The sequence below is a fragment of the Neolamprologus brichardi genome, chromosome 12 (assembly GCF_056152115.1).
Source record: "Neolamprologus brichardi isolate AB-2024 chromosome 12, ASM5615211v1, whole genome shotgun sequence".
NCBI classification, from domain to species: Eukaryota; Metazoa; Chordata; class Actinopteri; order Cichliformes; family Cichlidae; genus Neolamprologus; species Neolamprologus brichardi.
Genome location: NC_142115.1, coordinates 25,443,480 through 25,587,658, shown reverse-complemented (window position 1 = coordinate 25,587,658; position 144,179 = coordinate 25,443,480). Strand labels below are relative to the sequence as shown.

Below are 144,179 nucleotides of genomic sequence, written 5' to 3'. Positions count from 1 at the left end.
TGGGAGAGATGGCTCCATCTGTTTGTATTCTTTCTCCCGTTGATTGCTCTGCTTCCAGCAAACTTGTATTGTGGGACTGTTTTAGAACACACACCCACACATGCATACCTGCAAGGAAGTATTCGCATATGCACACATACAGACAGACAATGAGAACTGAGTGACATTTCCTGGTGAGTACAGTATGTGCACAGATGTGTGTTTGGAAATAGAACGCAAATAGAAAAGTTCTAAAAGGCCAGGGATTGCTTTTGTTCAAAGACTCTTTGTCTGTTCTCCAAACTGATGAAAATTTATGGATGGTGGAATATTTTCTTGCTCCGTAATTAAACGGACTGCCCTGAGGCCTAATGTTTAACTAAACAGCTGAATCGTTTTTTGTTTATTATAACTAAATTGTTGCTTAATTATCATACACATCCTTTATTCTGTCACTTTCTCTCTTTCTGTGGTTTGGCTTTCCCTACGCTGTTGCTCGTGGCTGTGTGTGAGAGTGTGTTTTTGTATGCAATGGGTGTCATGTCCTGTGATGTCAGTGCGTGCACATGTGGAGCAGGCTAGTGTCAGGCTCCTGGGACCTGAAAGACATAAGGCAGAGATGGGGGCAAAAGGTTAATAAACACACACATGCAGAAAAGCACATTCACTCATGCATGCACAAAAATGTGAAAACACTCACCAGACACCAGACCTGTGCATTCACAAGTCATTGCTTCTTCTTAGTTAATCATTCAAACGTATTAATAAGATCACTTAACAGTTAATTAGAACACATTTTTTTGTTATTAAGCAGCAGGGGATGAATCTGAGCTTAGTTGTGTGCTTCCTGTTTTTGTTGTAATGCTTGGGACATACACGCAAAAGTATCGAGAGCACACACGTACAGTCACGTGTATCCCAGCGCAGCACATGCTTTGACCCCTGGGCCAGTGGTGGGCTGTTAGAGTGGCTGGGGCCGGGAGAGACCCCACTCTTTCTCTGTTGAAATAAATCAAAACAATACAGCTTTTTTCTTTTTTCTAGTAAATTGAAATTCCAAACAAAATGCCTATTAAGAGCTAAGAGACCTCCCTTGAGGAACGAGTACTGGCATTTAACATGCAGACCAAGTGTTTAGCTCCAGTACTTTCAAAAGGCAACACAGTCAAACCAATCTCCTAGAGAACGGCACAGCAAATTTCTTGCGGATGAGTTTGGGCCGTAGCTCAGATATACAAATTGAAATGATGGCTTCATGGTTTATCAAAGCAACCATAGTGTTTATTCGACTAGAGGCAAACACACAAGCTTCCTAATAACATTCGCAGAGGATATTTCCTCCGACACGTATACAAAAGAACCTGAGTGCTACTGTATAACACTCAGTGAAATTGATGTGATCTGGCTTATGCTTACATAGAGATGAATGCATCTTGCAATCCAAATATGAGATCTTGGAATGATTAAAAAAAACTGCACATCTCTTCCCCTCTGATGGCAGTTTTAGTGTTAAACTGCAGGAATGAGAGGCTGCGTCAATACATCCAGTAAGCAAGGGGGCGTGACTGTTTCGAGCAATGTGACTATGTTAATCCCCTCAAGGGTCAGTGGTTAGCCTTTTTAAAAGATGTGTTTATGCAGAACAATTAAATAGTCACTACCAGGATTGCCAGGAGCTAAGAGAACCAGAAATATGAGGGGAAAAAAACAACAAAAAGAGAAACCACTCTTAATTGAAGACATCTGTAAGAGTCCATGGAATTTTTTTTCTCCGAGTAAAATGTGAGCTACTAGTTTAACTTTAATATTGTCACATTGTGAAAAACACTAAAATTGCCATTTATAGAATTTTTTTTTTGTGAAATAATGAACAAGTCATTAGAGCCACTTTTGTTCTTGAAGTCAGCACTGATTTACCGACATTCTTTTTACAACATCACCAAGGTTCTTGGTTTTTAAAAAAAAATGCTGACGTATTCATTTTTCTTGTATTTGCAGCATCTGCCAAAAACAATCCTCATTATGTTAATGCAGAAAATCAATCCAAGTGGCATTACCAAAGCTTTGCACAAATATACAGTTTGAGAATACATTTTGAGGGGACAGGGCAGAACGAGGTTGTGTTTTCATTGCCACATACTGACACATGCGACATTATATAGAAAAGCACCAAGGTGTGTCCTCAATACATTTATACACAGTAAACACAACTTATCTAGTCTCTTTGTGTCGTTGCTCGGAGAAGGCTGAATTTATTCTTTGCCTATTTATTTGATGTTGATGAAAGAGTGGATCAAATCCAATCACATCAATCACATCAAAGGCCTACTGTGTAACGTGAGGAATGGCACACACCATGAACGCATGCACGCACCCACAAATGCAGACTTCCACACAATCTCGTAAACCTTTATGTTTGATCAGCGTCCTGATCTTGAGGAAACTTATCTACCCCTTTTCAGAGGAATGTGAAATATCTAATGGGGACAGCATGCTTGTCAGCAGTATCTCTAGGCTCTGCCAGCATTCTCCGTGGCTGCACTAAATGCAGACAGTGCATTCGCTGAGAAAATAGGTAGAAGGATAACTTTATACTCTTTAACTGCCAGTGTCTGTCTTTATCTTGGGGTCAAAGTTGTGCAGGGTTCCTCACCGCCTCACAACATACCTACTGTGTCTTCTCTATCTAGGTCCCCTCCATCGCTCTCTCTCTCTCACATTAGATGGAAGACATACTTAAAAAGAAAATTCAAGCTACTCTTCCAAACGGAGAGAAAGTATAGGCTTAGATGTAGGTGTGACTAACCAGAGAGAGCTCTTTATTTCCCACAGGTCAGTTGATGCTTTCTCTCCACTATCATGGGCATTCTCCATTTCCCAGGCCTCCGCGGGCTGGACGGAGAGATGTGTGAGTGTCTGTGTGTGTCTGATGCGATGGGCATGACGAACATGATACATCTTATCACATGCTTCTCTTCAGCGGATTAACAGGCAGGCTTCCAACAGCATTTATGCCAACACTCCTGTGGGGACTGGCTTTGTGCAAGCAACGGGAAAATTCAATCACTGCCTAAAGGATAGGAACGGGTGGAATGAAACGCTACTTTGGTTCCATTTCCGTGTTAACCGCTGTTTTTCAAGGCTGCAAATGAGGAAAGAGCGAGAGAGCGCTCGATGGCACTTCTCAATCTGTCCCACTCATATTTCCGACTCCTTATTGAGGAACAAGCTTGTGACAGGATGGATTTAGGAAACGAATAGGACCAGTGTCCGATGTCTCAAAAAACCTAAAGTCGTTTCTGACATTTGTGTAGGTTTATTTTCAAGAATAACTGCAATGCTTATAAATGTTGATAAAGACATTGATCCAAATAGTGTCCCCAGATTTAAAAACCTCCACAACATTTTGAAAAGTAATTTTAATGTCAAAATAAATTCCAATAGTTAGTAAAGTGTGGGCAGTGAGTACGCAGCATCAATCACTTTGCTTTTTATGGCAACTGAAAAATTACACTGACTTCTTTTACTGCTTTGCCTTTTTTGGTCACAGCACAGCAGCAATAAATTATTTTCCCATGAAGCTCGAACTGATAAGATGTAGTGCAAAACATTCTGATTTTCTAAGGCCTCTTTAGTGTCAAACTAATATCTTTTTCACAAGCTGGACTTTTATAGTATGTCTGCCAACTTTTAAGCATGCCCTCATTTTCAATTTGCACCAGTTTGCACAAAGAAGCAACGAATGTTGTGATCATGTTTTTAAAACGATTTTGTGAAAAGGGGCAAAAAAGTATATGTGTGAGACGAGCTGTGTGAGCATGACTTTCCAAATTTATGCTAGAAAACTGTATGCATACCTGGAGTGTCTACACTATAAAAGACATCTGCTCATGCATTTATGCCTCAAAGGATATTACCACAGTGATAGGTATCTTCTAAAACATCTGCCTGGAAAAAACAGTCCAGTCCCAGCCTGGTAACACAATTGTCTAATACACTCGAGCATGGTTTGCCAAGCTTGCCAAAATCCAAGGGGAAGATTTTGATGTCTTAATTTGATCATAATATTACCTACCCCAGAGCAGGCAACATGAAAGCAGTTGCACAGGAGGAATTCGTTTCTAACAGCATTTTCAGAACAGTGTTTCATTGTACTTCTCTTCCATCATATATCTATATTTCGATCCCTGTTGTTTATTAAGAAAGAGCCACGCCTCTCTAGTCATGGGTGATCCAGTCTTAAATGCATTCGACAGTTGCTACTGACCATCAAACAGTTCATACAAAGCAAGGGAGAGCCCTGTACCTGAAAACACATCAGTATATCAAGTACAGGATGTAGATGAGTTGTATAAGTTTGGGGGAACAGTGGTGCAGTGGTTAGTACTGTCGCCTCACAGCAACAAGGTCGTGGGTCGTGAATTCACCAATGAAGCTAGGGCCTATAGTCCTCCTATAGTCCAAAGACATACATGTTAGGTCCACTGGTGACTCATTGTCTGTCTCTGTGTTACTGAATTGGATAAGTGGAAGAAAATATAGTGGATGGATAGTTATATAAGTAGTTTTACCACTGTATCGATGTTATAGCTAGCATAAGCTAAAACTTAACCCAAACTCCTTCCTTCTGTGGGGAGAAAAAGAAAGAACTGGCACAGCCAGCCCCTTTAACATAATCGGGTGAAGATGATTCAGGTGTGGCTCAGCCTCTGGAAACTCTGCTGCTTTGCGTCCTCCTCAGGAAGATGAAAAAATATGTGTAAGGAACCACAAGCCGACCGGGACAGCTCGTCATAATCCCCTCACACAGAAGAGCCCAGACCAACACTCCACGAAGTACTGAGTCAGAGGTTACAGCAACTTTGAAGACAAAGATAGATAGAAAATACCACATGTTTTTTTTTAATGATCAGGAATGCATAATGACCTCTTTAGTACTCAAAATATAGGCTTTATTACTATGCACTTTAGTCAGGACTTGTATTCAGACTGAGTCACGACTTTGTCCTAGATCTACTGAATATTAGTTGTCAGTCACATATCCCTGAGTGCAACTGAATGAGTAATGCGTGTACGTGTAGTAGAATGTGAATATGCGCATGAATGCTCTGTACACCCCTGTTTACTGTGACTATTTGTGTATCTGACTGCTGTGGGACTCAAAGACGGTGAAAAAGAGAGAAAGAAAAAGCAGTAGGGGAGAAAAGGAGAGGTAAACTAAAGCTGCATGACGAGTACATCAGGGCGCAGGGCCCCGGCTGGGAGCAACAGTCCAAACACAGATTCGCCGTGTCCAAGCAGACAGTGAGGGGTAGAAGAGATTTCCCTATAGAGGCGGCCCGGGATGCTCTATACCTGAACACACATGAATACACACAGTATTCAATGAGCTTATGCTACAGCCAAAAACCACTACAAAACACAAACAGAGACCACCACTTTTTCTGTACGAACACGTATAAAGAGATTAATGTCCACACATACACAAAGACAACCAGAGATAGCGAATAGAAATGTAAAGTTCACTTCCACCTACAGTCAGCATAATGTCCTGCCTGGATTACACAGTGTATGTGGGGAGACTAGAAGTGAGAGTTGTGGTGCCTCCAATTCAGTATGCTATCACTGTCAAATTGCCCTTACGCACATTGCTTTTAACTGAGGCAACACAAAAGAAGAAAAAAAGGAACAAACATCAGTGCTGAGATAGGAACACTGGATATGCACACGATGTCTAGTGACTGCAGCAATCCCACAAGGTAGACCATGTGAGAAGGTGCAGTGTGACGTGGTTTTTGTGCAAAAGGGTATTTTTCATCTTTTTTCATTTTTCATTTTTTCCAACCATCTGAGTCATGACCTGATTGACACATTTAATACGTGTGTGCGCAGATGATGGAAAGACAGATTGATGAATAAACATTGTGGCTAGGCAGGCAAGATGCTGAAGAGAAAACACAACAAATGAAATACTTTGAATGATAATTACCGGGAGAAAATGAGGGGCATGGTTTATACAGTTTTTTTTCTTTGAAAGACAACAAATCTTTAGAATCAGCACTGGTTTGAACAAAGAACTGTGAAATAGGAAAAGAAAATCGTTGTGATTGACAAGGAGATGAAACAGTTCATTCTAGGGCGTTAAAATGATAATATTATATACGTGACAATCTGTTTCAAAGGAGATCATCATTGAAGAGGAATGCTAACAGCTATCACTTGAAAAGAGTGTTGTAAAGTAAAATCTTACACTTCTAATGTACTGTCATCCACCCACAGGGAAGAGAGGAAGACGAGTGGAAAAGGTAAAGAAACATTTTTGAAGCACTGTGACCATTCTGTTGTTTCTGACTGGCAAGTGTTATCCCTCAGGGTAAGTTTTAGATTGCGTGGGTGGAAGACTCACAAAGTGGGTTTACTTTAGCTGATTTTGAGACATTTCTATTATAGATGTGTCACACTTCTTTGAAACTGTCCGAGTCTATAGGCAGGTAGCAGATGGAGAGATGAACTTTGCCCTAAAACGATTGGGTAATTTTTTAATGAGGCTCGCCACACACATCCTATTTTTTGATCAAATGTTTCTAAATAAATTCAAACTGAGAATAAAAATGGTGGTCATCTATACTTCCGAGACTTTTACCTAAAAGACAAAAAAGGTGCATTTTTTCCCCTCTGTTGGATGACTTATCAAAAAATTTGGGAAGTTCTTATGAGGTCAAGCTCAGTGAAGTCTTTTTAGACCTTGATGACCTGACCTCAGGTTGGCATCTTCTGTTTTGTGTCTGAGAAGGCCTCAAGGACAGTCTGACTGCTTGTTTAATTTTGGAGCTAGTGCAGAGCCTACTGTGTTCTGTAATCTGGAAGGGAGATTAGATGTAGAAGTGACCATACAAGATGCACGTCACAATGCCGCTTTTCTTCTTCCCTTGATTTCCTTGAATATTTACATAAAAAGTACAACTTATCTATTTAAAAAAATGACACTGAACCTCATGAATCATTATTCTTCTATTTCTACAGAGTGAATCTGTCATATCATTTAATGTAAGTGTTTAAGAATGTATACATACAACATCTGGTTATAAGTTTTTTCAATTTTAATTCAGTTCAATTCAATTTTATTTATATAGCGCCAAATCACAACAGCAGTTGCCTCAAGGCGCTTTGTATAATACAGTAGATCGTAAAATAATGTTTGAAATAAAGTTTGAAATATACACTGTATGGACAAAAGTATTAGGCCACGCCTCTTAATCTTTGAATTCAGGTGTTTTCCATCCCACACCAACAGGTGTATATAATCAATCACTTTGCCATGCAGTCTGTCTTTACAAACATTTGTGAATGAAAGGGTCACTTTGAAGAACTCCATACATTTATTTTCTTCCACTTATCCAGTTCTGGAACCTATTCCAGCTGCCATAGGGTGAGACACCGGGTACACACTTGAAAGGTCACTAGTTTATTGCAGGGCTACCACAGACAGACAGACAACTATTTGCACTTACATTCACACCTATGGTCAGATGAGGGTGAGATGTGCAAACCAAACGAGGCTACAGTGGCCGAATATTAATTATGAGTCAACATAGGTCCTCTAGCCACACTTTGATGACCCCTGAGACAAACAGAGGTCACTAACTAAAAGGTTATGACGGAAAGGGTATGTCAGTGTCATGAATGCTAATGAGTAGGGATGCACCGATACCACTTTTTTGGAAACGAGTACGAGTACTTGCATTTCAGTACTTGCCGATACCGATACCGAGTACTTAATAAAAACATGATTTAAATTTGCAGGTAACAGCTTTAGTCCTATAATTTAACAAAAAACAAACAAACAAGGGACTAGTTTGGAATAAAGAACATTTATTTAAAATGAAAAGCATGTTGTATGCAACATATTACAGAATAAATAATTATAAAAAAACCAAAATTTAATTTTAAATTTGTTCGTCTGTTTCTCTGTTTAGAAGTCTCACAAGCACAGTCACAGCTGGGATGACATCAGAGGCTAGTGCGTCGTAGCTGCTCACTTTTTTAGTTAGTTCCTCAAAGGGGGCGAGGATGGCAACAGTCGTCTCCATAAGAGCCCTTTGGTGAGCGGTGAGATAGTCAGGGAGCTCGTGCTCGGACACCCCCAGCACTTGCTTTTGCTCAATGAGGGACTGGAGCATGTAATACGTGCTGTTCCAGCGCATCTGTACATCCTGCTGCAGTCTCTTTATTGGCTGGTTGAGCTGTCCCTGAATGTCCTCGAGGCGGGAGTAGGCTAAGGCGGAATGTTTAAAATAACCAACTATTTTCCATCCCACTGCTATAGCATCAGCTATGCTCCTCTGTGCTAATAAGCGTGGGTACTTTGTACTCGTTGTTGTGTTGGGATTTTAGGTGCTTGATTAAATTACTTGTGTTAAATGCGCTACCTTTAGAGCCTCCCCTGGACAATTTCGCTGAGCACAATTTGCAGTCCGCCTTTGTTTTCGCGTCTTCGTTCACTTTGAAATAGTTCCACACTGATATGTCTTGCCTCGCCTTCTCCCCGCTCTGAGCTGCAGCCGGGGCCTGGGGGCGGGCACTCAGGGCCTGGGGGCGGGCACTCGGCGCCTGTGATTAACCCCTTACATGCCACTCAAACATAGACAGGTCTCAGATCGTGGTATCGGTCCTCGGTATTGGGGGACTTTTAACGAGTACGAGTACTTTAGAAAATGTGGTATCGAGGCCGATACCCGATACCGGTATCGGTATCAGTGCATCCCTACTAATGAGTAAATACACTTTTTGGCTGATCTTAAATTGGGGTCAAAAGTTGTGACTGGGGTTAAATTTAAAAGGTCAGAAGGTTGCAGTTGTTATTTTTTTGGTTCAGCTCACAGACATTTATCTGTTCATTGAATTATGTTCTCAAGAGACTCAAAAGAGAGGACGACTTTCAGATTCTGATATAAATCAAAGGGGTGAGGAATGTAGGCTGGGTGGCATACCACACACCAGACAATTTTCTTTGCCACATAGCTTTGTATTAAACACAGATGGGACAGGCTTGGAAGTAATTCTGCTCATGGCAGTCAATGATATTTTTATTGACCCGAGAAAACACCCTTGTCAGTGCACTTCTCTGATTAGCTAAACTCATCACTGATAGTATGGAACACTGACTGAGAGCACTAGAGGGCTCATCATAAGCAGCATAAATGAGGGGATATGTCCCTGTGTCTCAAACACTGAGGCGCTATGATGACAAAATCCACAAAAACAGGACTGAACATTATACAGATTTAAAAGCTAAATGCCTATCCCTGAATTCAGTATCACAAGAAAGAGCTTGTTGTTATTTGTACCCTGTTAGCTTTTGTTTCCTTTTTTCCCCCCGTCCAAGTGCACTAATGTCACCCTAAGTGCACTCTGTCAGATTTGGCTTTTTAGCACTTTAGCTTTCCTGCCAAATGAAAATAATGTAATGTTTTGACAAGAGGGGTCCTTGCAGTTAAAGAATTAGTGGGAATCCAAGGCACTTAAATCATTTAGAAGCTGTCACTGTTTTCTTTTGAATAACAAATTAAGGAGTCCAACAGTTTTACCCTGTAAAACCCATTCTTAGATTGTCACAGTTAACAACAAAACCTGTTGTGTTTACTGTGGAACAGAATAACACTATCATACATTTATAATTGCCCATTTCAGAGGCATAAAAGTAATGGGAAAAACTAATCAATTTAAGTGTAAGAATTGCTTTTAATACTTTTAAGTCACTTACTGCCTGAAGTGTAGAACCCATGGGTATGCACTTCCTCCCTTGAGATACTCTACTAGGCCTTTATGACAGCCACCTTCAGTTGCTGCTGGTTTCTGGGTCTCTCTGTCTGTCTTCAGTAACTGAAAAGCATACTTTACTGAGTTGAGTTCAGATGACTGACTTGGCCAGTGAAGAATATCCCATTTTTTTGCCTTGAGAAACAGTCTGAACATTTTTACAGCATTTGGCTAATTCTGAGCTAAGAGTATAGCCCTGTACACTTCAGAATTCATCCTGCTACTTCTGTCACCAGTCACAGTTTGTTGATTATTGATTTGTCCACTTCTAAGATTTTTACTATGTTTTGATGGGTTTCTTTTTAGTTTTTCAGTATATTGATAGTCTCCTTCACTTGCATCAACATATTTATGGATCTTATTTTGAAAGTTCTAGTGAATAACTACCAATTGCTGCTTTCATCAGCAGTCACAATAAACAACAATGACCACCGGCAGTCATACATGTCCATGAAATAACTCTGCCTCCACCGTGTTTGACAGATGTTACGGTTTGCTTTATATCATTATGGTAGTTGATGGGTTTTTTTTTTCAGAACTATGAGGCTTTTTAAAAAAATGTTTACTGACACAGTCTAACCTGGCATTGCCAGTGTGACCATTGGTTTACCCCCTGCTATAAACCGTCATGAAGGTACTTCTTGATTGTAGACTTTGACAATGATATGCCTCATTGAGAGCGCTCCAGCCTTGGGTAGATGTTGTGATGTTGTTATTCTTAACCATGGAGATAATTCTGTGATCATTCACCTCAGTTTTCTTCCACAGTATTTCACACCTTTTGATGTGTCTGAGCTCGCCGGTACATTTCTTCTTTTAAAGAATGTACCCGACTATTGGTTTGGCCACACCTAGTTTTTGCTTTGTCCTTTATAAGTTTATTTTGTTTTTTCAGGTTAATGACTGCCTACTCCTCTTGCAATGACATTTATTTGGACGCCATATTGACATTTCTAGTGGAAAAAAAGGTTTAACACTTGGACTCTACTCTATACCTTTTCATCTGTTATGTGTCATGGAAGAATGAATGCTCGTCCAATCATGTTTGGGCCTCTGAAAGTGGTTGAGTGTTTATAAGTATTACTGTAATAAACAGTACAATAATTTTGTTAAACCCTTGAATTAAGTCTGCACTTCAATCACATCTTGAGTGTTTGATTTCAAAGCCACTGGAGTGGTGTACAGAGGTGAAATTACAGAGATTGTGATTATTGTTAAATTCTCTTAAATTCTTCTTGTTGTATGTATGCTACATGCTTGTAATCTCACAAACTTTATTGCAAAATAATTTTTCTCAGTCATAACTTTCATGTGGAGAATTTTTCACATCTTTACAAATACATCAAATTATAATATATTTTGAATGATGCACTTATGAGCAAATTATGCTAGTATTATTTTTTTCTTCAGGCTTTATTCCAGAATATTTTAATGAAGGAAAAATGATAAAATCAAAAATTTTATCAGAGGAAGTCACATTAGTTTCTAAGTATGATTTTGTTCTTTGATTGGTTTCATGTGAAACAACTTGCGATTGCTCCGGTTATTGCAGTCAAATCACATGTGCCTTAAGCAGCACAGATGCAGGAACGCAGAACAAGAGCTGATAGTTCAGCATAATGAAGATGACAGGGACGTTAACAACTACAAAATCAACTAATCTTTGTACAGAAAGCGATGTAGACTGGCAATCCACGTCCAATGGCATTAGGGTGAAAGTTAAGCCTAGGGTCAGAAAACTGCAATGAATTTGCTCTTTTGGATACTTTACAGCTGCAGGAAATGAGGTAGACAGGATTAGACTTAAAACCTATTCCTAATCAAGTTTAGCTGAATTAAGTTCTTTCCATAGGCTATTTATTTGCGTGCAGCTTGCATAACTTGATACACTGTTTCTCTCAGGTCACAAAGAAGTCCCTCTTGAAGTCACTGTGTGTCAGGCTTTCTGTTTTTAATGATTAGCACTTCCATCAGCGCGGCTTCCTGCCAATGTCTCTCTTTCTTTCTCTTTGTTCAAATACAGGTTTAAATCCTCTGTATGACTGACATAAGAATGTGACTGCGCTGTATACTCCGCTGGCTTGTAATAACATGCTTTTAAACCAATCCAATATCTGAATACAGCTTGGCGCAGTTAAAGGACTCAACAGCCAGGTTGCTACATCAGCTTAGTTGAATTTAAAAAATATTTATTGTCATTTAGTTCACATCTGAATACATGCGTATGATATTTACTGGAAGGCTGTGATATTTCTTCTCCCATGGCGTAAAATCAATATCTAGCTAAATAAACCTGAGTGGTGGCTCAGCTAAGGCGTGTATTTGTTCCAGTGTCACTCAACTGGGTCTATAAGTGTTTAAAAGGTCTGACAGAGAGTCATTCATCTAGACGTTTTAGACAGTCACCAACTTGCTGATATGAAATAGCACCTCAGTGACTGCTTATTTACTCTTATGGTGTTTTATCATTTATTTCCATAAGTGAAATCAAATCTTGGATGCTGGCCATGCAGCTATTACCCACTAGAGCAGGCCAATGCGACTATATGCACACAGGTTTGAGTGGGTATGCCTGTGTAATTCAGTGTGAAACAGATAGATGTGGTATTAATGCCCATTTGGAATTCATTTAATAGTGGATAATCAGACTAGGAGCCCACATCATAAGGTCAGTCAGGTCAGTATTCAGTCTGGAACAGGACACAGAGGACAAAACTAGGCCTGGCTGAATCCTTTAAAGATGTGATTAATGGCAATGGGCAGCTGCACATACACACAAATACACACCCTGTTTGCAATGCATAACTCAGTAGTAAGCCCCTTTCTGTGTTCTGTCACAAGAGATGGGGAGCAGAGAGCAGAACAGGGTGACTTTATAATCCCCACTGTATTTATACTCCACCCTACTGACTTGTGCACTTTCCACCCTTCTTTCCCTTTTTCTTTCCATTTCTTCATGATTTCTCTTCGGCCGTCTCCTATATACACATATCTGATCTTATCTGGCTTCAAAAACCTAACCCTCTTTCCTATATTGTATTTCACAATCTTTTTCTTTTTTCATTATTCCATCAGGGCACCCTTTCGACTTTCTCATCTCCTATTTTTCCATTTCATTCTTCCAGAGGCTCTCGTTCTTATTTTTTTTTATTCTGTTGCTTCCTCCCTCATTTTTTTGCCCTTTACTTCTCCCAGAGTTGTAGGGAAAGCGGGGAGCAAGAGAGCTTGCCGGTTGGTTGGTTTCTTACTAAACACAAAGCTTTTTTTTCTTTTGATCTTGTTATGCCTCCTTACTTTTTTTGTTTGTTTGTTTCTTTTTATTCATTCATTTTTTTTAAAAATCTTTTCTCATTTTGTTCAGTTGTGGCTATTTACCAGTAACTGAAAAATAAATTAATACATATGGGTGACAAATTATTGGAAAGATCAATTTAAAGTTTGTCAGTGAGGTTTCACCACATGACCATGGCATGGACTAAAACCTCAGTATAACAGCTACTAGATCCTCTCATAGTAGGCACTGGGCCTTTAGGTTTTTCCTTTGATTTGTCCCAGATCTGCACATCAGCAAGCATTTAATACACAGCAACACACAGAAAGAGAAAGAGGGAGGCTGGAATGAAGAATCCAAGCACACGCTATCTAAGTGCTGATTGACTATGCAAATATCCTGGTCCTCAACTAGAGTTGGAATACCTGTAAAAAAGAAGCAGGGAATAATAACCGACCGTTCGCCTTAAAAAAAAAAAAAGTACTCTGAAATGGCATTGGTCTGACATACCAGGTGCACTTTTAAATTGTCAATATTCTTTATATATCATTCATTATATGACTCTAGACACTACACTGAAAACCTTGCTATGCATCTCCAGGGTCTAAGTTGCTCTTTATATCCAACACAAGATGACCCACCTGGAAATCAAGATGAGCCGGTGTACTTTTAATGAGTACAACACAATTTGTTTTTATAGCCCACACCACTGTACTCAGTCAAGAAAAAAAAACAAGTTTAACTAGTTTAACTAATTCCTTCTGGTATGAGCTTAATTACTGGCTTTAAAAGGGGCTATAAAAATACTGAAAATGTTAAAGTGCTGCAGTAGCACTGTGCTGTTGTTACAACTAGTAGAATATTAGCAAAGGTATAAACTGCTGGCGTAGCCACTACAGCTAAAACTCTCAGAACTACTTTGTGGTACAGTATAGACGCCCATGCTCTTGTGACTTCTACTGTAATACTTCAGGTATGAGTGCACACTCGTGTTTTATCACCACTCTTTCAGTAGCTGTGGTTCACGAGCACATCTCAGTATACTGAATGGTACTTTGCTATTATTCAAGTAAACATGCAAGTATCCTAACTTGTCATTCATCAAAAATCATCTCAAGCCCTGCTGCTGACTGTCATTATTCATCAACAATTTAATATGCTGGCATTAACTTGAAAATGCAATATCCATCAATGGCAGAAGACACATTGCTCTTTGTTCCTTATCATTTTTTATGATCTAATTTTCTGCCTTATTGATTTCTCCTCTTGCTTCCTCCCTTACAGACACAGTGTCTTCGTCTTCCTCCAGTGCCACACAGAAGCAGAGAGAAGTCAGACAACTTGTAAACCCGGATAAGGAGGCTGAAAGCACATCTAGCACTGACATATACGGGGTCATTTTTACAAGCAGTTTATACAATCTTCGGCCTTTGACCTCTTCTTTTTATTTCGTCTGTTCACCCGCTCGCAAATTGGATGGCAACTTTTAGATGTCCAGTCTGACAAAAAGCGGTTAAGAGAGTCAATCGCAGCAGTTTGGCATGTAAGTGTATCTGCATTTGTGTGAATGTGAAGTGTTTACGATGGCACATGCTGCTGTCATAAACATGAGAGGACTCACAAATGCCCCTTGGATTCTAAAGCACCCTATTCTGTGTGTGGATTTATAAGACACTGCTCCCTCTGGCTAACATTTTCCCATTTGGGTGTGTGAGGGAGAACAGGAGTGAGACAGTGAGTGAGAAAGAGAGGGAGGGAGATTTACACGTCTGCAGAGTAACAGGGTATCAAGCACTTAAGCTTGGGCATGGCCAGTGGAAGGGGCGAGGCCTTCACTCGTTAACTTTAATAAAACACTCCCCCCAGTCAATGCCCCACGCTGTAAAACTCCTGCATCTAACACTTTCCAGCTCCAGCTCTACTGTATATCTCCACACTTTTATTCCAAACACATATATTTACACACAGACACACACACCCTAATAATTTATACTCGCCGTGTTGTTCCACCCTTCACACAGTAATTTCCAGAATTTGGTCCAAGCATGAACCCCTGGATTTCAGCTTGTGTTTTATTGTACCACCATGACAAGTTTAATTTAATGTTGCATGCACTTAAATATGTGAAAAAATAAACAAACCCTGCGATGCGATTGGCACAGATCAGACACTGGATTTTGAAAATATTTGACCCGATGTACTTCTGGTAAACGGAAAAAAGGGAAGGACAGGAAATAAAAAGTGAGGAAGGAAATAAAAAAAAACAAAGAAAGAGAGGGCCCCAAGGAGGAAGTCTATAATAAAATGTGGAGGTTAAGAATGAATTGAAAAATGGTAAATGGCCTGTATTTTTATAGCTCTTTACTAGTCCCTAAGCGAACACATCCAGTCACCCACCCATTCACACACTGGTGATGGCAAGCTACATTGTAGCCACAGCCACCCTGGAGCGCACTGAGAGAGGCGAGGGTGTCGGACACAGGCGCCACCGGGCCCTCTGACCACCACCAGTAGGCAACGGGTCAAGTGTCTTGCCCAAGGACACAATGATCGAGACAGTCAGAGCCGGGCCTCTAACCGGCAACCTTCCGATTAGGAAGGTTGCCGGCGAGCTCCCAACTCTTGAGCCACGATCACCCCACTAAGTGGTAAAGAAGTAAATGAACAGGTCTGAGACAGTTTTAAAGTTTACTCCTATGTATATTTAGCAAGGTCAATTCTCAAATTATTAATTTAACTGCTTCATCACATGCATTCATTTCCAGAAATAAACAGTACACCTGTACCTTTTATGTTGAAATGGATTAATTGGGATATATAAAAACCCAGTCCCTCTCCCAGCTGCTGAAGAAATCTACATGTCCACGATCCTGCTCTTCCTTTTCTGCTTAATGGAAACAGAAAAATATATATTTTTCACGGTAATCTAATCTGAATTAAAACATTAATCTTGAGTATGTCAAGGGAGACGGTGTTCCAGTAAATCTTAATCACCCTGCCTCCATAAACATGATTGATGTGGGCATCTGAAATATTCAACTAATCAACGACGAGAACACTCGTGGTGGCTCAGGACTGCACTTATCGCATCCTAACTACTAATGAGTCAACCAACTGAAAAACACAGTGAAGGGATAAAGTCTGACGTTTTAAAAAGCATCTGAATGATATATCACCTGAAATGGTTTTTAATTGGAATTTATAATTGATGATCTTTAAAAAGTGGATGTTTATTAAATGATTAATAAATACAAACATTTTCTTAGATGTGATCTTTTATCAAAATTATCTGAAGAAAGTAAAACACATTGCAACATTTTCAGCATCCCTATTTTTTTTTTTAAAAATGTGAACTACCTAAGACTACTTACTTCTTAAACAGATGTTAATCATTTAATCAGATAAGAGACTGTGCTTCATGAAGTTTAATATATGGAGATACACGCGTTCACATGCAGACGTGCTGAGTGATGTGGGGGGGATAGCTGATTAATAAGTTGGGATGCGATGCAATCTCCATCTTTATTAAGATGTTGAAAGACACTGAAGACATTGAACCACACACACTCGCAGTCACACACCTGACATGGGGGAATTTGCTGTATAAATGGCCACACACAAATGTCAGCATTAGGAAAGCTGAGAGGATTTACATTTTGTGGTATTGTGGCGAATTAATAAGAAAACAGGAACAAAATGATAATTGTGCACAAACGAGCAGTTAAAAGTACTAAAAATAACTGGAAAAGTTGATATGTACAGTAGGGAGTTGTGGAGTGTGAGGGAGAAGTTGGAGGAAAGGACTGTTTTTGGCCCGAGAATAATGAACAAAATGAGTGCAGATGGAAGAGGCAGATGGTTTCATTTGTGATGGGCAGCCCAGGGCTGCCATGGTGCTTGGTGGGTAATGGATATTACTCCATGGAGCCCATGGTCCTTCCTGAGGATTGTGGCATGATGTCAGTCACATGCTGATAAAGGACTGGTTTAGCATGTGATCTTCTAATTGTCTAGGTTAGGATTCAGTGAGAGTAATTTGATCCTTCTTCTAAGTCTGAAGAGCCCAACCTGCTTCCCTGCACTGAAGAATTCATGTCTGATTGAATAACATGCTTTTTTCTGTTTGTCTTTGAAAGTACAAAGACCTACATGTCTTTAATTTATTTGACTACCTATCTAAGCTGCCTTTAAGTTCGTCAGTGTACAAATGTATTTCTTGTCACTGACTAATATGTGTAAGAGCTGAAAAATGGGTCCCAGTGAGTAAACCTCTCAAGGTCTAGCATCTTTTTAATGCAATTTAAGTCTTCTTGTGGCATAACTCTGATAAGAGAGATGGGGAAACTGCAACAATAACAGGAAACACAAGGAAATAACTGTACGTCTTAGTGCTGGCCAAGACAAACAAGCACGATCAGTACTCCAAGAAACTTGGATAAATGGGCAAAATTAGAAGACAGATGTGCACAAGATAAGGTCAGGCAGATTTTATTTTTTCTTCCTCTTGAAACAGGACTGATGTTTGTGTGAGAAAATTGTCTTGGTATCTTATTCTAGAAGTATACGTGGCATTAGACTACCCAAATCCCTTAACTGGAAGCTCCGATAAACCGTCCTTGGTACAAGAGGAAACTAAACCCATTCATCACTTTTGTAAATGGCATGACGGGACAGTGAAAACAGAGCAACAAAAAATCTCAAAAGGAGGGTGATTGTGTATTCAAGGCAAGGTTAGAATTATCTTCATCCCCAAATCGCAAGATTATCAGGCCACATCTGTTGGCTATTGACTGGCTGCATATGTTCTAATCATGATGTGAAGAGTAATTACCATTATGGGGCTTTGTGAATGTGTGAAGGAAAGACAGCAAGGTTCCACATTCCACAGGGCCAGTTGAAAGAGCTAAGAGTGACAGATCTTTGGAAATGTCGCCCCAAAAATGTCTCGTGATGCCCACATAATAAGAAACAGAAGGAATGGTTTTGTGTGTTTCTGTCTTGGAGTGTTTGGAAGAGAGCTACGGACTGAGTGGAGAGTTAAGGCTGCTGAGATGTGTTGTTTACACTGTGTTTAGTGTTTTGATTGTGTGTGTGTGTGTGCAGGTTTTTGTCAATTTCAAGGTATCACATTTGAAAGCAGAGCACATAAACAAGTTTTTATGCTTTTTGATTTTGCACAAATCTCCTCTCCTCTCCTTTCCTCTCCTCTTCTTGCATTTTAGATGGACAACCCTGCAATTTGACTTAATCCATATTGACTGCTCTTCAATGACCTCACTCCATAGGGTCCAGCACTGAGGATTTACTCTGAGAAAACCAATCTAAACAACCTGATTTCACTTCTTTTCCTCAGTATGACTGTGTGTGCAAAGCTGAGAAAGACATTGAGGTAGAAACAGTAGATGTAGAAAATGTGGCGGAGCTCCCTATTTGTACCTAAGTAAAGCTTTTTGCTGTCATGTCTTTAACATGATGAATGGGACAAAGATGTAAAGCAGGAGATAAAACAAAGCCCCAGTGACTCCGTGGGAGCCCCATAGCCAAGCCATAAAATCCTTCTCTCTTTTCATAACCAGTCGTTAGCTCCATACATGCAGGCTTGTCTATACATATATTTTAACAGCGGCGGAAGGGGTGGGTGGGTTATAATTAGAGATGGACCGATCAGATATTACGTATCGGTATCGGTTCGATACTGATGTAAATTACTGGATCGGATATCGGAGAGAAATAAAAAATGTAATCCGATCCATTAAATATCAAAAAAGCACCTCACAAAACTTGTGACATGGCGTAACTTGGCTCATAACCGTAGCACATTGGAAGAGTGTGCCTCCTGTGATAGAGCAGCTGTGTGTATTTGTAGCCTTGCTACCAAACCTGCATTTCATCTCCGAGAAAGTTATCCCAGAGAGAAGTAAAGCAAGTGTGTAAGTTTGTAAAGCATTCCCACGTTAAGCTTAACAACCGATATATGGAGCGACTGCCTCTTCTCTCTCCCTCCCTCTCCTGCTGCTACTTCAATGATAAAACTGATCAATCATCAGCTGATCGGCTTTTCTGTTGCGATTCAGTCTCTCTTCTTTGTTTTTGGCCCACTTCACGCCAGAAAGAGGAAACCAGCGGCTGAACAACAGCGGCACGTTTAACCTTGATAAGCTGTTGTTAGAATTTATTTAATATTACTTTCTACACCAGGATCCTTTTCTACGCAGCAGACGGCTGGTAACTGTGCAGGGGCGGATCTAGCAAAGTTTAGCCAGGGGGGCAGATAGGGCATTAACAGGGAAAAGGGGGGCAAAAAGAAATACTTTTATTTCTTATTCTCATTTAAAATTTCTCGCTTTAATAAATAATTATCTGAATCTTACACCCAAAGTTTTAATCTGATGTAAAATGTATAGAAGTCCATTACTGTATAACTAACTATAAGTAACTATTAAGTCTAATATACCCTAGTAAGCTATAGTACGTTTTCCTTTGGGAAGATACCATCTGTGCAGTCTGCAATTCTGTTGAAGAAAGATGTTGAATCTATTTAATTATTCTTGAAAAATAATTTATTTCTGTGCATTTTTTTCACACTGCATCAAATTAAAGTTAATTACGTCAATTAAGCATCATGAGGCGGGGGTGGTTCCCTATTTTTTTTTGCTGGGAGCTTGCGACCCTATTAGTTAGGTTGCTTAATATTTATGTTAAGTACTCTTTAAAATACCAGAATAGGGAGGATGGAGTAGGTTTAAGTTTATTAGATTGATCAGATTGATTCTTCTTCCTGCTCCTTTTCACACATGGTTGCAGTGCTTTACTGAAAAAAAGTGTGGTTTGTTTGTCTGAAAGAGCTAACTGTGGAAACTGTTGTACCAAGTGTGAAATAAATAAATAAATAAATAAATAAATAAATGAAAATGAAATGAAATCAGTTTTGCTGAACTATGAAATATTTTGGGTGCAGTGTATTTTTTACATACAGGTATAACAGAATAGCTTTAGTTTTGTTGTTTATTTAAACTTGAGTATGAACTTATACAAAATGCAGCAAGATATAAAAAAAACAGTTTTATTGATTAAAAAACACTATATAGGATTCATATCGGTATCGGCAGATATCCAAATTTATGATATCGGTATCGGTATCGGACATAAAAAAGTGGTATGTGCCATCTCTAGTTATAATGTCAGCTGCATACAAACAAACGACACACACAGACACACAGACACACACACACACACACACACACAGACACACAGACACACACAGACACACACAGACACACACAGACACACACACACACAGACACACACACACACACAGACACACACAGACACACACACACACACACACACACAGACACACACACACACAGACACACACACACACACACACACACACACACAGACACACGCACACACACACACACACACACACACACACACACACACACACACACAGAAAGAGAGCCTTGTAAAGATAAAGTGTTACCTTGCTCACATACTAATTGTTTCTCACCTACACTGATTCTCCTCAGTATATATGTTGTTCGTGAGCATGTGGTGCACACACTTGCCCATTTCTGCATCAGCGTAATTTGGGATATGTACATATAAAGGAACACATCTGTGTGTGTGTGCGTGTGCTGATTACGTTTGAGTGTGCGTTCATAGCATTTCTTGTGTATAAGTTGTACCACCAGCTGGGTCAATTTCTGTCTCTTTGCTTAATTAATGGTTTGCCTCTGGCACCACTGTGCAGAAAGCTCCGCTCTGTCTGCTCCAGCAGCCTTCTGCACAATCTGTACTGTGTACACACAAACAATATATCCCTGTGATGTGTACACATACCCCAACAGGTGCATAGGCACCATGTAGAATGACTTGAAGAACAGCAGCAGTGAATCTCTCACGTTGCTTTCCACTGTGAAAAAAAGAGTAAAAGAAACAAGAAAAACATTTGACTGCAACCTAAATTTATGGATTTTTTTCTATGTGGGAAAGTACAGAATTGAGAAAACGTGTGATTTTTTTTTCCTGTTTCATTCAAGCCTAGGTAAGAAATAGATGCCATTGTGAAAACTTTGTAAAAATTCAGAATTTGATGGCATTTTAAGGTCTTAGATCATATCCTTCCTTGTGACTGTTTTTCACAGACCCTCCCTCTTTATCTAACCTTTTGTCCTTATTTGTTGGCCTGCCAGAACAATGACCTCTCTACCCTCGTCAATCTGTCCTCTGGTATTCTCCCATAGCCCTGTGATGCGGATGCAGCCCTTGTCGGACTATTCACGCATTCTACCCTTGTAAGAAGCAGGCATCTGATTCACCACGACTGCAGAAAGCACCGGAGATCCCATTCAGGGTGGTTTGCTTTTTCCCATGCAGTGTTATTAAGATGCATATGTTTAATTTATGATCGGAAACTTTCAAAGGGGATCCGCTGTCTCAGAGTTGAGCTTTGCCCATATCTTCCATATATATTGCCTCATTCTCTGTCTCGCTCCATTTTCTTATCCCCTTTATCTTGCAAGTGTTGTCATGCCATAGCAGACTCTTGAAGAGAGGATACCCAAATGCATGGCAGCACACACACAACACACGCACATTCTTGTGTAACAAGTACTTGTGAGTGAAGTGAAGTGAACAGCCACACAAGGACTGCAGGACTCTCAGAGCACAGGGAGGAGAATCCACAGCTGATTCTAGTTAATACCAGAAAAACAACATTTGACGTGGCATGTCTGATGTGCCATTGTTTTACAGGCACAGAGAGCCAGTCTGAAATATATCCATTGTCAAATCTGTAATGGAACAGCCATAACTCTCTCTCAGGTTTGTCAGCCTGCAATCTGTCTGCACGGGTCTGGCCCGGGAAATAATAAGAGAAGAGCCAACAAAGTATAAAGCGAGAGATAACTGACTGTAATAGATAGAGGCAATATTGTAGCATAGGATTAGTGCTCAGCAATAATGAAAATGTATGTGTTTTAATAAAAGAAAATATCTCAGATAGGACAGAGGACAAAGTTCTTTGTCTGCAGAACAAACCTTCCAAATTAATTAAAAAAAAAAAAAAAAAAATCAGATTCTGTGGCTTAAAGACTGTAACATCAAATGGGTGTAAACTGAGTCCTGAGCACCTGCGACTATCCAAACTTGGGTAAAGGTTCACTCACAGGATAGCAGAACATCTTCATAATCTGCTTCACAGTAAAAAGCTCCTGTAAGAACAATGCTGGAAAACTCTAGCATGGCTGTCAAACAACCAGTAAATTGTAAAAAAAAAAAAGGAGGATATCTGAAATCCATGCGGTCATAAAATAAATTCAGAACCATAAAGAATGAAGTTGTTGTGGACATGTGCAGAGAAACTGGTGTGAGACACAGGTTCAGTTAGAGGGTGGAGACCATCTCAGAGTCACCCTGGTTGGTCCTGCACAAAAATTACAGGTCTTTTGATTTGTGGTAAATTTGGTTTGGCATGAGATTTATCCAAAGTGCTGCCATGTTGTTTCGACATAAAAACAACTGGCCCAAGTTGTAGGAGAGACTGCGGTGAACCAAACAAATGTGGACTGGTAAATAGTGGCTGATGAGAGAAGAAAAGTGACTTGCTTCCTTTGCTTTTAATTCTTAGAGGCAATAATAATACAAATTTATAGGGAAAATAAAGACAGACGCTTTTTTTAGCCGACCAAATTACAAACTTTGTCCTTTCTGTTTTTTTGGGCAAGGACACTTTCTTTATTTCAAAAATATCACGGCAGCAGCAGTCTGAATGATTAAAGGGTTTAAAAGTGGGTTTAAAAGTGCTTTGTGTTGTGCGTAAGCAGAGCAGAATGCATGTGGGTGAATCATGACCCCATTACAGCATCATATATGTTGTTTTAAATTACCAATTACCACACAGCGTGTACTTCTGCCACAAATGTTAAAAAGTCACTGTGTGACTTGCATAATTAATCGTCTTGTTTCCTGCGGTAGGCAGTTCATCTCTCTCTCCTGAAGATCCGTTCTTTGGATCTGCCACTCTGCCCGCCCTCCCCTCTTCCTCACAGGGCCTCGAGGCCTGCAGTGGTGTGCAAATCCATTGGAGAGCTGTCACTGTTGCCTGTGTTCCTGCCTCACCAGTGGCAGGTGGTCCCATGTCCCGCCTGGGGCAAAGAAGTGAGAAATGGAGGAAGAAGGAAAGACAGATGTTGAAAGAAAGGAGCGAAAGAGGCCAGTGAGCTATTGCTATAGCTATGAAAGTGTACTTTCTTAATGGGTGGCAGCTAGTGCGCAAGACACGCTTGTGCTCATTTATCTTTGAAAATGTTTCATCCATCTCCTTTCAACACAGCTTTTCCTTGAGACTTTTGACTGACTGACATAAAGGTGAGGGATCTGTTTTGTTTCACTGCTGCTTATACATGACACATGCCACAGAGAAGGGCCGTGGGCTCATTTACTCATCATACGTGAATGGTACTTTTTCACCTTGAGGCAAACATGATGGGATACAAAACCTCTTCTATTTCATCCTGCATAAACTTGTAAACTACATGAAAAACCTGCGAGGTGACATTTATCATCTGGATTGTGACATATTGCTCTGTTTCCTGGTCTTTAAAATTATTACTATCATTTTCATTCCGGATCATGAGAGGAAGGAGCAATATATGTAATTTAATGAGCCTTTGTCTCAGCCGGAGACAAAACCTTGTCATCCAGATTCTTTGATGGAAACGTTAAATATCCTGTGCCCCCTGACCTCAGAAAAATGTCGCTGATGGACACCAGATGTGTCTTCAAGGAAGACCGCTCACCTTCATATGCATGCAGTATTTTGGAGTGCAATCTGTGACTTGTAATGAAGTGCACATTTCTCCAAATGTACCCTGTTTTTCTTTAACCCTCCTCCGTGTTACTGTTACATTTTCATTGGTCGTGTTATGTACACAGCCCATACAGAGCAGCACGATCCCACAACAACAACAAGCTTGTTATCAGTCACACCAAAGTGCTCTCTTACCAGTCCACCCATGGAGATGGTGGTGTTTAATGAGCCAAGGGAGAAAGGTAAAGATTCAAAACAGAGAAAAGCAGAGTTGCATTATCATCCCTGTTCCCCCAGGGGTGGATAATTAGCAGGCACCACTACTATTGATAACTGTCTCCGGAGTTGCCAGCTGCAGCAACACTTGAATCATTGCTTTGAACTATTGTTAAAGGAATCAGAAAAGATAAAAGGGAAACAAACTTTTGGTAATAGCTATATTAAATCAAAGGGGGCATTTCTATTTTGTTTTAAAAACTTTAATTTCCTGAATCATACGAGCAGAAGCCCGCGTAAACGCTCTATATTTGAACGCTTCTCAGTTTGCATTTGCGGAAAAGTCTAAAACCCTGTGATTATAGCATAACGGTCTGAATTTGAATCTTATTTGAATCAAACTTTCATTCATGCTAGTGTTTAACTGAACAACAAATTAATTCAAAGCACATCATAACAGACTGTTTATGATGCAAATGATTTGGTTTGAAAGTTGCTGATTGGCACAGTGGCCCCTCAGGCAACAACATCCATTTCGGGGGCGGGTGAAAGACCTCTCTTTATCTGATGGCTCTCTCTCGCTCCCTTTCTTTATGCTAAAGCATCTCAATGGAAGCCAGACCGGCTTGGCCTCTCTGTCAGCAAATGCCACTGCTAATTATGACAGACTCCTTCTTCCCCAGCAAGTGAGCACTGGTGTTAGATCTGTTTTACTGAGCCCTACATATGAATTGGGATGCAAAGACTCCTATCCTCCTAGGGGGTGATGTATAAGGGTAGTTGCTCCAATATCCTGAGCTGCAGGGATATGTAGTGCTGACATGTTGGTATTAGTCAAATATGGTGTTTCTGTGTTATGCTGACTGGCTGACCAGCAGGTCTGGAAGTCTGGTTGGTGGAGGAGTGACAATGATACTTATCACACAGGGATAATATTGTTTCATGTTCCATGCTGCACCTTTGAGAATGATTCTTATAAAAACCCATCAAAGGCTGTGCAAAATTTAATGGCTTGCTTTTCCAAATCAGAATATATTTTGTAGCACAAATGACAGACCCGACCACATGTTTGTGATTTAGGTGAAGTGTCCCTTAAATCCTTCACATTTTGAACAATGCGTCAGCTTTTCTGAGTGCTCTCCTAACTTCAGCTTGCTGCCATGAAGCCCGAGGAAAACAAATACATATGCTCCTCTGGTACTAATCATTCTAATTAAAGTGTCACATTGTGGTAATGTAAGGCCTATGCTGTGATTAAATCAGAATGGCAGTGACACTATTTTTTTTATGCTTAAAAAGTGCTGATCCTCTTTAAGCACGGCCGCGGCTTGGACTGCACGTTGAATTTCTGGAAGTCACTGTGATTGATGTAACTTTTGGGAGTGACCTCACATTTCCCTGGACCAGGGACATTGAATGATTACATCATATGTAATAAAGAACTGAACAGAAAATTGATGACATCACAACCCAGGTGTGATGAGTGTCCCTCCTGAAACAGAAAGCCATAAGTCAAAGTGAGAGGCCAGAATTATACGCGGGTATGTTTTTATATGTAAAGAATTTAGGCTGACTGGAGTCATATTTTCTCATCATTTCTGCATCTGTATTATTTCAAACAGTGTTAACAGCCAATATGGTTCTTCTTTCTTATCAGGTGTAATTACACAAAACATTTTTTGTCATCAAATTAAGAAGAACACACACACACTGGGTTTTTCCACCCCATAATTTCCAGAGGCTGAATTTTCTTGTTTCTGTGTCTGTGATTATGCATGTGATAATGTGTTTAGGTGTGCACAAGCATTCAAACATGAATCTGTTGGGCATGTCGTAATGGGTGCGTATGTGTGTCTGGCAGGTAATCTGATGCTAGTTTACCCTGAGCGCCTATGTATCCTTTATTCCTTCAATTATTCCCTCGATTAAAAAAGCAAAAGAAAAACAGGAGAAGGAAATGGTCTGTCTCAGTGACTGAGTGATGTCTGCGAGAATTAATGTGCTGTCAGGGGGATATGAAGCATTCTCACATTCCCACAGATAGCAAGGAAAATGCCACAATGGGGCCAAGAGTCACTAATAAATACACATAAAATGACAATATTTCACTGAGGTTTAATGCTTGTAATAGCATGGAAAGAAAATGCACTGTAAATGAAAATGGATTACCTGTAGATGGGAATATTTTTGCATATGCAAAGTGCATAACAAGTGCCTACTCATAAATACCACGGGGCAAATCTTGTCAATAGCTTGTCAGCGATACTGTTCGTAGCAATTGTATTTCTCATTATCAGGTATTCCTGTTGGGAGAAAATGATCTTAATTTGATCAGTGTCATAAGTCCTCTTGGATCTCAGCTTATCCTTTTATGTGTGGAATTACAAATGGCCCGATTATAAAACTTTCCACAATGGCAGGGAGAATTAGCAGGCTAAGCATACACTAATGCTATTGTACCCTCATCAATGATGTATAGCTGAGCTCGTAAGCGGTGGCCTTCTCCGCAGAGCAACACCCGCCAGAGAACGAGGCAGAAGGACAGACAGAAGCAGAGAAAGTACAGTTTGAAAAGCAGAATCAACTGGTATTAATAAGAGATTAATGTTCTTTGGCTTGAACTGACACGCTGCACTATTATTCTGCTCCTTTGCTTTGAACAAGTCTGGCTATTAGCTTTGTCCTGGGCCTATGAATCTATATTTCCTTTCAACAGAAGAGTCATAAAGGGACAGTGGAACATCAATTTCTTCCTGGGACTTCAAAGAGAGATGCGAGGCCCCATGGAGGCGAATGACTGCTGCATTGCACACTGTAGCCAGGGATATCAAAGACTTTTTTACATTCATTGCTGTAATGAAGGAGCACAGAGAGTACAAAAGAGGACTCAATAGTTGCCCACCCTCTCTCCTCCCAGCTTTTTGGTCATGATTGTATGTAAGTATTACTCAGAGTTGAGGATAGCCTCTCCAAATTGAGACCCTTATTGCAGAAGCCAGCTGAAGCACCATTCACATTAGGGTAGGGACAATGTGCTCATAATATCTATATCAGCGGTGTCCTGTCTTAATTCACTTTTATTACATCCATTCATAATGCTCTCATAATGATGAGATGGATCCCAGCCAAGGGATTTTCACAGTGTCACCTTTATTATCACATACTGTGATTCATCATTTGTTACTCTACAGGTCCCTGTAATGAGGATAAGTTAGACTTTTCCGAATTAAATCTAAGGATAAGATGCCACCATGCTATGTATTCTTTATTATTAACTCTGGATCTCCTCTTTGGATGAAACAGTCTTAAGTATAACACATGGAAAGATTTTGGTTTAAAAGAAGAAAAAAAAAAAGGAACACTAGCAATTCTTATCTTTATGTTTCACACACAGAATAGTTCACACTAGTCGACATGCTTTGAATGTATGCTGCACACGTGCACACATTTGTCAGTGCATGCCATCAACAACATACTGCATTAAGAAACATAAAGAAACAAACTGCTCTGTTGTAGGCCAAATAAATATTTAAACCTGGGGATCACAGGGGACTGTTTGTGGTTTCCTTCTGTGCATGTGAGCGAGCCTTCGTTCATTTTTTTTTGCAGGGAGAATGGGAGGAAAAAGAAAATGGATAGTGTTACTGTAAAGCCGCTGAAAAACTGGGAGTAGGTCAGACATAAAACAGCTGTTTTCACACTAGCGTCAGCTGATAATGTCCAGCTGAAGAACGAAGAATGTTCTTATTAATTCTTTATCAGATGACGGTATGTCCCAAACCCCTCGAGAAACAAACCTTTCTGGACATTCTCATTCATCTACGAAAGTGCTTTCTTGGGAATATTTACTTAAGATAAGAAACGGGACTCACAGAGAAAAACTCTCTCTGTGACATATACTTTTTGGTTATGTTTATCGGTAATGTGAGCACTTTGACAGATCTGAAGGCAAAGACATTTACTCTGAGTGGTTAGAGAAGTTGTTTAGTGGATTAGCATTTCAGCTTCACCCTCTTGAAGAATTTTTAGTATGGAGATTTATACCTTTTAATAGAGTTAGTTTTACTGATTAGCATATGTTAGTTTTATATAGAGGAACATCTGGCGTGGCTACAGCCAAACACATCTGCCTATCTTCAAATCTAGAAACCACATGGCCTGTAATCCCTCCCCACCAAAGAAACAAAACAATTTTTTGAGAGATTAAACAAACAGGATATAGTGTATGTGCCTACTGGTGAACTTTTCCTTACCTATAAACATAACCAGGCTCTTTGTTTCCTTTGTTTTCAATCTTTCTGCCAAGCTAAGCTTACTGGCACAGTAGCCTCATATCTACTGACTGAACTCAACATCTAACTCTTGGCAAGCAAGCAAACAGGCGAATTTCCCACAATTGTTTTCTTTTGTGAAACTTTAAACCCAAATTTCAATCCTCTCCCCTGCATCGCTTCAACATTAAATATAACTTTTTACAGATCATTTCTACATAATACACATCCACTTTATAGCAATTACTCAGGACTCAGACCTGGCAAATTGGAGAGCTGGTTGCTGTTTGAATTCACGGTGGAGCCTTAAAACAAAGAGGGGCTGTGCTTTTACTGTTTTCGTCCTGGAACGCCCTTGAACAGCTCAGTCAATCCCTCATTTAAAAAAAAAAAAGAAACTAAATGTTTAAACGCTGCCTGAATAAAATGGCTTTCTAAAAAAAATGCTTTTAATATTTTAGCGTTTTACTTTGTTATTAATCACATTTTATATTATGCATATTTTATGCATTTGTGTTGCATTTTGGGTAAATTCTCTGGTTTAAACGGATGCTGTAAAACAAAAGCAATATTATTATTAATATTATTAGCATGTGGACATAATTCTGCCTTAGTTTCTTTTACCCATGACCATGATCTTTCCCAAGATGTCCCATGAAAATGTGGATCAGTAACAATAACATAAATGTCTTAACAGTGGCATGGATCTATTTTGTTGTGAGATGTAATTTCTTGTCAAGATCCTCCCAAGCTCATTGCAACACTTTCTGTCCTTGTTTGAAATGGTGTCTTCCTAAGTATAACCCCCTCCCCCTGACATGCACACACTGTAAGTATATATACACTCAAAGGTTTTTCCTTATTCATCTCTGTTTCTTTTTCTTTGCACCAGCACAAACACAGACAAACCATCTCTAACGCAGACTCCTGCTCTCCCTCTATGAATAGGGGGACCTTGGCTGTCTCTATTGAAAAGCTCATTCCTCATTGAAAACGAAGCCCTTGTCCTTACATTGCTCTGCCTACCGCACTGATTGAGTACTAATGGCAACATCAGTCCCCATCTGGTGTCCATCATTTGGATTCAGGGCAGGGCTCGTCCCAGCAGATACATCCGATTAGTCCATCTCATCGATTTGTGCTGGCTCGTCATGACTTAGTCAACCCAAGGTGTCTCTTCTATGACATGCTGTCTCCTTGCGATTCAGTTTGCCAACACTCTAAGTGCATTGAGTGTGACAATAAAATCTTTAATCTAATATGCATCCTAAGGAGGGAGGTGGTGGAGAATTAAGAGAGAGTGAGGCAGCGGTACAGAGGAGGGAGGTAATGCACTCGATAAGATATAATGTATCGTGTTACTGAAATGCAGGATACAGCCCTACAGATGGATAGATTTGCGATTTCAGGTGTAGCACATGACGCTAAACGGTTTGTCAAATATTCTTCCTTGTTATCAAATCGTGAACATACACTGCAACAGAGTGCTTATTTTTCTTTTTAAGCTCTTTGTGGAAGATATCTTGAGAAGGTGAACTGAGATTATTATCTGCTGAAATAGACATTATTTTTTTTTCATCTATGCTCCAAAGAGGTCCAAATCCTATTTTCTCCCCGCATGTAACCCAACCCAATCTGTGTTTGCAGTTTGACACACATGATAGCATGAATGGGGTTACAGGGCAAAACACATGCACGGTGCTCCCAGTAATGCTAACTGACAAGGATCCCATTGCCTGGGCTTGTGAGAAAGTATCATATTTATGGATGTGTGAGCTGTATATCAATGAGATATGAAACAGCACTGTTTGAATAGATCATTACACAGATCTCCAGTACAGTGCTTGATCTACTGTATTCCAATGCTGCTCGCTATCTCTGTAAACACGCAAAACATTATGGAAATGACATAGACTGTAACACATAGTGATGTAGTGTAAAAGTGTGGGAATAAGTTGCAAAAATTTGATGATGGGGACGTGAACACGTTTAGTTTATTATTACTCTTCTTATTTTTGTGTATTGGATGAAAAGCAAACATTATAACAGAATGGTGCCACTTTGACTGTGCCTCTTTGGTGGTTTAGGTTTATATCTCTTTTGATGATAGTGCATAAATAATTAATGAAATCTACATCTAATGGAGGATGCAATAAATCCTATTCAGAAAAAGAGAGTTGATTGTGCTGACAGTTTTAACTAATGCTTTGCTAGGCTTTGTTTCTTTTTAAAAATGTATTTATTCTAAGAACCCATGCACAGAATCGTCTTTGATTTTCATGTCTATAATTGCTTGTTGGCATGGCTGACCTTCCATGTTGACACCAGCGAGCCGCGTTCTCACCTCTTCCTCCCAACTTCTGCTTCTCTATAATTGTCCTGATAATAAATGAACAGTTGCATTGAAATAGGTATGATTCACCCACCCAGTCAGTCAGTCAGCCTTCCCATCTCACCCTGCAGTGACCCTGCCTGCGTGAGTGTTCAGATTACTGTATTAGAGAGGAGGAAAATCTCTGGCTTAAAGCCAAACACTTGTCATTTTGTAAGAACGACTATATATATATATATATATATATATATATATATATATATATATATAATATATATATATATATATTATATATTATAAAACCTTCAAGTAAAAATGGGAGAATTACATGACACTGCAGTAAAATTAGAAAGTACTCTGCTCTGTAAAAATACACAATTCATAGGGGGCGTTGGAGGATAATAAGAACATACAATGAGATGTTAGCAGCAAGTAAAAAAAATATGAGCATGCAAACTTTCATCCATTTAAAAAGAACACACGCATCACCTGGTCACTGGTTGTTTATGATGGTATTGTTTTTCTCCGCACTAATCAATCAAATAGGAAAATAAACCCCGCTTTTTGAAAATAGAGTTCAAGCCATCTTTGCACCGCTCGGCGGGAACATGTGGATGGAGGTGAGGGAGAAAATGGGCCTGCGTGAGAAGTAATCAACGCAGCCCACTATGATGGTGACAGCAGGTTAAGAAGGGGATGGGGAGAGATAGCTCTGTTCCTATGCCAGAGAAAATGAAAGCAGCTGGGGGTATACGCTGTGCGCGCTAGTCAGTCAAACATGCTTGTTATCAACTTTTTTTCCCCTTTTTTTTTTGGATGCTAGTGTGTATGTGTGCATGTGTGCGTGAGAGAGACGAGACACAGCAGGAGAGGAATGCAGTCATGGTTGTAAAGTGGGTGTGAAAACAGCCATGTTAAGTGACCTCCGGGTTGACCTACCCACCCCTCCTTCCCTAGTAGCTGATAATGTCCTCCCTTTGTGTGTGTGCGTGTTAAAAAAAAAAAGGCTTGAAAAAAAAAGTGTGTATGTCATAACATTTTTCCAGGATTGTCTGGTGCTGATGTCTGTATGTGGTTGCAGAGTGAGTGTCCTGCCAGTGTGCATGTGCGCGCTGATAGATGTAAGTGAGTGGTCCTTAGTTTACACTAGTCCAAGAGAACAGGTCAAGAGAATTATCTTAAAATATTAGCTGCCCTCTTACCCTTTCCTCCCTTCTCTTGTCTTTCCACTCCTTTTTTCCCCTCCCCTCCTGTTTTCTGAAAGGAACACAGCACCTGTTGCACTCACATAAAGTAGACATTTTTGGAATTTAGAGTGAAATGCCTTGATTTTCTTGACTTTATAACAGAGATATTGATGCACCAGGCAAGGTTTTATTTGAATTTACTATTTTTTATCAATAGGTTTATATTAGCTATTTGCTGACAGTGATATTAGAAAATGTAAAAATGAAAACAACAGAAAACGTAGCTATAAACTTTACTTACCTCTTTGTAATGATCACATTTATTGTTCATGCCTATTTTAATAAATGTTATTTTCTAGATTTACATTTTAAATCCCACTTATTTAAACTTGAATGTGCTGGTTGTTTTCACTGGAACTATTTTTCCACTTCCTCCACCTGATCTCTCCCTTTCAAAATCATATCTGCTTTGTTTAATATCTCACTTATTTTTACATTTACACAAGATGGGCAAAGATTTTAGTCCTTAAAGTTTATAGTATGTCTTCAATATTATTACTGTTATTTAAAAAATCATTCCGAATGGCCACATCGGTGAAATTTCACCCCATAACTCTTGCCTCTATAGGCTGTTCATATTACACATTATTTTCGCTGCGGATGTCCCATCTGAGTTTAGGCCTACAGCTTATTTTCTAAAGTTTCATAAATCCTCCTTGTGAGCATTTGTCTGATTAAGTCGACGACAGACGCGCTTCCCCTGGCGCACTCGAGCTTGAATTTGTCCTTGGCTGAGTCGGCGACTCGCCACTGCGGGGCGTCTGGGCGCTGGAGCAGCTCCTCGAACCGCTCCAGTCCGCTCCCAGCAACAGGCTGCCCCGCTACATCTGCACGGGCAATGCGTGGTCATCATCTCTCAACACTGCGCTATCACACAGAAGGGCTGAGAAGTGTCGCTGCCCCCCTCCCCTAACTGTAGATTTGACCTTTGTGGAGGTAAAGTAGTTAAAATTAAATACAATATAAAAATTTATATTAAATATATTTTTTAAATTAGATTGATGAAAAAACGAATGGGCAATGAAAGTACAAAGGCAAATAACATGTTAATATTAATTATCTTTTTCCTTATAAAATCTAATATATTTATGTATAAAAGTATTGTTATGTCAACATTTTGGCCATTACCTCGTTACAGGCTTCCTCTTGTTAATAGAAAAAACCCCAACTTAAATTGAAATGAGAGTGTAACTGGAGCCCATGGTCTTCTTTGGTCCGCTGCGTCCGTTTGCATGTAATTAAATTGCGCCGAGCGCACTTATCAAGCGGAGCTGACAACGTAGTGTGGACAGAGTATCTAAAAGCGGTCACTGTCCCAGCTGTGCGCACCTCTTTCCATGTCCCCTTCCAGCTCTACCTTTCGGTAATTGAATTAGCTCGGTTTTAGGTGGGGGGAGGGGCTTGCCTTTGTTCGAGAGACGCCCATTCAAATAATTTCAAACCAATGGGACTATCCCCCGCTCCGTCGTAACCAAACCCACTCTCTCACTCGGCGTCTCAAGCTGCCTGCTTGTGCCCTCACCTTCCTGCGTGTCCCGGCGTTTGAAACCCAAACATAAGAAAAAGAGGAAGACTTCATAGCGCGCTCATGGGAGAACGCAGTATTTTTTTCATGCCTGCACGTCGCACGATGGCTTATATATGAGGAGGACAGTGTGGGATGCGACCATAAACAAGCGCCTCCACGGACAGAAGCGCATGAGAAAACATAACTCTGTCCTCCCCGACACCGAGAAGGACTCCTCCCTGCATCGGTCGTGTCACACCCGGTAAATCGCCGGGAAAGGATAACATTCTTTTTTTTCACGCTGGAAACGAAAGACCGTGCCCAGCTTTCCCCATTCATTTCTCAGTGACTGGCTGACTGTATGGCTTTAAAAAGTTGCCTGGAAAACATGGACATCTGACGTGCGCCTTACAGCGTCATTGGACACATTGATTCCCCCTCTCTCTTTTTTTCTCCATCATATCTTGGGCTGGCTAATCCCCTGCGCTTTCGGTTTGGAGTAAAGAATAAGTGTTCAGCAGCTGTCATTTGCCCTGATACAGGCTACATCCAGTAGCTCCCTGCAGGAACACGATCACACCACAGAAGACACTGCCTGTTGTGCTGCGTATTGGTGCCTACATTTGCTGATCACTGTTTGTGCAGTAGATGGAGAGATATTTTGTCACCTTGATACGGATTTGTTAGAGTTGACAACCTTCACCAAATAAAGCTCATGATTCATCTGAACTTTCTCTCTGCGTCAGCGAGAAACGAGTTGCTTTTGTAACTTCACATTTCCTTCGACCTGAAGAAGTGTCATCCGAACTGTCATTAATGGTTTTCCCTTCGTTTTCTATGTTGTGCGCATTTGTATTTGTTTAGTATTCACAAACTGCGCCAAAAACACGCGGACACGTGTGAATGAGACTCATCACCTGTCCCGGTTGAAACGCCCGTGCAACTTGACTGACTAACCTACGCTGAAGAGGAATACGTGCCGAAGTTTGCTGTAGTGATGCTGCAATTGGAAATGGTTGTCTTCGTCTGCTTGGTGCTGTTGATGTGTGTATTTAGCCAGGAGCCAAGCTCCAAAGTGGTGGCCGACCGCTACGCTGTCTTCTGGAACCGAACCAACACCAAGTAAGTGGCTTCTCACCGGGCAGGTTTAACTACGGAGGGACGGCGAGGTTCCTTCTCTTATGTACGAACGACGGCTTTTCAGGTTTGCCGGACCACATCAGTATTTATTCTCCGCAGTGAGGGCATAATGCCAGCATCTGTAGGTAAATGCTACAACCAATGACAGGAAAAACCCTCTGTCTTATTTTCAGCGCGAGGCTGCTCATAAAAAGCATACCTGCCGAGAAACTATAGATTAAAACCGTGCGTAACAAGGCCCGGACATAACCTGTAAAGCCTAATGTTCCTTCGCTTTACCCGCTGTCAGTATCGTCCTGATAATGAAAGTAACCATTTACCCTCTTACAGACAGAGGGACAGTGCTATACAATCAGGATCATTATCTTATGTTCTTTCTCTCCTCGGTGGACTCAAGCTGTGCTTGACACGACCCCACCGGAGCCATTAACACCTGTATCTTATTAGTCTCAGCACAAATCCAAAAAGCCCATTTACCTACAAAATATGGTAATTAATTTCCTCGGTTTTAGATTACATGTGTTGGCTTCATTCGGAAAACTCCAGTTATAAGAGTAACGCCACGAACAGGCCAAATGTCTCAGACCTGTGAACTACGGAGGAGGGCTTCTCTATGTCGCTTGTGCGTTTTGCGTTCAGGGCATTTATGGCTTCGTCACAATATAGAAACTCAAGATACTGATCGTAGGCACAGATAGCCTATATGTCAATCAGGATTAAAGAATCAATTTTTCATATTTCAGGACAGTTACCATAATGTAATCTAGACGCATTCGGCGATATCAACACAACTAAAAATACCTAAAGGAGTGCTTCATAAGTACAGAGTAACCACAGCAAAAAAAAGGAAAATGACAGAAAATGTCAAACTCACATTTGAATAATAAAAACACGCAGTAGATTAAATCCGAAGTGACGGTATCGCCAGTTTTGAGAGTTTTAATTGGTCAAGTTTTATTTTTTTCTTCTTTAAGTTGCTCCTTGTTAAATTTTTTCTCGGATCACCTTTAAGGGTTGCTGGAAAATTAAGCAAAATGTTATCAATGTTTCTTTAGTTCATACATTTAACACTCAATGTGAAATATGGTTTGTAAAATTACATTTGTGCAGCATTGAACTGTAGCATGTGTGGACTTATTACAGTGAAGCAGTAAATGAAGCATGTCGAAATTAAGCAGCGTTTTTCAAGCTTTTAAAGAAACTAATAACAGATGTTTTGCTAAAATTAAATACAAGAATACTAATTAACTGTGTCATCTGTGAAAGGTTTAATATGCCTTAGCAAAGAGATGGCTGGTTAGTGTGAAAACCAGTAATTTGTCTTCTTAAAATATTGTTCTTCTTTGTTATTCTGAAAGAGACAAAGTTTTTCTTGAAATTTATTTATTTATTTTTTTACTTTTTTCATAGATGTGAAGATAAGTTGTTACTTTAGAGTTTAGAGGATATCTATCTTGTCAAAAAAAATGGAACAGTTAATGTAACTGTGAAAAGAGGTGCTTTTCACTTTTTATTTTAGGAAAATAAAGATACTTATGTGTTCAACATAATTAGATTCACCAAAACTCAGTTTGTAAGTGAGAACGTAGATCATTCACACTCGGCAACTTCAGCAAAGCAAAATGAAAGTTTGTGAGAAGTGCTGCAGTCCTTGAGACTGAAACTTCAACAGCGTTGAGTTAACCTCAGTGTACATTGTGGACATTCGTTGAGACAGCATTTCCCACTAAAAGTCCCTTATGGAGTTAAACTGTACAGCCTTGTCTCAGGCTTATTAAGTCTAAATGCTGCTGGTTGAGTTTACAGAGAGATTTCACTGAGCTGCCAATGGCACTTAGTATTTGTTGAATAAAATGCTTAACACAAAGCCATTAATAGCATATGCTGAATTTGTTGCACAACTATTTACGTTCAGTTTGAAATTTGGGAAAACATGATTTATTGCTTGAAACAATTAGTGGTCAGGGTTACAGACGGAGGGCTGACTGTAAGCTTTCTCCTGAAGTCGGGGCCAGTCTAGCGGGGTGTGTAGATTCTCGGCCTGATATACCGTAGACCGTGACTGCTGTGGTCTTAGTCCCTACTCCAGCTTACCCTGGCTGTTTATTTATGGAGCGCTTTCTTCAGTAGAGGCAAACACAATTTTAAGTTAAAGTTTGAGTTAAAGATTTTTGCTGTTGATAGACACACTTTCATTAGTCTGCACATTTTTTTCCCCCCCAACAAAACAGTTTTGACTTGACTTGCCGCTCTGTTAACTTGATATCTTCCAGATGTGCTGACAAGTTTCAGTAAAGAAAAAAACAACAAAAAACAAAGTACGGTTTGAAGAAAAATGGAAATATAAGTACATCTACGTTTGATCTTTGATCTGACATAGGAACGCGGAAAAAAGAAACGGTGAGAGTGTAAAATACGGTTGTAGTGATCCGTGTTGCGCTTTTACTGTCTTTGAGTCTGCTGTAAAATCACAGAAACGGATAGTTTCTTGCATCTCATCTGTTTCTGAGGCTCTTAGTTGCCCGAGGAAAGAAAACAGGTTTTCATGCTAACACCAGTCACTCTGTTCTACTTACTCCAAATAGAGTTTGTTTGACTCTCACCCCTGCAGGTCTGAGGCAGGAAGCCAGAAAGGTAATGTTAAAAAGCAGTGAAGAAAAGGAGAGAGGCAGAGATGGCAAACGTGTGTTATTGATGACTCGGTTAATAAATATTGAGTCCCTTTCCTCATGCATTACTGTAGAAAGCTGGTGTGGCATGGTAGTGGAACTTGTGTGCGTCTGCCTTTTGTTCTGAGGCTTCACAGTCACACTGAAAGAATTTACAGCGTCCCTGATCACAAACAGACTCATTCGCACGTTACTTTCCAATTGATTTACTGCTATCATCATGTAATTCATCAGAAATGTTATTAGAAGAGTTAATTCCATGTTTTTTCCCCCTATGTTTGAATCAGCTCATATTCTTAGTTGCTGGTATCTGACCACAATCATTCAGGGCTTGTTTTACTACCTAGAGAAAAAGCCATTTGTCGACACTCCTTTTTTGCTCCGTGTGAAACTGCAGCTTCCTCGAACTTGAAAATTACCCAAGAGATATGATCCATCACACTAACGCTGCTCTTTGAGTCGGGTGTTGTCATAAAACCTCTTTTGCTTTTAATTCATTTAACCAAATTGGATGTTTCACATCAGTGTGCGCAATGTGCTGTGCTCTGCTCGCTTACTTAATCACCTGAAATGCACAGAAATAATTCTTCTAGAGAAAGCTTCTGTATGGAAATGCCAGGTGAAACAGCTTGACTCGTAAACTTTGCTACATCTGTTTCTGTCCAACGTCAATCAGCCTGAAACTGTCCGCAGGAACGTAAACATGAATTTGTCTGATTTCAAGTGCCAAGCCGTGCTAAATGATTTGAGAAAGTCTGAAGTCGATGTAAACGGAAAAAGTGAAAGGGCTCAAAGTTTAAACAGTGAGCTATGCTTTAGTTTCACTCGCTGATATACAAAGCACACTGCGGGTAGACCTGCTTACAGACCGTCAGTAACGTAGAACCGGGAACCTCAGATTGGAAGTTTTTGTGTTTGGAATAAAACGTTCTGCTTTTTTTCCCCGTTTTTTTTTTTTTTTTTAAGTTTGCATTTTCTTTAAAAGTTTTCTCATTCGAAATTATAACTGAATTACACATTATTGTGAAATGCTATTTGTGCTCGCCGTGCCACAGTAATTTCTGCAGGGTGTTTGTGTTGTTCCTGATCTGGGTGCAGGCTGAGGGGGGTTTCCTTGCCGTTTTGTTGGCTTGGTTCCATCGTTGTCTCTCACGGCCGCAGCATGAGACCAGAAACTTGCTAACTGCATTGTTTTTCTGAATAGCACCTTTATCTTTTAATCTCCCTCTCTCTCTGTGGGACATCTAAACTTTCCCTTTTAGTTTTCTCTTTGATAGTTACACATAAGAATTTAATTTGGAATATTAGCGTTTTTGAGGATGTTTGGAGAAATCCAGGATGAAACCCTAAAGTTTTATCTGAAAGACTTCCATTAGTTTGAAATAACACTTCTCTCTGTGGAATCTGTCCCTCTGCTATCTCACTAACTGTCTTTGCTTGCGAGCATTTATTCCAATAAGGGACAGACAGTGACTCTAATGATGTCTCAGCTGTAATAGCGAAGAGATGGCTTTCTCTTCCATGCTCCCCCTTCGTCCTTTCTTCTTCCCCATATCCCTCCTTGCCTTGATCCCGTGCTGCCTCTCTGCTCTCTCCGTCTCTTTCGCTCTCTCCTTCCTTCCCTTTCTCCCGCTCTCTTTTTGTCTCTTCTTGCCAGGCGCAGAAAATGAATGAATACAATTAGATATTTTCAGTCCCTCCACGGTTGATGGTGGAGAAAGACGCGCAGAGGTCAGGCACACTCTGAGAGGAGCTCAGGGAGAGGTCACACACATACGGAGAGGAATAACGAAGCAGAAAGTTGGCTTGCAACAGACAAAGTAGTAACTGCAACTCTCCTTGAAGTGGAAGGTGTTATTAACATAAGCAGTTTGATGCGGTTGTGGTCATGCAAATTGCTCAAGGTGATTTGTATTTTGCTGCATAATTTGTAGCTCAACTAATGAAATTTTCTAACAAGCTGCTTTAGACCTGTATAAGTAGTGTTGCTCCTAGTATTAGCTTGCTTTTGTTGCTGTCTTGATTGGCTCATCTTTGTCTTTGTTTGTATGTGTGCGTGTGTGTGTGTGTGTGTGTGTGTGTGTGTGTGTATGCCAAATAAGCCATAAGGTCATGAAGGGCTTGTTCCCGCTTCTTCATATTCCTGGATACTGCAATAATCACATGTTTCTGCCTCTTACTTCTCATTACCTGTCATAGACTAGTGGGTCATGAATATATGTATTATCAATCTGTGCTTGCATGTAGGTGCAAATACTGATTTATACTAAGGCACAAATGCATAAAGTTGGAAAATCATAGTCTCTACATGCATTTGCCTTTAACAAATGGGAAAATTTTATATTACGTTATCATTCGTATGATTACAAATTCTGAATACCTGTAATTTTTAAAGTCAAGTTGATATTGCCCTGTTTTAGTTGCTCCTAACCTCCTCATCGTTTTCATCCTGACTCACTCTGTGTTTTACTCTTTCCTCTCCCTCCATCCCCCTGTCTGCAGGCTGATTAGTTCTTGTTAATGACCCCTTGCTCTGTCATTTTTTTTTATGCTTGTGGCATTGGCAAGCACAGCCACCAGCAGAGCTGCAGGGACTGCGAGCGGAGGGGACACAAAGAGATCGAGGCAGAGAATAAAGACCAAAAAAAGAAAAATATAGGACTTGATAGAAAAGCAGCAAATTGTAATGATAGTGCTGGGCAGTATAATACTTTTATTCAGTTTAAATGTAGTATTTTTGTCACCAGACATGTAAATGCACTTTCCATTTAAATTAGATTTTTTTTTCCTATTAACTAGAAAATGAGCCCAGCAGGCAGCAGTCAATGCTTAGTCAATGTGCTTGGCAGAGCAGCTGTTCTTCAGTGAGCAGTGGAAGAGGGGTAGGGCTCTTGGCCGTGACCCTTGTGAAGGAACTATGCAGCGGACAGAAGCAGCCCTGTCGTCGGGGGCGACTGGTCAGACTGGAGACTTGCATATGCTAATCCTGGTGAAAGCACCTTATGACGAAAGTACGGAAGTGTATTTTTATATAACTAAATATACTTTTATATGTTAATATTTTCATCTATGTCTATAGATATATATATCAGAAAACTCATGTTTTTTCATTAGTAGATATATATTAATGATCATGGCAAAAGTAGCGATATCATACTGGTAAACTGTAAAATTACCACTTTTAAACGTTATTTACCCCAAAAAGGCAGGATTGCTTTAAAAATAAAACATAATTTCTGAAGCGCATAATTCCCTTGCCCGGACAACCACACATTAATGTCCAGGTAATTGTTTTCACACTAGTCACTCCAAGGTCAGATGGTGTGCTGAAACACTGCTATCAGCTGAGTGATCTACTTTTCAGCCCTCATTCAATCGTTGGCATTCAACCCATGGTGGAAACGGTCTGTATAGTTGTACTTGGAAACAATAAAGTATTTACCAGCTTATGCAATTTACACATGTGCAAATCTTGGTGCAAGACTTATATTCTGTTATGAAAATGTAAAGAAAAAAAACCTTTACCCTTTTTTCTCTTTGTTGCCTTTGTACTAGATGCATTTGTTTTTTATTTGCAGACTGATTTATTTGTTTGTTTGTTTTTCCCCGCCACTATCGCAGGCCTTTCTGGCTAAAATTAACCAAAAAAAAAAAAAAAAAAAAAAATCTAAGTTGTATATTTTTTCCCCCTAAAGTGAATTCATATCATCTGAATCCAAAGTGTACTCTTACTGTGAACACGTCAGGTTAATTTATGGTTTAAAAGGTTAAATTAAACATAGAACTAAGTAGAAAATATGTATAATACATTTTAGGAGATCAAAAAGAGTGGTCAACGGGAATAAATGATCACTGTAGTTCTAATGAGGGTTCAAACACCAATCCAGAAACCTCGCGTGTTTGTTACAGATTCTCATTCGCGGCTGAAAATGGCGCTTAACCATATCCTTCTTCACGTCCTCTGCGCTCTTCCATAAGATGGAGGCCTACAAGCAGCTGTTATAACGCTCGGTTGGTCTATCCCCCCTGACCAGAAAGGGGCGCTACTGAGAGAGAGAGGTGTGATAGCTTCTGTGCCCTCTGATCTCAGTTGAAAGGAGTACCGTTGAAAGATGTATATTATATATCTATATCGGTATAGACCAGCACTTTCTGTTTTCTGTGTTTGACCTTGTTAGACTCATTTACTGTAAACTTCATATTATTTTTACAGGAACTACACGGATACGTGTGTAAGGCCAAAACAGCTGATGGGTTTCTTTAAAAAAATAAAAAAATAAATGTTTTCACTTATTTTGTCACCCGTCACTATTTGAACTGGAAAATGTGATGGGAGCGATTGAGACTGTTCGGGTTTTTTGCCAGGCACATTTTCCACAGATAATTCCTTTCATGGTAGACTGGCTTCGGACTGTACGCTGCCGTTTTCCTTATTTAACTTGGGGTGCTGCGGGGGAGTGACTGGATGTTTTTCTAGCTGGGCAGCAGTGTGGAGAATAGATCCCAGAAGAGAACACATCTCAAGCTTGTGAATAAAGACCTAATTGACAGGTTGTAGCCAGTTGTAAATGACTCATGAGGTAATTCATCTTCACAGACAGACTGAGAAACACACAGTTGGGTTGTAAAGTTGTGTGGTCTTCTTTCTCTTTGGTATTGACGCAATCTTATTGATATATTTGCAGACTTTTACAGCCCCGCCGCAAAAAGAAAAATTAGAAAATATAAAACACTGATTTTAGATTAGGACGGCGTTAACTCCTTCGCCACCTGTGATTATTTTAAAATGGCTGACACAGCCTGTTCTGCTTTCAACGAGTTCCTTCTTGTTTACATTAACATGGCCATGAAAAAGTGGACTAAATATAGGTCAAAGCACAGAAATGTAAGCAAACAAACACAAAGTCACACAGTGCTGTTTTTCACTTCGTTAAGTCTGTGGTTCTAACAAGACATGACAATAATAAGCTAGCTGCATTAGCTTGTTTGAACTGACAGTAGAGAAAAATACTAGCAGCCAGTGGCCCCCCCCCCACGCTGCGCCGCTAGACTGAAAGGCAGCCATTGTTCTGCTCTCTCTGTCCACTCCACATAGCCAGGGCTGAAAGTAGTGCATGCCTTTTAATCGGAGGGGGAAAAAAAGAGAGGCCAAAGGAGAGGAGTGAGGGAGAATCACATGAATGGCAAGGAGAAAGGGAGCGCGAGCAGCTGAAGTAGTAGTATGCTTTTGGACAGAAAAAGGGAGGAGAGGAAGAGCATAATGCAAGTGCCAGACACTGCTAGGGCTGCTATGTCGTAGTAGCCAGGGGTGTCACAGTGTTTGGAAAAGAAAAGATGGCATTCTCTCTTATTTCCAACTGCCCTCACCCATCTTCTCTTATGTTCTTCCCTCAACACCATCCGGCTCATCGACACCCCCCCCCCCCCCCAAATTCCCACCCCCCTCAGTTCCTTGTCTGGCTTTGCCACATTTTAAAGATGCATGCAGCTCGCCGGCTGTCTCTGTGTCCCGTGTGGCGGCTGTGGTTGGTTGGTTGGTGGTAGTTCTCCTGGGGCTAAACTCTGGGTCTTCACCCTGAGGAGATGTTGTCTTTACGGTTTGAGTTTAGTGACACTGGGGCTTTCTTCCACAGAGACGGGATTAATCCTGCTCAGGTTTAGACCCCTGCTTTTGTTTCCTCTGACACTAAAGACTCCCACACACAGGGTTGTGTTTACTCGGGAGTTGGTGCTGTGCTACTAAGTTGCATCTTATTCTTAACTACTGTGACACATTGCACGCCGTGCCCTTGAAAGTGCATTTTCCACTGCAAAGCATGTATCACAGTCAGAATGCCAGGGTGTGTGCTATGTAGCGGCTTAATGGAAGGTTTCGTTCCAAAATGGTAGATATCTGCTGTGGCGACAAATTGGTACAATAAGAGCGAGTCGTTTTTGTCCTTAGAAGTAAATGTACTTAAAAAGCAAAGACTGTGATGAATAGTGTGGATAATTACGCATGATTGTAATTCAAATAGTAGATATTTAAATGTGAAAGAAATCTCTTCATATTTGTCTCTCTAGCTGCGCCACCTTGGAGTTTAATAACTCTAAAAAAACTAATGAAATACAAATGAAAATGATCTTTTAGAGATATCATTCTGCATTTCTCAAACTTCTTGTCAAGATAAAGTTCAGTTTATCTTTTTTAAATCACTATCTTCTACTACTACTACTACTACTACTCACATTAAAAGCGTTTTTTTTCCCAGTTGTACCCTCATGGGTCCAGGCTTTTTATGAGGCAACAGATGCGGATCCCTGATCCAAACTTTAAGGAGAATCTAGAATCAAGCAGTTAATAAATCATACTTTAAAAATGTGTAACACTGAACTAAGTCTAGCATCCTCCGCTTTGATGGCTTTGATGCTCAGACGAGTGTGCGTTTTGTGTCTTTTGGCGGTATCTTTCTGTTTACTCGCATGCCAGTGGCTAGTTACTTGTGCGCATGCTCGAGTTTCTGTTAGCATGCGTGGTTATCCTGAGACGACCTCTGCTTCGAAGCCTGCTTTAATGAAGCAGCAGAAACGCATACCCACTACTACGGCAGAGCGCAGCACTATTCTTGACCCAATTCTCTGAGCCTGCTCCTCTGAGAGCTGCTTGATAGTTTTCCCATTTTGTGAAGTTGCATTGTGTTGTGCATGTGCGCGCTGCTTTTTGTTTGTGTGATGGTTGGTATTTCGGCGTGAAACTGTACCGAGTGTGTTTTTTTTTTTTTTTGTTTTTTTTCCCTGAAGAGAAAGTGATTGATCCCCTGAATGTGTGATGAAACCCATCTTCTCCCTCCTCCTCTCATCTCTGCCCAGCGTTGACTGGTCTGGCTTATTCTGAACATTATCCCACAAAACCAAATATGACACCCCAAAGAACATAGACCGACGCACACGCATGCACATTTACCACTCCGATTTAGGCGGGTAGTTCATTATTTCTTTAGCGAGGTTCAAGTTGCAGGAGATGTGGTATTTAGTCTGCTTGTTTATTTTCTTCCTTTAAATCAGCAAGCAGTGAGGCTCAGAGTGCAGCAGCCTTTGAACCGCGGCCTATCCCATGACTGCAGCCCTGAGTATTAACCCAGAGCCACTGAGAGGCTTAAAAAGCCATCAGCTCATTGTCCGGAGACACAAAAACCCCCTTCCTCTAAAATCCCCCCACCCCATCCATCTCTTCTCTTTTACTCCTTCCCTCCATTCTTAGGAATGCCTTGAGCTGGCCTCTGCTGGCATTCATATTAATCAGTTTTAAGGGTCTAATGAGATAAGTGAGACTTAAGGGGAGTCCCCAAAGTGGCCTAAGCCCTCCAGATAAACAGAGGTGATGAGCGCTGCCTATGGCTACATCCTCAGGAGTGTGTGTGTTTTCTTCAGGATAGTCATGCATACAAAAGTTTTTAATGTCCTTAATCTCACTGTTGAGCTTTGAGAATCAAAACAATACCAAACTGGATCAGTCATCAGTTGCCTCGTAATTGTAGAGGTGATAATGGACATGAGTTTTGATGCTTTGTTGGCTGGGTTCCAGAATTTTTTTTAAGGTAACTAGTTCCTACGGGCATTTTTTTTTTGCCCATAACACATAGCTGCTTTTGTCTTTCTTACCTTGCCTCGTATCTCTGAAATATAGGACAGTTGGTTTACTCCCGCTCTTTTGCTCTTTGTGCCATATTGTCCCCTCTTTCCTGTCTCTGGGATTACCAGATCTTTAACTGTACTGCACTGGGGTCTTGGGATCCCGCTGAGGTGACCCAGCATGCCCACTGTTAGCATTAGGCTCCATGTTGTGGCTGCAGCACTTGAGTGACAGTTGCGTCCACAATCCACCTCCCCCTGGGTTTTGGAAATTTTTTTTGTTTTTTTAAAAAAAAAAACTTTTTTCTTTTTTTAATCCGTAACCTAGCCCCTCCCAGCTCTGTCTATTGTTCGCATGTGCGTGTTTGTGTGTGTGTGTGTGTGTGTGTTTGTGTGTTTTTTTTCTTCTTTTTTTTGAAAAGCATCATGAAATAAAAATGTGACACTAGCCAGAAACATGGACGTTTATATATACAAGACACGCCAGAATCGAGTTTTGATTTAAAAAAATGAATTCTTTAGAAAACTGTGATTACAGCTACTTGGTAAGAACAACCTTCTAAGGCAAATTAAATGATCCGTAATCTGTAATAATCTGTTTCAACTCCACGTGTAGAGTACTGTTAGACTACTGTTAAACTTAAATATTTGATTTATGATTTTATTTATTAAATTATTTCCTTTACAGTTCAGTTCATTTTTATTTCAAACATGTGCCTTCACAATCATTACAAAATATCATTCCACTTACATACATACATACATACACACACTTATTAGTCCCTACCCCCTCAAATTTGACCTCTCACTGATTTAATTTTCTTTTAGCCTTAAATGAAACAAACAACATATGAAGAAAACGGTCTTCTTTCTTTTGCACATTTGGGTTCTTGTGTAACAGATGGCCTGGTTGAACTATACAGTAGAACTACTGGGAGGCGCGACAAGCCATCAGAGTTCAGTTTCACCTGCTGCTCTGCTCCTCAGGGCCGTAGGACCCCACGACCGGAGACATTCCAGCCAGGATTAGTGCGTTCATGGCAAACGGAAGCACAAATAGGAGGGAGTGAAGTGGCTGTTCACTCTGCTTTTTTTTTTTTTTTTTTTTTTAAGAACTAGAGGAGCATTTGGCCTGCCTGTTGCTTTTAAAATGCTTTTAAAATTTTATAGCATCACTGCTTTGTGTCTTTTTTTGTTTGTTTAAAAAAAAATCTAAATACCATTTTTGCTTCCGTTCAATTTAAACGTTTAAACGGTTACATTTTGCACATATTTAATACAGAAAACATTCTTATTCATAAAATATTTACAACAAAAAAATTACTGTTTGATTAAGAGAAGTAGCAGCTGCTGCTATGAAATTAAATAATTAAAATAAATAAATGTGTTAATCCAGATATCTTTATATATAAAAAAAAAGCAACATCTTACTGGATATCCAACAGTTAAATTCCAGTATTTTTTTTTTTTTTAATTTCTTTAAAAATTGAAAATATATCTTATTTACATTGAATAATTGCTCCTTTATATATACACGTGTGTGTTTTGGGGGGTTTTTTGTTGCAAAGTTGCCGTCTGTTTAGGATTCCTTTCATGGAAATGCCTGAAATTTTGCAGATGTCTCAGTGGTGATATTTTTTTATGAGGTACAGAGTTGTGGTAGACCATTAGTCCGCGGGAAATGAGATGCCTCATATTTCTCCTCAATTGGATTAGAGTGCGTGCTTGGCTTTGGGTGGAGTGATGAAATATTCATTACTGTTTGTGATCTCTAAGAAGAGCAGTACTTCTAAATCTTAGCACGCGATTTTATGAAAAATCTAGTACAGGTAGCATGTTTTAAGCCCGAAAGCAATGAAGGGTTGTCTGCTTAATTAATTTCACTGACCTTTCACAAACTTTCACAATGGCTACCATGACCAGAAACATTTGTTTGCCTGTTTTTTGTTTTTGTTTTGTTTGTTTTTAAATAAAGGCTCATCTGTATATCCATATGTTTTAATAATCTTTTGTTTGTATAAGTGCATATCATGATAACTCTGCCCCTGGATTCTGGCTTTCTCGTCAACAGGGTGACAGGTGTCATTTGCAAGGCCTGTGAAGGTATCTGACTTGTCAATCTGTGAGCGGCATTGGGTTTGCAGCAGCTTTAATAATGCAGTACAGTCACACTTTCCATGTCCTTTCTCTGGGATGTAAAGAGCTGTACTTACATTAGGCTCAGGTCAGATTGTGTCTACAGTCGTACATTAGCGGCAAAGCTTCCCTGCCTGTATCACTGTTAAGAGGAACATGGCACGAAGATGGCTGAATTATTCACACTCATAATCGGCCTTTATGTCCCGCTGCCAAGCCTGACCCCACTGTTATTCTAGTGCATAATTGATAGTGCTCAGAAGTGGAAAAGTTAGAAAAGCAGAAGTAATGTGAAGCGAAAGTGTAGTCAGGCAGCACAAGATGGGGAAAAGGGGGATAGAGGGATGGCGGTGGGCCCCTGTAGGAGTTTTTACACTGAGCTTGTGTTAGCCTTTACGGGGCTTAGGCCCAGCTAGCGTGAGGATCGCGTGTGTAGGCCAGCCAGACTAGTCTTTTGAGGCGGGGGCCAGGATGAGGAGAATGAAAGGAGGTGGGAGGGAGAGAAGATGGGGATCCTGAGTAACAAGGTCTGACACTGAGCCGCCCCAAAATGTGGTCATTCTGCGTTAATCTAGTACTTCAGTGTGGGCAAATATATTTTATTAAACTGAATTTAATTACCAAAATTTTATTTTATTTTATTTATTTATTCTCTTAAATTATTTAAAAAAAAAAAAGAGTATTCACAATAGTTTTATTATGTGTCAAGTTTATAATCATGGGCTTGGATTTGTTTGGCCCTAATCCACCTTTTTTTTTTTTTTTCTTTTTTTTGCAATAGCTGCTTGCTCAGACAGGTAAGACAGGCATTGACATCACATTACAACCATGCGATACTATGATCAATAAACAGCAACCCCAGGAGAAGAGCAATGGCTGGCTCAATTCCAAGAGTTAAGAGAGGCCATCTATTGAGAAATCGATTTAGTCAACCTCTTGAAAATGTTTAAAGACAATACTCAATAGTTAAAACTAGGGGAAAAAACACTATCCCATATATTATTTCAATTACCTGCAATCATCATTTTCAGTTCCCAAAATAAACTTTTGCCTGCTTTTTAATTTTTTTTTAAATTAGCAAGAATCAGTAATATATATTTTCCACCTCATTACACAATTGTTCTTTGTTAATTTGCTTAAATAAATTGAACTTTTTTCCATGGAAGTTTGTATGTTTCAGGTGTTAATACAGCCTCAGGTGTAGTCTGTTTAACACCTCTGTGACCCTTAACAAAGCCTGACTAACTGCTGTCTAGCTCTAACTTTTGTGTTCCATAACAAAGCCCTTTAGCTTTTAATAACAGCACAACCCTGCCAGTGTCAAGAGAAACCTGAGATAAGGTCCACATCAGAGAGTTGGTGGGAACTGTTTAATCCGCTTCTCGAAACCAAACCAATGCACAACAGGCAGGGATCATGTTTGGCAAAGTGGCCCGCTTTGATGGAGGGATCGTATGGTGTGAGTAGGAAGAGCGGGGAATAATGGAGGAAAAGAAAGACGGATAAATGGCGGTAGTCTTTTACGGAGCTGTGAAAGAAAACATCTGGAGAATAATACAGGGAGTTGTACAGGGCGTGTGCTAATGCTTACTCACACAGACATTCACACGTAATGTCACAGCAGTATTACATGTTGTAGGTAATATGATTCCTTTTTCATTCAAGTTCTTGCCTCCGATCACAGTTTTCACGTGTGCAAATAAATTGCCCAGATCGTAGCGAGTGTAATTTTCACCCCCTCAAAATAAAGAGACTTCCAGTATTCTCTTATCTCTTATTTTCCAGCACTGATAACGCTGTAGTCGTGCCACACATCTCGTTAAAAATTTAAATGAAAGCATTACGTCAAAACCCTGTTTTTGGTCAGCATCAGTTTTGCAGTATGTTAGGTAGCATCTTTCACCGGAGTCGGTACAATGTGGCAATAAAGCCGTCGAGTGGAAACATTAACAGCGATATGTCTCAGAAACTAATAAAACCAATTTATGAGTGCACTTAAGGCCCATACACCTACTGGAGCCATTCTATAAAGATGCAGACGGAGATTGTACCAAACTCGCCCCAATTACCCACATTTAAAAGTAATAAATGTGGATCGATAAGTGATAGAGGGAGGTTAATCTCTGACTTACCCAGTTATTTCCAATTTAGACACTCCTTTTCAAACTAAAATTGCAGCATTTACAAGCTTACCATTGATTTGTTTTATTGTTTTCTTCCTACAGGCTAAATGCATTGAGCTGTTTTCGCTGTAGTCTTCCAGAATTAATGTTCTTGTCTTTTGTAGTCTTTAAAAAAAGTGTTTAAAAAGAGAATTGCCGATTTCTTATTATAAACGAAAATTGCGGGGAACAAAATACTTTTTGGTGTAATGATTCCTTTTATGTGCTAATGACTCGTTTATAAATATCCCATAAGAGGAAAGAATTTTAATTAAAGGAAACTTAAGCAATCTGCATCACTGTATTTGGTAAACAACGCTGCTGCCCAAAGGCGCCGAAACGATAGTTGCAGGCCTCTGTGGTCATTCATCAGTAACATATGTGAAGAGGTCAGTATGCCCAGTTGAGCTCATATTCTTACTTATGGGCTCAGTGTGCCAGTATGGGAGTGCTATTAGCACAGACAGGTATGGATTAGACCCCTTTCTGTGTCACTGTGATGTTCACTGAGGGAATCCTCCTCCTGCAGTAGACGGGACTCTCTCAGTTCTCTGTTCAGACTCAGCTTACAAAGCTCCACACTTTCACTGTTAATTTGAATTGACAATTTATGCCTCCAACCTGATGAGACTGCATCCCGTAAATCATTTCTCTGTGACCTTTTACACATTCTGTCCTAAATGAGCCCCCCCCCCCCCAAATCCCCCATCGGCACTAGTGTGTACTGCTATTAATATGATATAATAGCTTATTATGTGTCGCTAATTAGATTGTACAGCAGTTAGATGTGTTATCATTCCGCTGTGCCATTCGTTGCTCCACAACTGATCTGCTTTTACATAGTTACATGTAAATGTGCAAGTATTCTATATATTTTAAGTGTGAACAGAAACTATGCAGAAGTTCCTGCATGTGATTTTCTTTATATTGTACATCATGATGAACCCTGAAAGCTGTTGATGCACTGTCAAGACAAACGTCTCATCCGAAAATGCCACCGTCAGTGCCTGTGGATGGCATTTAGTTTAAATTCACACATGGCTGATGGAGGATGAACTGCAGTCTGTTTGATACATTTGTTTAAACGTGTTAATTAGGGGTAGACTTTTGTCTGTAGCCAATTAATTAAATGCCACTCAGATTAGCCTTGCATTTATCTGCTTGCAAACTATATTTTGATGTATGAGAATCTGATTTATGATTGATGCGGAGTTATTCGTTTGCCATTGCTTATCATTTGGAGTATTAAATCAGCACTACAGCTGTCAAAATATGAGTTGATTGTATCTCAGCTCACAGTTTTCAACCCCCACCCGTTTTCCATCCCCCCCTTGAAAACAACAAAGAGAACATTACTTTGGTACAGTACACGCTGGTATTTTACTGAGTGTGTTGTGCAAATGTTTTACTTCCACATATCTGGACACAGAATAATTCCCCTCATTCTGTCTTTGTTTTCTCTGTGTCTCTGCTGGTCTTTTAATTGTGAATTTTTCTAGCGTTTTACAGTCCAGTAATGATTTTATAGCAGGCTGTTTTATACCGGTGTCCAAACCACCAGCTTGTGGGAAGATTTAGTGTGTAGACGCTGTTGGGTAGTGAGCTCTAATTGGAAGGTCAGGGGGACGCGTTTCAGAGTAGCGGGAGATCACCTGCCTACTGCAGATTTAAAGGTTATCCAAACCCACCTGCAGACATAAAGATGTAATTTTCTTGTTATTTCTAAACAGGGAATATTGAACGCTGAACTCATTTGAATAAAACAATTGTGTTGAAACTTGCTGCAAACATTTGAAAGATGCAAAGAAGCAATTATCACCTTGTGGCTGAAGTTGTATGTTTGCATATGTTTGTTACATGTTGTGCTAGTTCGAAAAGGTGCGAGCACGTATTCTTCTTAGCCGTTTTCACACTAGGGCGCTTTTTCCCCCCGTTTCCCTCTTGAGAACAGCTGCCTCTGCTTCTGCGTGGCATGCCAGGAGTTAACCACAACCTAGGCTTGGCTAGAAGTCTGAGGCGTCTGTGTGCTTGACACTATGTGTGTGTCCGTGGGGCTCCTTTTCTGCATTTCGTGCCACATTTCGTGTCTATCGCCAGCCCGTCTCTCACGCTTGCCTGGTCCCGTGTCGTTGATGGGGTTTGGGTGGAGTGAAGGAGGGTGTAGGGAGGAGGGTGGCCAGTAGATAAGTGATGTCTGGCGTACATTGCTGATGTAGGCGGGGGTAATGTGGGCCACATGGTGGGCATACAAAAAGATATGTCTGGGTGATTCTTGGCACGCGATGTCTGCATAAACACAGCACCCACCTCTGACATTGGGTGACATAGAAAACTACGATTTTTCAGCTTCCAACCTGATTGGACACGTGAGAGCTGCATTGTGCACCTGTTTATATCTATGTCTGTTAGTGTGTGCTGTGTTTTAAACTGTGCATCCAAGTGTGGCTCTGTGCTTTTCCACCCACCCTTGGTAGTAACACAGTTATTGACAACAGAAGGAAAGGTGAAGGTTCTGCAGACAAAGAGGCAGAATGTGCTGACCAGAGCATCCAGTGACAAAGGGACTGGGGAGTGTGGGCTGAGACAAGGGTGCACAGAAAGTAGATGCACCATAACGGCCTGACTCAAATGAACCAACTTGGCTTCCTGACCAACACTCCTCTTTTATTTTTTGTATTTTATCTCATCCTTTCTCCTTCACTCCCATTCTGTTTTCTCCTCTTTTTTTCAGGGGGCAAAGGGAATTGATTTTTTTTCACCCCCCCCTTCTTTTATTTAATACCCCTCTGCCACTGCCTGCCCCTCTCAGCCCCAATCAATACAGTATCTGCATGCTCACTGGGATAAAATACAAGCACACACTATATAACGCTGTGGCAGTGGGGGGCTGATGTTTCTCAAACCAGTGTCCTTTTGTTTGTTCATCCTTTTACCTGTCTTCTATTGTGCTTCTTCTTTATTATATTCACTTTATGTGCCTCTCCTGCTTTCGCGCCTCCTTCTTTGCACAGTGAGGATATAATGCAGAAAGGTGAGAGAGTTAAGAGATTGAGAATGCATTTACGGCTCCCCTCTTGTCCTGTGTGCCTCCTTCTCCTCCGCCGCCTCGTAGGGCAGGTTTGCAATCAGAGTCCGAATGCGTGTATGTGGGCTTGTGTAAGTAATGAGTCATATTGGGGTCAGTGACAGTGAACGTGCACAACGGCGCACAACACCATTATAACCTAACCTGCCTAGACATGTTCTGTGGGTGTATATGCATTTTAAGGTTAACATGTTTGCGAGCAGGTTAAACCATACGTGCAGAGCTGACTCGATCTGCATTCGTCTCTGCTTTAACCTTCTTTGTCCCAGCTGAGCTTTGTTCCGAGAGAAACAGCCGAGCACATGTACGTCCAAGCGCATGAACACTTGCTAGAAAAGCAGCCAGCGGGACAGGGTGACACACACTTGCAAACACACTGACACCTCATCCCCATCCCTGTCTCTTTGCTTCTCTTTCTTTCTGATTGCTGCTCCGCTATTTGACTATATTCAGCGATTTCGAGGAGCAGCATTGAGAGCTGTCATGCCCAGTGTGGAGCTCCCATGCTGGGCTTGCTGTTTCCTAGAGCTCCCCTCTCTGATGACAAATGACCTGTGTCTCTGGATCAGACACTGCAAGCTGCTGTGGTGGTGGGGTGTGGGAGGGTTTAATAGTGTAAAGCGCTCGGTTATATGAACTGAATTTAAAAAAGGTACTTGTAGAAGGCAGTAAAGGGGAAAAAAGACTCACAGACATGGTTTGACCCATATCTGGTGAGAAATGGAGCCTTTCATGTGACAAGGACCTCTTTCACCTTTCTGTTTATTGAGTCACCTTTAAAATGCACAGAGTATATTTTTTATCATGAATTATGTACATAAGACATTTGTGGCAGAGCCTGTTAAACAGGCTTTAATTACACAAATATTTATCTAACAACAGAAGCAGGTAGATACACCCGTATCTGTGTACAGTACAAGTACACACAACTACACAGTTGCTTATTGAACATTCCCAGTAGCCTGAATACACTATTGTAATTTCTACAAAGAACCTTGGATATTCATGAAGAAGAATACAATAGGTTCCGGTTAGACTTTTGGCTTAAAAAAAAAAAAGAGAGAGTAATTTAGTCCCATTAGGATGACTGCTGATTTGAGACACTATTATTTCTGTGTAAATGGCCTCTGATTCACCACATGTCACTGGAAGGGGCAGCCCAGGAGGGGCCAGGGTGACTAACAGTTCCTCTTTGTTCACACCAAGGTTTTCAACAGGCCTTCAAGACCTCCTTTTTTTTAAAAACAGAAATGCTTAATTCATCCCACATGGTTCCCTATTCCTTCGTTCACTTTTCAGCTTTCATTGCATATATTTTCACGTTCGCGCGTACACATCACAGATTGTACGTGTGCACACTCACGCCTCGAGTAGTGGTTTACGCGTACAAACAAAAAGAGATACGTTTACTTTGATGCACAAGCAAACACCTTCAGCCTTGGCTCCTGTTTGGCTGTACCTTCCTCAGTCAGTCATTCAGTGTTAGATCGTGCTGATTCAGACACTTGCTTACAGCAGCATCAGCACTGAGGGCTACGGCAGTCAGACACCATACAGAGCCACGTAGACATTATGGTGTGTGTTTGCTGGGAGCAAATGTTGTATGTGACTAAGCATTCAGGTATTTGGGGTAATGCGGTATTCAACTAGGAAGTTATTTCCACGGTTTTTCTTTCAAATTATAAAGCCAACCTGTCTGCCCTTGTGAAATAAAACAAAGTGCCATAAAAGAGAAGTCACAGATGTGACAACCAGTGTACAACATCAAGAGATGAGTGCTCTTGATGTTGTACACTCACCTGCTCATTTATTGCAATTTACTCTGGATGAAAGCATCAGTTAAAATACGAAATTCTGTGACAGATGGGATATGACAGGCATTTCACCATGGATTTCTCTCTCCCCCCCCTCCCTATTGATTCTAAAGAAAATTGACCTCCAAAATTAACTCAGTGGCAAAGTGAATTAACCGCAGGCTCAAGGGTTCAGTTCACCCAAATTACAAAGAACACATTTCCTCACTTAACGCTGAGCTGCATCTAGTGATGCAAAAAGTTTTAATTAGAGTTGGTTTTAAATAATCTTTCTTTAAACTTTTTTTTATCCCTCCTAAAGAGGCAATTCTAATTTAGTTTGTTTTGCTCGCAACATTAAAAAATACTGAAAAAACTGAAGAAAAAAAGACATCTAAAAGCACTGACAAATACAACAAGAAATATCTTCACGACTGCACACCTGTAGAAGTTGTGTCTGTATAACCACACTGTACAAAGAATGAACAAATACTTTTAAAATAAAAATTCCGTGAATATTTTCATTTGCCAGATAGCACAACACACAAAGTGCCACCAGAAATTTCATGTAACCACCATTTGCCTTTAAAATAGTAGAAATTCTCTTTGGTAAATGTCTGAAGTTTTTCGATTGTACTTGGTAGGTAAGTTCTTCCAAGCATTTTGGAGAAGTTACCACAGTTTCTTTGTGCTTTTAGGAAGTCTCAGTATCTCCTGTCTCTTCGTGTAATCCCAGACTGACTTAATGATGTCGAGATCAGGCCTCTGTGGGGGCCAGACCATCTGCTGCAGGACTGCTTGTTCTTTTTGTTACTTAAGATAGCTCTTTATGACTCTGGCTGTATGTTAGGAGTCGTTGTCTACTTGGTGAGGAATAAATTTGCGACTGATCACACGCTTTCTTGCTGCGAGTGCATAAAGGATAAAAATGTAAAGACCTAAAATGGCTAAAACTTTATCACATGTAGGTTTACATTTTTCATGTTTAAAGGCCTGTGTGGTGGATGTTTTTCTATGTGCTCTTTTTAGAGATGAACCCCACTGACAGTTGATAATTGTGTGAGCGCCACTTTGGATCCTTAGTTCCTGCTGTGGCCTCAGGGGGTGGGGGGTGCCCTCCATAGATTAGACACCATCTGTTGGCTGGCATTTGACAAGTACATTGCCCTCTGGCGCACAAACACACAACTGTACACATAACTATGTCACTTATCTACATTTTCCACATCATACTCTTGTTTGTTGCCTTTCATCTTTTCCTACATTCACCTTTGTTTTATTGTTTTCCATTTCCATCATCTTTCCTGACTTGCCTTTTCCTTCCCGTGACTATAATTTATTACTGCCATCATTCTCCTATTTTCCTCTTCTTTCATTACTTTTTCTTCTTTTTCTTAATTCACTTTATTGTTCTCCTGCACTGCTCTCTGTGTCATTCATCCTCAACTCTCAGCTTTCCTTCTTACCTAAATATCTTGCACGTCTGGTGGGAGTGTTTGGGTGTGAAAGACTGTCATTAAAGAGATGCCCCCTCTCTCCTGCTGGGTGTAATCATCTATGAAAGAGGACAAATTAATGTTACCACAGCTAACACTGTTGGCTTTGTGCGTGTGTGTGTGTGTGTGTGTGTGTGTGTGTGTGTCACAGTTTGAGTGGGCCAAGATACCAACATGGCCCACTTTTGTTTCACCCAGCACTCCCTTCTCAAATACTCAACAAATCCTCCTTCAAGGTCACAGCTACTCGGACCAGACTCATTCTCTCTGTCGTGAGTGTGTGTGCGTGTGTGTGTTGAAAATCACATGACTCTTGTGTTCTTGTGCCTTTATGAATAGCGCTCATTCTCTGCTCAAGCACAGACATTTTTTTAAATTCTATTTTTCAAACAAGCAAATAAACCACAGACCAATTTCACAGGAATTAATGCATTACTTAAACACGTGCCAGCTTGTATGTGAAGAAGTGAATTTGTGTCAGCAATGTGTTTATTTTTTTACTTTGTTGCTGTATAAGCTCTATTTTTGTCGGCATTGTTTGTGTTTTTCCTGTGTATGTGTGTGTGGCATCTGTTTCATCTTGTCTCCTGAGGTTCAATGCTCCCTGGCTATTCTGAAGGTCAGAGATGACACCATGGGAGAGGGGTCAGTCATCACTGCCACCCCTCCATCTCCTCCTCTTTCCATCTTTCCATCTCTCCATCTTTCCTTTCATGTATTCTTTCCTCTCTCTTGGTATGTGGACTTTATTAAATTTTCCTCTGGGTGGGTGACGAAAAAGACAGGAGGGGATCAGGGGAGTCATCCCCTCTGCTGCTTTCATCTATCTCTCTGCTTTCATTCCAGCATGGGGACCGTGGTTGTTGGGTCCTTGTGCCTGAAAAGGTAACCGAGGAACTTCTGCCCTCATTGGGCACTGCACGTCATGACAGCTCCCTGATTCCATCTGGAGGTCAGAGAGTAGAAAAGAGATTTTAAAAAGCTTTCTCTCCCCTTTCATATAGTACAAATGCTGCATCCTCTTAAGTCTGACAGAAATGTGAAAACTATTCAGCATCCTCCTCAATCTTCTTCAATCAATAGAAAGTAAAAATGTGCTTTGCAGCAGCAAAATAAGGTCCAGCCCGGAATTGCTTTGCAAATTCAGTCAGTAAGCTCTTCTTTTAATGACGGCGTCAACACATCCAGTTCTGCAAGTGCATGCACAGTTTTAAATACATGGCAGATTAGAAGAAAGAATACATGAGAATGAGAACTTGTGTGTGACACATGCATTTATAAAATCATGTGTCTCATTTGGACTCATGTACTTATAGAGCAATAAGTACATTAAAGAGCATATAGATCAACTACTGCATTAGTTTGTAAGCTAACGGGATTTAAAACGGGATTTCTGTTTTGGCTTGCATGTGTACAAATATACGCAAGAGACTCTTGGTGGATTAAAGAGAGTAAGCAGTATGGTAGAGTGTTTTTAGAATATTATAAGTAAAGAAAATAAAAAATATAAGCATGCAGCTAGTCTTTGTGCATCTTGTTACTACTCATTTTCAGTGGTGTATCAGTGGATTCATCTAAGATGCAGCAGGAGTAAACTACAAGTGTAAAATGTTGCTGTTTTTTCAGTGATTCAGCTCTTATTAGAAACTATTCTGCCCTGTGTGTTTTTTTTTTTTCCTCCTCCCTTTTTAAAAATGGTATGAATCACACCATAGTCTACCCTGGGGCTTCCTGGCTCACACTGTCTTTGTTATTTCCAGGGAATCAAATGAAGTAATTGATTGCGCCAAATGATACTTTCCCCCTTTGCCTGCCGCCTACAGTGTTTGTGCATTAAAGCGTAAGCATGTTTATTTACATTTTGACCCATAAAATAGGAAAATGGAAGGATAATTAAAAAAAAGGCCAGCTTATATTTCCCCATTGCTCACACCATAATGGCGGCATGCACAGCCATTCATTTGAAAGGAAAAGACAGTCAGTCAAACATGCAGTATTGATATGTGGAGTTTTTGTATAATGTGGTCTTTCTGTAACTAATTGCAAAAAAGACCTACCCTGTATTTGCCTAATATAATCATGTGGAGGTCACATTCACCAGAACAAATATCAGTTCCAGTGTGGAGAACCTGTCACAGCAGACACTGTGATTGCAATTAGCTGCCAGTTTGTTCAAAAAGGAATATGACAGAGAAATTATTGCTTTTACTTCTGTTTTACTTTAAACTCGCCAACAGAGTGGGATTAATAATTTGTGTTAACAAGAGGCATGTCAGCCTCTTTTCATTCATCCTCAAACAGTGCCCTTCTCGGCTTTCACACATCACCCTGCTGATTATACCTGACAGCTCCTCCTTCTCATCGTCGGAGATGACAAAGTGTTTCTACTGCGTTCCCAGAGTCTCATTCCTCACCCACGGATGGCCCAGATCACAGTAGGAGCAGATATGAGACCAGGGAGGAGATCTGTCACGACTCCCCTTTGTACCTGGAACTCATTTTTCAGCTCCTGGATAGGCAACTGTGTGACATCTCTTAGTGGTAAATGTGATTTATCCACTAAGCTGTTGCTTGGTGGTGGCCAACGTGGCTATAGGAGCCGCCAGACTCACAATTAACGCTGATTTATCGGCTACCTCTACAGTTAAACTCTGAATCAGCAGTGATTATAATGAAGATGCTTCTTTTCAAACCTGAGTAGTGTTTTTTTTAGTGCTAAAGTTGATTGAGAAGACGTTTTGTGCTTATGTCGTGAAAATGAAGAACAGCCAGTCTGTTTTCTTCAGAGCATGTCATTTAAAATGTGCTAAAAATGGAAGACTGAGGAAAAAGATAAAAATGAAATACTAAAATCGTACTCTCCAGTACACCTTATATCCTTGATGGTTTATTATTAAATGTAATCAGGCTCTATTTGTATTCGTGCCACTGCACTCCTTTACTTTGGAACTGTAATGAAAGGAAACGCTCCGTCACATATTTTAACACAACACTCTAAGACTTTGTGGGTAGGACAGATAGCCATTTAGCAGTACTGTATTAAACAGGATTAGGATGACTCAATGTGGAAAGGAGGCGCTGGAGATGACAGCTTTAGCCACACATTTCACAAGGTGTCATTTAATACAGCTCCACTGCTGAGCCAAAATTAATTCACTCGTGATGACTTCTGCTCTTTTCATTTTACTTTATTTATATATTTAGTTTTGTTTCATTTTTTCCACTGTCTCTTTCTGCATTCATCACAGCGAACTTTATTTAATTCCAGTTTCGAATGTGACAGCAATCAGAATACCACCAAATTGCAGGAAAATTAGTCCGTTTCATTTTTCATAATTCTTGACACAAGGGGCAGAGCATAGGTTTCAACCACTCACATATGCCCATTCCTTGTTTTCTTTCAAGGCTACAGAAGCTTAGTTGCACTGTCAACAGGTTTGCAAAAAAACTGTACATGCACATGGGGTAAAATGGTGATTGCATTTATGAGGCATTAAGAAAACATACGGATGATGAATTTGGAAGTTTTGCATCATCTCCCCCCAAATATTGCAACATAGCATTCATCCACGGTTTACACTCTCACAGAAAACACGGTTTGCTTACTTCACCCTCTCTTCTGGTAAACTCGGAAAGTGGAAATGTAATTTTTGTGGTCAGAACCTAAGAAAGGGATGGTAGCAGTGCCTGAGAAAGATGAAAGGGTTCATGTCTTTACCATCTACCTCCAGTGTGACATAGTGAAGAAATACTGAGATCCGTCTAGGTCACGGCTGAACGTCTGGTCAAGTCTCGAATGTAACGCCATCACATTCTTGGAGCTCTGTTGCTGTTGTACGTTTGGGACTTCTGCAATCTGTGTGGGTGCGTGCATGAACGTGTGCATTTTCACACTTCTGCCATATCAACTTATATTTCCACTGTGTGGTGTAGCGTGGGGAGCAGTGGTCTCTGAGGGCTCAGGGTTTATGCTTGTGGACAATTGTGTGAGAATGTGTTAATGTATGTCTGCATGGGGCGCCGACAGGGCTGTCTCTCGGGGTGGGTTTTAATTCCAAACGGACGTGTGAGGACTGGCAGAGTAAAAAAAGTACATCTATGTGTGGGTGGACGGGGTCCATAGATGCAGTGCGTAAAATGGTTATTGTAGCATAATCAGCATGGTGACCTGAGCTAGAGTTAATATTGAGGAGTTTGACCTTTTCTGTTGGCGGGAGATCAGTAGTGCCCTCCATTCCCTGTGGCTTTTTATGTTAGCATACTCTTTACACTGTTGTGCTTCACATACACACACACACACACACACACACACACGCACACGCACGCACACACGCGCGCGCGCATATATGCAGACCTGTTTTCTCAAATGTCAAATGCACGGCAAGATCAGTAAAAGACACACAAAACTGACAATCCATTTATGATGCAAATAGATTCAAACTTAAAATATTATCTGCTGTTGATGAAAACAGAAACAGGCTGGACAGGTCTATAAACTTCAACGATAAGATGTGGGGCCAAGCTGGAAGGTACACGGTGTCAGAAGTAAATCTTGAAAATACAGGCTTTATATACCGGTAAATTGAAAAACCAGTTTACTGTCACATTCATAAAGATCTGGTCCATAAAGGAGATCAAGTATGCCGAACTACAGCTACGAAAACAAAGTAAGTTTAGAAAGTAGTTGCTCAAGTGCAACTCAGTTTTCCACAGATAGCAAGCACATTAGCTAAATATAAACAAAAAATGTTATTTTGTTAGTTCATATAAAATCCCCAAATATTTAAATTCCTATTTTAAGTTTTAATGCATAAATATTCCCAAACCTCACGTGGAGAATGCTTGGTACATCCTTATTGGTATTTATGGTATTTAGGACAACTGCTTCCCAGGAACCATGGACTGCAACGAAGACTATCAGTCATACTAATAAAATAATAAACAGCAATGCTAAGCAATACATGCCAAAAACTATGACGTGTACGTGTTCGGAGTTAGTGACTTCTTTCATAGTTGTGTAGCATCAAGTGCACTCATCACACCCTCTTGAAAAAAAAGAAAGGAAAAAAAACCTTGTTCACCTTTTGTTCCATTTGCATTTGGGAAATCTGCCCAGTCTTACCTGCCCATGCCCAAGGGAAATAACTACATACTTTACTATGCCTGCAGCTTCGCTTATCCTTTATTCATACCAGCTTTTCTCTACTTTTTTGAATCACTTATTCTCTGAGTCCCTCTGCTTTCATAACATCTCTTGCCCTCTCCATTACTCTCACCTCTTAAATTCTCCCAGCAGTATTAAATTTGTGTTTATCCCTCTAGCCTACCTCCCCCATGTCTTCAGGTCCCCAAGGAGACATCAACAGCACAGAGCCCCAGGTAGGGAGCCCCAGGCTGGGCTCGTAGCTGCTGTGAGAGCGCTCCCAGGGATTTGCAAGCTCTAGAGACCCTGTAGTATCTGCTAAAGGTCTTGTGTTTCGCCACAGAGAGATGAAGAGGGAAAGCAGAAAAAGACTGTAAGACAGAGAGGTGAAAAGAGAAAAGGAATTCGGAAAATCTTGTGTAAATTTTAAGGTCGTAAAAGGGGTTTTATGTTGTTGTAAATTGTTACTTTTGAAATGGAAAGATAAAGCCGCCCCCAGCATCTATGCCATTTAAAGCCACCCTACATGTGAACGCCAGCCTGTCATTTGCCTGACAGAGAGAGAACAATTGGTCGCAGTGGTTTCAGAGACCCTGTCTCAATCTCTGCTTTGCACAGGGATGACGTCCCACGCTAAGAAAAAAGCTGGATAATTAACCCCCTTCAGCAATTGTGCTAGCACGTTTCATGTGACCTGCTGAACAGATGCGTCTGTGCACACATATGTGCACACAGGGATATACTGACAAGCATAATCAAGCTCACACACGGGCATTAAAACAGTCAGAAATGCAAACAACAAAGTGTTAGACCGTTTCAGGCATGGTTCACTTTCACTGAACTTAAAACGGCGTGCCAGTTAATGTGAGCTAATTTCAGTATCTTTGCACACAGTGTGGCTTCTCTGCTGAGTGTCTGAGTAAATCACACACATACCCTGTAATCTACTCTTCTTTGTTATACAGCCTAGGTGTAAACTTTTTAGCTGTGATGGACAACATTATAATGGGCACTTTTTTCACTCATCCGTGTGAACGGAGTCTTCTTGGTATTTAATGATAGAGCACAGCTAAACGAGAGAACAATGAGAAATTTTAAACTGATTGTTTGGAGCTGAGTATTTGTTTAGAGTATTTATCTCTTAAGCACCGGTGTGTTCTTCATTCTCTCTTTCAGTCAATCATATACTGCAAGTAAATAGTGATTTTTAAACATTTGCTTTCACTAATGAAAGAAAGGGGAAAAAAACCCTCATCGGATATTAACTACTAGGCATACTGAAGTATAGGGCTCTTATTTAGTATTCTAATTAGCTTTAAAAGTACCCATAAGTGCTTTTAACCTCCTATCTTGCAAATGCTATTGACTTGTTTGTGTGACAATAACAGAGCAGAAAGGTTTCCAATATGATTTGCTTGACTCTGTGGCAAACGTCTCTCCCTGCCTCTATTACTGAGCCCGTGCTTAGTGCAGGTCAGTTACATCAGTCATTCTCAGATGGCCTGAGTTGCAATATACTGTATGCTAATTGTTTGCAGCTTAATATGCTACATCAATCAAGACTAATTATGACACTGTTTCAGCACTCTGCTTTGTTTCAACAAACGAGACAGTGAGAGAGGGAGCCAGACGGGAACCAAGGATGGCAAAAGGCTCCATAAGCAGAGCAGAACACAAATACGAATGCAAGACTGGATGTGCAGTGCTTTAAAAAAAATAGTGTGATCTACTCTTTGTGTAATTCTTTAAGCCTCGGAGGATGTATCTAATGTTTGAACTGCACTTTCTCCTCCTCCTGCTTTCGTTCTGGGGTGAGAATTAACGTTAAATCAACAACCTTCAGAGATTGAGCAGGAGGTTCAATAAGATGCGCAAAAATGCAGTGCACAAATATTAAAATTGGCTTAACAAGTGCTTTTGTGATCCAAATATGGAAGATAATTCTAATGGCTGCCACATTAAATGTCTTTCATGACTGATTACCTCAAGAATTCCTTTTAATGGGTTCCTATCACACAGTAGAAGCACTTCTAGTTACACTAAATTATTGTCAGGTATTGTGATGCGCTAAGCTTTTAAAATATTATTTCTCCTGTTAGAGAAATGTACACACATACAGAATGCTGTGGAGACTCTCTCTCCCACACACACACACACCTTTTAAAACTTCTTGACTGCAGAAGGTGACTCATTGCCAAGTGCCTGGGATGGGGGCCCTCGGCTTGGGAGTCTTTTTAATGGACTCCTAGACAGTCCATTTCTATTGTGTGTGGAGAACAACCCTGGTGAATGCAGCAAATTAATCACATTTGGACTTGGACTAGCTGCCACTCTTTAATATGAGCCCCCTTGCTTAGGTGCAACTACAAGAACTAGAAGGGTCAGACAAGCAGAGAATGGAGGGCTGGGAGAAGAACGGGGGGTAAGGCTTTAGTTTAACTCTCAGTTGAAAGCGGAACAAGACTGTCATTTTGTATTCCTATTCGGCCTCTTTCGTGCTCCTGCTGGCATTCCTGCTGCATTTGTAGTAGTAGGCCTGTGTGTTCTTTGTGTGTTTGCGTGTGTGTGTGTGTGTGTGTTATACATGTAGGGAGACAGAGAGTGTTCTGGATGTTTTGTTGTGGCAAAGGTCAGCTTGTAGTGCCAGCTGGAGAGAAGCCTGTGAGGCCCCCTGGAAGGGAAGATGTGTTTAAAAAAAGTGGCAAGAGGATGAATGAAAGGTGAAGAGGAAGATGTTGGTGAAAGTTTAGAGTAGGGTGTATAACATGATGTGGAGTATGTTAGCTTTCATCACAGATTTACTGTTTGTTTGTGTCATATTTAGTTGTCGTGCCACATAAAAGCAGGTGATGCTTTAGAAGACAAAAACATTTTTTTAGTTTGTGTCAGTCTGTAAAACAAGCTGAGGCAGAATGAGGATATATAACGTGGAAAGGAGGAGGGGTGGTTAAAGGAGATGGAGGGTGGAGAGTTTAATGGGCAGAGGGATATGAATGCAAGGAACAGAGGAGAAAACAGGCCAAGCAGTGAGAGGAACCCCTTGGCTTGCCGTGGCCCCTGTTCAGTATGCATCCCCACTGTTGGGATGATATTGGGGGCAGAAGAAGGCCATTGTTCCTCTTGGATCTTCCTCTCTATTGAAAAGGGAGATGGATGGAAGAAAGGAGGAAAAGAAGGACAGAGACAGAAAAAGGGTTAGGCTGTGGGGGCTGACCCATGACCCACCATGACCTGCAGACACCCGCCACAACTGGGGCTTTTGTCTGAGGATCCAGCTCTCTGTGACCTCCTCCGTGTAAAATCGAACCCCCAGAACCCCCTCTCCCCCTCAGAACCACTCAAATGTGACAAGGTCAGGGTGCAAACACTACCGGGGGCCCGGGGCAGTCAAACAGAACTAGGAAGCTTCTTTTTGTGTATGACTGCGTGTGTGTGTGTGTGTGTGTGTGTGTGTGTTTGTGTGTGTGCGTGTGTGCGTGTGGCCAAAGATGTGTTTATATGCTTGTGGTCATGTAATGTAATAAGGAGTGGATTGAATAGAAGGGATAGCCCACAGTTTGAGTGTGGTTTAACTAATCCTTGGTTTTATGTACATTTCAACACTCTTTCAGTCTTTTTTTTTTTTTTTTTTTTTTTTTTTTTGGTGATTGTCTGTGAGTGCAATCAGTGCGGTGCCAGATTGCTGCAGGGATTCACTTGTTTTCAAACTAGCTTGAAATGTAAGTTAAGAAGACAGACAACTTATTTTTATATATATATATATGTATATAAATAAAAATATATAAAATCCACTTAATTCTCTATTTAGTCTTTCACCATTGTTATATCATACATTATATTCATTGGAGAGCCCTTACACTACTGCAAAAATCACAGGAGCCTGACTGTTTCCATGTGTCGGGTTTTATTGCTGGTTTCCTAATGTGGATTTTATCAACAGAGCATGTGGATATTGATGTTTGAGAGAAAAGTAATAGTTTTTTGAAATTTCAGACCAAAGTCTTTATGGTGCAGTTTTAGTAAAGAGTTCTTACACATACAGAAGTCCTATATAGCTCTCTTACACACACACACACACACACACACACACTCTATATTCACACTTCAAAATAATACGTTTTTGGGATAAAATAAATCACCACAAGATCACACACACCCGCCGTCAAATGGTTGGAACGGCATCCACCAATATAAATGAATTTCATAGACCTGGCCAGTGACTAGAAAACATATATTAACATTTTCCTCTATATTTCAAGCTTGTCAAATGAAGGGGAGTAGACGGGATATACAGCTAGTAAAACTTTTTGACTGATGCTCGTTGACTGGAGTGGAGCATTTAAAGCTGTAGCGAGTGGGAGGGAGAAGAGGGAAAAGAGAGTGAGAAGAGCTAAATGTGGAAAACATGATGCTGGCAGAAAAAAAGCGGGCAGTCAAGCAGTGGGGGATCAAGAAAGGGATGGTTTGACATGGCTCTGTCAAACCAGTGTAATTACTAAACAACCCAAATTACATACCCTCATTTATTTGTACCCTATCATTTACCAGTATCCACATAGCACTCTTTTTACTCCTTCTCTCTGGCCTGTTCATCTGTGCTCTTTTTTTCTCCTCTAACATATTTCCTTTTTTTCCTGTTTACAGTACTGTGCAAAAGTCTCGAGTCACCCCTCATTTCTCCCAAGGAGCCAGACTTTCTCATAACTTTTTAAAGTGGTCCTGAGCAACAGTTCTCCAGGCTTTCTAAAGGTCTTTCAAAGTCGGTCTTTTTTTCCATGTTTGATGTTTCACTCATTTTCAGTCCAGTCCTTGTACCTGACCACTTATTTAGAGAGAAATGTTTTTTTTTTTTTTAGTTTTTTAATCCACTTAACACTGACATATGAATCAGTCATCCACTGAAAAGTGACCTAACCTATGAAATGAAACAGTGTTGTGCCAACGCATAATTTTAAACTGTATCTTTAGGCACTTGTTACTAGCAGTGTGTTGCAAAAACACATTTTTTTCCTATTTCTTTAGCTCAACCCAAAGAAAAATGCGAAAGACAACACAGTTTGACAGGCATAAAATAGTATTTTTGATTCCCAAGGAGCTATTAGCCACAAACTTGGCATATCTCAGCACTGTGTGCATTTTGTCCTTTGAGATTTAAGGAAATTGGACAAGTTGAGGACAAAAAAAGAAAAACTGTTCACAGCAGATGAACTATCTGAAAGTCATGTGCTTATGAAATAGGAACAAATGTAGGAACAAAGACCTGACAGCCTGAGAGCTGCATCTGGCCCTTCAGTTGATTCATCTGTATCATCAAGTGTCATGATCTGAACTGAATGGTGAGTGTCGAGAAGCCATTTTAAGAAAGGAAAACTAGGGAAAAAAGCTTAAAATTACAGAGTAATTTTGGTAATTTTGTAATTGCCAAATTATACAAGAACTGGACTGAAAATCATTGACAACGGGTCTTATGGAGTGATGAATCCACATTTGAAATTTCTGGTTTAAACTGTCTGGGTAAGGTCAGCAAAGAGGTACAGCAGTGAGTGTCTGCAACAATCTGTAAAATAGAGTGAAGGCTCTATCCTGTTTTTGGGCCATGTCCAAAGGGTCCAACTCATCTAAATTGGTGGAGTTTTTTACACAGACAAGTATGGTCAGATTTTGATCCACCATGCAATACCATCTGGAAAGTGTCTGATTGGCAACAGCTTCATTTTTCAACATGATGATATCCTAAACACACTATCAGTGCTGTAAAAGCTTACCTGGATAGAAAAACACAATGGAATACAATCAGTCACGACCTGTCCTCCCCAGAGCCCGGACCTCAACAGTGTTGAAGCGGTGTAGGATCATCTTGACAGAGAACAGAACAAGAGGCAGCCAACCACTAAAGAAGAGCTTTGAATGTACTTCAAGAAGCCTGGAGAACTATTCCTGAAGACTACTTAAGGAAATTACAAGAAGCTTGCCAAAGAGAGTTCTGGCTATGTTGAAGAACAAAGATGGTCATGCCAAATGTTGACTTTTAAGCTTGTTAGAATTGTAGAAACTCTGTTTTGACCTTATATACTCTATTTCCATTTATGTTTGCACATGTTTCAATGAGTCACACAACCTCTTTCCCATTTTCTTAGCAAAAAATAAATATGGGATAGCTCAAGACCTTTTTACAGTGTTGCACATTTTCTGTCATGAGCTCTTCTTCTTCTGTCTTCTGTTCCATCCTTTTAAGCTTCTGGGGTGTAATAACATTTTCGTTTAATTACTTGTCAAGGGTAATGCTAGTGAGGAAAATCATATACAGCTCTTACAAAGATACACCCAACAGATGCTTCTTTGCTAAGGCAACTGAATTAAAAAGAAGTTGGCACTTGGATTTTTAGCACTAATGACAAAGTAGTCTCAAATTGTAGGGCGTAGGCCTTGAATGGCACCCAGCATTACTTGTCTGTCCAAGATACACTGAAAAGTGATACTTTGTTAATTTCAAGCTCACTGAGGGTGTGAAACGTTATTGTGAGAACATGTATTTACATTAGTCCACTGACAGGGAATAAAGCATAATTTTAAACAGCTTGGCCTCTTACATTACCACCGGCACAATACAGGCAACCATATGTTTAGAAATCAGAAGCTTTACTCAGGGTTAGAGTGCCTACATCTGTGGGTTCCTTTGCGAGTATGTACTTGCATATTTTGAAGTGTCTCAGTGTGGATATGTGGCAAATGGTGCATGCTAGTATTAATCCCTTGTGATTGTCTTGTTGTGATTACAGTCTCACAAGTTTGCTTAGGTTGGCACCAAAAGTGGCACAGGCAGACACCAGACAAGTAGCAAAACCCCTGCCACAGACTAAATACCAGGCTAAAAGGTCCATATCCAGTGTCCTTCTGTCTTACCCACAACACACTCACAGGTTTCCTGTTTGGCTTATAGTGTGTACCTTTTTGATTTAGTTGAAACCGCTCTTTATGCTGCCGCCCTGTCTGAAGTGTCTCATTCTGTTTGGGAAAGAATGAAGCACTTAGAGATGTGTCCTATTCCAGCACTTTGTGACTGTTTGCACAACGTGAGACCTTGTGGAAAAATCAGACCATCAGGACTCTCGCTGCAATATCTCTGCTGTGGCAGCACACTGATGATGTCATAAACCTGCTCCAGCCCCTCTAGATCACTGCTGACATTTTCATGGCTGACGGGCCGTCGAATGGGCCCAGCACCTCACATCAAGGAAGGGATTCCATTATTGCTCTTGTAACCCATAACTCTCTCTCTTTGTCTGTGTGTGTGTGTGTGTGTGTGTGTGTGTGTGTGTGTGTGAGAGAGAGAGTGAAAGAGGGAGAGAGAGAGAAAGACTCTTCCACCTACTCAGAAAATGTAAACTTGAGCTAGAGGACATCCATTGTGCATGTCTGAGTAGGTGTGTATTGTTTCCAATGAGGACATTTGGGGTTTTCAGGGACGAGAAGCGTGCTCTAAGTTGGTCTCTTTGGTGATAATCGCTAGGTGCGGCTGCTGATTTATAGTCCCATCAACGGCCACGGAAACCATCAGCAGAGCGATGCAGATGAGCGGAGAGGTAACGAGATGAAAAACGACAAGAGCAGCGAAGGAGTGAAAGAGAAGGGGGCTGTGATCAATAGAAGAGAGTGGTGTCCATTTGGGTAATGGACAGCGGATCATAAGTGGACGGGGTCAGAAGCAGTTTCATTATCCACTCCAACCTGATCTCCGTCTTGCGGCTATGCGCGTCTGTCTGTGCGCATACAGGTTTACGCATGGGTGGCTGAGCATCTCTGAATGAGCGGTCATGCTGTTGTCTGTGTGTGGGCCTCTCGCACACAGTAGTTGGTATAGACAAGTTGTGAGTCAGCTCCATTATCTCGCCCGTCAGCTCTTTTTTTCTCATTTAGTAATGTTAAGTGAATTAGAACTGAAAGAGAAGAGGCTGATTACAACAGCCAGTGCGAGAAGCTGACACAACTTTAAAGGGAGGATTAAGATGGTGTTTATCGAATGTTTTACTAAATAACGACAATAATACACTTGATCCATGTGTCCGATTTGATTACCTTGCTCGAACCCAAGCAACTTCATCTTACACAGGGAGCGTATGCACACTTGCATAAGCTTTCTTTCTCCGAGAACTTCTGAATTCAATTTCTTTTCTCTTTTCCGTGCACTCGAGGGTCGTTCAAGTGCACAGCGGTGTCTGTGTGCTTGATTTAAAGATGCATGTAAAGTTTCCAAGTAACCTACTAGAACTCAATTTTTTTGCAGCATGCACTCTGTGATCCTACCTTTTGCATTAATGCTTTGAAGTCCATCTGCATTGTCACCGACTGCCAGCTTCTTTCAGCTTCCTCCTCTCTTCTTCCTTCTCTTCACCGTTTTCTCACCCCTTTGTTCCCTCTGCATTCTTCTCTGACTCTTTCTTCTTGTATCTCTGTCTCTCTCGCCTTACCTTTTCAGTCTATTTGTCTTCCTTTAGTTTACTGAGGTTTTTTTCAGTTCTTCTATTCACTCACTGCTCTCTTTCTTTTCTTTTTCTTTTTCTTTCTTTTGCCTCTAAGCCGAAAATTGACTTAAATGGATGAGGTCATGGATAGCTGTCAACACCATGATCATATGGCTGCTACCAGCTCTGCTCACAGCTGAGGATGCACTTCCAATGGCAAATCTGTGTTTCATAATCTCAGGAGACTCACAGGGTCAATGGAAAATTGAGAGATGAATTTGTTAAAAAAAAAAATGACAGACTACTGGACAGGCATACACCAGATGTCAAATCAAATAATTAGATGCGCTGTATTCCGAATATCCATTTCATAGAGTCAAAAAACCAAAAATGCCTAATTGATCTTATATAAAACATCCCATAGCCCACTCCATGTGGCGTTATGTGTGTGTGGTCACAGTTTTTTTTGTTTCTTACCAGGGTGGCATATGTTTTCAACACATACAGACACATCAGAAAGAATCTGTGAGGAGGTGTTGATTTGATCCAATGCAAACACCCTCGGCACACACAGTCTCACACACCCTGAGGGACGGGGATTTTCCCTTCAGCCCAGGAGGGATATAGTTAAGGATTTTTAGACGTTTCTACTCTCACATTAAGCAAGCAGGTAAGACGTGATTATAGGATACCCTCTCTGTGTTTGTGTTTTTATTCATACCGCTCTTCTTTTTGTATTCAAAATGTCAAAAATGTCAGACTTTTATTTAGGAATTCAGAACAGGCAACACATTTTTGGGCAAGTCTTTAAAAACTTGCTGAAAAAAAGGCATACAATCACTCAGACTTTTAAAAATTTGAGTTTTTAATAAGCAGCTGAATGAATACTAGGAGGACCTCCATGAACATCCTTTGCTGAAATTAACTGCAAAAAGTTCAAGTTCAGATCTACCTAAAATTATTTAAAAACACCATGTAGATTGGAACTCAATACTCGAGTCAGGCAAACTCAGTCAGTTCTCATTTCCAGGGCATCAAAGTCACTGGTGTTAGATAAACACAATGCCTTTTAGCACTGGTGTCTTTATGCACTGATCGTAGCGGTATTGGACGTTGGCAAATGTCCTAGTTTGAAAAAGCAACAAAGTCCATGTAAGGAGGCAGGAGGGGTTGAAGTGGCTTAAATCACACGCCTGTCAACCAAGAGTTCATTCATCCCAGTTGGGAGCTTTGGTTTTTGTGCCTAGTTATTTTTAAACCCTGCTTTTTAGTACTTGTTTAGATTCAGAAAAGGTGGTTTGGGTAAGATAGTGTGCAAAGTGGTTCATTTGTGACCACTTTACATGAGGTGGCCTCACAGCTTATATGTGGTTCTTAGATGACAGAGCGTTATCTATGAAATTCTGAAGAGTTCTTGTTCATTTGCTAATGACAGACTACTTATCCTGGCTACGTTTGACTCTGAAAGTTTTGTAGTGCATATCCAGTAACAAGTGTTTGCTGTGTTGTCTTCTTGCGAGTTAAATCTTTAACAAGCTGCTGGATTAATTCAGTCAGTTCTGACTGCACCTCCTACACTGTCAAACATAATAAACAATCACCTTGACTAAACTGTAAATGTTAATGCCAACCTTTCCACTGAAGTAGAAGAAGTGGGAGCTGTTTAACATCCCTTCTCAAACTTTGCTGTCTTATGTACAGGTAAGCATTTATGTTAACAACCAGCAATGAAAAATCAGACTGTATGTTGCCATCTTAGTCTGCTTGCATCTCTGTGTGAGTTATATGTGGAGGAAGAAGGAAAGCTAGAGCTGTATTGTGAATTTCATGGAAAAATAGCCTGTAGGTATTTAGACAAAATAGCCTTTTCTAATGGCTTTCACACAACATGTGGCCAGAATGGTTCCTAGTAAGATGCTGAAAGTCTTTATGTCACCTCTGGGTTCACGTAGAGCCGCCTTAGGCTACTGTTGTTTACACAGGGACCGAGTAGGCTGATGGCTAACAGCATGTGTGTGTTTCTGCGTGCAATGTGGATCAGGTGCATCTGCTATATAATGTCCCCCTGTCTTTTAAACACCCCACATACACACCCAGTCTCTCCGTCTAGATGGTTATAAATGGCTGGGTGTGTGGTGCCTGCAAGCTGTCATTAGGAAGCCATTAGGAGCATGCAGGGGAAGGACAAAACGAAACGGAACAGAACAGTGGAGGAAACATGCAACGGAGATCATCTTGGATCAGCCGCTACATCCTTCTCCCTTTTCCTCCTTCATCTTCCTCCTTCATCCTCCCACCATGTAGCAGATTGTAGCAGAGGTGCTTAGCTAATGGCTACCACACCTCCCTTCAAATGCCCCACGCCCCACCCGGCACTGCTGTCAGAGAGAAAAAAATATATACTGGGAGGAGGGGCTGTAGGTGACAAGAGGGGAGGGCAGTGAAGACAGATGAGGATAGAAATTTGGCAGGGCAAAGGGATACTGACACTGGATAGTGGAGAACAAGAGGAAAAGCAGGTAAGAACAATGAATTGGGGTCAAGGTAGTAGAAGTGGAAAATGGGAATTAAATGAGACCTTCTCATTTTAGAGCTTCCACTTGTGTGACACAAATCAAGGAGAACAATAAAAAAAATCAATAGCTTTTACTTTCTTCTTCACTTCTTCATGTTTCCCTCCATCTTTCTGAACAAACAGGAGAAACGAGCTGTGTTTTTCCATATTACAGGCCTCTTCTCGTTTAGTTAATCTGTTCATTTTGGCCCTGTCCTCTCTCTTAGTTTGCCAAATAGAGGCCGATAAAATAATAAGACAATAAACAGATAAAGTAAATCGGCGTAAAGCTGAAAGAGGAAGAAAAGAAGGGAATGGAAGGGAAAGAGAGAGAAAGAGGGGAGTAAATAAAAGCTTGTAAATAGCTGCTTGAAGCGTGGACCCATGGTCTCCTAGCAACCAGGACCAGCTATGCACTTTTTCCTCCGTTTGATTTCCTTTAAAGGACTGAAAGAGGAAAATACACTTTGATTAGGTTGCTGTGGTTTTGTTTTCTATAGACAAGTAAAGGCACAACAGAGATTTAGTATGCATCTTAGAAGACTGTGCTATAGGGGAAATTAGATGAGAGGAAGAGAGCGCTGGAAGCAGACAGTATAGGCTAAAGGAAAGAGATTAACAAAGGACAAAAAATGGTGAAGTGAAGAAAAGGGTTGGCCCGAAACCAGGACAAGAAGACACACCCTGTTATGAGAGAGAAGTTGGACCTGTCGTGGGATGATGTTAGGGCTGAGGCAGAGCAAAGGAATGTGGGCCAAACATTTAAACTGGAACAGACATTTTGGAATAAAAAGTATAAAGAGAAAAGAGTGGAAGTGGCAGGATGAGACTGAGAATGGTTTGCTGATTATCTTTGTGTGATTCAGTAGTTTTCACTTGTAGCACACAGAGTATTTTAAAGGAAGATGTAGCATCATTGATTTCACCCATTGGTCTGCATCTGGTATCTTAATTTATTTTCATGTAACGCAGATATCACGAGCAAGGGTTGGACCTGACTGACAAGGACACTGTAATTCATGTGGTAGCAACTTTTAAATACTCTGCTTTATCATCTAAGTGTTTACTTTTTTACATAATGGACTTCTTGCTATGTTAAATGAGACTTATAACTAAACTCATCGGTAAAATGTTTACTGCTATATGAGCTTTAAGGTCAGTGTCCCATAGACTTGGACCTGTTTTCTCACCTTGACTCGCCACCTATTGATGATTAGATGTATTACCAAAGAATGTAGGTTTAAGGCATGTGTCCACCTTTTACAGCCCTAGAAGATTTATCCCTCAAGTACAGTCTATGGTAGCACAAAATACTTCCAAGAAAAAGAGGTGGACAGAGCGTAGAAATAAGGCAAGAACCATGATCAGTCTGTTAACAGGTAGAAAAATGTTTGGGTTTCTGCCAAGGTAACTTAAACCATTGTGTGTCCAGGAAGGAAAGGAAAGATTTTATGTCTGCAGTTTTGTTTTTGTTGCATGCCTTTGCATGCGCAGTGTTTGCAATGTGATTTTGGCTTTTGTTACAATAGCAGTCTCTGCAATACAAACTGTGGAGATGAGGGAACTCATCTGGGACACCGTGAGCTTAGAGATCAGAGGAAAACCATCTGTATATATGAGTAAGCTTGTGTGTAATCACTTTCTGTGTTTAAGTATTCATCTCATCTGACATGAGGGAATAGTGCAGATAAGTGGAGGACTGTTTCCTGAAAGAACAATAGATAATGGGATCAGAAATGTACAGTAAACAGCAGTTAATAAACACAGGATGGCTTTTAGATGAATTACAGAGTCAAAAATTACATGGCAAATGCTGCTCATTTTAAATAACATTTATCAATGACAGCCAAACCATTGTTTAACAACAGCATGCCATATGTTAGTGAAGATGGTGAGTGCAGCTGGGGTGGAACAGAAGTAGACAGGAAGAGACTGAGTGGGATCAAAGGGGGAGAGATTATATCGGATCTCAAAATTGACTTTGTGGTGCCACCTTTGACTTAAGAAAATTAACATACATACAGACAGATGGATCTGAGGAAGCCAAATAAATGAAAGACTGGTAGACACGCGGAAACCCTCTGATTCAGAGTCAGATTAAATGTTCCGACCTTGTATAAACTCCTTCAAGATCAGTAATCACTCCTCACTAACTTTCCCCTCCTAATTAAAGATATCCCGTATCAGTCGTGCCACCACACACACAGTTGTGGTCAGCGCTCGTCAAGAGTGAAAACATGCTGTTTTGTCGGTGTTTTGGGGGGTGGCTATAGCAAGTCAAAAACACACACAGAAAAAAGCATAAAGATGAGAGAAGGGTGCATTCCTGCGTAATAACCAGACAGCGCTGGTTATTGTTTACGGTAAACAGCCTTATGCCAATCATTCTCTCCCGCTTTCCCCCTCAGTGCTGCGACTCCAAGGCAGCAAGTTGCCCTGGGCAAGTTTTAAAGTTTCTGTTGACTTGCTCTCACACGCAGGGACATTTGTTGATGCATGCAGGCAGGTCTCACTTGCATTTTCATAAACACAAGCATATAGACAATGTTCTTTTTACTCCCAGGCAAACATCCTTTTTTAAATTTTTTGTACTTGTGTCATAAAGAAGGAACAAGGAATGACTTATGATATGAAGAGCTCCACAGATACCTGCAGTATATGCTGCAATCCTTGCCAGCAGTAAGTCTCCTAATCAGTGACCCCAAGTACATAACAGTCTATCTACCTGTCCTACCATGCAACAAGACATCAGCCATAAAACAAACAAACAAAAACAAAAAATTCCCGACCACCTCTATTGTGTGTATTTCGATATATTCGAGGTGTTGGTGTGTTGTCTTGGAAGTGTCAGACAGTTTCCTGACAGCCAGACCAAGCATGCTGGAGGGCATGGCAATGAAGGGATGCATTGTTTGATCAGATGTAGAGCTGTAAGTGAGCAAGAAAAATAAAGCAGGAGACTGTGAGAGAGAGAAGAGAAACAAATGTGACAGATTTGTCTGTGATGCATGCTCCTCTTCAGGCATGAGGATCCAGCATAATGATGCACCATGATGGCTCAACACAGGGCCCAGTGGCCCCCTTGGGGCTGCTCTCACCAGACCTGAGTGAAGGGTGAGGAAACAACCCCGGGCCGTGAGCTGACACGGAGCCAAGATGCAAAGAGGAGCATTTGTTTATTTATTTCCTCCCATATGTTGTATCCTCTGCAGTGCTACAGTGAGTCAGCTCAATGAGGCATAAGGTGAATGCTCCATCAGTTCTTTGAGGATGGGCGGGCGTTTTTTGCCTCAGGAGCAGCTTAGTCAAACTTCCTGTGTAAAAAGTGTTCCTTCGGAAGAGTTCGGCTGTGAATGGAGATTTCTGGCCAGTGGGCTTTACCTGTTGCATGCTATCTCGAGCTCTGCTATGGCTGAATAACATAAAACAAAAAACAACAACGTGGATTACATCTTAACAGGTAATTAAGTTGGCAACATGCTCCAGTCCTTGTGAAATAAAGCCAAACATCTTTTATGTAAATGCGTGCCTCTCAGAGGCTACATGTGAGAGAATTTTTTTCATCTCCATGCATTCACACATGAGTCTCTCCCCGAAAGAGAGAGTCCCCTAATGCACATAACTTCAGAAACTGTAACAATGCCATCTCATTACCAAATGTCCTTCCTTGTGTTTGTTTACACCATATGGAGAGTTTGGAGCCAGAAGGGTAAAAGAAGGTTTCTGACTCATTTTACATTCCAAATGGTTTTGACCTTGCCACTGAAATTTGATTTAAAATCTTAACTCTTATTTATGTTGGTAGGTTCAGTAACACATTAGCATGTGCAGCAAAGGGAGAAAGGACCGGACACACGAATACTCATGCACCTGGAAACTGACCATTATGAGTGTTTACCTATACATTGTGCTCAAGGACAAGGGCCAGAGTCGTCTTTGTCCATCTGTGTTGCTTTGAAGTGAAATATTTTGCATTCATTTGTTTGCCTACTTATTTTAATTGGCCACAGATTTGATCGCTTTAAAGAGTTGCTCTAAATACTTTGCATGTCTTACACAATTATACAAATCACGCAAATTTTGCGCCTCTATAGATTTCCCAGTGGAGGCTATGTCTGAGGGGTGCAGCAGTAATAAGGGTTGTTTTGACTTGTCTGTATATGCTCAATTGAAAACTGACATCCAGAATTCTACTTCTAAACAGCAATTTTCGCTGCCTGACAGAGGACTAAATTTTCATTATCCTTCTCACATCACCCATGTATGTTTTTCTCTGGAATTGATTTTCTGACAACATAGCTAATAAAGGTGTTGCTTTTTTGGCAGCTGACTCTTGAAACTTGGACGTTAAAGTCTGCAAGAGAATGTGCCAAATCCATCAAGTAACCAATGTGTTTTGCTTAATGTATGAAAGCTTTGATGCCTCAATGCAAAGTTTTTTTTAAATTTCACTCTCGTGGGGTTCGGGGGTGCTTCGCCTCCGTGCTAGGGCTCTGGCTGGGCCTTGGGGGCTTAGGTCCTTGTTGGTGTGTCGCCGAGGTTGTGGGCGGGTGGGTGCACGGGGGCTCAGCCCTGGCGCAGGGGGCCTCTGGTGCATCGGCCTAACTAGGGGGCTCTTCAACTGACAGGGAGTTTGTTCCATCCTTGCAGGAGTCCACTCTGCAGGTGGGGGAGAGTCATAGGAGAGGTGGAGAATAAACTTAACCTGGGTGTCTACTGTCTTGTGCAGTCTGGGAGATGATTGAATGTTAGGGTGGGTACAGTTTCCTCTGCGGTGGGGTCGGGTGGGCTGCCTCAGGTCCTGTGGGGCTGGGCGGTCCTGCTGCCGTAGGCCCCGATCTGGATGGGCCTGGGCTCCCTTGGCTTGGTGGGTGGACAGGGGTGCCTACTGGGGTCAGTGGGGGAGCTGGCCCCAGGGAAGGTAATATCTCCTGGGTGTAGGTACCGTTTCCCCCTCCAGGGGCGAGGGTACCTGGACGTGGGGTATAGAGTTTGTTTGGGGAGTGTGATTGTGTGTACAGTGTCCATGTATGTCTATCCCTACGTTGTGTGAGTGCTGAGTATTTGTATGTGTGCATGACGGTGGGAATGCATGTTTGTGTCTGTGTGTGCCTGTTTGTCAGTGTTTATATGTCAGGTCGGGTCTTACACTCCACCTCTCTGGGAACTCCCAGGCCCTCCAAAGGCCTATCTCCCCTCACCACACTCCCTGCCGGTAACTGATGCCCTCAGGGGTTGGTGCGTTGGTGGTTCTTGGTGTCCGGGGCTGGGCGCTCAGGTATGTACCAGCTCACTCCCAGTGACTACTTGGCGGGGCCTGGTGCCTGTTGCCCGGTCAGGCCTCTTCCGGGGCAAAGGAGGCCCCCGAGCCTCTGGCCCGGTTCACTCTGGCACAGCTGGCTGCTGGCACAGCTGGCTGCTGGCAGAGCCAGCGGGCACGCCACTGCAGCCCCCTCTGGCTTCTGCTCCGTGGCTACTGGGTGACCCCTGATCTGGGGCTGTCCTCAGCTCTTCCCAGGAGGGTGGCACGGATGCCCCTCCGGTGGTCCTCCTTGGGCTCTCACACTCTGGGGCCTCTGGATGTCTGGAGCCTGGATCTCTTCCATGCCTGCTTCATGCCCTAGGGGACGGGGCTATGGCTCTCTACATCCTCTAGCAGACCATTACATGGGGAAACCTTTTGAATACAAGCGCACTGATCCACACAGGTGTGCACACGGGTGTTCACTGTTCATAGACATAAACTACACCTTTATTGGCTTCTATTTCCAAGCACATTGTGCGCTGTCGGTCCTGCTTGCTACACAACAACATTCAATATTTAGTATTTACTGCTGTTTACACTTAGCTAGATTAACGTGATGGTGTTGTATTTAGTATGTTGCTCTTTTTTTGCTTGTTTTCTCTTCTTTTTCTCTCAACAGGTGATCCAGGAGATTCTTTCTCCCTTTCCTATCCCTCAGTCATGTCTGTCCCGTCTGTAACAACTGAAAAATAAAATAAATAATAACAACAAAGGTAGATCAAATAGAGCAATACGGCAAGGCCGTGATGATCTATTTGGCTGGGTATTGGGTTGGGTATCCTTGTTGGTCTTCAGACAACAATTGTGACGACTAAAGAACCAAATGGGACAGGCAAAATAAATAAATAAAAAAATAAAAATTCACACTAGTTTTTAAGCTTCATTTAAGTGTCACCAGGTAAATTTGCACTGTAGCTAGGTCGTAACTGCAAACACAGTCCACAACTATTGTGATTGGCTTGTTTGGTACTGTTGATTCCCTATGTATTTCCAGTTACTTTTTAACAGCAGTTTTTGAATTTATCTGCGAGAAAATAACAGTCCTCATCTCAATGTAAGGAAAAATAATCACAGCATTAATGTTAGGGACTCACAAATCAGAAAATTCCTGGAGGGCAATTGCTGAAACTGTCAGAACTGACGTGAGGGAATGTACAACAAAGTGGAAAAACTTGAGGGACAGATGTTTGCCCCCGAGAAAAAACTGAACACAGCAGTGAGTGACAATGCTATGCCATCTTATATAGTATACTATTCACACCAGCCTAATCCCCCCCATCAATGTAAGACAATAGCCATCATCTTTTCCTAAGAAATGAGACGGGGACCCAAATTCTATAGGCAATCCCCACTTGTGATCACAGAAACAAAGGAGTATGTCAAAGGCAAGTTTTTTTTTTTTTTTTTTTTGTCAATTCATGAGGCAGCCAGCTTAAATGGTGTAAAGCTTGTGAAGTGTCATCTCTAACAAGAGTTGCAGCAATAGAGAATGAATTCCCAAAGCCTAATCAAATTAGTCTATGTCCAGTCACGATTGAAATACACACCAGTGTGAAGAGAAAGACACTCGGTAATAAGAAATGGAAAATGGAGGAGTAGATTTGTTGCCAGTGTGATACAGAAGAGACGGCGCACAGCCACCTTTTGTCTGCTCCTTTCATGTGTGCACATACTGCCTGTGTATGTGTGTGTGATAGAGTGTGTGTCCTTTTATGAGGGACAGCGTGCTTATAAGTGTGAGCGTTTACATATGTGTATCTAATGAACACTAATTTCATTTAGAAAACAGTTAGCTGGGTGGTGCAGTCAGGCATCCCATTTCAAAACTCAATTCCCCTCTGGTCAGACACACACACACACACACACACACACACACACACACACACACACACACACACACACACACACACTGATTCTAAACAGATACCCAGCAAATTTCTCCTGGCTGCTATTTAACTATCTAATTATTCCCTTTTTCATTAAATGAGTAAATCAGATTCTAATTAGCTAAACTGTCATTCAGTAGCCAGGGAGCAAAAGATTGTGATACATATTGGTAAGTCTTACTTTGTGTGTGTGCGCGTGCGTGTGTAGGGCGATGGGTATGTGTCCATGTGTGAGTCTGACAGCATATGCTCCCCTCTTTGTCCCTAGGGTGAGGTAGAGGTCTCTGGTAATTACTTTTGTTGGACCAGGAAAGAATGCTGGTGGAGAGCAGGAAGGAAGCCAGCAAGAACCAATCAGGTGTTGGACCTTTGATTAAAGCTTCCTTAGACACATAATAATGAGCAGCTTGGTAGGTAAAGACCGCTATTCCCAGAATACACGATAAGTATTTTAAGAAGCATGTTTATTCAGACAAACGCTGGGCAGTTGTTAACATCCACAAACTAGGTTTTAAACATGTACAACAAAGCGGGGCAAATTGGGATATATGTCAGTTCATAAGTAGCCAATCAAAATTTTCATATTCAGCAATTCTGATCCAGATTCAGTTTAAAGGAGCCATCAATGGAAATAAAGTGAAGAAGAGGGTTGTGTAACGTTGACCATGGTTTCTCTAATTGGCCCTCAAGAGACTCAGTGCTGAAGGGGGACACTTTCTTCTCATTCCTGTCCTGCAGCAGGCTCACGCTTATTGTTCTGACTGCATCTCAGGATTGGGAACACAGTTTATAAGCATTGACTATTACGGGCATTGGGTTGAGTGCGTGCGAGTGCCTTTGCGTGTGTAGGGTTATGCATGGCAGCATATCCTGCCTGATTGGATGCAGCACTCCTGTTTATCCACGTCCTGTTTGAATTAGTTGAATTGATGTAAAACACTTTAAAAATTGCTATCTCTCCCAGATAAGATAAACATCGACTCATCAGGAATTCCAGCCACAGCCAAACAAGCCTGCCAAAGTTTCCCATCAGTACGCCACCTCCAGAATGTCAATGTCCCTTAATACTGATTCTGATTCTAATCCTAACCCGGGCCCCTTCGCTCTGGGGTCTTACTAAAGATTTGTTTGGAAGGCTTTTGAAATTTTCAGGACTTTGCATTTGGCTCCTTGTTTTGTGTGTGCTTGTCATTTCAATTGTAATTGCAACGCAGGAAGAAGGAGAACGAGTACTGTTCCAGTGTGCGGTTATGCCCCCGTTTCCTTTGGAAGCTTTGAAGTGAAAAAATTTCAAGGTGAAAATACCAAGTGCAAAGCTTAGAAATTGTCTCTGTCATCCAACGACTTTTGTCATGCAAAATTAACAATTGTGAATAGACTGGATGCTGGTACCATGGTGATGTTTTGCCATTATACAGAATGCAATGATTTCAATTTGCCAGATTTGCACCGAATTTCTTCTAGCTGAAAACAGTTCAGGCCTTAACACATTAAATTACAGTGATAGCAATTTCTACTGACAGCAGGAAGTTCGCCCATATGTGACAAACATTATTCAATTTATTTAATACTCACACAGAGAAGGCTACACATCCAGCAACATTTAATTAGTGGATGTTCAATAATGCCACATAGAAGACATAGAAAGTTACTCCTTTGTGCGATACGAAGAAATGACTGCTTGCTGGAAATAAACCCCCCTGATGATGTGCAAAGAACCCATCGTCGCCACTTACAGCATTAATGAAACATCAATTCTGTTGCCGACAGCAAAAACAACAAAGACACAATGAAAAAAAGGGAAAACTTCACATTTGAGTTGTGCTTTAAAGTGTGTCCTTTTTGACAAGCTGCTTTTCTTTTTGTTTTCTTTTCCTTGTTGATATAACCCTAAAAAACTCTTCAGGACTTAAAATAGCATACATGTACTTCTGCACCTTTTGTCTCCTTCGCTTTGAGTCGATCTACTAACAAATAAGTTACTGTCAGATTTCCATTGGAGCAGATCTTTAAAGAAGTGAAATGACCTAAACAGATTTTGTTCATATGGCAACGCCTACATCCAACACACCACTGTATAAACTTTGCTTGATTAGGGGAGTCAATATCTGTGCAGCCCAGCGGTTGACCGCAAAACGGCACACAGTGTGGTTGTGACTCAAAGCCTCCAGGGAAGAGAAGAATTAATAAGAAAAACAAACTTTTCAAAGTAAGGTATGAGTCAGAATGTAAACAGTTAAAGGCTTATATTTAGATATTTCTTCACTTGTTCAAACTCCTCTTTAAGCTTAAAGTGTGGTCCCTTTAGCATATTTTGGGATGAGATTTATCTTTAATAAACATTAGGTGATTGAAAACTAAGCTGGCAAAGAATACCAAGAAATATTTGGTATAAAGTTACATCTCATTTATCATTTGAGTAACAATGAGACTGTAGAAAACTAATGGAGAATGTGATTATGAGGATATTTTATTTCTTATTTTTTAGATATTATTTAAAATGTTACTGACATGAAAAAATGTTTTTTTTTCTCTTTTTCCTTTTGTGTTTATTTCTGTGTCGCTTTACTGTCAGTTCAGTGTGGGTGTTCTGTACCAGCCAGCTCACCACATCTGGGCCCTCTTTGAAAGTATACTGTTATTTCGGCAATTAGGCTTAAAAACAAATAGAGTACTTTTAGTTTACGCATGCCAATCTCCAGATATAACGCAAACGTGCTCAAACTCTTGCTCACACCTTGCTCACACACGCTGGTCCTGCACACGCTTAATGACATAATGACAGTCACTGTTTATGTCTGTCATCCATTTTTCATGGCCAATTAGGTGAAATGGAAAGCGCATCTCAGTGAAACCTCAGCTAAGGCTCTCAGGCTGTATAGGATGATCACAGGAGCCCAGCGAATATGTGTGATTCTCTGCAATCATGTGCAGCAGGCGTCCTCAGAAACAGTGTCAGGTGGCATGCATGTACATGTGGACATGGGTACGTATAGATGTGTGTGTGCCTTCGAGGTGTATAGTAAAGTTTCATCAGTTTTGGATCGCACATCAATCATGGCAGATTAGCTGACACCTCTCCTACCCACACTGCTCTACTCCCCGCCTGCAGGCCCTGACTGATAGGTGGGTGCTAGAAAAACAACACACACTCACCCGATAGCAAACAGAAATACAAGGTCTCTTTCCCTCTTTCCCGCATACACACAAAACCCTGCACATATTCGTCCTCCTCCCTTGACTATTTTCTTTTTCACCGTCTTCCTTTTTCTCTCACTAACTCAATATTTTTTTTTCTGCCCACTCACTGGATCAGTCTGCTTTCATGTATACGATTTCTTGTGGCTTGTGTATTTGTGTGCCTGTATGTGTAAATATGCTAGTTGCTCTGGTCTTGTTGTGTACATATTTCACTGATTGTTCTGTCTGTCCACAGTGGCTCATTGCCCATTGGACTGTGTATCAGACTCATCCAGTTTTCAACACTTAGATGAGCAGATCCCTGATGGATAAATAAAGGGATTGGCAACATTGTAAAATTTGGGTAGCACCATTATATGGATTAGCCTAAACATTCACCCGGCTTGGTATTATAGATGTTTTTTCTGTAGTCACTGGTAAAGGATTAGTCATCAGTACCATGCACTACAAAATCAGACTGTACTAGTTTTTTGGATACATGTGGGAGGAGAAAAGGAATGACTGATCATAATGAAGGACAAAAAAAGAACAAACAGGATGATCAAGCATTATTGACCTGCGAAATGAAAGAGCTATGGCTTCAGGTGTCTGTGAACATTTAAGCACTTGTGCTTCTCAAAGAGTGTTCTCATTCTCTGATTGCAGATTGTGCATGTGCTTAAGATATTGGGAGCTTAACAGAGCTATAAATATTTGGATTTTAACCTGAACAGTTTTCAAGTTTATTCACAGGAAAAAGAATGTAAGATGTGAAACTGGTCTCTATCAAAAGGTTTCAGTCGGATGCATAGGCTCTTTTTCACAGCATGAAATCAAATCAAGCAAACAAAATGAGTGCATTCAGACTTTTTCTCTTTCTTTCTTGGCTGCAGGAGACAATTCCCAAGAAAATCTGAGCTTTTATGTTGCTAAAACATGTGTCGTGTTGCGTGCCGATGATACTTTGTTAAACTTTTGAAAAGCTGTTAAGCAAGCCTGGCCCGATAGCATCTGATTTTACTCTGTCACAACGGCACCTTTGGAAGAGAGACAAACTATGTTAATGCTCTGTCTTATCAGTTTATCTGATATGCTCCTCTTCTTCACCTCTCTAGTAGCTCTTCTTGTATCTCATCTGTCCGCTGCACTCCTCATCTCCTCTCTTCAGTTGTTGTCATGAAAAGGATGCAATCAGCGGGGTTTTTGCCAGGGTACTGCAAACCCAGCAGTCCACTGACTCTAAGTTGACCCCCTGCCTTCAGACATTTGCATCGATCATTAGGTTTGCTAATGTATGCTAGTGTTTTAGACTAATGTTCATGGTGACTGCTTTTACTTGTTTAAACAACTTTAAAAGAAAACCAAACGTCAAAAATGAACTAGAAGGAAATACAATGTTTTGTTATTAAAACTCGGGTAATGTAAGAATTAATATAGATATGATTTTTCTATTTATTACCGTAAATGAAATGATTCATCGTGTGAACAAGGTTACCTGTGATTCAGTGCTGTCCTGCCGCTATGGCCTATGCTAGCTTTTATTCTGTCCTCTCATTTGCCACAGAATAGAGAACATATACAGTTCCACCTGTGTCACATAAACTGTGTACACATAGTGTGTGCGTTATAGTGCATACTGCGTCATTACCAAATCGGTACTTAAAATTATTATTTTTTTAACATGTTAATAAAAAGTAAGCAACACAGTGATGCGATGGTTAGCACTGTCAACTCAGGCTAAGAAATCCAGTTTCTGTGTGGACTTTCCATGTTCTCCTTGTGTCTGCATGGGTTTTCTGTGGGTACTCCAGCTTCCTACGTCCAAAGACATGCATGGAGTTTCTAACCTGTGATTCTAAATTAACTGTAGCTGTGAATGTCTGTCTGTATGTGTTAAGCCTAGATTATATTCTGTTGCGGACATGGACAGCTGGAGACCCGATTGCCGAATAATCATTCCTGTTACGTTTCTTTTGACATCCGCTTAAAGTCCACCACCTGAGCACATGTGTAGTTAGTGAATTATAATGTAAATTCTCAGCGAATGACTCTGTGCAGTCACAAAAACAGGCTGACACGTTGGTGTCTCGTGATGAAGTGTATGTCACTGGGATCCTTAGCAGACTTGCAGACTCTCCTTTCTACCCTACAATAGATTAATAGGATAGAATAATAGGCAGGGCAACTGACATGAATGACGGGTAGAGACAATCACCGTGCCATCATAAAAATGACCACGTGTGCAATCAAAAGCAATTATACAATCAAAATTTTCTTTCATTAAAACTTTTAATACAGCTAGCTAATCATCTCTGTAGGAAATGGGATTAAAAACACAATTGAATAAATGTCGATAAATATTAATAACAAAATAATGAGAACCACCTGCTAAGCTTTGCTAGGCCCTGTGGCGCAAATAAGGCCAATCCCATTGTAATAACACGGCACAGTGTGTTGTCTTCAGTCGTATTCTTTTGAGAAGATATGTGCCTACACACAAATATACCTGTAGCATGCGCATGCTATTGTGTCTGACTTTGCTCACCAGTAATATCAGCCTATGGGACCAGCTAAAATTTGCAGACCACACAGTGTGAGGGTATGTGTCAGCACTGTATTTCTGTGCGTGTGTGTTTGTGCACTTTTGTGAAACTACACCCTGCCTTTTCTTGTTTAATGGAGTGTGAAGGGATTATGCTGATTCAGTTCATAACTGGGGCACAGTGACACAGTCATTACACAGGTGAGTGTGAGTGTGTGTTCTTATGTCTGTGTGCGTCCTTGCATGGCTGTTTTCCGCACACGGCCAGGTGAATGGAGATGGTGGAGCAGTGTAAACGTCCCAGTCCTTTTGTCCTCTGCGCCAAAGGCAAACATAGCAGAGAGCTTTCACTAATCCCTTCCGCTAGCCTTATCTAAACCACACCTGAGGGCAAAGGGGAGGTTGGAAAGAAGGGAGGTGAGAAGGAGGATAAAAGAGGTGTGAACACAAAATGAAAGAGTTATGAGAAAATTGATAATAGAAGAATGTGTATAGGAAAGATGGAGGAAAGAGAGAAGTGACTTGTTTATAAAGATTAGCGATTTAAGAGGTGTCAAGAGAAACACCCAATGGGGAGCGAGCATGCAAAACACAGTGAAAGAAGAATTACTGAAATCATAAAAATAGTTTTAGTGTATGCTATGTGAGATAAAATAAAACCTATACTTAAATTAAAGCAAAGCACCCCACTGATGTCATCCGATCTTATGGTTGAAGTTGGCTTTTACCATCAGGTCCAACCAATGTGTTATAAGTAGCAGAATAGACCACATGTGAGGTATAATGTTTATCTTATATAATATATTTATGTTTGAGCTTGAGTTAAAGAACCTAAAATCTTCATTTATAATCTTAAAGATTTATATTTATTAAGTATACACAAGTAATAGCAAAATAATAATAATAATAATAATAATAATAATAATAATGAAAAAAACAAATCCCAGGTAGAAGTTAAGAAATTAAACTGGATGCTCTGTCATATATACTACTGCAATGATAAATGCTCACATTAATCATACCCTAAATTCAGCTCAGGTTTCAGACAGTTTATTTTTCTACTGTTACATATATGTGATATCAGCAAGAGAGGATACCCTAATATCATGTATACACGTGACACGTGACTCAGAATTTGAGTGCTGCAGCCCCACCCACCTGCTGTTCAAACCCTCTGCTCATGAGTGTCAGCCAATTGGCTTGAAAGAGAAAACAGTTTGTGTCAGACACATGATGAACAGAGGGGCCGGGCAAAAGTCCAGTTTAAAAAAAATTATAATAATTTGAACTGTGAATCATGTGATGTAAACTCTAGCATAATCCAAGAATAAAAATAATATGGAAAGCGTAATAGATCCTTTAACACTCAAAAACTCAATTTATCGCTTCCATCAGTACTTCATGGTTGTGCTTGGCTAGATTTAATTGACTCTGGCCTTTCAACAAAAGCAAACATTCCAGCAACTGCCACCAGAATTTGATTTTTGATTTCATCAAGATAAATGAGTACTTTCTCTTAGAAAAATGTGACTCCACTGCCAACTTTGGAGATTTATATTACTGTACAAAGTTATAAATAGTAAAGTATAGCAGGCTTTATTACTGCATGTCAACTAAATATAAAAAGTCAATCAGCAAGAAGAGCAAGATAACTAAAAAAAACTCTGTAAACACTGCCAGATTTCTTATCAAATTCTAAACCAGTTACGCATAACATTTTCTGTTACTTGCGCCATGATTTGGGATTGTGTGAGAGTTGCCATCTAAACTTCCGAAGGTTTGGTGGGGAAATCTTTGACAACACTATTGATGTTTTCAGCCTGATCTTAATGACTGTTTAAAGCTTTTCTAGAGTCTCGTGTTGTATTACTTGCCTCTTGTCACAGACAAAGCAAACTAATGGATTATCACATTGCGTTTGTGAGGCTGCTGGAGGCTAAAGAGGAGCAGAGGATAAATAGGATGGCAGAAAAGCATGAGATTAGATGGATGATGCAGATGGTTGTGCTGAAAAGGACAAAAACATAGCCTCCCTCGCTGTCCTTTCTCTGCTTTCCCCACTGTCATCTTCTTCCACTCACCCCTGTGTACACGTGTGGGTTCACTCAGAGTTGAATGCCAGTTGCAAGTGTTGAAAACAGGAGCTGGATCACGAGCGTCTTTGCACAGATCAACACCTTGAGTCACTGGATACACCATGTGGAGCACAAATGCCAATTCTTTCACACATTGGAAATGTTTATGTGGAATCCAGTAAAGATTGTACTAGCTGTGATGTTACTACTGGGTGCAGTAGCTCCATCACCCCACTAGGGGGAGGAAGTGGGCTTGTTTAACCAAGTTTCTACAGTAAAAATTAAGTTTAGTCAGACTAGTTCCAAAGTTGTTTCTACTAGAGCATGGGAAAATATGCCTGTAAGTATCAGTATATTGTGAGTTTATGTCGAATAAGTGATGTGAAATAGTTCTGACCCTTATATTTGAAGCTAGCATGTAGTCGCACTGTTTGCTAGCGCTATATGTTAGCATTGAGTTAGCAAGAGGGACACTAAATATTTTTTCATGTATTTCTCTTGATTAGACAAGTTGTAATTTGAGTTAGTAAGGCTTTAGTAAGGCTTTCATGCTTTCAGGTTATTTCATGTATTATAAGAAATATATTATGTTATTATGTTTGGGGAACAGGATTTCATTATTTTTATCTACATTGCTGCCTGCGAAGTGACACCCTGATATAGTTCTGTGATCTGTGAAACAGTTCTGTGAATCACTGAGGCACTGTGTATTTGTGTGTTCTTTGTCCTCAGAATTTTCAAATAACTTGAGATGTTTTATGATTAATAGCTATGTTGTGCCTGTACTATTTTGAACATACTGTCCACAGGCTCTAGCTTTATTTTTATGTTGATCGTATTAAAACAAAGAAAACAATCTGAAGTTGTTGTTTTTAAGTTATATTTACAATGATTTTACCAGTCTGGCCCACTTGAGAATAGACTTTTCTCCATGTGGCCCCTGAACTAAAATGAGTTTGACACTCCTGTTCTAATAGAACTTTGTGCTGCCAAAACAAGCGGTCAGCTTCCAGGCCTTTCATACCCTGACACGGACCACAGAGTAAATCCGATTCTCACACTCAGAGTGTATCCTGCTGGACATCCAATAAAAGCAGTCAAGATCTATGCTGTTCTAGACAAACACAGCAATCACTCCTCAGCTAAAACTTTTTGACATTTTTAAGTCTGAAGGACAGCTTGAACCATATACATCGAAAACATGCTTTTGCTCGTCTCCTTACTATCTCTACAATATCAGCCACTTCATTTTAGAGTCTTTTGATGGTACCACTCAGCTTTCCCTGCCCACCATTATTGAGTCTGATATGATACCTGATGATAGGACAGAAATCCCATCACCAGAAGTTACTCACTACTGCCCACATCTGAAGCCAGTCAAAGGTAAAATCCCAGAAATTGATCCAGATGCCGACATCCTTCTCCTCCTTGGGAGAGACATTCTGTGTGTGCACAAAATCAGAAAAAAGCCTAACAGTCTCCATAACGAACCATATGCTCAGTGCTCAACCTTGGTTGGGTGATTGTGGGAGAAGGGTGTCTGGAGGAGGTGCAAAAGACAGCTAACATTAGTGTATACAAGACCGACATTCTACCAAATGGACAAGCTTCAATCTTGAGTGCATGCCCAAACAATAAGCAAGTCAAAGAAAAGCTTGGTTGTTACACACCAAATCTAAGTCTCCAAAGCTCTGCACAACACCTGGAAAGTAAGAGAAGTGATTTTGCCAGTAAGGTGTTTCAAAGGACACAACGTGACAAAATCTCTGCAATGTCAAGTGCCATGACAAGAGTTTTTTTTTTTTTGAAAAGGCTAGAAAAACAAGTCTACAAAGATGGTTGCAACACTTGGGTTGCCCCATTGCATTTTGAGTCATTATGAAACAGCCTTTCCAATAACCGACCTTAAGCCTTAGTGTCTTTCATCTCTTTGGAAAACTCTAGAGAAAAAAAACAGAAATGAAAAGACACTTCCTCGATTTCATGCAAAGAATGTTGGATGAAAAACATGCAGAGCCAGCACCGCCATTAAAAGAAGGTGAGGAAACGTGGTATCTACCAATATTTGGGGTTTACCATCTACAAAAACCTGACCAGATAAGGGTAGTGTTCAATTCAAGTGCCAAACATAAAGGAATTTCCCTCAGTGATATACTCATGAGTGGACCCGACTTGAACAACACTCTTCTTGGAGTTCTGATCCGCTTCTGCAGAGAACCAATAGCAGTTACAGCAGATGTGCAGAGATGTTCTACTTCTTCAAAGTCTGTGAAGAACATCGAAACTTTCTGATGTTCTTATGGTATAAAAACAGCAATCTACAAAAACCTGTGAAAGAGTTTCGAACGACAATTCATGTATTGGGCAACAGTCCATTACCAGCATTTGTCATTTACTGCCTCAGGCGAGCTACTCGGGAAGCAGATGACTCCACTACCAGTGCAAGAGTTCATCACACGCAATTTTTATGTGAACGACAAATTTGAATATTTTCCTAGTGAAGCGGAAGCCATTTGTGTCCTGCGGCCTTCCCAAGCGATGATAAGTGGTCTGTTGAGCAGTTTAGCTGGGACAGACCGTTGCCAGCATCAAACCGGTAAAATTGAAAACTCTGGAGAATTTCTATGAAATACTTAGAACAGCTCCAGATTCCAAGACCTAATGTTCCAGTTTCTGTGTCCACACAGACTCGCCACAGAGAGTTGTGTGTTTTTCAGATCCGTCAGTCATTCCCATTGCCATAGCTGCTGTGGCTTACTTGACGACAATTTCTACAACAGGACAGATCCATGTGGGATTTGTTATGGCAAGACAAAACTGGCCCCACACCCAGCGCATACAGCGCCCCGCATTAAGCTTTGCACAGCTGTCTGAGATGGCAGACATCATCCAATATGAAATGGATATTGACATTCATTCTTTGACGTACTACAGTAATAGTAAAATACTACTGGGTTACATATATAACAACTCACACAGATTTTATGTCTGTTACTATCAAATATATTCTATGAATAAAGAAAGTTTGCTTGGAGTTCAGAGATTTATTACATTTTCCACTTGGAGATCTTTGACTCATGCAGTGTCCACACTAATCAACAAAGCAAGAAGTGTTGCAAACACACATGGTGGCAAGGCAGGAAATGAAGATGCACAAGCAGTAACAGTAATCTTTGAACTAAACAGCTTTCACAAGGGAGTTTGAGTGTCTTGTCAAAGTGGACTAAATCCCAAAACAAAGCCCTCTTCGAAAGTTGACACCGTTTCTGGACAAAGATGGGCTACTGAGAGCTGGTGGCTGTATGTCCTAAACTAATTGCTACCTAGCTGGTCAGAAAATATCATGAACAGTCTGCACACCAAGGACGCCACTTCACAGAAGGAGCTATTAGATTGGCAGGGAGGGCAAAACACCAGCTGTCTGTTGATTTTCTGTGAATGACCTCCAGCATGCCTTAAATGTATTTTAAAAATGCTCTCAAATGAATCCATTTATCCATCTTCCTTCTTAACCACTCATCCAATCCAGGATATCTTTCTATTTTGCTTTGTTTGATCAAGAAAAGCAATTTTAAAGTAGCGTGTCACAAACTTTTAGTCTTTTAGTCTCATCTGTTATTCCTACGACAAAAATGTAAAATATGTTCCAATAACAGGACTTGGCTAAAGGCATATTGCAGCCTCCTGCATGTATGCATTTGCTGTTTTCCTTCCTTCTTTCTTTGTGTGTGTGTGTGTGTGCGTGCGTGCATGATGGAGTGCCAGGCAATGAGTTGATTGGCCATATGTCTGCACAAATGAGCTCTTTATTTAATAAGGCTGATGATCTAAATTGTCATTACTGTCAACATTTAACTATGGTCCTCCCTACCAGATGGTATTTGGTTATATATCACAGTGATGAGCTCTTTCAGATTACTCATTACATGATAAAGCCATCCGAGATTAGAAAATGCTTCGGCTTTCAGTTGGATTATCTTGAAGTGCTCTTTAGATTTTATTTTCCCCTTGAATCCAGTTTGTCCTATGTTATAGTAATAGTGCCAAGTTTAATTTGCTTTAAACAAGTTCAGATTGCTTTGTGTGAAGCTTATAGTCTTTATAATTATATCATTGTGCACTTTAAGCTTAGCGTTACATTATGCTACAACCACAACAGTAAACTGGATCAGAATTTTGTTTAAACTGGGTTTTGGTTTGAACTAAGTAGAGTTGGAAAGCCTGACCTGTGAAAACACCCATTTCGTGCTTTTGTGCTATTTAATGGAGGTTTAAAAGAAACTATTTTCTTTTAATATACAAAGGATTGATATCTTTAGACAGAGGCTTTCTCCAGTGCAGCTCCTGTTTGTGTTGATAATACCTTCCAGAAATCTAACAAATGAATCCATTGTGCCTGCATTACCAGAATATCTTGATATATGACAAAGGATAATGTTTAGTAAACCATAACACTTGTGCTTTAGCTATTGTGGTCATCTTGTTATTTTAATTCAGCTTCATGATTTTCTCTGAACATTATCTCACTGTACTGAGAAGAAATGCTAGCATCGTTTTATATATTTTCCTTTGATAGGTCAAAATTGAATTGTATCAGTCAATGCATGCTTTTGTTGTGAGCAAGTTGCCTTACATATTACTCAAAGGTTTTGCTTGTGCTGGAAAGTACCTACCCTGACGTAACAGCTTCAGTTTAGATCACTGCAAAACTTTGATAGTTCCTAGTTTGTGCAGTTTGGACACGCCAAAAAATAGGGAAATTCCTCCAAAAGTTATAATAACTCTGAAGAGGTTCCTCTGGTCTCATGATATTAGCACTATACACTCAGGATATATATATATATATATATATATATATATATATATATATATATATATATATGTATATGTATATATATATATATATATATGTATATGTATATATATATATATATATATATATATGTATATGTATATGTATATATATATATATATATGTATATGTATATGTATATATATATATATATATGTATATGTATATGTATATGTATATATATATATATATATGTATATATATATATATATATATATATATATATGTACTTAATCAAAATACTTTTAATGAATGTAGCCCTGTGATGGACTGGCGACCTGTCCATGGTGTACGCTGTCTGTCACCTAATGACAGTTGGGATAGCCTGCAGCCATCCTGTGACCCTGAATTAGATAAGCGGAAGAAATTGTATGGCTTAATGGATGAAAAGAACCAGTAATTGCAGTTTCTGTGTACTGCATGTGCATGAATTTCGTTATTAAGTTACGCTTAATGTTAAATGGAACCACCTCCAGAAGGAAGCAAATGTCTTGATCCAGGATTTTTTTTCTCCCCGCCCCCTCCCCTGTAGCTGGAAGATATTTCATATTACCCAACATAATTTTCAACATAATGTTAGCTGGCAGCAAGTTCAACTGCTGACAATACAATACCAGTGATGAAAATGTCAGATGTAGTTTGTTAATTACCGGGTTATCCAAGATGAGCTCAGTATCATGGGAAGGCAATTAAACAGGGGCACGTCTGTCAGCAAAGTCTAACATTTGCTTGAACAAGAGGAGAAATTTAGTGGACACTAAGGTTAAAATAAACTTTGCCAGACGTTTGTCTGGATCGTGAGAGCGGCAGAATAGTAGGAGGACATGTAGCCTGATACAACGACAGGCAGAAACTGTGATGGAGTGGCAAGGCAGAGCGGGAATAAAGGCCGTCTATGAGGAGAGAGGAACATTGTAAGAGGGACAAAAGAAAAATGTATGTGTTAGTTTGTGTGGTGAGCTGTTAAAGTAGAACACAAGGCTTTGCTCTTAGCTGTGGTTGTGTTCCTGTTTGTCTGCACGCATGCATGCGTTCATATGCGATTGTCGTACGCTGTGCACACGCACGCAACAACACTTTCGTTGTTTTTCTTTTAAATCTCCCGACATCAGACATTACACTCTCCGTCGTCTATGTTTATTTTTCCTTTGTACATCTTCATCCTGTTTGTGCTCCCCTGTGCCATCCATTTTAGAAATACTTTTAATCAGTGGTCATGCCATTAAAGCTTCACTCAGTGGAATACGAGAGAACTTCCTTCCTCGCCATTCGGGTAATGCTTTAGCTGCTTATCATGCTACCAAAAGAGTTTATTCTCTGTTTTTTTGTTGTTGTTTTTTAATTGGATCAATGTGAGGATTTAAAAAGAGATTTTAAAAAACAAAACAAATCCTCGCTGCAAGAGGAAAAGTGAATAAACTGTGCCAGAGTACTAACAGAACAAACCACAGAGTGGAAAGGAGTCGTGTCTGAAGTGGAGACATGCTGTGGATTCGGCACATGGCATAGCGTCCTTGTTAACGTAGCATGTTGAAGAAAACACGGTAGAATGGAAAGTGTGTGTTTGCTAAATGTAAGTTCTATAGTTTTGCAATTCAGTTTATCTACTTCTTTTAATTGGATGATCAATTTCTGGGTGTTTTTGTCTGTACAAATTTTCCCTTCAGTCTCTGAATTTCTGGCTACAGGCTGAACTTTTTACTTACTCTCAATTCTTTGACTGTCTTCCTCTCTCCCTGCCTCCATCCCTGAGTTAGTCTCTCTCCTAATGGGGGTTAAGTGTTCAGGGTAATTGCACCCCTAAATGGAGCCCTCACTACAGCTAGGAGGAAATTTTCACACCATCGTTAATGTCCTTTAGTCCTTAACTCACACTGTCGTCTGTCCTCTATTGTTTCAAAGCGAGCCTGTGGGAAACACAGAGGGCTACTTCACATCTCTGTCTTCACTCACGCACTCTCCCATAACTTGAGGTTACGGGCACACTCGCTTGGATTTCCTGTATATCACTTTTCTGAAGGCTGATGAGTATTTGCGAAATATTCAAAATCACATAAAGAGCTTTTTCATTATCGTTGTTTATAGTCCTTTGAGTGTGACCACGGGAGAGCAAATCTTCATAGCTGTAGGTGTTCAAGGTGCAACATCAAACAACAGCCCATTCTTTCTGTCCTTCGTGTCTCTGTCTCCTGTTTCTTCGCTCTCATCTGTCATCCCTCCTGTGCTGCCAAAAGACAGCCAGAAGGCAGGGAATAGGAGCAGGGTAATAACAGGGAGGGAAGGAAGGAAGGGAAGATGGAAAGGGACACAGAAAGGGAAGCGGTGTGTAAAAATTGTGCAATAGATGGGAGCTGAGAAAAGTACACGTGAGGGTTTTTCATCTGCTACACTGCTGTTTCCACAAATGCCAAATTATAGTAAACAGAACTTGATATATGATTAATATCAGTGATTTTCTTTCAGGTTGATTTAAGTTGTGGTCTGATCCAGAGTTATAGCTCCCCTGTAGGTGTATGTGCAGCTTTTAGATGCTATAGGTATGTGTTATTTCTGTCCTCTCTTCTGTAAGTCTCTTATGAGTTTCTATTCACTACACTGCTTTTATACTGTGAAGTCATATAATAATTCTCAGGCAGAAGGCAGATTAAAAACTCTGCATGCTGTTTTGGAGGTTATAACTTGCATGTAAGAAGTTGTAACCATGGCTACTGTGTCCAGTGCTTGATGTAGAGTTTGTCACTTGCCAAAGTTTGCAAAGGTTAACATGAAACTGCAAACATCTGTGTGTAAACTGACTTTTGAGGATATGCAGAACTGTACACAGTACAAGTGGAGCGCTCCCCAAGTGCTAGATACTAAACTGTATAAGGGTATAAGGGTCTGTAGGAAGTTTTTCTTCAATATATCCTGTAGGATTATTTCATTTTTTGTAAGGTTACACACGAATGTCTTTGTAAAATAGCTCGAACCAAATGCCTGGTTGTGCTTTTAGTGTTTTTATTTAGTCTTTTTGTTTTGTTCACATACCTGAAGTGTGTGCACCCCTGTAAAGAGATGCTGCAGTTATTGTTAGGCACGGCATCCCTTCCATCATTTACCCGCTGTTTCTTTTTCACTTGGTGCTTACTGCCATTCTTCTTTACTTTCTGTTGGTCTTCATTTGCCTTTGTTTTTTTTACTTCATCTCCTTCTTTCTCCTCTCTAATTCTATTCATGAGAGGTGCACACTCCATCATTCTGTCTCCTTATATCTCTTTCTGTCCTCCTTTTTCTCTATACCTTTCTGCACCGGAGCAAGATGGAGGAAGAAGGGAAGAGAGAAGGGTGTGGGTTGGAGAGATGGACAGATTAGGTGACAGTGATAAGCGATCGATCGCCAGGCCGAGCAGCCCAGGGAGAACCACTCCCACTGACCCCCTCCCATATCTCTCTTTCCCCTCACCTCCATATTCTTCTTTTATTCCGCTCTCCACTCATCTGCCCCTCTTCCCTCTCTTCTTTTCTTCCCAACCTTTGTTGCCTTCAAACCTGACAAGGGTTCATTAAGGATCCACTTTGTGTGTATAAGTGCATGTAAGTGTTTGCCTCCTTGTGTGTATGTGTGTGCACACTTATGCCTGTCTGCCTAGTTGATAAGTCATGAAGGATAGCTCCCTAAGGTGCCCCTAAAGAGCTTTTAGTGGCTTTCGATCACACGCGCACACATGCACACAAGTGAACGCAAACACAAACAGAGGCCTCAAAAGAGTTTTTCTTTTTCTCCAGCAAAAAGCACTTTGTTAGTGATTGTTGGACAGTGTGTGATACGTGTTGGTCCATATCTGCGTATTCATTTTGTTTCTCTTCTGCTAAAACACCACAGAGAAGGTCTCCTATCAACCCCCTTTCCCTTGTCACATCCGCCTCCCATCATCCCCATGTGCCTTTAGAATCTGCCCGCCACAGCATATTGCCCTAACGAGGTTGTCTATTGATCAAGTGATGCTCTTTGTTGTAGACACCTAAATGGACCTTCAGCCACTCTCGCCAGGCCTTTATGGGAGTTGTTATGGCTTTGGACTGATTACAATAGAAGCACTTAAGATGCTCAATGCCTGATGTTTTATGCAAGAGAAGGCTCAGCTTCAGAAGTATACATCTGCTACGTTACATCGTTCCCTGAGTGTATTTCAGCATGTTTTTTTTTCTTCCTCTTACTGCCTACTGGTGGCTGGCAATCACCTTTTTTTTTATATTCCCTTTGGGTGAATGTTGATGATTAAAATCTAAAGAGTTCAATCGAATATCCAAACAATTTCTATTAGTCCTGTCAATCACTGGCTTAAATGTACATTTTAAAGTTACTGTGTATGCAGTTTATTTTTAATTTTCATGCTTGCGTGGTTGTGTACACGTATAGAAATTCAAATGTGTTGCCGTGCCCACCTGTGTGCTGCTTTAATTTGAGGCCAGCCAAGTGTGACTTGGAAGCATGTGGAAAATATTACACGCAATCCTTTTCACTCAATTCAGGTTTCACTCCCCTTTCCGCCCCCTTTCACCCCTCCACCCATGCTTCAGCCTCCCGATAAATAAGCTTTTGAAGGCAATCATTTCCTCTGCTGTTTATTCATGATGCATCCACGTCAGACATTCCACCATTTTTCAGGAAATACTGTTCATTGTGTCAAGGCTGCTAATTTATGGAAGTGTCTGGGATGTTACATATGGGTCTGTCAGTATGCATCTGAAATGCCATCTGTAATATCACCCAGTGATTTTAACATCAGCCTTAAATTTTTTCTTATTTTGTGAAGCACTGCTTGTGGTGCTACTCTGATCCAGTCACCCAGTGTGCTTAAATGAAATGTGCAAGTGCTCGCTGTAGTTTAACAGAAACCTCTCTCTCTCTCTCACACACACACACACACACACACACACACACACACACACACACACACACACACACACAATATTAAACCCACCCCTGTCCACGCCTCAGGCTGCATGCTGATGGGCTGAACTGCAGAGATGGTCAATTAGATACTAACATATGATTTTCATTGTAATACCTCGATAATCTCCTTCCCTTTTCTTCTTTTGCCCAGCACCTTAAGACATCATCCCTCTTTTATGATCAGCATATTTCCTTTGCTAACACCCTTAATAATCTGTGAAATATTTTGTTCATTTTTCTTGATGGCAGTAAAGTTTTTCTTGGATCTTGAATCTTTTCTTTCATTTTCTTTATCTTGATCTGTCTTCTGCTCACTCCCAAAATATCTGCCAAATGCTTTGTTTCTTTCTGGAAAAAGAAGCAAAAGGTCAGCAGTATTTATGGGAATTCATGTTTTTATCTCACTCCGCGAACACGCCTGACTTTTGAGTTGTGCTACAAGGAGAGGGACACAGTTACATCTGTTAACAGTTGTGTAACGTCAGAAACGGTAAAAATATGTAGGTGAGGGCGTTAGTAAGGACTAGTATTTGAAATTATTAGTCTACGAACTGATCTTTAGCACCTGTGAGGGGATTCAGCCAACCATGCAAAGGCTACACTGCTGACTTCATATGGACCATTTCTTTGCACATACAGTATAAACACACTTGACTAATGCCTCAACTGGGACACCTCAGCCAGGCATGTGTGTGCCTGTGATGAAGGGGCCCCTGCTGTGCCATGATGGGTACATCAATACCAGACGGTTTAGGCTTTCGACACGCTAGTGTCAGAGCGTGGAGAGAGAGCAGCAGGTGAAGTGAGACAGACAACATGGAGGTCAGGCAGAAGTGATAGTGCTGGACCATCTGCATGAATATTTCTGGCAAATGTATACCGCAATGTACTTTGACAAGGTTGAAAAGTACGTTTGAAGAGAGTTATGTGAAAGAATACAAAAACAAAAATGCTAATTGTAAATAATCCAACATATGTACCAAATGCAGTACAACATATGGTCTTGCTTGTGGTTATTGTTAAATGATAATTGGATCCTCTTTATAATACTGATTGATAGCAATCTTATTTTATGAGGTCTTGCTGTAGTCAGCCGCAGCATGTGGTGGGTGTGCAGTATGCTGTGTTGAAGCAGGAGGCCCTGACAGCAGCTCAGGTCAGGGGATGAGATGGAGACAGCTGGAGAGGAGGGTACGCTCAGGGATGGATGGACGCAAAGATGGAAGGCATTCTCCAACTGCGCTAACTTTAGACCACACATGTCGCTAAACCTCTCGAAACCTGTCCACAGCATGTCACCACTTGCTTCCATAAACACCCCTTTGTGTGTGTGTGTGTGTGTGTGTGTGTGTGTGTGTGTGTGCGTGCCTATTTGTGGGACCATATATTGCGGACCATTTCTGTGTTTGCCTACGCCAACTAGAGTGCATAAATAAACAATACAAAGGGCACAAATGATTTCCTAGTACAGCCAATTCTGTGACTGCGTTGAAATTTCATTTTCTTTGCAAAAGCTTTATTGTTTCAATTTCCAGCTCTGAGGCAGGTTCAAAAGTTCATGAACTCGTGGCTGCAAGTGTGAAGAAGAAAGCAGCATGTGCCCACCAAGACATGACCTACAGACCTTGCTTTAGTGCTAAAACCTTCTGTATTCTTCCAAAGGGGAAACTTGAGTAGCCCAATTACTTCAAATTAAGACCTAGATATGGTTTGGCAAAAATCAATCAGAATCCCTATTATCAGAAGACAGATTTGGGAAGAGTGTGTGTGTGTCTGCATATATGCGGTTGGGGATATAGAGCGCTTTTGGCTGTATATGAATTACGGTAAAACTTAATTGCTTTTCCTCTTTCTTTCTCCTAAGTGGTTTGGATAAGGATTGTTCTTCCCTTATTGTGAAGTTGATCCAAATTTGAAACTGAAAAGCAAACAGAAGTTTTTATTACCACAGATATAACCAAAGAATTCACAGACACACATACTGGGTGCATGCATACAGTAAGACCCCTGCCAATCATACGCAGTGCGCTTGTGTGCACAGTGTTTGCCTGGGCCCAGAATAAAGGCATAGTAAACATCTCTCAGCTTGTTCAACACGACACAAACTCTGTTAAACTGACAAAGTTCCTGGTCTTTTAAACAGAGCTAAGCTGGGATGTTGCTGTTCTTTCCAAAAAGAGGGAACACACTTGTTTTGTTCATTCAGGTCATTAGTGATATTTTCTAATTTCCTTAGTATATGGTGAAATCACTTTAAGATATGAAATATTAACCTGCTAAAAAAAGACAAACCGGAATGTGCAGCAAGACTGTGATAAATGTGATCATTACAGCAACTTAATCAACCAGACATAAAGATAGTTTTTACTAAAGCAATTCAAACATTTATTTCCAATGAAACTAGTTTTCTGCCAGATACGCCAAATATGCAATTGATCTGTGTGTGATGAAGTTAAATAGAAACCTAACCAGATCAAGGGCATAATGTAAGCCATTTATAAAGACAGCAATACGAAGGTAAACAAACTGGCTCTGAAAAATACAGTTTAAGGGAATTATTTGTGCACACAGATTTCACGTACATGCTTGCATTCACTTCTGTGTGTGTGAACGTCACGTCTATATTGCAAAGTGACCTTTGGTGCCCTATATAACACAGGCATTGCCCACAATAAGACGTAGAGCCCAAGTACCCGACACACCACTTAACCCCCTGCCTGGGACCTTGACAGCTTCTCCGTGGGAGTCTGACCCTGAAGGTCCTACAAAATGCTTTGTTCACACCGAACACACACACACACACACACACACACACACACACACACACACTGGTACATTGATACAGACTTACACTCTGCACATGCATGCACAGACATGTAGGAGCTAAAGAACCATATAGCTTTTAAACGCGCATGAGGAATTAGCGGAGAGGCCCATGTGTCAGCTCCCCACTGGCAAAAATCATTTGATGCCCCTGGAGTTACAGCTACAGCTTTGCTCAGAGCCTCACTGTTATCTCTCTGCCTCTGTTAATGTCACCCTAAGTAAATGTTAGACATTAAAATGTTTATTTGAATGTAAAAAATATGTGCTCCTCAATATTACTGAGCAGGATTTTTTTTTTAAATACCTAGCAATTTTAATATTAAATTGGCAGCATTTCTATAGATAGATTGTTTTAGGGTTTGTACATATCTGTCAAACAGCAATCCAACATGCAACGAGAAGACAGCACCTAAGTCTCTTTGAAATATTAGCAATTTTCACCCTTTTTGCCGACTTTATACGCTCATACAATATATTCATGCATTCTTGTTTTCCAGCTGTTTAAAAAGAAAAATCCCTCTCATTTCTAGAAACAACAGCCCCTTGTTAGAAAACGTGGCAGTGGTTGTTTTGTGCCGAGGCTGGTTATAAAGTACTTCCATCATCTCTCCATAACCATCTGCTCTTAAAACATTCTGCCTTTTTCAATCAGCAGATGTTCTGTAAATTACCTCCTCTAAACCATGCGCTGCCACATCAGCCACGTCTCCTGTCTGCCGGCTCTCCGGTTCAGTAATAGAGCCATAACACTTAGAATGTTGGTGAATTTCGATTGTTCTTAAAAGTTATAATTGAACTTGAAAGTTATCTGTCTGGGGAGAACGTAGCGCTGTGCAGTTCCTTATAATCTGATTGTGATCATTGCGATAGGCTTTCGCTGTTGAGATGAAAGTTTTGATTAACCCTTTGCGGACCCTGTATTCAAATTTTCAAACCTGATTTGGGCAGCCGCCAGGGGTGATAGCAATCGGAGAATATTGCTGTTTTCTTTTATCTGATTGATGTGTCAACACTTGGTGCCGAAGCTTTATTATGTAGACTACACTGTTACTCAGACAGGCGTTCACCGTCTAGACTGATGCAGATGATATTGGGGGCAAAACATGATACGATGTGACAAAACATGTCATCACATAACACAAGATGTTAGCACTGGTATTTATTCAGAGGATCCTTTATTACAGTGAAATAATACACTTTTTATTATGAGTCTTCCCTGGGGGGGGAAATGAATCAGAAACCTTGGCGGAGTTCAAACCTTCCTCTGTCTGCTGAGCAACAGCTGGGTACTGTTTAGACCTGGTACTGATTCTTGTATCGTAAGATTCCAGTGTTATACTACATTTCACTTCACAGACCTCTTGTATTGCCTTAAGACAGTAATTAGTGTAAAAAATGAATGAATGGTTGATATATGCTCTCATTAAGTGAACAAGTTAATTCCATTCCATGTAATAGACCGCAGTATTTACAGCGAGTTCAAGTATGCAGAAGCTGGAGGGCAGAGATATAGATACTTAAAAAGAAAAGTGTGCGAGTGCAAACATTGTTTTCACAAATCCCAAAAAGCTTTGGTCATATAGTTTTAACTTGGCATGATCAGGGGCTTTGTGCTGAACAAAACACATTCAAGCGTGATTTTATCAGAACTAGTCTGCTCAGTGTAATATTATATGAAACTATCTGGGAGGTACCAAGACTGAAATCAAGAAATGATGAAGATCACTATTGATGGAAATGAAGTAAAGTAGTACCATGCCAGGGTACGTCCAAATGAAGTATGCACTTTAAAAACGTAATAATTTTGACTGTAATCTTTGCTTGGAATACAGTTGTTTATCCCTTTAAAGATAAAGCTACAATTTCATGGTACAAATCTAATTTATTTTGTAAACTTTTACATCAGTGACTTGTAGGTTTGAGATTTCTTTTTACTCGAGAAACAAAGTACTGTGTGATAGATTTCCTCAGGTAGCGTGACATTCATCTTCAACCATTTCTCATTAACCACTTGTCAATAGGGCAGCAAATGAACATTTATTTTCTGAATACTCTGGTTACAATTTAAATTTGAACCAAGCTGCTTTCTTTGAGCACGGATAAAGTAAATGTGGCTTTTTAGTAACTCGATGAATATAGTTTTGACTGTTTTTGGAATTAAAATGAAACACTTATGCATTCTGATTAATTTATTAGTTATGTCGCTAGTACCGTGTTGGACTTCCTATCACATTCAAAACTTCCTTAATTCCTTGTGGCGTAGATTCAAGAAGGTCCTGGAAACATTCCTCAGAGATTCTGGTCCACATTAACATAATATCATTACACTGCTGTAGTGCATCTGTTTAAAGTTTTGATGTGCTGTTTATTCTACATAGCTCAGTTATAATGAGTGGTTATCTGAGCTGCTGTTGCCTTCCTATCGGCTCGAAACAGTTTGGCCATTCTCCCCTGACCTCTGATATCAACAACACATTTTTGCCCAGAGAACTGCCTCTCACTAGATATTTTCTGCCTTCAGACATTTCTGAACATAACCCTGAAACCCTGAACATGCAGGAAAATCCCAGAATATCACCCGTTTCTGAAATACTTAACATACAACCATATCACATTCAAAGCCACTTAAAGTCAAGTTTCTTTTCCATTCTGACGTTAGGTTTGAACTTTAGGTCATCTTGATTGTGACTGCATGTCTAAGTGCACTGAGTTGCTGCCGTGTGATTTGCTAATTAGACAGTTAGATTAATGAGAGGTTGAACAGGTGTACCTAATGTAGCGGCTTGTGAATGTGTATTTGCTAGAGTCCTCTCGTTAAGTATGAGGAATCCCCAAAGGAAGGGATCAACAAGGTTTTCACATGACATCAATGATGTATAGACGGGCACAACTATAGCTACAGTCTGTCAGTAAAGCAATTACATAGCTCAGATAAACACAAGAGTTCACATTTGGCTTCCCATAGCTCTGTTTTTAAGTGTTACATACCTAACTTATCCTAATCACAGAAGGCTTGGCACACTCTCTTTCCATGCATGTACCCGCTCTCTCTCTCACACACAAACAGTATATTGTTAGTGGTTTGTGAACTGTAAAAGAGGTGCAGGTTTTATGAAAGTGGTGACATTATAACATACGGTCAGAGCTCCATGGCAACCTACTGTGAAGGTCAGCCTCTGTGTGCATTTAGTGCATAGATATACAGTATACGGGGATGTCAGTGGGTGTGTGTGTACATGATCAGTCCTACAGGTCAAAATATAGTCGAACAAGCATGAAGCAGCACACACTCACACACTCGACAATTCTTCTTTTTTAATCTGTGATTCTGATTTCATCTGTCCACATATTTATCTCCTTTTCTTTTCATCCCTCCCTTCCCTCTATCTTTTGGAGCTTTCAAACCTTAATACATGCCTTTCTTCTTTTTCCTTCCTCCCACTCTGAATCTCTTCTACTTATCACACAATGTGATTCCATGATTTTTCTTTTTTGTCCATCTTTGCCCTTTCTGCCAGTTTTCCCACTCACTCCACTCCTCCATCTATCTGCTGATCATTTGTCCTGAGAAACAGAGTAAGGAGGGCTTATAGAACAACTACTGGAGTGGGCTGATATTCTGCTTTTCCAATGTGCCATAAAAAGGTGGATGAAAGTCAAAAGAAAGGTGGGGGAGAACAGATGTACTGCAATAGCCTTTTTAGACAGAAGAAATCTACTGAACAAAAGCCCTCTCTGTTCTCCATTACTCCCTCTCTAGCTTGTTTAATGTTTTTTTTTTTTTTTACACAAAACAGGAAATAGTTTCCCCTCCTTAAATGTCAATGAGAAATAATTTTAATCAATAACAGAAATATCTGTTTAGAAAACAGAGCAGGGCAATTACTAAAGTCATTGTCTCTAAGTCTTTTGTTCCCATAACATTTGCAGAAACGTTTAGTGGCATTACAGCAATCTTAATTCTCTATGTAAGTCTTGCAGCATTTTCTACATGAATTATTGTGGACTGTAATTATGAATTTCAAATAGACAAGGTTTTTGTCTTACTATACAAAAGGTCATATACAAAAGCTGAGCCCAGTGCAGGCAAACAATCCCAGTTATGTCCAAGCCAAAGTGGAGGCAAAGAGAAAATGCTAGTTTGCTACCATCAACCACAAGCATTTACAGGTTTTACAGATTGCTTTACACAACATGATGTTGTTCATTGAAATAAATATATAACATTTTTCTTCACAGGTTTGTACTTGATAACATGCTACAGTACAAGTGCTCTTGTACACAATATTTAGTGAATCAAAGCTAACTGTATTCTTATCAAGGAACTCATTTCTAACCTAATAGACCTAATCAACATGTCTGATAAAGACTGACATTGGCTATGTTCTTGTTTACTTAACAACCAGGGTGCTAAGCATATTCCGTGATGTGATGGTGCATAATGCACTCAGCAGTTGCACCATACTCCTATTTTTTTTTTAAGCCTACGCTGATGTTCTGATCTGTCTATTTTTCCACCAAAACCCCATTCGCCTTGTTGGAGTAATCTCAACACTTACGTGACTGATTTTATTTGATGGCAATCCGCACTCCCTTTTAATCTGACCCGATAAGCTGACAACCTGGCATGGCTTTTAGCTGAGTGGAGCTAGTGTTGCACACATGGGTGTAAAATTTCTCTTACTACTGTTTTGCAAGTTCTGCTGTATTGTTTCTGTTGTGTTACCTTAACCCGGAAGGTACTGTAATGTAATGAAAAGTGAAAAATGAACCACATGGGAATATCCCCTTTAAGCTGTGTTCCTGGATGTTACCGGAGGATTAATTAAGGTAACTTTTTTCCCTTTTAAGAAATAAAGGGTACGTTAACTCATGATCTAGAGGATAAACATTTGGGAATATTTTCTTTATATCCCCAAAGTCTGCTCTCTGGTTCACTCCAACTTATGCTGTCCCAGATGAAACAACATCTATAAGCAAGGAAACATATGGCAGCATTCTTTTAAAGTCCCAAATGTTCTCAGTGTGAACATAAAATAACCAAAAAAGGAACCCCCCCCCCATCCAAAGTGATACAGGGAACTATTTCATCACTAAAAGAGCAGTTTTTTTCTAGGCGTGTTCTGTGGCAGTTTGGGATATTTGTCACCTTTAGATTATATAATGTCCCCAATATCCCCCGTGTTATTTCCTACAATTATGAGAATAGGTAAAGTAGATACATAAAGAAATTTTAAATAAAGAAACAACTTTTTTTCTTTTGATTTAACCACATTTTGCCTCATTCAAAGAGACGTTTTAGATGCGTCTGTGACCTACGCAGGAGACATTACTCGAGCACCCGAGCAGTGTATTGTGAGTACAGTGCTCCTTTGTTTAGCATCATCATTTTCAGTCCAGCGACTGTTTCATCTGCATTGATGAGACCATTTTAGTTCCATTTAAGGTTTGTACCAGTGACATTATGCAATGTCGACTACTGTACACAAATGAAAGCATGCACCTGGGAATGTTTTCTGTGTTTACACGTGCATAATAGCCTACCTATCAAACTGTTTAGTTATGTCACTTACAAAGCATTAATTGCTGCAGACACATGGCGACTTTAAGTGTTTGTGTTTATCTAGCCTCTTAGAACCTATCGAGAGCGAGCTAGCCAGACTGCCAGACCAAGTTTTTATCTCCATCCCTATTTGTACAGGATGCCCTTCTCTCCCTCGCTCCTTCTCTCACTCACATCAGGAAGATGGGTTACACGGCTCAAAGCCGTTTCATTGCCACTGTTCTGTCTCAGCTGCCAAATACCCTGTCACTATAAAACAATGACCAATGATTAATGGCCAACACATTTCACCACTCAATGATACATGGTCATTAATTGATAGCAACTGCCCATGTGTGACCATGAATAAGCCCACATGCATCTGCAGGCAAGCACACACTCAACTCTGGACCCAGTAAACATGTCAAAGTATACAGTATTTACAAAGGGATTGAAGTGGGCTTGGGGCAGCAGTGATTCAGAAAAATGACCCCAGGGTCTGACAGGATGTTGGGGGATGTGCCATTTTTCCCTGACTCCCTTGGTGATGAGGAGAGACATAAAGAAATCCTTTTACACACAGACAGATATACACAGGCCCACATAGACACATTCAGCCATTCGCTCACACATATCGCTTTTACACATCAGTGTTACACATCCATAAAAACGGCTGTTTGGCAGAGGAGTGAGTAGATGAGCTCAGAGGAAGTATCTGTCTGTCTTTTTTTTCTTCTTCTACCCCCTCTGTTTTGGACTCGAGCAGCAGCATGCTGATGCAGACTAGATCAAACACTTACTGGAGCCCTACATCTCGCTGTTTCACTCAGCACCAAGAGCAGAACAAGAACTTGTCTGTCACTGCTCTTAATTCATTGTCTCCCTGGGGCAAAATGACTGCTGACAGACATAAATGGCAGAAATGAATCACAGTCAAGGGGTGGTAGGGGTTGAGGTGGGCGGGAGGAGGAAAAAAGAGGGAGGAAGTAAAGGACAGGGAGATGAAGAGGGAGAAAAGACTCGGAGAGGCGAACGAATGAAACTACGTGGGAGTGGGAAAGGTGACGAAAAGCATGGGCACATCCCTCACTGCTGACAGTCGGTATATTATATTGGGCTGACCACCTGCTCTGAGCCTGAAGTACACCGTCCATAAAGCTCCAGCAGATGGACACAATAAAATGCACCATGACCAGCAGCTATGCACTTCTGTGTGTGCGGATGTGTTTGCACATTATAGTCGATATCTAGCATGAACACATAAAAACATGCCTGCATTCATAGACACCTGTCCCGCAGGCATACCAGTAATATATGATATTCTATAGGTCTGATGACACTGTGTCTCATCCTCTAACCCCTCCCAGCGTTGTAAACCTATCGACCAGTTAGTGAGCGAGGAATGCGGCTGTCAGCTCATGCAACAAGTTGACATTTCTCGCATGTTCTGACTTCACTGCGCCCCTCTCCAACTTCATAGCCATCTCTGTATTTCTTCAGTAGTATTTTGGGATTTGAATCTCTCATCGATGTGCGCTTTTTATAGCTGTGGTCATTTCTCTAAGGAAAATGACAACTTTGCTACAAAAAATGTCCATGTATTCCTAGGTTTTTGCTCGGCAACATTATTGTACTTTGCATATAATACATTCTTACTAAATAACACTGTTTTTTAAGCATCCCATATTCCATTATAATGTGACAAAATGATTCGTTGAAGCCTCCTATCCCAATTCTGGCTTGGTATAGCCAGTTACAGGGGGTTGTCAATGCCCAGTTTATGTGTTAACCTGCTGGAGAAATAATTTTAGGACTTGTAAAATGTGCAACCAAGAAAGCTGCATTGTCATCCTTTGCCAGTTTCTCAGACACAAAGAAAAATGCTTTTCATCTCAAGGTCCCAAACTGCTAACATAGCAGTCAAGATGACTGTCGAGCACAGATACTGGATTCAGTTATCAGTTCTTCACCCCTCTCCCCATTACACTGCTTTGCCATCAGTAATAAGAAGGTGAATATCTGGCTGGAAAGGCTAAATCCCTTTCTAACAGCTGTTATCAACAAGAATGATGAGCAGCAGCCGCTTTCCGCTTTCCTCTTTCCCTTTACGTCTTTCTGTCTGCCAGTACTGCCTTTCTTCTCCTCCTTTCATCTTCAGACCCAAACCAAACATCTGCAATTAGACAAGTGTGAAAACTATATCTTGAAGTGTTTGTTATGTGTGTTTGGAACATATGTGTTGAATGGCCCTCCAAAGGCTTTTGCGTGTATTCCCTAGTCGGGTTCAGTCAGAGTTCATCTTCTCTTGGCTAAACAGATTCTCCCTCTGGATCAAAATCAACAAATTATATTTCACTTTAGGAGGACATACATAACCCCACCCGCACCCTCACGCACACACACTAATACATGTAAGCACACACACACACAAACACACACATAGTCAACGGGTTGCAGAGAAAAGTTGAGGGAAAAACAATAACAGACTTGCCTTTTAAGGTCCCAGTGCATTTCTAGTTTCTAGGTTACTGTGATTTGATTTATCAAGCAACGGAACATTGCCTGAGGATATTGAATTGAAAATATATCAGATGTTTGAATTTCAACAGGGAGTGTTGAAATAATGTAAATAGATCTGATTTGGGGTCATGAGCAGAACTGGGCAAAGCGAAAAACTCAGGCAGGCGGAAAAAATCAAGAAAGAAGGGGATGTGAGCGAGAAAATACATTTCAAAACTGGGGGAAGAGAGGAAGAGACAAACAGAGATGATCTTTTGTACTGAGGTAGACGGGGCTTTGGCTTTGTAATACATGCAGCTGTCAGCAGTGTCTAATCTTAGCATTTCTTGTTAAAGTCTGTGCAGGTAAAAAAAAAAGAAAAGAAAGATGAAGCAGAATTGTTCCAGGAATTTCTTTCTACATAAAATGTTAACACTATTTTTGCCTCCTTGTGTTCATCCGTGTTGTCATGATCATTTTTACGTGACACCAGTGGCAGTCTCTCTTTGTCAGCACACGTTGGGATGCACGTTATTGCTGCGTCTTCACCCTTTACGTCTTGGAAAAAAAACGAAAAGAAAAGCGAAGAGCACATTTTAGAGCTTATTTTCTCATAATAAAGAAGCAAAGCATTAACATAGAATGATCGTACCTCTCTGATACGCTGTGTTAGTCATGAAGCAGCCTCTGCTTTCGGGTCACACCTCTGAGCAGTAGTATTTAGAGTACTGCTCTGCCATGCAGTCTCCTCTTTCTACTGGATCTCACTTATTCAACTGGTTAGATGGTTTGGATTACTCTCACTCTGCCTGCCACTGAGCTCTTGCTCTCCTCCTCTGCCTTTCTCTTTCGCTCAGGTTATCTATCGCTCCCTGTCCTTCTTGCTTTCTGTCTGCAGCTACCGATGCACAGCTCAGAGAAGTGCCTCACGAGAGCGCATAGCATGCGTATGTATGCGCGGGACCTGTGTGTGTGTGTGTGTGTGTACGTATTTGTGTGTATGTTTGTCTCTCTGCGAGTGTGAATGCGCCCGAGTGTGTGCACAGCAATGTCACTGGGCTGTGTAATTGAAATGGAAATGAGCCAATCAGCAACTGCAGTGGTTTGCCACCTTACCCTGAATTCACTTCACTGTTCCAGCTCTCCCAAACTCGTTCTGTTTGTGACTCTGCATGTGCAAGTGTCTCTATGTATCTGTGTGTGTGTGCGTGCGTGCGTGCGTGTGTGTGCTGACAATACTTGCCCCTTCAGTTTTAACCCAAAGGGCCTGAGGAGGCGGTGTGAAAATGTAATCAGTTGGCAATAAAGATTATCCCTCACACTCTCTCTCTCTCTCTCCCTCTCACACACACACACACACACACACACACTCATGCTCTGTGTCCAGATGATTTTCCTCCCTTTGTGTTCTGACCCACAGCTCGCTGGGACAGCTGTGGCATAACAAAGACATGTAATTATCACCATTTGACAATTAGCCTGCTATCCAAATTTGCTCCTTAATTACCTAGCCATTTTACTGCTGGAAGGCTGCCGTTCTGTGCCGCTACAGTTCCTCAGAAGAACGGAAAAGATTGCAGCTCATGACGCTGCCAGAAGTTTGTTCTAAAATACAGGGAAGCGTCTCTGGTGACTGGGTGGAGTAAATGTTTAGCATTAATAAACGGTCTTCAAAGTGCTTTTCGGTGCGTTTCCCATTCACACGCTCGCACACAAATGACAGCAGAGTGTTTACCTGCAACTGGAAACAACTCAGGGTTTAGATTCTTGTGAATGTGGAGGAGCTGGAGATTGAACCAAAACACCACTCTTTCAATTTCAGAGTACTTGCTGAATACTTTACAAGATGCACGTTTATCTTACATTTAAAGACAAAATCATGCATTTTAATTGGATCATTTAATGATCCTTTTGTACATTTGCACATTTTGTACATACTTTTTTATATTTGAGTGTAGCAGAACTGGTTTTTATCATTGATAAATCTCTTAATTTGTTATGACAGACGGCTGACAAATTCTATACCCTCCACACATTATATCCCTGACTTACATATGCAGAAAAACCTGTAAATTAGTTGGCTTGCCCTTCTGCTCATATTTCGCTCTTCTTGATTTTCTTCATTTTTTAGTTATGCCTGTCACTCTTCTGGAACCTAATGAAGCACTGCTTTAAATTTACATTACATTTGAGCAACATCTTGGCGCTTCTTCATCCAACATACAGACTGATGTACACTTGGGGAAAACGTCCAAAACATTGCATGATAATGAACAAAGCAGAACTGACTTTTCTAAAAGTTCGTAAGGAAAATGAACACTTTTCACAAAAAATCCAAGAAGCTACATCTTGATGAGTCCTTCCCTGAATGGTGATGGAGGTTACAGAGACTTGACTGCTCACACAATCGTGCCATGCACATGCAGCTTTTGTAAAATCTCCTTTAATGATGAATGCATGCTTGAGTAACTCCTGCAAAGATGTGGATTCACCAGGAGCCTGGCAGTGCTATCTGCAGCGTTCAGTCTTGCTGTCTCTTTTTTGTATTCCCTCACCCTCTTTTGGAACCAGGTCCTTTCTGTCTCTGCCTCCCTGTCTGTTTCTCACCCTCGGTCTCTTTCTCACTCGGTGCCATTAGCAGCTTCTGGCTGCCTCACTGCTGTTCCTTTGCCAATGTGCCAGGGTGCTCGCTCATCTGATAACGCAAACCTAATGTATGTGTGTGCCTGTTTCTAATGGGTGTGCATGTGTGTGAGGGTTTGTACTAGTTTTGTGCTTGTTTCATATACATATATATATGTGTGTGTGTGTGTGTGTGTGTGTGTGTGCGTGTGTGGGTGTATATGTGGGTGGGTGTGTGACTGAGTAGGTTACATGTTACAAATGCCTGTCCTGTCCCTTTTTATGTGCTCACTCACCCAAACATCCTCTGCTTCATTTGCAGTCAGGGCCACAAGCCACTATTCTGACTGCTGAGGCAGGGAGAGAAGGGCAGCTGAAACATCACACACACACAGGCACACGCACGCATACAGGCTCCCTCTCTAACACTCTTTCTCGCTCCTGCTCACACACTCACAGAATGTACACATACACATAAGCTGGGAGGAGCGACCGGGAGAATTTGACCATTAACGCAGTGACATTTTAAAGCAGCGCGAGAGATGCACGGCTCTTCCTGGACCTCCACAGACATGTTTTAAATGAAATGTTACAGATGAGTTGCTCCATGCCTTGGTTGTAAACACCCTCACGCTGATATTTACCCTACTCGGGTAAACACAGAAGAACAACATTTCATGCTAGCTCATGCTCAAATATACACACGTGCACACAAATATTCCGCGCAGAGCCAGAGGACACACATGATCACGGTAATGAGAAATGGCTGGGTTCAGTTTTGTTGCTTAATCGTTGCAATAATTGTTCCATTACACCACCATTAAGAAAGTAACAACTAAAAGGCCCCAAAACCAGATTTTTTTGCTAAAATGGCTATTTGATCTTCAGTATAAGGCGCCTGGTTTTCATTGTGATTGTTATTCTCTGCAGAGTGACCAGATAAACTGCAGACTGATGCGAGCCAAGCAGGATTTCAATACATGTGTTTGATTGTAGGAGCTTCATTCTTTAGAGGCAGAACAATAGAGATGTAGTTTTGAAATGAGAAATCAAATAAGTGGGTGGAAAGAGAGTGAACGGGGAAAAGGAGACGAGAGAGATTTTTATAGAATTGTGCAGCACTGTTTCAGCATCCTTTAAAAGCAGTATTATGGTATTTTACACCATGGGTTCGAATTTTTTTTGTTAGTAATTTGACCTTGTGCTTTCTAACTGCCTATTCGCCATATACAAAGAGACATGCAGTTTTTGTTTCTTTAGAAATACGCAATACTTAATGGACATGAAAAGAAAATACTGAATGATAAAAGGTCACTATGCTGCTTTGGTGCTTTAATCTAAGCCTAAAAATTCTTATATAAAATGAATTTGTCCTGTCGTACGCTTCTTGCATGTTGTGGGGGTTGAAGAGTTCTTCCCATAGAGAGCAGATGCGATTTTTTAATTATAAATTTGAACCAAACTCTAACCTCGCCTCACGCCACCTGGTTTCTCTGTGAAGCGAGTCAGTCACGCCAGCTGCGTAGGAATTGTCAACTCTGCGGTTCACATTATCACTCTTGTTCTGCTTCAAGTGTGTGCGTGTGCCTAATTGGGGCATCCCTAGCAAGCTTACAGGTGTTTGGCATTTTCTCTCCAAACCCCCTCGTGACCCAGAGGTTAGGGTCACTCCACCCCTGGGTCAACGAGAGCACTCGCAATGCAGAAAATGCTCTCTGATTTTGGAGGATGTAAAAATTCCACAGATAAGAGGGCTGCGTGTTGGGCAGCAGAGACTGTGGTGAGATTGTGTGAATGTTAGTGCTAGCCTGTGACAGTGTGTGGCCTTTTGATGAATCTCCCTGTATGTATTGAAGCCCTCTGACCCTGCGTGGCCTGTTCTAGATCATTGCTGCTGTAAAAATGCCTCACTGCACAGCCCTCAGAGACAGCCTGGACCTGTATTTTTCCAATCACTGACATTTACTGGCTGAACCATCCTGCCATCCTATATCTCTGTGACCATTTCTACTCTACTTTTTTTTTTACTGTACAAAAATCCTCAAGCAAATGTATTTTTTTTTTTTTGTCCCAAAAGACCTGAAAACTGTTTTCCTGTAAACATCTTTCCTCAGAGTTGGATACTTCATTTTGTTACCATTCAGAAGGCATATGCACAAGTAAATATTTGTTACAGAGAGAGATTTATAGATAAACCAACCCACTCAGATTTATTGACGCTAGAGGATGAGAGTGTTGGTGCATGCAAATTTTCACCAAATACTGAAAGAGTGCTGCGAGATGTAGCGTGTTCACATAAATCATTCAAAACTAGGTTTGCATTGAAAATAATTTTGAAGGTTAACCGTTTTCTGCCTCCTTCTTTTTTTTCCAACCAGGTTCCACCGTGGGGATTACCACATCGATGTGTGCATAAACGACTACCTTGACGTCTACTGTCCTCACTATGAAGACACAGTGCCTGAGGAACGGACAGAGCGCTACGTCCTCTACATGGTCAACTATGATGGCTATAGCACGTGTGACCACACCTCCAAAGGCTTTAAACGCTGGGAATGCAACAGGCCGCACTCTCCGAACGGGCCACTTAAGTTTTCAGAGAAGTTCCAGCTCTTCACTCCCTTCTCCTTGGGCTTTGAGTTCAGACCGGGCAGAGAATACTATTACATCTGTGAGTACCTGCTCTGAATGAGTATATGCTGTGCATTACATCTACAATACACTGTAGAAGAAACAGCAGTGAAATAACAAGAAATGGCACTACTAATACAAGATTTAGGCTGTTTTACATATTAACGTCGCATTAATATTAATACTGTGCTGTCGTGTGTTACTTCCAAAAGCTGTTATTTTCAAAAAACAAAAAAAACAACCCCCAAAAAAATACGAATCCAAAAAAATGTAATTCAACAGGAATAACATATCTGGAAGGCCCTTTCCTGACCCACTGTTTATCTACTACTACAACAGCACGAGAGAGCCGCTATTTCCCAACTATGTTTTCTCAATTTTGCTGCAGAGCTTTGAGGGTGGCATTACAGTGATCCGAGTAGATGCTTTCATGCTCTGCTTTCAGCAAAGCTTTTCACACTGCTCTCGTCAACCACAGAAAACTCTTCCCTAAAATGGCAATGGAATTCATAGGGGAGTTAAATTGAGACAGTCTGAAAGTTATAGCTCTCTTCTCCTGCTTCACAATACTGTATCTTTCAAAAAGGAGTGCCCTGCTCTCTGTATTATATTATTCTTCTGTGTAGCTTGTGTTAGATGTTAAGTTGTCTGCTTCTTGGCATAAGAACTGAGCCTAACTGACTTCATCTGAAGTTGAGGCCCCTGGGAAATGAGCTTTTATCAAAGTAAGGTAATAGGGGAACTGAATGGCACGAGTCCTTCCTCTACAGTAATATATGCACATGGACAGAACATGAGTTATATACTTGTGTAGTCACTTTTCTTGGTTAAAGAAAGGTTAAAAAAAGAGGTTTCTGTAATTGTCAGCCTGCGGCTTAAATGGAGCTCAGCGCAGCTGTCACAATCCCATGTCCTTTTGTTTTCATCTCCCATAGATGACTCAGGAGCACAGCTGAACTCTACCTATACGCCGCGATCTGTTTTCTAAATTGGCAGGCTTTTATGAAGCAGTTAACCCGACAGCTAACCGGCACTTGTGTGCTTTATTCCTTTCACGTGTTTCCTCTTAGGGACTGGAGTAAAAAGAAAAGAAGAAAGGGAGGGAGGGGGGGAAAAACAACATAACTGTATCTCACTAATGTTTGCTATTGTTTTCGTGCTAAATAGGTGCTGTCAATCTCAAGCTTGTCTATGAAATAATCTTTCCCCGAAGCCTTTCAACAATCAGGTTTTTGGCCATTTATCTGTTAAAAGTAACCAGATTTTCCTTTTCTTTTATAGCCAGTTCACACTGACACTCATTCTAAATCAGGAGGGGGGGTGTCTCCAGACTTGGGAGAGTTGATAGGGGTTAGTGTAGGGTTATAAAATTCATCCACTCCCTCAAGTCTCTTTTTGCAATTTTTTTTCCCATTTCTGTTGAGAGATGCTTGTCCTAAGGGCTGGATTAAATTACACTGCGACCGACAGGGCTTCCATGGAACACATCCATTCTGCTATAGTACGCCATATTTTGTTTAGTGGCCCACGGCTTCATTGGCTATTGAATGATTTCAGCGTATATACTCACTGGCTAGTGTGGCGGATATTAAAGTCATCTACCATGAAGTCATCTGACATGTGATTTCCCACTGTCATTGTGTCCAGCCTGAATGTCCACAGGAAGCAGGGGAGATGGCCGCTAATGGATTGGACAGTCTCTTTAGGAGACGGGATGTAAAGCTGAAGAAGGGATATGGAGAGAGGGAGAGCTAGTCACATTTTTACATCTTTACAATTCATCTGTGGCAGCTTCTGTCGTCATCATCATCATCATCATCAGTGTGATCACTGAATCTTCTTAATACCCCAGCGCAACAAAAATATGCATTCTTTTCAGATATTCAATTGTAGTAAAAAAATACAAATTTCTAAAAAGTGGCAAAATTAAATCGTAACAGTATAACTTAATCGCTGCAATGTTCCCAGGGATTGCATTTTTACCTTAACATACAGTTTTTCCCTTTCTAATACTGAATAAAATACTAAATGCTGCAGAAACTGGAAGTCTCTTTTCTTGTTTGCACATCAGCACCAGGGCATCAGCTGCAATATTTTACAGGCACCTTGAAGTGAAGTCAGCTTTTCAGGCAGATTTCCCTCATGTGCTGTATGCTTGCAAGCCTAGTCTTTATTCAAAAACACTGAACTTTGTCCAGATGCTGGCCGGGTTTTGCCTGCCGTGTGTTTTACAGATAATCCTCTAACTCCATTCAAACGTATGGAGAAATTTTTTATTTTCACTTTAACACTCTGTGTCTAATATTTGGCAAAGTGACACAAATAAGCAATAAAAATAAGCAGTTTTTCTTAGCTTCAATTCCCTGTGTTACAAACATACCTATCAGCTTATTGGCTGTTTAGACTAATGTGTTTACAAAACCTTTTTTGCAATATAAACAGGAAGAAACACATCCATCCTCCTTAAACCAATCTTGCTTGCAGATGGAGTGTTTGCTCACATTTCGGGAACTACATTGCAAAAATATCCAGTGAATGTGCACTTAAATCTAATAAATAAACCTGGTTTTCTTGGGTTTGTTGTGTTTTAAGTAAACACCTGAAAACATGCATATTTTCAACCATCTTTCCTTCTCACCTTTTCATGAATGGGAATCTTTGAGCACATTCAGCGTGCCTGCCATTTTCACATGAAATCACAAATACTCTTGTATGGTGTGCAGATAAATTCTAGCGCTAGTATGGATATAACATAACATTTCAGTTTTACAGCTGTTGTTTATTATCATTTATTAATCTCAGTTAGGGCTTACTAGGTGGCGCTAAACCCTAGAATGGAAAAATTGTGTTAGTGGACCATGAGCCTGACAAGATGGCATTATTTCTGTAGCAAAGATTGAGTTGGCCAAGAAAGTTGGAGTTTTAATAACGTTTAGTGCAGCATTTTCTCTTGGTTTCATTCTTCCAGTGTGTTACTAAGCCTTCTGCAGGAATATTTTCAGTGTTACAGTTGCAGCACTTTGTCAATGTCTAATGCCATCATTCTTATTTAATGAAGTGAATACACGGTTTAGCTCTTTTTAATGATAACGATGATATTACGTCCTATAGTTTCTGAGATGTGAATGCTTATTCAGCTATGAAACAATCTTGCTGATATTTAACTTGACTGTTATTATGACAGGATTTAGCCAACAACCTTGTGACAATATCCAGTCTCATTATTGTTGCTAATGATGAAAAAGAAAGAAAAAGACTGCTGTCAAATTCTGTGCAACTGCTAGTAAACACTAATTAAACTCTGGCTCGTGCTGCATCTTGTTAGGAACACCTAAGTACTGGCTGTGCCAAAATTTTGTGATTTATTTGAAGCATGAAAAAGTTGATTCATGTGGGATTCATGTGGAACGTGAACACGCAGTACATCTGGCTTTTTTAGCTAGTTGTTAGTTATCACACTATGGGGAACATTGTTTTGTTTTTTTTTTAATTAAACTGTGCCAAACAAAACATCCAAAACTCAAACATGATTTCACTCATTTACTTATATATTTATTCAAATAAATATATATATTTATTCAAATAAATATATATATTTTCCATTTAAAGTGAAAAAACCTGTTATTCTCCATAGTTAGACTGTGTAAATGTATAGCGTGGCATAGCCAACAGAGAAAATCTTAGGCATCATTACCCACTGAAGCTGGCTATGCTGCATAACCGCTCTCAACTGAAATGTCAGTGTGTCCCAAGGCAAAGGTCACTATCCATGACCACACAAGCTGAAGTAAGCAATACTGTGAAAGGGCTCATGTACTTGAGACGTAATAGTTTATCATGCATCCTAGATTTAAAAAAAAAAATCCGTTCACAATCAACATTCCTCAGATTTGTTCTCATTTTGAGTAAGCACTGTCTGTCTCCATACACAACAGAGGCCTTATATGTAAACGGTGCTGACATACAGTATCAGAATATTAATCCTTTCCTTTCTCTATTAACTTTCTGTAGCCAAATGACCGGAGGGACTAGGGGATGAAAAATTTGCCCTCAGCGACGTGATTGATTTGCTATCTTGTTTGTAGATGAAAATTAAGATGTCAAATCCTATTCCTGCAGAGAAAACGCCCCTTAATAGTGTTTTCGCCCTGTGAGTTTGATGCAGGTCGAAGGTTGATTTGTTGCATCTCTGATAAAATTAGAGAGAGGAGACAGGGCTCTGCTGTCATCTGCTTCGAGAACAGAAAGCGCTTAATCAACGCTAGCAGGACGGAGGAAATTCACTAAAATAGAGGTCATAATTCTTCATTTTAGTTTGCGTCATCCTGTTTTTCTCCATTTGAGGCAGTTAATTAAAGATGTAAGAAAACAAGAGTTGGTCAGGAGCCTTATCTTAGTGTACAAGTCAACGCAAAACAGAGTTAACAAAGTAAATAATGTTGAACACATTCAGATGCAGGATGGGGGATTATCTCAATGTTGGTCACATAAGCAGTTCAGCAAAATGCAGTATTCTGCAAGTGTCTGCCTCCGTGAATGACAGCTGGGATAAGCCTGGACAGCGGGAGCCCTTCTTGGGTCACAGTTCACAGAGCAGTCTTGGTTTAAGTGGAACCCATCTCGCTGAATGCTGATGCAAGCACAATTTTCTAATATGGACACAATCTACAATCGTGTATCAGAGTGATTTTAATCAAAAAGGGCAGATATCCAATATCGGCGGCACCTCACCGCAAGCAACGAGCGAGCAGAGTTATGATGTTTATTAGGCAAGATTTGTGAGAAAAAGGACACTGCTTGGAGTAACATCGCAGTGGCAGACTGGTGGTTAAAAAGACATTTTCTTGCCGTTTGACTTGCTTGCCTTCGTAGACGGGAACTGCTTCTCACAGAACGCACAATCAATAATATCTTTGTGTCTTATCTTGTGGTTATTACAGAAACGAACAGTCCTTCGGAAAGTCTGTGCATGATATCAAATGAACACTTTATTTAATGCGTTATCAAAACCCAGACTGCGGTGGCGATTATATCCATGCTGTATTACAAAATGAAAAACATTTAGCAAAGTTTCAATCAGTCTCCAGATGCCCGTAGGTCAAAATGCAAAATGCTAATGCAACACAAAGCCAAGACTGATCATAAATAGCGAGCTTAAAAAAAACAAGAGAAAACATTTGATATTTATAAGGCTTTTTTACAAAATCTCATAAGACATATTTCAGCTTTTCTGGACTGCTACATGCACACGAAGCTTTAACAGATCCTTCAAGACGTGGACTGTAGCTGTCTCGCGATTGACCATAAATCCCGTGATGCGCCATGATCCTTCAAGCCACTCTGGAGAGGAGAAAGAAGCAGAGACAGAGCAGGAAATGGCAGCCACAGAAAAATGGCATTAATGGCAAAAATGAAATAAAGGCGGGGATGGCGTATGTGCTCTGTGTTTTTCCGGCGCTATGGAAGAGTTGCTAATAATGATAAAGAGTCAACTCTGTTCCATTTGTGGTACAAGGAGGTTTCCTGCATATGGACGGCATCATCCATTCAAATGAAAAATCAGGGCTGTCATTGGCACTCAGAAATAATCTGACAACATGGAGTAACACGGCACTTGCACAAATGTATACACACTCATCCACATTTTGCATAAATAAACATGGACAGATACACATAACAGGCACCCGGATCCACACTGTCTGGAATGCATTATTATAATCCTGATAGATGGATATACATTCCACCACTATCTCCCCTGGTTACTATATCATTTATTGTCTCTCTTTTTATATCTAATCCTCTCCTTTGGGTTTAATACAGTACTCCCCACTATAGACACAGACATATAAACGTGGACATGGGAAGGTGTGCTGTCACTAAGCTGTGTGCATTTCAGCCTGTTAGAAGCATAATAGAGTCATATGTTATTAGTTTGAAGCCAGGGCCTTCCACCGAGGGTCTTGTTATAATACCTGCTCAAGTAAAAACTCAGTGGGACTGCATGTTTAACAAACTTTACGTAAGAACAGGAGGCAAATCATCTTTCAATAACCTCAGTGAAAAAAAAAAATTAAAAAAAGCCACAAATCACACAACATTTGTCCTATAATCCTTTAAATCTTAATAACAGAGCCACGATTTCCACAATGACCACCAGCACATTTATTAGAAGTCCCAGATTTACAAAGAAGACAGAAGTCGACGGCTTTTCTGCAGGAGTCAGTTCAGATTCAGGGATTTTTTTTGGGGGGGTGGGGGGAGCTTGTACTTAGCAGCTGCCAATGGCACTGCTTTTTTAATTAAGTGTCCTCCCTGTGCCACTTTGGCACTAGATAAGCTCAGTGTTTTTGCCTCCCAGAATGCATGCCAAAGATACAAATGCATAGGTTTGATTATTTGATCTAAGTGGTAAATACATATTTTGAGTATTCAAAAACTAAATTACTACTAATAAGAGACTGTGGAATGATTTGCTCTCCAAAAACATGGTTAATAGTAAAGGGACTGGTTCTTATATGGCACTTTTGCACTCTACTTGAGCACAGGGAGCATTTTATCGAACATGCCTCATTCACACCAGAATTTCCCCCCCACTACACCCTAAGCCTTTTGTACCCAATATTCACACTTTGAATAGAGCAAATAGGGTTCAGTGTCTTACCCAAGATATTTCTTTCAAAGAACGAATTTTAACATTCAACCTGGAGCAGCCAGGAATTGAACAACCAACATTCCAATAAGTAGATTACCCGCTTTACCTCCTGAGCTACAGTCACCCCGAAAACATACATAAATAAATGTTTTTTCTATCTTCTTGTCTACAGTATTTCATGACTGAAGTCCTTCTGGGTGTTCTTGGTGCCTTATGAAGATACAAATTTCTCAAATATGTTACCTATCTCTATCTGTATATCAAACACATTGGTAAATGTGTCAATTCAATGTGCTGGGTTCTATGGGAAAAAGAATGCCAGGCAGAGCTGAGCTGTTTTGGATTACTATCTCAAAATCTTAACTCAGTCAAAAAAATATTTTGAAATACCCAATTTAAATTTTTGACAGAATAATGACACATTTTGACTTACTGATGGCTTCTTTTTTTGTTTTGTTTTTTCCCAGTCGTGGAAACAAGCCTGCACATGTTTTGGATGAGATCCAATAACGCAAAAATAAACTGGTTTTGGTCATGACAGGCTCACTGGAACTTCAGGCATCCATTTTTTAAAAATAAATTGAAAACAGTCAATCAGTTAGCTAGCCTGTTGGCCAGACTTGGTTAATAATAGACCATGAGTGAACTCATAGCATACTTGTTGACAGCCCAGAGAAAGCAAGGCGAGATAGAAAAGTCTCTAATCAAGTTATCCGAGTTTGACCGCCCCTAAAGTAGTCATCACAACGCCTGCCAGAAAACAGAGTGGCTGTGAAAAGCCAAGAGATCAGTGGAAAAATAGGGCAGGCGAGGGCTGTGAATCAAAGTGCACACGGCTCCTCTCAACCTATTATGATTCATGCACCTTACAGCCATCTTCAGGAACTGATTATGATTCACAATCCCAAAGTCAAGGACATTCTATCCCTGGCCATTAAACCATTAACAGATATAGTACTGTGCAAAAGTTTTGCTAAAAGCAAATTGGGTTTGCTTAACTCCCACTAAGGCTGCCTCCCTTGCTTCTGTTTCCTCACGTAATCCTAGACTGAAATGATAATGTTGAGCTGAGGGCTCTTTATCGCCACGGTATCTACTGCAGGACTCGTTGCTCAGGATAGTTTTTAACTGCGTGATGTATAAAAACCTAAACATCTATAACCATTGTGTAGCACAGTACAGTAGTAATCTGCAAGCGACTGTGTTTAATTGGTTAATTCTTGTATATTTTTGTCCTTTATTCTTCCTTTCTTACAGTGCACACATTACTGTACAGTCGCGCACACACACACACAGAGCCTCACAATTTTGCTCGTTTATTCAGTGGGTGGGTACTTGGGCCATAACAATAATATTATGATTCTACGTGAGACACTAAGTGCAGTAATGAACCATTATTATGCACAGACTTATTATTCTGTAACTGCCTTAAAACGCCGAACTCCACCATAGATTAATAAATCATCCATTTTATTGTAATTTGAGTGCAAAGACATGAATCGGTTGATGAAATTGAAGGGTTTTCAGACTTTCAATCACTCGCTTTTCATTTTCAAGATGACAAGAGTAATTTGTAAGAGCGTCATTATGTGGTCTTCCACAAAATTATGATGCTGGATGCACTTTGACAAGGAAATAATTGTATCCTTACACAAGTGCTCTGACATTCAGTAGTATGAGGAAAGTGTTGCACTGTATAATTAGGCGTTATTGATTGCATCTAACTTCCCCTTCTCAACTTATATTTCTCTCAGTGTTTTCCTCATGGCTTGTGACTTTGCCCCAATTGCACAAGTGGCAAAAGGAATGACTTTGGTGCACTTTTGCCAACGATTGAAATATACAAGGAAGGAGCAAAAGGCCAGCTATCACCAGGGGGAGAGGTTTATGTTCCCTCTGATGCATGAATCCAAACCCTCCTCTTTTACTGCTCCTCAGCTCCCTCATTCCCTCCCATTGTGCGTTCGCTGTAGTAGCATCTGGTTAATGGGCCTCTTCAGTCGATAGTCTCTTCCATCTTCTTACACACACATACAGATTCTGTGTAAAAAGGCAAACACACATACACATTCACATTTTTTTTCAAAGCCTGTAAATAGATACATTTTTGTCCTTTTAAGTGTGCTGCTTTATAAGATGTGGGAGAATAATTTCTGAGGAACATTTAGCCATTATGTGTATGTCAGTGCATATGGACACTTTACTGAACATGTGTTTCATACAGTCAAGTGTGCGCTGTTGTTTGCAACGAAGAGATTATTATTATGAACAATGAAACAGTTCATATTTCTTATTAGAGGGGTCATGCAAGCATTCTCTCTAAAAATGAATAAATAAATAAAGCAAGTCTCTTGAATTAAAAGTTTTCTTTTGTTTATTTAGTCCAACATTGTTCTTTTTTCAGTGAAAGCTAATAAATGCCACAAGTAATTTCTGGTCTCGGAATAGCAGATTCCTGGGAAGGAGGCTGTATAAAAGAAACATATAGATGCTGGCATATAGTTTTTAGAAAGTAAAGCTTTTCGTTTCTCACCGCTTCTTGTTCCCTGTACACAAGTTTATGTAAATTCAGAATCCTGAACTTTTGGACATACACTCTAAGCTTGTATGGGGTAATTCACATGGGTAATCCTACTAAATGAAAGACAAAGCCAACGGGCTGTTTTTCTCCGAGCTTGAAGAATTAGCTAACGAGGAATGCTCGGAGCTGGACACAACATTACAGACTTTCCAGTTTAACCCCTCCCATCTAACAAATAAGCAGTGATCTAAGGAATGGAGCGCCATTATTAAAACCAGCTGGAGACTTGACACAGGCTACAGGCACGCTAACATCATGCTATTCATGTTACACGTTCACATGATCCTGTACAAGTCTGTGCAAGGTTTGACTTTTGTAACTGAAACCGAAGGAATGCCTTTCTGCGTAACGCTGTTCTATAAAATGCTGACAGTTTGTTGTGACAGTATGATTAGCTTTGGTGGACATCTGGGCTAAGTATGTTCAGTGGATTTTTGTGTGCGTGTGTGGAATTGACCACTACAAACACAGCAAACTCAAACATACGGGTGAAAAGAGGAAACTTTTTCATTAGAAATTAGTTAAAGACTGCCCGACTGCATTAGGCTTTGTGGTTGTGCTGATACTGGCAAACACCCAAATGTTTAAAATGTTCAGTGGTTATGAGAAAAGCTCAGATGACACAGATTTGATGTTTACAAAATGACAAACAAAACTCACCCTGCAGTGTTCCCCCTCCCCCCCATTTCACCTGCTAGATGATGGATAACCCATATGCTATGTCAATTTTAGCTTCTGTATTTAGACATCTTTGCTTTTAGCTTTCTTTCAAGATATTTATTGGTTATTCGTCATGTCTGGAATGTAATCTTCCAGTGAAAGACATAGGAAATGTGTTTTGTAGATAAAATTTCAGTTACAATAAAGCTTGGCTTGGGCTGTGATTGAAACAATACTGCTCCTAAGCTGCACTGAGCCCACCTGTTTGTTCTTCTGTAATTGGATTCTGCTTCATTCCATTTGCCTTAATGCTGATGCATAATGCAGTGTACTGAGGGAACCGGCCATTACCAGCTAGGGGACAGGGCACGGAGGAGTAACCCGACCTCCCTCTCACCAATCCCATCTTGGGACATCTAGGGCCTCTGTCCTTCAAAGCAGCCACTTGCTTAGGCTGGATGGATTGATAGTTGGATTGTGGGCCTGAAGGGAGCCAGAATAGCAGGTGTTGATGTTACAGCCTACAAGAACAATAAGCTGGCCCTCAGCAGCTTGTTAATCTAAAATAAGCAGGCACTGGTGTGGACAGTTTGTGCCCAGGTGGCAGAATCCTCATCAAATAGCGAGCATTACGAGCTGCTACTGAAAAGAGAATGCAAAGCCAAAGCTCAGTCTTTACGATGTAGACAAAAATGTACATTTACATTCAGTGCACCCATGATCGGTGCACTCATTTAATCAACTCTTGAAATAATCTAGATGGTCATATTCTATATTCATAATATTAGTCAAGATAACATAAAAAAAAAACCTACTTTAATTACTCATGCATTATTTCTATTGCGTAAGAGGCAGATATCATGTTCTAGCCAAGTCAATGAACATCCCAACAGCATGACAGAGATGCCCACATGCTCTTTGCTGTTTTCATCAGGGCCATACTTCTCTCATGATCAGCTGCCTTTGTTAAGTGGCTAGTGTCGATGGCTGTGACTGAACTCTGCCCACAACAGTGATGAAGATAAAACATCTGAAGATGGTGTGCGGCTGTTTGGGCGCATATGCGCGCACACTGAGAATGAGAGGATAAAGAAGTGCAGCAATAAGAAGAGTGACATAAATTGCGTGGGCGCTGGTGTGTGTATGTGACTGAGTGGGTGAGCGACGTCGGCCAAGGTTCATTAGCGTTCATCGGCTGCCTCCACACCGAAATAATAAGGTCCTCTCTTTCTCTTTCTCTCTCTTCCCTCTTCCCTTCTGCATCTGCTGAATATGAACTGAGCTGTGAAAAATAGTGTCTGATCTCAGGTCACCTCTCCTGTACAGTGATATATGACGGAGATGCGGGTAACAGTTGATGAAGTGACAACATTAAATTGGTAACGCTGAGGTTAAGAATCAAAAGGGAGCGAGAAATCCTGATGAGCTGCACAGAAGGCGGATGAGTATGCGGCGTGTTTTTGATAAGAAAACTGTCGTCGGGATTTTAGGGTGACTCGGGAGACGAGAGCGTGCAAATGCAAGAAAAGAACGGGTCAGATGAGATGGAAAGTCATTAGAAATAATTCTCTTAATGAAAACATTTCCCGGCTTCAGGGACGGCTCACGGCTTTATATCCACCACCTTCAGAAAAAATGGATGCTAGCGCATTCATTGGAGCAATGTGTACAGAGACGGGTTTTTTTTTTTTTAATGAAAAATATTCTTCAGATACGGCGGTTTAAAGAATAATAATAAAAAAAAAAGTTGTTTAAGAGGATATGCAGAAGAGGCAGTGATAGTGCTTGGAAAGGGGGAAAAGGAGGAAAGCGATTTTGAAATTGAATCCTGGCTTCACTGCATCAGACTGATCCACAGAAAACATAAAATAATGCGAAAAGACACCTTAGTGGACAATATGGTCTCACTGGAGCTGAAGGGGAATAATAGAAAGAAGAACTAGTAAATAGCATGAATGTATCACAATAGTGGCAAAAGCCGACTCTTCTTTTTTCTGCACTGACCCCAGACAATAAAATTTATTGCTAAATTACTACATGTTATCTTACCATGATGGATGCAGGCAGTACTCACCCACTAGACTTCAGCTGACATGTGTTTGACCCCTATCCTCGTCTACAAGAGACAGCACCTGGTGCCTCAACACAACGCCATTAGTGGTCAACCACACACACACACACGTTTGCACACGCTCCCTTTGAGATATTTTTAGGGGATGTGATACAACCACCATGGTAGCTAATGCTGAGAGATTCACACCCCGTGGACTTGACAGGAAGGGATCCATTTCCTGACAGGAACCGCAAACCATCCACACATGTAGCACATACTGTACATCCTCGCTGTGTGAACTTTGCGCTCCTGAAAGAGGATTGATGTGTTTCTATAGGAATACATATAAATGTGTACATTTAAAGTATCTGCATGAGAGTCTTTAACCAGGTTAAATGGTGGGAATTATGTTGATCCCACATTGAGCTAGTGCCAGTTTTTGAATCTCAAAATTGTACAATTAAACTGCGAGCAAAGCACTCCACTTTCCCTAGGGTGATTTCTTCAGCACATCTGTAAATACTTTCCAGCTGTAATCCCACAAGAACCGCAGCTAATGCCATAAAATCCACTTACGAGTCAAAACGAACTATTAAGATTTGTGTTTTTCTTAATAAATTACCTCACTTCTAGTTGTTGTCTACGGGAAAATAAATATATTCATAACACAATCATTAATGGATGGCAAGGTGTTGCGGTGGTTAGTGCTGGAAATTGCATTTCCCCTCCCGTGTCTGCAGGGGTTCTCTCCAACTTTCTCCCACAGTCTAAAGACATGCATGGGGTTAGGTTAATTGGTGATTCTAAATTGGCTGCGGGTGTGAGTGTGAATAGATAAAATACACAGTTGCATTGTTTGTTCATTGTTTACTGTATATATCTGATGCTATATAGTATTGAAAGCACCATCTTTTTACCTGTGTCTATTTTCTCCAGCCTCCACTGTTGCTGAAAATGGGAAAAAAACCTGCTTGAAGCTCAAAGTTTTCGTCCGACCAGCAAGTAAGTGCAACACAAGGCTGTGTAACCGAGCTTCTTGAAGTAGCCGGTTGGAGTGAAAATCAAAGCACTTTATGTCCACTTGTCTGGTTACCTCACTACCTTGAGCTCACTGTTGAACGTAGCTCTTTCACTTATCACAGCACTGCTTGATTTGCTAAAAAATAAATAAATTTGAAAACATGAAAATGATGATAGACATTCACGTCAAATAAAATAATCTGAATATCTGAATGTTGCCATGAGCTTTGTTGCTTGAGATGTTTATTTTGAGGGCTTGGGGGGGTTGGGGGCTACAAATGTCACTAACCTATTTGGCACATACCTCTAATGATTTCTCATTCTCCCTATTTTCTGTTATAGACAGCTGTGTGAAAACTATAGGTGTACATGACCGCGTTTTTGATGTAAACGACAAAGTAGACAATACATTAGAACCACGAGGTTAGTATGGCTTCCTGCTTTTTTGATTCACTTCTGTATGAGTTCCAGCTATCTGTATATGTGTACCTTTTTCTGTGCCTCTTTCTTTTATGATGCTGATCTGCCCTTGCCTATCTGTCTGTACAATGCTTCTTTTAAGCTGCTTTTTCTCCAGAATATCAAAGTGGTGTCACGTTACCGCTGCTGCATACATGATGTAAAATGCTGCTCATGTAATATTCCCAGCTGCATGTTGTGGTCAATGCCACAACATGCAATCTTTATGCTTACTAACATTTTTCTGCCTGTATTTTAACTTAGAACGTCAGTATTAAAAACCATTAAATAAAATGAATGCAGTAGGCACAGCCACACAGTAGCTATACATTTGGCAAATTTTAATCTTTTTCTTTACTCTTGACTGACTTGCTGTTGGCTCTGTAGCACAGCATTGATTATTTTCTGTGCTCAGAACGCACAGCAGTTTTATGTCTTCATATATCAGCCTAACCCAGTCTCTGAACTGAAACACTCCACATCACCCACATGCTGTTGTCTCATTCCCAGCACCAGCTCACCGCAAGGTCTGAAATAACAAAAAGACTACCGCACTGTCTACATTTTTTTATTTATATATAGATATATACAGTGATATGATCATTGATCACAAAAAATGGATTCTGTCATTTGAAAATGAGATCTGCTGCATTCTGAAATGTCTTCACCGTGAAGATAAGATATTATGATACCTAAATGGGACACAAATACACAAGTCCAGGCAGAGCAATGCTACATCCTAGGGCATGTTTGATACCCATCTGCTTCTCCCCCCTTTGCCCGTCTTAAAACCCTGCCTGCATCCTCAATGGCTGGCTCTCATCTTGCAAGCTTCTTTTGGCTCATTTCCCTGTTATGCCTTCCAAAGGAGAAACATGAAAACATTAATTCGTCATCTGTTGTCGCCCTGTCTCTGCCCAATTTCTACCACACACACACACAGACACACAAACACAACTTTGTATAGTTATGTAACTGTCCAGTCCTCTGTTCTGTCTATCTGTCCTTTGCTGTGCATGGTTCAGCTCCTTTCCCATGGTGCGGTGGGCACATGGCTGCTCACAGATACTGATGCCACTGCCAGAAAAACACAGGGGGCAGCTCACCTGGGAGATGAATTCAAAAATGTTTCTGACATTGAGAGTAGAAACATTATATAGCAACTGAAGTTCATATGGCAACTCAGACTTTATGGCACAAACCCAAACATCTATGCTTTTCACTAACTGGTGAAAAGTATTATTGGTAAATAAGAAATATTCTCACACTACAAATGTGAATGCACTGCCCAGGACACACACAAAAAAGTCACAGACTCTTGATATTTTCTTGGACCACCTGATGATTGTGACTTTTTTCTGGCCTGGGAGTGTATTTGAGAATATGTTCACTGAATAAGCTTTTGTGTGTATGATGCACTGTTAAGAGAAATCTGCATGTACCATAGAATTCACTTCTATTTCTTCTTCTTCTTCCTTTCTTTAAATCTTTTAGACGATACCAGCCATGAACCGGCTGAGCCTTCACGAAGTGAAACAAATGATGTGCCACGCCTCCAGAAAACAAGTCCGCTTCTGGCTTCGATGCTGATCTGCTTAGCAGCACTCTCCACTTTATAGCGCCTCCCTCTGTCCCGGAGGTCATTTACACCTAGCGTGGCCTGAACCTGCCCAAGGCTGCAGGGTAGGGGGTGGGATTTGGGTGGATTGCATTTGCTTGTTTGGGCATAAAAGCAGGCTTCTCAAGGAACCCTCTATTTTTTTCAGAAAAAAAAAATATTTAAGTGGTCTTTCTCCGTCTGTGAGTGAAAAAAACAAAAGTTGATGTTAGAAGCGGGAGAAACAGTTCCCCCCCTTAAACCTTCAACTAAGATGCCAAATCCTGTTTGACACATAGTGATTCTTACTTTCCCGTGACTTTTGACATCCCTTTACATTATGTTTCTGTCATGGCAACGCTGTTTAGACATACACATCTACACACACTTTACATAACACACAACATTACAGCGCCGCAGAGTCAAATACAAAAAATATTCACATCAGCATTAAGCAGGAGTAGAGTTGTTATACAGTAGCCAGTTTTACATAGTAGGACAGTGAAGATGCTAGGTCTTAGAAATGACTGTACATACGCAAACAAATAATCCTGAGACCTCTCAAGGAGCCTTTCAGAGTATATTTTGATTGTTCTGTTGGGTCATTAAAAGAAAAAAAAAAAAAAGATTTTTCCATCTTCGTTCGTCTAGAGTTATTTTCAATTAAGTAAGAAAAGCTTAGAGTTAAAGACGTAAGAAAAGAAGTGTGAAGTTTCAAGCAGAAGCAAGACGATAAACCTGAGCACTGAAAATTAAATGCCTGGTATGCACCTTAGCCCAACAGGTCTTCAGACTATGTTGGTTCAAAGACGGTCTGAAGATTATTTCTCATTCAATCTCCGATTTCCCTTGAAAATAGAGTGTTTGTATATTTTGGATAAGCTACTTAAAAGGTTTAGCAAATCTTTGAGTTAATAAAGATAAAAACCATTAAAGTCTGCTCAACAAAGCATTGCTCTGGCTAACAAAGCAACTAAATTGAAACTTTCTCACCAGACATTTTTTTGTTTCGGCGGATATCAGGATCAAAAATCAATACCTTCTTAAAGTTGATCACACAATTTCACAGCAGCGGTCACAGTCATTTTATACAATGTTTACTGAGCTAGGCAGCAATTTGTTCTCTCTATTCAGTTTGAGAATTAGTCAATATTAACACTCCCATAAAACATTTGCATCCACAGCCCCCCCACTGCCCCCCCGCCCCTCTATTGACTGTTAAAAGAATTGTTTGAAAATGATTTGCAGCTTTATTTTTTACATCTCTATAATAATACAGATTCTAAAGCTGTAGGACTTTTGTACTGTGTGACATCAAGCTAAATAAGAAATATGAAAGAAATCGTGGGAAACTGTTTGAAAAGACATTTCCATTATTAGTGCCATACTTTTCCTTGGATCCCTGTCCCGTAAGTGTAACCACAGCCTTCACTCATACAGTAGATTTACGTAAAAGTGAGATGTTTTTTAGAGCCAGCTCGTTGCATTAGCTAATGCATAGCTTGTGTTTGCCGTGTGAATAACAACAACAAAATCCATTAAATTCTAGGCGACGCACCGCTTTATTTAGTCTGGCCAGGTTTGTGTTAGCACTTAAATTTAAAGGAATTTGCTGTGACATAATGATATTCAGCTTCCTTCAACTCCCGCAGATGCACATGGTGAGTTAGCATAAAAACCTTTTATGTCTTTTTTCCCTTTTTCTTTTCAGATTGACTTATTTCTTAGTTTTAAAAGAAGTCTGAACACACAGAAAACGTGCGGCTTGACTTCCCTTCAGAGCCGGGTTCTTGCACGAGAAACAGGGCACCAATTGGTCTTGAAATATGGATTCAGAAATGTAGAAAAATAGCAAGAAAAGGAGCACAGGAGCAATTGCATGTCCACCTTCAGCTTCTTGTGTTACTGGCTTAAGTGACTCTTTAATGAGGTTCAAAATGACAGGCATGTGGACCCCATGTTGTGGCAAGGGGAGTTATTTCTGGTATTAAAAATAGATGCTGGAAGGCCTGGGGGGTCTCGGGGGGAGGTAGATTTCCGCCGTGGGGGGTTTTAAAGCACCAATGACCTTGCAGTTTGAGAGAATTGGTGAGTGAAGGAGACAGAAAGAATTAAAGTGAGAGAAACACACACACACACACAGATGGAAAGACATGAGAAGTAGCTGAAGGTAGTGTGACTAGAGTGCCTAAAAAGTAAAAAATAAAAATCCAAACAAAGTGACAAAAAATAAAAGAATCCATTCAACACTACTGGAACAAACACCTTCTCTGACAAACGTACGTTCAGTAACATTCAGTCTCAAAGGCACATGGTAATGGTTTTGCTTTGTGGCTGCCTTTTTCTGTCTTTATTACTAGAAAGACTGCCTTTGCCTTTTGCCATTAGTTTTTTGGGGGGATTTTGGTAACAATGCTATTACAGTGGAATAGCAGCTCGGCTGTGAGGGGTGACAGGCGACATGCCATTTAATGAGGTACTAATTTTCAGGATAACACCACAGGGAATGAGCAATGCATATGATTCGAAATGGATGCTTGCGAGCAGATTAACAATAGACTTTTATCAGAAACCAGCTTCAATTGTACTCTTATTAATTACTTAATTACCAATGGTATTTGTCATTATTGCTATCATTGTCATGATTTATTCTGTACACACCTTAACCTGGGAAATGAGGATCAACTTATATACTGGATACTGTGTATCCTGAGGTAGTCAACCATAAAACATGTAGTGTTAGGTTAGTATCCGTTTTGTACCTTTCTGGAGGACAAAAGAAAAAAATGAGATACATCATTGTTAAATCTGTATAATTATTATTGTTATGATGATGATGATGATTATGACTATTATTATTAGGAAAAGTTCTTGATGTAAATAGTGTTTGATATTAAAGTATTAATTTGGTTCTTATGTCTTTTCTAAAAAACAAACAAACAAACAAATACCATATTATCTCGGGGTTTTGCGGAGTGTGTACTGTCTTCAAACGATGCATTGTGTGTTTTGATACTCAATGCCTAATGAAACTTTGAGCTAATACACAGTGGAAACCTGTGGGCGCTGAACACGTATCGGTGAACAGCAGGCTGGACTTTAGCCAACAGGAGGCTCATCTCTTACATGTTTCAAACCAGTCACCAACCACCACGTCTTCATGTAAGGATCCTGCCTTGATAAGAAACATTTGGGACTTAATGGGTGGCCTATTTGTATTTTTTTTTGCCTTCAGTGTTTGAAAGCATGTTGGTCAGCTCAAAAATCAGCCATAACTGGACTGTTGGCTTTTTAAAAAGAAGGATCTCACCAGTTTCATTATGTGGCATGCGCATGAACTTGATGACATGTTTAAAAAAAAATCATTTGGAAAAAAAAAAAGTTTTCTTCTGCTGTTATTTTCTTTTCCTTTAGGATGTATTAGATTTTCATGTTCATGTTGTGCGATTTCTTTTTTGGTTTTTTTGCATCCCCATTTGAGTGCTGTCATTAAACTGTGTAGTTACACAAATGTACATAACAAATATCATTTTTGTGAGGTTACAGTGGGGTCAGTCATTTTGTAGTTCAAAAGCAACTTTAAGTTTTTTTTTTAATAAGAATGACTCTCTGTATCCATCTACTGAAGTCATCCCATGTAGCTGCACTCTGTCTTCTCTGACTAGTCATTCACTTTCTGCTCTCCCAAGAGGAGGTGTTTGGGAGTGTATACATCGGTGTGGATGTTTTTCAGTAAAAAAAAAAAAAAAGAAAAGAAAGAAAAGGAAAAAAAAAATGTGTGTGACCTGTAAGTTTGGTGTGTGCATGTCTCATTTGCTGTTGCTGCAGTGAATGGGAAGCGGCAACCCTCTTTGGCAGCAAAGAGTGTTTCCCATGCCTTAGCCCTTCAGCCTCTGCCCTGGCAGCCCGGTCTGTGTACAAGACGCTTTCTGCCATTGTGCTTTTACACGGAACAGCTGCTGGCGTCGAAGAGACTACGACGGGGCCCTTCACTTTCTCTCCCTTTTTAACAACCCTAAATCACTTGTCACTACGGTAGACATTGGTCCCGGGCACAGTTCAAGGATTAGCGCACCCCCTTCTACCAATCCAAAACCGGATTGTTAGCGGGGTAAAGCCCATCATCGATCCAGGTTCCGTGGGTTCTCAGCTCGCCTCTTGCTGATGAGCCACTTCTTCATTTTATGTCTCATTCTTCTTGTACTTGTATAACCCCACCCCCCCACCGCACCGCACCACCTGCTATCTTTCTTCCTTCACCTCTGAACTCAGCTCCCACTTTGCCATCAGTGGGGAAAGTTTCCAACCTGCTCTTTTACATTATATAAACAAAAATTAAAAATGGACAAAAAATGATCTGTATTTGTATATACACATGTCTGAGCTACTATCAGTACTACAATAAAACAGAAATCCATTGCTTTGCTGACTGTGCTACTGTTTTTCTTTTTCTTTTTTTGTAACTCATTTTACAAAGGTATGGAAACTTAATTTAAATGTACGCGACCATGGTGTATTAAGAAGTACTGTATTAGGGTTGTTTATTGCAGTAAACATTCCTACTGTAACTAATAGAGAAAATGAACATACTCCTCTGACACTCGGGCAAAATCATGTCTCATTATGTGCCAAATTGAATGTCATCAGCGTGCGCACACACACTTCTCTTTAGGTTTCTCCCTATCTGTGCCCCTGCCTAGCTGTCTGTGCAGTAAAATCACACTCTGTAAAGACAGGCAAAGAGGAACACCATCCATCAGGATCAGAATAAGACCTTAAACCTCCTTTCACTGCAGTCGGGCACTAATGAGGACACCTAATAACCTTCTGCTGGACCCCATCAGCGCCATTTAGCTTCACCTTCCATTATCTCTGTTAATTAGACTGAGAGTCGGCAAGCCCTGAGGACCAAACGAGGGGAAAGGCCCTCTAATATGCCAGTTGGATTTCAGCAATGTTATGAAGTTCGGTGAAATCTGACTTTATAGACTATAAATATAGGTTAAACATCAGCAGAGAACTAGATAAAAAAAATAAATAACAGGATTAAAAGTTGTGCTGCCAGTTTGTCGTCGGTATTTAAAAGCACCGTAGCATAAAATGCATTGCTACAAAAGATCGGATGCAGTTCTGTGGAAGATAATCTTCTCACAAATTTGGTACTTTTTTTTTTTTTTTTTTTTTTAAAGTATCAGTAGAAAAAAAATATGTTATGCATGAACACACTTGACATGATGAGCCAATTAGTGTCAAGTTGTTCTTCCTGCTGTTATTACCAAAGAAGGCTCTAGAGATGCAGGTGTGTGTCTCTAGGAAGACCAATAAAGGCAAATCACTGAGCCTGATCATTAAATTTGGGAAAATGATTGCTTTATGTGAAGATGCATCCCACATGTACTATTAAGCTGTGAACATACTCAACATCTGTGACCAGCAGTGAATGAGTGGCGAGCAGTGGGAAGAGACGGTCTTCAATAGAAACCATGCCACCCTTGAGATAGCCACATGAATGCAAGAAGGCACACCGATCTACCTGCACCTTTGATCTCATTTTTCTTTTCACCAGTGTAGCTTTCTGATACAAGTTTTAGCTTAACACAATAACAGCTGGAGTGACAGTCCTGAAGAGGCCACTTCAATGAAAGGCTTTTGAAGGCATCATTCTCAAGTCAGCTGGCTCACTTATTGGCTGCATGGTGTTTCGTTTCCATGTGAACAATCCGTTTGACTGACAGCTCTGAATGATGTCTTCAGTTAATCGCTTCAGTGGTGTGAAAAGGTCATAAATCACCCAATTACGTCGCCCCGCTTTATGAATAGATATTTTTTGGGGGGAATATTTAAAATGCCTCCAAGGCATATCAATTTAGTCAACCCCATATTTATTGAGAGGGAGTTGGGGGTGGGGGGTGGCTGCTTGTGCCAGAAATAACTGATAAGCAGAATACATTTCAGAGTCTCAGTCACACTGTGGAATGTCACAGTGTTATTTAGAAAGTTGGAGAAGAATTCAAGGTCAGAAGCTATGACTTATGACAGCTTTGACATGTTTTAAGAATATATTTAGGATATATTTAGGAAGAAAATATAAAAACAGAAAGAGAAATCAAAAAGAAAGTAGGAAAAAATATCTTTCAGAGGGTTGTTTTGCAGAATATCAATCGTAACAGCACAAAATGTTTCCAAAAGGGCTGAAAAATCATATCTGTGTTTGATCATACCCATCAAATTGTGTTTTTTACATACTTAAAGAGTCAGTTCCTCAAAGAAATATGAATTTCTCACACGTCTTTTATTTAAGTATTTTATTTTTTTAGCTTAAGATTGATTTCTTCTTCTCTCGGGATAAATACTAGAAAAGAACATCCTGTTAACAATCAGGAAAAATTGCTTTGTTACAAAGAGCATGTAGCTTCTAAACATGGCCTATCTGCCTATCTTTCTACAGGGGTATCCCCCACCTCAGATAGGAGTCACTGCATTGTGTTTGATGCAGGTCATTTTTTTTTTGCTTATGCCTCTCACATGTTGACCTTCAGGGCTAAGAGATGAGGGGCTACAGCCTATCCAGAGGAGGATTACGGGAAGATGTGATGCTGGTAGAAAATGTCAACTTAAAGGGAGATAAAACAGAGAAAAAGGCAATGTTAGAAGGTGAGTACTTGCATCAGGGATCACATGTTTGACTGGCTATATGTTTAAGGGATCAGGTTGCTATCTATGCTCGTATCTGCATTTTCAAATGTTGGAAGCCAAATGTTATTCTTCTGTGAAACTCAGATTGTTTTCAATGCTGTCTTTAGACAGCCAGATGCTATGAAGAGCTATGAAAACAGCAAGTGTTCACACAGTGTTTCGCACCATGTCTAATGTGTTACAGTAAGTGATCGCACATGTAGATATTAAGATTATTCTCTTTTGATTTCTCTTTTGAAATGACAGCTAATTTCACACAGGGCTGTGGAAAAAAAAAATGCAACCCAGATGTATGAACAGTGTGCAGTAACTAACAAAACACTTGAAGTAGCATGACCAGTGGGCGGCTTTAATTGCTGTGAAGCAAACGGATGCACTAAACTTGTCACAGCAAAACAAATTAGTTTGTCAAGTGTCAAACGGTTTCACTAAAGAAAAAAAAAAGCATATTCTGTCTTCACAAAGTGCAGATTTTTCAGTGACATCTATTAAAAGTGTTGTTTTTCATTAGTGACAGTGAGGTTTAAGAGTACTGTTAACTCCATAAACTCTAGTGATTATTTTGTTATTTTCCCAGTTGCAGGATTTAACCATCACAGCCAATTTGGGTTGTAGAAATCAAATAGAAAAATATCTAATGTTCACATATTGCCTAGTTATCCATAGTGAAATTTGTAGGATTCTGCTGTGAGATTTCCCAAAGTGGATAAGGTTTTTGTCTTCTGATCAGCCCTTTCTGCTCAGTGTGAGAGTATGAAATGAGAGTATTTCCTCTGTGCAGACTGAATGAATGAGGCAAAAGTGACAGGGATATTACACTGACAAGTCAATACTAGAATCATAGAAGTCTTTGCCCCAGGGTCATAAATTTGATTCTAATGATTTTGTCATCCTGTTTAAACAATAACTTTCAAACCCAATCTCCTTTTTTTTGCCTCTATAACCTTTGATTTATGCTTTTAATTTTTTGATGGCTAGAAATAGTCTGACACTTGCACAATTATGATGTTGATGGGATGAAATATCGTCACAATTCATTTTCCTTTTCGGGTTTAATTAGTTTACTTTAAATTGCCATCAATCATTACTGATGTGGATGAAATGTAGAGAGTACAGAGAGCAGAGAGACTTGGCAAGAAGACTATGTTTTACAGTTGACTTCCAGGGAAATAAATGCTGGCTGCATTATTCATAAAGCTTGCCATAACTTTAATCTGATTCTTAATTCAAGTCTTTCCCTCTTGGACAATATATCATGTTACGCATTCAAAATGTCTTTGAGGCCTCTATTTCAGCAAATGCGACTTGAGGTGGATTATCACTCCTGCTGTTGATAGCATCATATTGTTTTTCAAAGAAGAATGCAGTATGTGTGAGATCAGGTTACTACTCTGTGTGCTGTAATGGTCCAGATTTTCATTAATCCAAGCATAAAATGAAGGTTCAAGTTTGAAACAATATATCAATCTAATATCTAAGAAATAACCAACGCTCAGTATTTTAGTCAAAAGTCATGTTTGTCCACATTTATAAATGCTAACCTTATTTTTAACTTGGGAGCTTATAGTGCTGTCCAAAGGTCTTGAGCCATCCCTCATTTTTTTTATATTCTGCTCATGAAACACAAAGCATGTGCATAGATTTATTGAAACGAGTACAGCATTTAAGGCAAAAACAGTTTGTTCAATTCTATTTAGCTTGAAAGTCAATATGACCTCCCTTTTTTCTCCAACATAGCCTGAACTCTCTTAGACACGTTTTATTATCATTTGTTTAAGTAGTCTTCAGGAATAGTTCTCCAGCCTTCCTGAAGGCCATTCAAAGCTCAACTTTTGTTGTGTTTTCTGTCAAGATGACGCCACACTTCTATAATGTTGAGGTTCAGGCTCTCTGAATGCCAATCTATGACTGATTGTGTTCCATTGTCTTTGTCTATCCATTGGTAGTATGGTTGACAAGCTAAAACATTATGTAGCTACCACTCAGATACTTTCCAGGTAGATGAAAATCTGACAATACATAATTCCACCAATTTTGACATGGTCCCCAACACTGGGTAAAATACAACCTCAAACCATGGTAGAGCCTCCACTGTGCAGATGGCTGTGGACCCTCACTGTTACCAGATCCATCTCTCAGGTCCCGTATCCGATCTTTGGTGGACTTTTCTTGTTTGTTTGAGGACATGAATTTCCGACACCGTTCATCTGTTGCAGATTTTTTTTTTTTGGCCGGTCATTTCTTCTTATGTGGTCCTCTTATCCAGTTTCCTCAGATTTTTTTAGGACCCACTGGACACCATGCTGAGATATACCAGGTTTTTAGCTAATAGCTCTTTGAGATTAACATTTTGATGAGTAACCTTTTTATTTTTCATAGAATCAGCTAAAGAAATTGTAACAAATTAGGCTACTAGTAACAAAATGCCTAAACATACACTTTTAAAATTCATTATTCTGTAAGTTGTCCGTTATGTGTAGACACAAAACTGTTTCCATCCCTTGAGTGCCTTTCTATGCTTGAATGATTCAAATTCAGCACTGACTTCACTCACTCATACCTTCTACTTCTCTGACTTAATTAGCAATAATAGGCACAATCCAAGGTTCATATTAAATATTATCAAAAGACTCCTGAATGCCATTCAGTGTGCTTTTCCTGCCATGTCATCAGCTTAATGTGAAATATTTCTTACATGCTAGTGCATTACATTACATTTACTGGTAAGATGAATGGTATGAGGTCACAGTTCAAGCCTGGATTGTATCAACCTGTCCAAGCTTCCGGTGAAATTCAGAATTCATTTAAAATTTTTATTAATCACATATAAAACCTTACTTTGCCAGGCTAGCAGTCAGCCCCTCTGACCACCCTATCAGAATCTTTTAATGGTTATTTTAAAACCAGAGGCAACCAGGTTGGTAGCTCTGGTTGTAACTACTAAATTTTGGAAATGTTTAGTCTTTAGACTTATTTCTGATTGCTGTTCTTCTACTGTGGATATAAAGTCCAGTGCTGATTGTCTGCTATATGTCATATGTAGCACCATGGTCTTGAAGGAACGTTTTCTTATTACACTGTGTACTGTACCACTGCACATGCTTGGAATGAGAATAAAGCCACGTGACTTGACTTGTGTGTATGGAGGAATGAATGTAAGACAGCGTGTTTGTAATTTTAGACATGTAGACTCATCAATCATGTATTCTTTTTTCCCCCAATCTTTGAAATATTTTGTACCTGTGTGTTTTATAACATGCTATGTAAATAAAGTCATTAATATTATTAACAAATAACATGACTGGACTCAAAATGAGTGAAAAAAAAGCCCTTCAGACAGCTTAGAGAACTGTTGTGCAAGACCACTTTGAAGAAAGTCCGGCTACTTTAAAGCTTTTGCATACATATTACATATCCATACATGGAAAAAGTAAATTGAGAGAAGATTGTTCTTCCTTATACTATGATGGATTCAAACTGTGCTTACACATAATACTAGAATTTCAAAATTGACATAGATACCCAAGAAAATACTCAACCATCATAATCATCATAGTGATTAGAGCAATCTAGACAATGACATTATTTACATGCTGTCTGAATTTGTGCAAAAATACAGTAATAACATTATAATGTCCAAAAACAAACTCTATTTGCTGTTTAAACAGAGCTGGTAAAGTTAACAGAAACATAACACATCATATTAAATTAACACTATGTGTTAAAGGTGCTAAACACGTAGGCAGGATTGATCATGGTTTCCTGCCTTACTTCTTCATGATCATTTTCTTATATTAGCCATAGCTGCTAGCAGCTACTTAGCAATGATAATATAACCAATGGCCAAGTGGCTATCGGGGAATTGCTAACCATTAAACAGCTTACATTAACATGTGCTGGCCAGGCCGGGCAGTGGTCTAACTTGGTTACATTACACTGTATCACTGCAAGGTAAGCAAATGCATGATGTTTTTATTTCATTAGACTGTAAAATGTCAATGCAAATCACATTTATTTAAAAGAAACATGGCACAAGCACACTTGTCAATCATGAGGAAATTTGGCAGGTTAAATATAATACACATTTACGAAAAAGAACATGGATAGTCAGAAGTGGGCACACTAAAGATCACAGTTACCATATTTCAATGTTTAGATTGTCATCTTTAGCTTTCAGGACTGCTTGATGATTGGTATCTGGGCATGGAGTCAACCAGGCACTTTACCACAAGAGTTGTGGTCAAAGTTTCCTTTCAGTTTCCACACAAGAGTATAAAAAACTCATTTCTTTTTTCTCCATGCCATACTGTGTGTGCTCTGGGAGATTTGGATCAGGGTTTTGAAAGAGCCTCTGTAAAATGTTGACTTTGTCCTGGACAAAGCTGATATGCAATATCAATTTCACAGTTTGGCTGATTTCTTTTAGCTTGCATCCAAAATACATCTGTACACTTCACCTGCACCATTTTTAGAAAAACAGTCCCACACTTTGATGTTCTGACGTTCATGTACAGTATATTCATTTACTGCAGCCTGTCTGAATTCATCTGCCAGCGTTCGGCACAAGATCTTTACAATCAGAAATGATTCCAAATAATCCCAAGTGCCCTTCATCCTTGCCTCTAGCTAACAGTTGTGCTTTATGACGTTATGGAGACAAGTTTCACAGTCAGAACTCGTTCAAATACTTTTTTGGATGTACTTTGGTAAAAATTACACCTTTAGAGTTGTGTTAAATATGTTTTTCTATGGACATAATAACACCTTATTTCAAATATTTTAATAATGTTATGGACCTAAGGGAATAGTTTAACTGTCCACATACATATTAGGGCCACGGTAGGTCTGTAATAAAAATTTAGATGAATCAGTTATGGTAATATTATCCAAAATATGCATTAAGTAACTTATTAAATGTCATTAATCTAAAGTGTTACTGAATGACATTAATTAAGAGAAAGAGCAAAGCTAATTGTGAGAATACTATCTTATGTGGATGTTTCAGTGCACTGTGGAAAATGCATTTATTTATCTTGCAGAAGCAGAGCGAACACACAGCGTGGTAAGTAACTTGGTTTTCTCTAAGCTAGGTCTTCTTAGCAATAGCTCGAGGTTATTGCAATATTTCTAAAGATCATGCAAATGACCCTTCCAACTTCAGCTTCTCTCTGTTCATCCTTGCTGTCCTCTTGTACTTTTTATCAGCCACACACACGAACCCACACTCATTTGTTCATATTCAGTCTATGCGCATATAGCGCAGATGCAGATTTTCTGGTGATCATTTTTTCTCTCACATTAGTTTATTTTTAGATATTTAGTTATTTTTAAAAAATACTGGTGTAGAGATGCATGAAGCATCACATACAAATTAAATGTTCAGATTAACACTGTTTTGTGTTTGTTATGTTTATGTTTCAAGTGCAAATCTACATTTAAAGCATATTTTTACATGAGGATTGAGGAGCTTTTTTTTGGGGGGGGGTGTAGACATTGGATGTAGACTCAAAGTGTACAGAGTCACACATATGTCATATATAATTTTAACAGCAATAGCTACAGGGATACCTTCTAGGTTATTCAGCCGCTTCAAAGCATGTTAAGGGTACAGTTATAGCAAAATCTCCCACTCCACGCACTGGTATCGCAGTGTGTCAGAGGAGTGAGAGTGAAGTGGCACACTCGTGCAGTGGATATATTAAGTGTAAAAGCTTTAAGCATATATATTTTTTTACTACTAAATGTTGGATGTGTTTTTTTTCCTGCTTGGCTGTTTGAATGTTGCGTAAGATACCCCTCGTGGAGGAATATGATTTCTTTACACAGAAGTTCTAACTGATGAAACCAATTGCAAGGACAAGGCTACAATATTTATACATCTCTGGAAACCAAGAGATTTCAGATGAATCCTTATACAAAAAAATATAAATTTGTATTTCTAAATGTAATTATAAAAATTATGCATGTCTCCACATAGATTGCAGAGACAGAGCAATTATGCCAGATCCCACTGCATTATTTCCTTTACTGAAAGCTGTTGTCGAGTGGCATGTGTACAACCGAATGTAGGGCGTTTCACAAATTTTAATTGCCTGTTTTGTGTTTACTGTGTGGTTTACATTGCATTATGTATACAAATGCCTGCAAGTTCATATATACATATATATGTATGTGAAGAGAGAAAGAAAGAGAAAGCACAGACCACAGAGCAGAAACAGAGGACAGCTAAACAGATGTTATCTGACAGCTGCAGTATGCCCAGCTTGGTGTATGGGCAGGAGATATGACAGGGATTTTGCATATACTGTTTGAGCTAAAACTTCAGTACCTGTCATGACTATAACCTTATGGTCAGATAAAAAAAAAAAGTCTGGGATGGGATGTAGAATGATTAGTCATGTTGTTTCACAATGTTGACACAATACATTCACATCAACAAGCGTGAATCAGTAGAACTGAAACTGAAACAGTTTTAAAGCTTTTCATGTAAAAACATAACTCATCTGACTAAAATCAGTTCAAAATCAGATGATTAAAGATTGAATGTGCAAACATCAATTAAATTGCTTTTCATCTAAAGCAAGATTTTAGTCCGTCTCACCTGTAGAACTCATTCACCATTAGCCTGTCTTTGCTTTTAGTTGCCATCTTTGCTTTTATGGGCTTATTTGGTGTAATTTAGAGCTTACCATCTATTACGTTTAGCACTTAATATGAGTGCTTTGCCTCTCTCCTTCCTGGTTATAAATAGGACAGCCAGGCGGATCCCCCTGAATCGGTTTTGACCAACAGCAACAAGGTCAAGGACAAAGGGGACCCAAAGCTACTAGATGCAGAAAATTAAATTAGTTAGCCCTACTGGAATATAGCTGTTGAGTGAAGTGTGTGCATGTTTGTGTTTTTGATTCTGTGCACTTAAAACATGTGTGCGTTTAGTCTTTTGAGTGAGTGACCATGAATGTGTTGTAATAGTTGTGGGTTTAGTGGGTAGGTAGATGATGACAGATCAAAGGTCTACAGTGTGATATGCTGAAAGCAAGCAGGTGGGCACCTCTTGGGTAGGCTTAGTTACTAATACTAGATTAAAGCACAGTGAACTGAGTTAATGTGAACATAGAACAACAAACCCATACTAGAATCTGATGGCGTAATACAATATGCAAAATAAAATATACATAAAGATGCTAATGGTGCAAATACATAACATGTATTACAGAAACCTCCCTATGTTTATCAGATGAATAATATAATGATCAAAAACTATGCTGATTTAAATTTAGCCTATCACTGCCCTGCTCTTATATTCCTACTTGAATGCCTGCATTTGTGCTTTCTGTGTCACACTGAAAAAGAATTCATGTTAAAGACAATGCTGATTATGAGATGTGGATTTCTAGCTAAAGACTAAATGTAAAATATTGGAGGAAATCAAAGTGAGTGAGCCCCCCCTGTTTGTTCGCCATGTTCAGACTGTAAACTCAGAGATGTAGTGTAGCATACTAAGGGGTCTTAGGGGGAACATTTGGTGGAAACAACCTAAATTGTGGTGTGGGACATCAGTGTTTATCATTAGCTATTGTCTGCTGGCACAAAGCTCATTTTCTTCTGCCCACACCAGAAAAATCCCCTCTCACCACTGACTCTGCTAGCCAGATTTGGCACCATGCAACTTCTTCCTTTTTCATAAAATGAAATTAAAATTCAAGATGAAAGGTAGCCATGACCAGGACTCAAAACAGCAGAACTTCTGCCTAAGAAAACATTAAATTTAAATAATGTATTTCTTTTTCAGATGTACTGTTTTTGTTCCTGGCTGTTTAATGAAACTTTATGACAGCATTTTACATCATTCAAGACATGTTAGGGGGGAAATCTGGGATTCTTTCACAGGTGAAAAAATATTTCCTCATAATTTATTAAAGTAAATTTGATTTTAATAAATTATATTTTATGAAAATATCATAAATATGCTAATTATTAATGGATCAGTGATGACTATAGTCAAAATTGGAAAAAATAAGAGTCCTCAGCCACCACCGGTCCACATCAGGGTGTCCCTCACATCGCATTAGCACATCTGTGTATACCAACAACCTGGAGTGTTTGCTAGTAAATGTAACATTTATCTTTTCAGCTGAATTGATGTGCTGATTTCACTTTTTTAAAGTTTCCCACAATTAGCAAAACTACATTAACTAACCATGTAAACACAATTTCTGCTACAATATAGATATTAGCTACATTACCAGTCAAAAGTTTGGACACGCCTTCTCATTTTTCTTTATTTTCATGACTATTTACATTGTAGATTCTCACTGAAGGCATCAAAACTATAAATGAACACATATGGAATGATGTAGTGAACGAAAAATGTGAATAAGTCAAAACATGTTTTATATTTTAGATTCTTCAAAATAGCCACCCTTTGCTTTGATCACTGCTTTGCACCCTCTTGGCATTCTCTTGGCTTCATGAGGTCGTCACCTGAAATGGTTTTCCAACAGTCTTGAAGGAGTTCCCAGAGAGTCTGAGCACTTGTTCGCTGTTTTGCCTTCACTCTGCGGTCCACCTCATCCCAAATCATCTCGACTGGGTTTAGGTCAGGTCACTGTGGAGGCCAGGCCATCTGGCACAGCACTCCATCACTCTCCTTCTTGGTCATATAGCCCTTACACAGCCTAGAGGTGTGTTTGGGGTCATTGTCCTGTTGAAAGATAGATGATGGTCCAACTAAATGCAAACCGGATGGGATGGCATGTCACTGCAGGATGTTGGGGTAGCCACATTGGTTCAGTGTGCCTTCAATTTTGAACAAATCCTCAACAGTGTCACCAGCAAAGCACCCCCACACCATCTTACCTCCTCCTCCATGCTTCATGGTGGGAACCATGCATGTAGAGACCATCCATTCACCTTTTCTGCATCACACAAACACAGGGTGGGTGGAACCAAAGACCTCACATTTGGACTAATCAGACCAAATCACAGATTTCCACTGGTCTAATGTCCATTCCTTGTGCTTCTTGGCCCAAGCAGATCTCTTCTGCTTGTTGCTTTTCCTTAGTAGTGGTTTGTTAGCAGCTATTTGATCATAAAGGCCTGATTCACGCAGTCTCCTCTGGACAGTTGTTGTAGAGATGTGTCTCCTACTGGAACTCTGTGTGGCATTTATCTGAGCTCTAAACTGAGGTGGTGTTAACTTGCAATTTTTTAGGCTGGTGACTCGGATGAATTTATCCTCAGCAGCAGAGGTGACTCTTGGTCTTCCTTTCCTGGGGCGGTCCTAATGTGAGCCAACGTCTTTGTAGCGCTTGATGGTTTTTGCGACTTGGGAACACACTGAAAGTTTTAGCAATTTTCCAGACTGACTGACCTTCAGTTCCTAAAGTAATGATGGACTGTCGTTTCTCTTTACTTAGCTGATTGGTTCTCGCTGTAATATGAATTATATGAATGTAAAATGAAAAAACGGTCGTCAAATAGGGTTTTCACCTGCTTACCAACCCGACGGTCTCAACCCCATTAAGAAGGGAAGAAATTTACCAAATGAACCCTGACAAGGCCCACCTGTAAAGTAAAAGCCATTTCAGGTGACTATATCATCAAGCTCATTGAGAGAAGGCGGAAGGTTTGCAGCGCTTTTAACAAAGCAAAGGGTGGCTACTTTGAGGAATCTAAAATATGAAACATATTGAGAGTTATTTATCAAATTTTCTTTACTACATAATTCTCTATATATTGCTTCATATATTTGATGTCTTCATTATGTATCTACAATGTGGAAAGTAGTAAAAATAAAGAAAAAACATTGAATGAGAAGGTGTGACTAAACTTTTCACTGGTAGTGTACACTGGA

General features: G+C 40.2%; 1 protein-coding gene across 2 annotated transcripts; it reads left to right on the top strand.

Annotated features, from left to right (window-relative positions):
* Window positions 1–33,445: 33,445 nt before the first annotated feature.
* Window positions 33,446–131,390, top strand: efna5b (ephrin-A5b). 2 transcript variants are annotated; one of them, XM_006789827.3, is made up of 5 exons: window positions 33,446–34,580; window positions 112,353–112,645; window positions 125,488–125,553; window positions 125,914–125,994; window positions 127,525–131,390. In XM_006789827.3, the coding sequence occupies exons 1-5, from the start codon at window positions 34,456–34,458 to the stop codon at window positions 127,647–127,649; spliced, it is 690 nt and encodes a 229-aa protein (XP_006789890.1). In that variant the 5' UTR covers window positions 33,446–34,455; the 3' UTR covers window positions 127,650–131,390. The 2 variants fall into 2 exon arrangements, with proteins under 2 accessions (XP_006789890.1, XP_006789891.1); XM_006789828.3 differs by lacking the exon at window positions 125,914–125,994.
* Window positions 131,391–144,179: the final 12,789 nt, after the last annotated feature.

Bases quoted from the DNA above. Each gene is read 5' to 3' on its own strand.
- efna5b (XM_006789827.3), top strand. From the start codon at position 34,456: ATGCTGCAATTGGAAATGGTTGTCTTCGTCTGCTTGGTGCTGTTGATG. The intron at 34,581-112,352 runs GTAAGTGGCTTC...TTTTCCAACCAG, and splicing joins TGGAACCGAACCAACACCAA to GTTCCACCGTGGGGATTACC. The intron at 125,995-127,524 runs GTTAGTATGGCT...TAAATCTTTTAG, and splicing joins CAATACATTAGAACCACGAG to ACGATACCAGCCATGAACCG.